Genomic DNA, 144,179 nt, shown 5'->3' with positions numbered 1-144,179 from the left:
CTAGAAGCCACAGCAGCATGGAGGCGACAAGGCAGCAGATTCAACACTGGATATGAAGATGAAATCTGATGCACAGTTTCAGTGTTACAACTGATAAAATAATTGCTGTCTGTGGTTCTACAGTAGTGTAATTGAGCAATATATGAAAAAAAAACTATGAACTAGTTCATTTTTTGGAACTGTGAACTTAGTTTAAAATTTTGAATTATGAACTATGAACTGAACTAGTTCATTTTAACTAGTTCATGAACTAGTTCATGTGTGAGCTGAACTTTGAACTAGTTCACGTAGAAAGAGAACTTTCCCAACAGTGATTAAAACATATGTCTGATGAAGGCAGGCCAATGTGGAACATTATAACCAGTTTTCTGCTTCAACCAGAAAACAGAGCGCTAAATTCTAAAACTGTATTGCTCCAGAGAAAAAGGACAAATTCAGGTACTTTGCATGTCAGGAATTTCAGCGCTGCAAATAAATGACTAGATAGTGTTAAATTATACAATCAAGGAGGTTGATGACTTTACTCTACAAAATAAAGTTTTAAAGACTTTTTTCAGGTGCAATCAAAGATTAGTGTCATAAAGTTCACTTGCAATTTTTTCTGCACTTTTTTAGGAAAGTACATGAGAACAATGGATTTTGGTTGTCTAAATGTTCTCACCATGGTAGCGGAGACATTTTTTTTTTTACAGCAGTAAGTTGTTCTAGTCAGGTTACCATGCCCTCAGTTTGGTGAAATGTGATGAGTCATTTTATATCAGTTTTAATGCAAATAGTTTAGTTTAGTTTAGTTTAGTTTAGTTTATTTAGGATCCCCATTAGCTGTAGCAAGCTACAGCTATTCTTCCTGGGGTCCAACAACAAAACTGTTGAGAGCTGGAGAAATCCCATCTTTCTCCAGCAGAGTCCGCCGTGGATCCTCTGAGGGAGCTCCCTGCACAGCTGCAGCTCGTCAAGATCATCAGAGGATCCACTACTTAAGCTGTCTTCAGACCTTGCCTCAACGCCGCAGTGTTGTTCCAGTTGGTCAGCGCTAAAGCCTAGATCCTCTGAGTATCTCCATGACTTTGAATCCAGTCTGGATTCTAACTATTATCTCTGTCTTCCAGGAAACCTGTGCCTCCTCTGAGAAAGCTCTGGAAGAGCTAACCTGCCGAGCCGACCCTCTGAGCCAAACCCTGAAGATCCCTCTGAGAAACCTCAAGCAGCTCAGGATTGAGCTGGGACTTCCAAGCCAAGGTATGTTCTAACAAGACGTGAGACGCTGAAGCAGCTAACGGACTCTGCTGATGAACCCTTCTCCAGAACCAACAGTGACTCTCCCAAAGTTAACCTCAAGAACCCTCAAGGTACAATCAGTGAACTTCTGGAAGTAAAACCCTGCCAGCAAACCGTTAACTGTGCTGTCTCTCACGCAGACTCCGGTGAACCAATATCCAGGCCCCGAACCAGAATCAGTACATTCTGTATGTTTGTGCTTAAATAAACTGTTGAACTTTTCATCCTTGTGTCCGTCAGTGGTGTTCTGCATAACTGGGTCGCCTTCAGTGAACCCATCATGACAAAAACATGAAATAAAAAAATTACAAATGAAATAAAATTGTGTTGACATTAAAACAACATCTCCCATAATCTATACATATACATATATACATACACACATACATATACATATATACCCATATACATAAACAGAAACAATCCAAACTAATCAAAACAAACTACAAAGCACAGCAAGTGAAGAAGACAGTCCTAATCGTGTTTTACCTCTATATTTAATAAATGTTCTTTCAATGATTTTTTAAATTTCCTTAAATCAGTTATCAGTTTAATGTAAATAGTTATCTTTAAGTTGTTAATTTTTTTATGTTGAATAAATCAAACTATTGATTATTTTTATGTAATACCAGCTGATTGCAACAGGAGTCTCTCAATTTTGTGCATTCTAACACTGAATTAAAATGAAATGCTTGGTGTTAGCTTTGTGTCAACTTTTTATTTAGCTTAAAACAGAAATACAAAGAAAGATTTAAGACATGTGCATTAAAGTCAAATCATGACTTTTTCCAGTTGAATTTTCTCAGTTGAAATTAGAAGTTGATCTTTCTAATTCCACATGAAGAATTTGAGTTTTAAGACGAAAAAATATATTTTTGCAAAAGTTAAAGATCGGTTATCATTGCATTGAATCACATTAAAAAACTCAGTAGTTGTCCCTGTAAAATAAAAAAATTTATTATTTCAAAAGGGGTTTTGTGTCTATTTGTAACTGCAGGATAAATTCTGGAATAGAAAACAATGCTTTAATTATAAATCACCACTTTTTTTTTTATTCCTAACAGCATAGTGTTCGTATGGAACATCAAGAAAATTGGGCGAATGGGAGAAACCATAACTGTGTGATGCCTCAACTAATCTATATTGTTTAAGTGTCAGATATTTAAAAAAGGGAAGAACTTCAGCAAATAATATAGTTTTAGTAGAGGTGGGATACTTGCATTTCTTTTAGTTATGCTTTTCTGTTTACATGTGACTAAATTTAGGTCTATTTTTTCTTTAATGCAGGGTTTTTACAATATGTCCATGTCACAGGAATCACTTTGCAAAATCCGAAGTGTAATAATTAGTTTAATTGATTTTCTAAACCAAGAGTAGAAAAATGTATAAATAATAGGGTTTAGACAGGAGTTAAAGTCAAATAAAAATATCACCAAAGCAGTGGAGGAGGCATTAAGTAAAGCATCTTGGCCTGTAAGTGTGACACAGAAATATGGTAACAGACATATCAGAAACACAACGACTACAACCCCGAGGGAACCAGCTACTTTAATCTCAGATTTCTTGACATTTACAGAACCATGGAAGGTTATTTCTGCAGTGTGAGAATGTATAGCTCGAATCTGAGAAACTGCCACCACAAATATTCTGAGATACAAAACTACTATTATAATGATGGGGACTATAAAGGACAAAATAAGATCTACCAAACCACTGATGTAATTTATCACAATGACACATTCACCTAAGCAGGAATTATACATGCCCGGTTGTTTGAAGTTCTCCATCAGATTAAGGCTCTGAAACACCATAGACCAGGTCCAACACAAGGATACAGAGATTTGCACTTTTTTCTGTGTTATTTTAGTGTTGTAATGGAGGGGGTAACATATTGCTACATAACGATCAATAGATATCATCACCATGGTTCCTATTGAGGCAGTGGTAAAAACATAAGCCAGAAAGTGAGATATGACACAGAAACTGTCACCCAGAAGCCAGCAGCCATTTATGTATAGAATTTGAAAGAACATAAGGAGACCAATAAAGAAATCACAGACAGCCAGAGAAAGAAGGAGCAGGTTGGTGGGAGAGTGGAGCTTCCTGTCGAGAAAAACAAAAGCAGATTTACTTTCTCTTGTCTGTGTAATCCGTTATTTTTTTGTAAAAAAGCAGAGTTGCTCTACTACAAAACCCCAAACCAAAGCAGTTCTAATTACTAATTAGAACTCTAATCACCCAAACTAATATACAGCAGTTCCAATCATTGTTAAATTTGATAACTCATCTGAAACCTGAAGTGTGAGATAGAGATGATGACCAGCAGATTTAGAGATGAGGTGAGCAGAGAGATGGAAAACACCAGAATGTAAGTTATCATAGTTTCAAAGTAAGTACGTTTTGGTCTGCTGCATGAAGTGTTAAAAAATTGTGGAAAGCAGAGCTCAGTCTCCTCCATTATCATGGGGCAGCAGCTCCTGGATAGTGATGAGGCTCTATAAGTTGATTTAACTGGCTGGTCTACTTATTCTCCACCTCTCATTTCTGTCCCCATGGAAACCCATGTGATGAGATCGTGTATAGTGTAGCTTCGACATTTAAATTCTTGTTTCTCTCATACAAAACCAATGACAAACCAAGAATGAAAAAAAACAAAAATAGACCAGCAGTGTTTTTTTTTTTTTTTACAATGTTGTTGAATGTTTATTTGTGTTTTATTTATTTGTGTTTAACTTTACATTAATTGCTAAAGAACACCCATATAATTCAATTTATGTTGGTTTATTTATATTGCACCACTAGTAAACCTGCAGATTCAGAGCAAAGTGCTCTGTTAGGAACATAAGGAACAATCAGATCTCTGATATCAGATGGAGCTTGGCCATATAAAGCTTTATATGTGAGAAGGAGGATTTTAAATTCTATTCTGGATTTAACAGAAAGCCAATGAAGAGAAGCCATGATAGGAGAGATATGAGCTCTCTTTTTAATTTTCATCAGAACTCTAGCTGCAGCATTTTGGATCAGCTGGAGGTTTTTAACTACAGTTTGTGGACTTCCTGATAGGAAAGAATTGCAATAGTCCAGCCTTGAAGTAACAAATGCATGGACTAGTTTCTTAGCATCACCCCTGGACAGGATATTTCTAATTTTTTGCAATATTCCACAGATGAAAGATAGAGATATAGGTCTATAATTGACCAAGTCATCTGGGTCAAGAGACAGTTTCTTAAGCAAAGCTTTAATTACAGCAACCTTAGAAGCCGTTGGTACTGCCTTTGTCCCTGTAACAGAGACAGATTAATCACATCTAAAATGCAGGACGAGATCAAGGGGAATACTTCCTTAAATAACCTGGTTGGATCTGGATCTAACATACAAGTTAGACTTTAGACTTTTAGTCGTCCCCAAGGGGAAATTATTTTCCACATACACAGAGCTCGTTTACACAAAGACATGAAAAAGACACCCCAGTAAACACCAGCACAAGTACAAGACGCGATACGAGACATGATACACTCAATGGGGCCTGTTGTTTAAAAAGGTGATGGCTGAAGGGATCAGGCTCCTTCCAAAACGGGCCCTTCTACACCTGAGTGCCCTGTACCTCCGTCCAGAGGGCAGGGGTATGAGGTAGTCCTGTAGTGGGTGAGTGGGGTCCCGTTCTATGGAGAGTGAAAAAACGTCCAATGGCCTGTTGATTTGCGTCTGTGAGGTTGGGTGTGGGGAGTCCAATGATTTTAGCAGCTGTGCGTGTGACCTTTGTGAGTTTGGTTTTGTTCCTAACAGTGAGAAGTTTAAAGAAACAAGTAGAGCAGTATAACAGGATGGGCTGAATAATTGCTTTGTAAATAAGTAATAACAGATGTGGTGAAACATAGAGTCCTTTTAGTTTTCGGATTATGGAAAGTCGTTGTTGGCTTCTTTTATGAATGTCAGTGATGTGATGGTCAAATGTGAGTGAGCTGTCGATTGTTACACCAATATATTTGAAGCTGTCCATCATTTCCACTGATTGATTGTTTATATGAATTGGTTGCTGTGGTCCAGGGGGGTTATATATGAGTTCCTTTGTTTTACTGACATTGAGGTGCAGATGGTTTTCTGTGCACCATCGGGTGCAGTAAGTGATGTTGCTGCATAGTCCATAACTGAGTTATTGTCATTGAGTAGAGCCAATATATCAGTGTCATCTGAATATTTGAGGTATTTGATGTTCTGAGAGGAGCTTGTATTGTCATTGGTGTAGAGTGTGTGGAGGAATGGGCTCAGGACACAGCCATGTGGTGCACCAGTGTTGGTGGTGAGAGCAGAGGATGTGGTCTGGCCCAGCCGTACTACCTGCTGTCTGTTGCTCAGGAAGTTGTTGATGAGGTGAATCAATCTGGTGGGAATGTTGAGTTGTTGGAGTTTCCGGATCATCAGTTGCCTCTGGATGCTATTAAAGGCCGAGCTGAAGTCCACGAAGAGTAAACGTGCAAAGTGTCCAGGAGAGTCGAGATGTTGGAGGAGGAGGTGCAGCAGGCAGGCTACAGCGTCCTCCGTGCCTCTCCTGGCCTTGTATGCAAACTAGAGAGGGTCTAGTTGTGCACTGACAGCTGGCAAGATGGCTTTTAGCAGTAGCTTCTCCAGGCCTTTCATTATTATGGAGGTGAGGGCCACTGGGCGGTAGGGGTTAAGTTCTGTGGGCCTCGGCCTCTTTGGTACCGGGATTATTGTAGATTTTTTTCCAGATGGTTGGTATTGTGGTGGTGAAGAAGACCTCTTTGAAATGGGAGTGAATGACAGGGGCAAGTTCCTGGGCGCAGCTCTTCAGCACCTTTGCAGAGATGAGATCTGGACCTGGGGCCTTACCCAGCTTGCACCTGCTGAGCTGAAGCCTCACGTCCTCTACCGTGAATGGGACTTGCTCATCCTGCTCCCCAAATGGAAGTGCTTGTAGGAGTCTCTCACACTCGTTTGAATAATCCACCGTGTCAAAACGAGCATAAAAGTCATTCAGTTCCCCAACAAACTGTAAAAACTGTTTCCTAGAATTTTGCTTCAGAGTGCGCAGGTCTACATTAAACCAAGGATCCAGTTTTCTATTTTAAGGTAGTTTTTTTTTTAAGGGTCTAAGGCAGTACGCACAGAACTAGCTACCCCATCAACAAAATTATCAACCTGTGATGGGAAATAAACTAAGCTTTTGCACTCTGCAGCACTGCTCAGTGACATAGAGCATAGAGAATGTGAAACAGATTCTTTAAAATTTATAGCTTCACTATCTGATAATGATCTGCTAAAGTGAATCCTTATGGGGGGGGACTCTGTTAAAGTAATCCTGAAGGTTATTAAAAGTGGTCAGAGAGGACAGGGTTGTGAGGAAGTACTATTTCTTCACATTCTGAACAAAGCCAATAGCATCTAAGATATCATTAAAGGCTGCTCTTAAACTATCACCTTCAATGTCAGCATTGATGTTAAAATCCCCCACTATGATAACCCTGTCAGTATTCAACACCAAATCAGAGAAGAACAAAGAAAACTCATCTAAAAAATCAGAGTAACGACCTGTTGGACGATACTGGAGCGTGTAACAAAAGTAATTTCCCTCTGGGATTATTAAAGTATTTCTGATTCTGATCAGTTGCAAAGAGATGTAAAAAGAACAGCACAACCAACAGACATGGTACGAGACATACCATAAAGTAACACCTAGATACTAGGGCTGGGCGATAATTCAATAACGATATATTTCGATCGATAGACGTGTGGCGCAATAGAAAAATAGAGGGTCGATAAAAGTTCGATAAAGAAACGCAGTTTTCCTTCCTTCTCGTTGTAGCCTATCAAGTAGGTTTATGCTAGTCACTACTTTCTCCTAACCAATCGCAATCGCGGACCAAGGCAGGCCATCACAAAGCGCCGCCCTCTCAAACCACAACACAGAGCACATGAAGATGTCGCAGCAAGGAGAGGTGGAGGAAATTGTTCCAAAGAAGGGTTTTTGTAGTTCGCCAGTTTGGCAGTATTTCAGTCATGGCAAGTCGGACAAAAAAGAAACCACAGTCATCTGTAAAATGTGTCGGGAACCAGTGAAAATGAAGTCTGATAACACAACCATCTTTTTTTTTTTATAATCTCAGCCGCTCACACCCGCACGAGTAGGAGCTGTGTAGGCCCCGGCGCGGCTCTCCTCAGGAATCTTCGGGAATTTCACTGAAAAAAAAAACAAACAAAAAAACAAATGAATATATATATATATATATATATATATATTCAGTTCTGGGCAGTTTCCCACGTAGTTCTAACAATTGAGAGAAAAATGCTGAGGGGCCAGAAACTTCAAAGTAATAACTCAGGTTAAAGCAGGAAACTAAGCTGAACCATAACGAGGTGCCAGTAGCACCTCTAGAAGAATAGGGGTGAGAAAAAATACCCCATAGAAATGCTAGGCTAAAGGGTGAGTTGATTTGGGTTTTTGGTTTTGTTGAGTGGAGTTTAAATGGTAGCCTAGTCCTACAATCTTTTAATTACCACAAGCTGGTGGTGTACTATTCCCACCCAAATAGGGTATTCTATTTATGTACTGTATTTTCACGACCATAAGGCGCACCGTACTAAAAGGTGCAGTCTCAGTTATGTGTGCCATTTCTGTATTTAACACACACATAAGGCGCACTGGACTATAGGGCGCGTTTTTTATATACAGGTACATGTCCTCTACTACATTTAAATACCTCTACTGCGTATTTAAAAATAGAGCGGGAGCAAAACTGAGTATGATTGTGCTTTATTCATGTATTTATTACAAAGTATTAATCAAACCTGGGAGCTGGCCGTGAGACAGACACATCGCAGATGACAGAGCGCTGTGATCACTCCTAAATGAACTTAAAATCCTGAAACCTGCCGACGGAATATTTTCGCTTTTATTACCGGTATCCTGGTGCCTGCAGTTTAAATTATTTAGATGAAAAACACCTACCAGCCGCCGCGGTGAACCCGGAGGCTGCCCAGCCTAGAGGCTGCTGCTGAAGGGATTTCTACTGTCGGTGTACCGCTGGTATGTGGGGGTCTGAGCGCCTCCGACAGAAATAGTATCGGCAGGATGATAATCTGGATGAACTGACTGCAATTATTAAGTTTTCAGGTGCACTTTCTCACTTAAAAACATATTAAAACTACTTTATTCCCACTGATCACAGCAAATATAGCTTTAGATTTAGAATATTTAGATGAAAAAACACCTGCCAGCCGCCGCCGCGGTGAACCCGGAGGAGACCCGGCCCAGAGGCTGCTGTTGAATTAAGTTTTCAGGTAGAAAAATAGAGCGGGAGCAAAAGTGAGTATGATTGTGCTTTATTCAAGTATTTATTACAAAGTATTAATCAAACCCATCGAAGTAATCATCCTCTGTTTCTGAATTAAACAGCTGCGCTAAATCAGACTTTCCAATTTCCCCTTCTTCGCTGTCAGAGTCACTTTCCGTGCCGTGCGGCTCCTCGGAAATAATGCTGGCTTTTGCGAAAGCTCGAACAACAGTGCCAGCAGACGCGTTAGTCCAAGCATCAACAATCCATCCTCAAACGGTGGCGTAACTTGCCCGGCGCTGCCTTCCACTTTTCGTGAAACTGTGGTCTCCGTCGGTCATCCATCGCTCCAACGCCGCTCGCAGCCTTACTTTGAACGGCCGGTTCACACCGATGTCGAGCGGTTGAAGTTCCTTTGTCAGACCTCCCGGGATAATGGCGAGCACAGCGTTTATTTGTTTCACCATGTTTTTCACATCGGCTGTGAGATGGGCACGCATAGAGTCACAGATTAACAGCGATGGTGATGCGTGGAAAAAAACCACCTGGTCTCCTTACATACACCTGCCTCAGCCACGCTTTCATCATCTCCTCATCCATCCAGCCCTTTTCATTTGCCTTAATATCATATGTCATCAGAGCGATGTGTCTGTCTCGCTGTCAGCTCCCAGATCAGCTTCTCTGATTGGTTGATGCAGCACTTCCAGCAGCAAAACTTCAATTTTTCCATCTCGAGCAACAGCAGCGCGTTGGCGGCACGTCAGATGCTTAAACGCGCGTCAACCATTGACTTTGCATAAAAAGTCGCTGCTTCTGCTGCACCTGCTGCGTCCGGTTCACACCGATGTGAAGCGGTTGAATAACAGCAAGCACAGCATTCATTTGTTTCACCATGTTTTTCACATCAGCTGTGAGATGGGCATGCATGGAGTCACAGATTAACAGCGATGGTGATGAGTGGAAAAAAAACACCTGGTCTCTTTACATTCACCTCCCTCAGGCACTCTTTTATCATCTCCTCAATGAGGTGGTCTCAAAAGTCGCAGTTACAACACAGATAGGGCGCACCGCACCAAAGGGCGCACCGCACATTTTGAGGGGAAAAAAAGACGTTTATGTGCGCCTTATAGTCGTGAAAATACGGTAATAGTTATATTTATTTTGGTCACTTTTCTGGTCACTTTAGTTTATTCTTTGTCAGTATTTAATAACATAATTCAGGTCTCTTAAGTTATTTTTCTTTAAAACAACTCTGTTATGGTTAAAAAAGTTGGTTAAATAAATATTTAATTGGAAGTCTGTGTTTGTGTTCTTTATTAAAATTAAATCATTTAGCAATATCATAAAAAGTCCAGGTAGAGCTGCACATAAAATATGGTTTCAAATCTTTTCAATAATTATCGATATCGATCAATATGCATTTTTTTTATCGATAATCTTTTTTTCTATATCGTCCAGCCCTACTAGATACTATCGCTGAAGTAGCATTATTTAATCTGACATTTATTTATTTTATTTTTTATTTAACCTTTATTTTACCAGGAAGTCCCTTGAGATAAAATCTCTTTTTCGAGGGAGACCTGGCCAAGAGGCAGCAGTACAATAAGACATATAAAAAAACATAAAAACAACATAATAAAATAGATCATAGACTAGACTTTAGAATAACAGTTACAATTCTCTGTGCAAGCGGTTTTCAATAGTGATTTAAAATGCTGTAGCGGAATAAGAGTCTGTAATTTCAGGGAGTTTTGAATACTGTGCCACGACCATGGTGCTGCATAGGAAAATTATGTTTTGCCAAGGTTTGTGTTGATCCTGGGAATAGTGAAAAGAACACGACTTGAAGAGCGTGAGTTGTAACCACTGTTAGCTACAGACATGAGGTGACACAGGTATGGACGGAGTTTACCCAGGATGGCCTTGTAAATAAAAGTAAGCCAATGATGTTGTCTTCTGAGGCTTAGGGAGGGCCATGAAACCAGAGCATACAGTTCATAATGATGAGTCCTGAAGGTAGAGTTGGTGATGAGACGTAAAGCACTGTGATAAACTATGTCCAGGGAGTGGAGAGCTGAGGAGGCAGCATTCATATATATGATGTCTCCATAGTCCAAAACAGGAAGTAGGGTGGTCTAAACAAGTCTTTTCCTCACTGAGGGAATCAAAGAGAATTTTTGTCTGTAGTAAAAGCCAAGCAGGGCTTTCAGCTTTTTTAACATATTATTTAAATGTGTTGTGAAAGACAATTTGTCGTCTATCCAGATACCCAGGTACTTATAACAGGACACAATCTCAATTGCTTCTCCACTTAAGCTCTTAATGCCGTGATGCTGTGAGTTTTGGGAGCGAGCTTTAGAGAATGTCATAAATTTTGTCTTTTTTACATTTAGGACCAACTTCAGCTGATTTAGGGAGACCTGAAGTTGATGAAAAGCAGACTGAAGATCATTCAAGGCATTGTTAACTGAAGAGGCAATTGAATATATTATGGTGTCATCAGCATAGAGGTGAAATTTAACAGATTTCAAGTTATTTCCAATGTCATTTATAAAAAATAGTGAACAGGGCAGGTGCCAAAATTGAACCTTGAGGAACTGCCTTAGTCACTTCCAAAAAGTCAGATTTAAGTCCGTCCACGTAGATACATTGTGTTCTGTCTGAGAGATAGTTTTTAAACCACTCTATGGCAGAGTCACTTATTCCAAGCTTGCAGAGTCTGGCTAAAAGTAGTTGGTGGTTGACAGAATCAAATGCCTTAGACAAATCCATGAAAACGGCGGCACAATGATGTTTTTTGTCTAAGGCATTTATTATATCATTTAAAACAGACACAGCAGCTGTTATGGTACTGTGACCTGCTCTGAATCCTGACTGAGTTTCGCACAGGAGGTTGTTAACTGTAAGGAACTGTTTTAGTTGGGAGTTGACTTGAGATTCAAGAATTTTAGCAAGTACTGACAGGTTTGATATTGGTCTATAGTTATCCGGGTTTGTTGGCTCCCCTCCTTTTAGTAGAGGTAAAACATAAGCAGCTTTCCAAATTTTTGGAATACAGTTTATTTGTATACTTAGATTAAAAATGTGAGCAATAGGCTCTGCAATAAACTCTGCCGCCAACTTCAGGAGACAAGGGTCTAATCCATCAGGCCCAGGGGACTTTTTATGGTCTATGGTCATAAGTGCTTTCTTAGTTGCATCAATAGAAATGGGTTGTAGGACACATTTGGATTGAGGAGTTGCTGATGGGAGAGGATAATCAGTGCTGGCTAAGTTTAGAGATACTGGATCAGAAAGAGAGGTAACAGGACCAGAGCTAGTTGAGACAAACTGTTAATTAAACTGCTTAGCTATATTCTGTTTGTCGTGTATAACAACTGAGTCTACTATGATGCTTTCTGGCAGATGTAACTTAGTCTGTGAACCTGATAAAGATTTGATCTGTTTCCAGAATTTTGTTGGATTGGCAAGGTTTTCTGAAATGGACTTCAAATAAAATTCTGATTTTGTTTTCCTAGTCTGAATTGTGCATTTGTTTCTTAGAGCTCTAAATTTGATCCAGTCTGAGGAAGGAATTTGTTAGTCTTGCTTTGGCCCAAGCAGAATTTCTTTCTCGGATCATATTCAGGAGCTCATCCGTGACCCAGGGATTATCCCTACCAGAGATTCTAAATTTCTTTATGGGGGCATGTTTATTGCAAATTTCCAAAAAAGGGCTCTGGAAGTATAGCCAGGCAGTCTCAACATCTTGTATTAAACTAACCCAACCAATAATACTGTTGTATAAATCATGGAAAAAAGCTTGTGTATCGAATTTCTTAAAGTGCCTTTTGAAAATATAGCGGGATTTGGTTCTAGGTAGTTTTGCGTCTCTGACAACAGCAATGGCACAATGATCACTGACATCGTTGCAAAAGACCACTGTGGACGTGTATTTATGGGGCTTATTGGTTAGAATCACATCCAGTAATGAAGACTTGCTGTGATCTATTGAGTCTAACCTTCTCGGGCTATCTATAAGTTGTGTAAGATTAAGTTTATCATATACATTCTTGACGTTAGCTGAGGCTGGAGAGACCCAGTTCCAGTTAAGGTCACCCATAAGTATAAGTTCAGTATCACAGAGACTATGTAAGACATCTGAGAGGGATGATAGTGCTTCTGGTTTGGCGGAAGGTGGTCTATAACAGCCCACTAGGGTAAACTGAAGTGTTACAGTCAGATTCACATGTACTCTGTGTTACCTGAAGATAAGAAGGCTTGTTTATCCAAAGAAAAAATGCTCAATTGCGGTTGTGGAGAGCCGAAGAGGCGCCCCCCAGAGCACTGAGTCCTGTGCCAGGGACGAAAAGCCCCTAACGCCCGAAGGGACCCCAAGAGCAAAGGCACAAAGTAGGGGCAAGCTAAGGAAGTCCGACCCCCACCAAGGGAGAAGGACAGACAGCCCCGAGGAACTCCCCCAGTCACCGCAATGCCAGAGCCCCCGGGAGCCACGGGGACGAGTCTGTGGGCTCCGCCGGCAGCCAGCCACCCTGAAGTGGCCCTGAGCCCCAGGGATCCGAGGCCCCAGGGACGCCCAACCCCCCGGTAGCAGCCCCAGCCAGGCCCCAGCCGGCTGGGCCCCCATGGAGAGGCAGCCAGGAATGAGCCAGCAGCCACCCGGGCATGCTCCATCAGTGCACCAGCAGGCCCAGGTGCCAGCCAGTGGAGGGAGAGCAGGACAGGGGGAATGGGCTCCGCACTTAGCGGAGACTTGCTTCTGCATGGGGGTCTACTTTAACTCCTGGATGTTCAACAGCCTGAAGCCTGGAATCTAACTCTGACACCCTCGCCTCCAAATCTACAAAAAGGGTGGGAGGGAGAAAGAGAAGCCATAGCGATGGTAATCTAGTGCTAGCCTGGGCTAGCTACTCCTTACTATAAGCAATAAAACCGTGTGAAACTAACAAGTTCTCAGTAGAAAAGTGCAGCAAAAAGTGCTATGTATTACAGTGGTTTTGATCAGTTACAGTTACTTAGATACAGAGATATCACAGAAAAAAAAATCACTTAACTTCAGATAGAGATCGTCTAGACAACAACGACACTCAGTAATCCAAACAAGAAGGGAACCCGATACATCTCAAGTAGCACCCTCTAGTGTCATAGTACACAACGGTAAGAGTACACCAGGTGGAAAAAGACTACAGCTGGGCACTACTCCAAAGTGTCCTTCTGTCATTCAACAAGGAGAGCATTGAAAGCTATTTGGATAGGGCCTTTGCTATTTCTTTAAAAGTAAAGACATGGAAGGAGATCCAAATGTTTGCAGTGCTTCACATTTGCTCTGCACATGTGCTCAAGGCTGTTGCACAGGTTATCGGGAGAATGACTAATGATAAAGGGTTAAAGGAGTTTGAAACATTTGCATTTGCCAGGTTGCAAAATCCAACATCATTGGTCTCTGCAATCACAATCTTCCACTGATTGTGCACTGTATTAACTAGCAAATACAACGCCAGCACTGTGCAGAATAATCTCAAGGCCATACAGGACTTGATAAAAAAGAGCATGATTCCTGACATGGAAGAGACTGAGAAACATGAAAAAAGTCAGTTGCCAGACAGTGCCCTGTCTGGCAATGTGGCAATAAGAATAAATGTCTTTGTTGTTGATGTTCTTTTTGATAACTACCTGGGCCTTTTTCCCCCTTGGAGTGGTCTACTTTTGGGAAATTCAAAAAGGTTTGCATCAGGTAAGATAATACATCCCGACCAGACAGGATTTGTTGCTGGTAGACAACTTTCTAGTAATCTCCGTCGACTCTTCAACGTGATATACACTGGGGAAGGTAACATCGATCCCGAAATTGTAATATCCTTGGATGCCCATAAAGCTTTTGACAGAATAGAGTATCCTTATTTATTTATGATCCTGGAGAGATTTGGATTTGGTCAAAAATTTCGCACATGGATTGAATTACTATATGTAAATCCTGAAGCTATGGTAAGAACGAATAGTATAATATCTGACCCATTCCCTCTGTTTCGCGGAACAAGACAAGGGTGTCCTTTGTCGCCCCTGCTCTTTGATCTGGCAATCGAGCCCCTGGCAATAAAGCTGAGAAATGCTGCTGAGCTCGGCGGAATACACAGAGGGATACAAAACCATAAACTCTCGCTGTACGCTGACGATCTGCTTCTTTTTCTGTCAAATCCTGCCACAAGCATTCCGGTGGCTCTAGGTATTGTTGAAGGCTTTGGGGGGGTTTCAGGTTATAAAATTAATCTAGACAAAAGCATTTTGTTTCCAATTAATGAACAGGCGAGGAAATTATCATTCCAGGCCTATCCTTTTACAACAAAGAAAGACAAATTCCAATATCTAGGTGTTACAGTAACAAGCAAATATAAAGATCTATTTAAGCAAAATTTTGTAGTAACAGCAGATAAGGCTAAATCAAATATGGAAAGATGGTCCACCCTCCCAATTTCATTAGCAGGTAAGATAAATTCTGTAAAGATGATCATAATGCCAAGGTTCCTGTTTTTATTTCAGACAATACCAATTTTTATTCCAAAATCTTTTTTTAAAGAATTAAATAAATGTACATCCAGCTTTATATGGAACAAAACAGTCCCCCGGATTAGAAGACAGTTTTTGGATAGACAGAGAGAGGAGGGGGGCCTAGCTCTACCAAATTATATGCATTACTACTGGGCAGCTAATTTACATAAATTGTTGTTTTGGGTCTCACAGCTAGATGAAGAGGAAACTCCAATATGGGTGCATATGGAAAGGTATGCATCTAGCCCAATATCTCTGAATTCCCTGATGTGTGCACCTCTGCCCTTAAGTAAGCACTTTTATACAAATAATCCTGTGGTAAGAAATTCTATAAAAATCTGGGTCCAATTCAGATCCCATTTTAGAAACAGAAATGCGCTCCTATCTGCTCCTGTTTACAATAATCACCTATTCTCTCCAGCTTTAGGAGGAACAGCATTTAAAGAATGGCATAGAGCTGGGGTGAAAGCTGTCAAAAATCTGTTTAAGGATGGAATACTTATGTCTGCGGCTCAGTTAGAAAAAGAATATTGAATCCCCTTAAAAACAAACTACTTCAGATATTTTCAGATTCGAGACTTTGTAAAAAAGACATTCCTTTCATCTTTAGAATCATCGCAGAGTGAGTGGATAGATGAATTATTAGATATGAATCCGACTATTAAGGGGACAATTTCTATGCTCTACACTAATATTCAAAGGATGACTTCCCCATCCCTCGACCATATAAAAAGAAAATGGGAAGAAGAACTAGGGCTAAACATCACAAATAATGAATGGAGGTGGGCGGTAGAATACATTCATTCTTCATCAGTGTGTGTTAGACATGGATTAACACAATTTAAATTGGTACATAGGCTTCATTTCACCAGAGATAAACTGGCAAGAATGTTTCAGGGAGCCGATCCGACTTGCCCGAGATGCAAACAGGTGCCAGCCAACACATCCCATATGTTTTGGTCCTGCCCCAAACTCAAAGAATTCTGGATTGAAATCTTTAAAACTTTCTCATCTGTCTTCAGGAAAGATATTGAACCGGTCCCTCTGGTGGCCATTTTTGGTGTGGCACCGGGGGGGATAGAATTAACGACAGCTCAACAGAAGGCAATGGCATTTTCTTCGCTCTTGGCCAGGAGATTGATTTTATGTAATTGGGTAAAGGCAGCACCACCGACATATAAACGATGGATAGAGGAGGTAATGGCACACCTAAAGCTGGAACATCTTCGATTTACGTCACAGGGTACCATTAAGAGATACTTCCAGATTTGGCAACCTTTTATTTCCTATTTTGAATCCGAGGTTCAATCTGCTTCAGCATAATCCGCATTTTCCCCTTTTTTTTTTTTTTTTTTTTTTTTTGCGGAATTATTATTATTATGATTGTTATCCATACTAATGTTTTTGGTTTCCAACCCATGGATGTCTGGAACATGGGTTATATGTGCGGGTGTAGTAATTGTCTTGTTGATAGTTTTTTTTTTTTTCTTTTTTTTTTTTGTGATGTCGTTGTGATGTAATTATGGAGTCTTTTTTGTTTTGTTTTGTTTTGTAAGCCCTGGATGGGGTGTTTGTTGCTTTAATATGAAAAACTAATAAAAACAATTTGATTATTAAAAAGGTTTGCATCTGACAAAGAAGATGACACCTTTGCCCCATGCAAAAAAAAAGGGACACAAACTGCCATGTGGAGAGATGGTTTGGAATAGTGAAACATTCTATTCTAAAAAGGCAGAGGAGACTGAGGCCAGAGAGCTTTGTCAGGAAAATGTTTGCCTCTCTACAGGGTAGATATGACGAATACATCATGTGTCATCAGATATCTAAACACTTACTCCTAAAACCCATGCAACGAAAGGACATAGGTCAATCACAGGAGAGTTGGGGAAAGAGAGATTAAGCCAAACCCTGCACTCCAAATTCTACACTGCTCCAACCACTGTTCTTTTTCCAAAGAAAGCAAAGTCAGCTTTGAACACTGGCAAAAATCTTCAGAAGATACATGAGAACAACAGCTCCAAGCCCACAATAGAGGTACTTGTTTGCTAAATACATTAAATTCAACCGTTTACATTTCTTGATGCTGAAACCACAATCTTTTTGACAGCTAGAAACATTGTGAAAACACCACAAGCATCAGTCAGGTTGTTTTATTCAGAGTGTGAATAAAACTGCCTGTGAGTGTGGTTCACTCCAGAAAAAGGTTAAACTGGAGCCCATCTTACAAACATACAAAATCTAAAAAAAAAAATACTACAATGTTAATATTGTGGGAATTCAAAAGTGGGCTGTTGTAAATCATGAAGAGCAGAAACACACATTTACCTACTGGCACAGAGAATTTCAGAGTTTGAGGCCTGATGAACTACTCATTGGAGAGGCAATTTTTCTTATTAAAAATATATAGATTGTGATGGAGTGGATTTATATTTCTAGTAATTAGTGTGTTAGTTCCTTCTCCTGCCACTAGGTAGTGTCTTTAGTTTTGGGGCTGGGCAGTCATATTGCAGTTAGACCAGTTTTCGTATGGTTGTGTTGGGAGCAGCAACATCTTAATCCATCCTGTTTTAAAACCACTTATAAGAGCATTGTCTGTGAGTATTTTTGAAGGATATTGTTAGTATACATTTTTCATGTGTATATTTCTGCATATTTTTGTAATTTAAACTAAGTAAGAGCTATGGATGTTTGACATGCTGTTTCATATATCCAGTTAGTCAATGTAGTAGCTCGGTAGGCGAGTTGTGGGCCATATATTTGGGGATGTGTTTTAGATATCTTAGTTTTACTAATTTTATGCTGATTGTGTGTTTTATTTTGGTTCTTCGTTTTAGTTTTACACCTATTTACATGCTGTCAGTTTGAATAAATCTGCAAAATCTGACCAGCGTGTGATGGGAGTAATCTGTCTGTCTAGTTGAAGAAGGGGGACTCTTTAATGAGGGTAGAACAGTAAAAAGATAGACTCAACAATGACTTCTACCGCACTGAGTAAGATATCCAGCCTGCTCTACACCTACCGGTTTTAAGATGTCTGCAACAGAAGAAAATAATTAAGAATCAGAGTGTTCACGCTCGTCTAAAACTCGAAAAGTATGGAAGCGTTCTGTGAGATCTGCAGCTAGCTTGGCTGCTTTGGGAGCACGAGCAAGGGCAGAAGCTGCAAAGGCAAGAGCTCAGCATGCACAAAGAGAGATTGATGTTAAAGAAAAAAAAAAGCTCAGCTGAAAGTAGAGGAGGCACGTCTTGATGCCACATTGGAAGCCATAAAGCAAGAGAAGGAGGCTGATGCAACTTTTGCTGAAGCCAATGTATTGGAATCTGCAGTGGATCTGGCAGCTATGGGTGAGCTCACTGAAGTTCATGATGTTGACCAAGGCTCATCCTATCTTTCAGTTTAGAGAACAGAGAAATATGTTCAAGAACAGTATGCCGATGTGACATATAATCAGCACAAAGAGGATCCAGAGCAGAATAGAGACTGATTTAACTTCGTTAACCTCAACTCTAATGATGATTGTCACACACATCATGAGCAACCTAGGCAAGGTGAGAGGCAACGTTTGTCTGTGAAAGCCACAATGTCAACTACAACAGCTGCTCTCCTGTTCGTCCATCCATACGACGAGGACCATCTATTCATCCTATGGTTGGGGAAGTTAGAGTCTATGAGTACTCAGGTGGCTGGTCAGGCCAATCTGTGCACGGAAAAGTCTTGGGCAATGCAGACAGGGAATGGTGGCATCTGGTGCAGGATTGGCAGCTCTGATCTTCCTGGCTTGCCTACGCTATACAGCCACAGCGATCCGGTTTGCCTCGCAAGCTTTGGAACCTTTTTGGACAGCGGATCGCCACATTCCTCTGTCTTGCGCTGCGTTCTCCCATGTGTTGTGATCGATGTTGAAGGCCTTCAACGAGGCTTTGAGCGTGTCCTTGAAAGGCTTCTTTTGTCCACCTTGGTAGCGCTTTCCTTGCTGTAGCTCGCCAAACAGCAGTTTCTTTGGGTACGTGTCCTGCCCATCAAAGCTGGGACTGCATCAGGATGGTGTAGATACTGGGCAGGTCAGCACCTCGTTGTCTGGGATCTTATCTTGCCACTTTATACCCAGAAGTTTCCTGAGGCAGGTGGTGTGAAGTGGTTCAGGTTTTTGGCATGACGCTGATAGACTGTCCATGTTTCACAGCCACATAGTAGTGTGGTGAGAACAACAGCTCAACACCTTTATCTTTGTCTCTGTTGTGATCCCTCTCCTGTCCCAAATGTTCTTGTGTAGTCTGCCAAAGGAGGCACTCGCTTTAGCAAGTCTGGCGTTGACTTCATCGTCAATGACGACGTTTCTAGAGAGTGTAGTTTTATTACGTTTTATGAAGACTTGACAGCTGTCATTGCCGCTGTTCCCAACGCTGATAAACTCATCATTCTTGGTGATTTTAACGCAAGAGTTTGCTGAGACAGCGCCTCCTGGGAAGGCGTGACTGGGAAGCATGGAGTCGGCAACTGTAACAGCAACGGTCTTCTACTCCTCCAGGCCTTTTGATCACGAACACCATCTTCATTCAACCTCCCTACCCATAACAGGACGTCCTGGATGCATCCTCGCTCAAAGCACTGGCATCTGATTGATTACGTCATTTTGAGGAAGAGGGACAGGCAAGACGTACGAGTCACAAAGACAATGTGTGGTGCAGAGTGTTGGACAGACCACTGCCTCGTCATCTCCAAACTCAAGCTCCGTGTCCAACCCATAAGACGGCCATAGGGTGCAAACCCACCAAAACACATAAATATCAGCAAGCTGAAGGTCAGCAAGATCAGGCAGTCTTTTGCTGTCATCTTGGATGAACCTTTGGACTTCACTGTCCTGGAAGGTCAGTGTGGTGAGACTGTGTGGGCCACAAAGTTTATAACACAGCCATGGAGTGGCTTGGGCCGTTTGCCAGGAAACACAAGGACACAACAGCTGCTAATTCAAAACGCCTACCGATGCAATTCACACAAAAAAAGAGAAAGTGAATTTATTCCATCACAAACAGCATCTGAACCAATGAACCGATGTAGCCCAGGAAGGGACATTAGGAAGAGACATTATTCAGGTGCACAAGGTCCTTGAACAGCGTAATGGTCCCTCACACGCTTCCTTTGCTCAGCGACTAGCCCTTGGCTGGGTTATACTAGGGGATGTGTGTATTAACGGCGCACATGTGCCCTTGCCTGTGAACACCTACAGAACCCACGTTCTTGAGAATCAACGTCCCAGCATTCTGTCCCTGTCTCAACAAAATTGAAATTAAAGAGCAGCTCAACCCCAGTTGTCAGTCCCAGAATTCTTTAGTCCAGGAACCACCGTCCAAGTGACAAAACATGACTCATGGGGGAGTCCATCTTCTGCCACAAGAAGGACGATGAAAAGAAAGCACCTTCTATGGAGTGTCGTCTATTATTGTCTTCTTGACGACTTAAAATTGAAGCTAAGTTTTATAAAAATTCAAAGTTCTTAAAAAGCAGAAAAAGTCTCAAACAAAGATTCAAAAATTCAGGCAGTGGCAGCTGAGTCCAGGTCCAGGGTGTTTATTGCAAAACACAACACATTCACACGGAGCTGGTCACCGGTGAGCCTGAGCTGAACAAATGGTGAAAACAGCTCCCTTTTATACAGTTCTTATCAGTGGAAACCCCCCTTCAGAACATATTTTTATATATTTAAACAACAGTCTTTGGTAAAGGTCACATTAGCATTTATCTGCAAATCACAATGACATTCATAGACACATCACATTCTTGTGAGAGCAGTTTCTCAGGCCATGAAGACATCTGGTGCACTTAAATCAGAAACTTATGACAGTTCAATCACAAACATGTTGAAATTAATCCTTTCCCTACTTCAAGCCATGTCAGTCTGGCCTAGGGTTCCCCCTTGTGTCCCAGTCAAAGCATCACCCTTTCTGGGACCAGTTCTGCACCGTGTGCCTTGAAAATAACAACTCTATTTATCACAAGTTGTATGGCCAAATTTTGCTGAGCTGGGCAACCTTGATATGTCAAATATTTCATTTTTAATGAGTGTGCTTTCTTATCACTAAGGGGCCTCAACCCTGCGTTTTCCTGCAGATTCCACTCCTCTGGGCCAGGTGCCACGGTTACACACACTCACTGCTCTGTTTTTCTCATTTTGGCCTTGAATGGCTCTTATAACAGTATTTGTGAAAACAACTTTAAACTTATAAAACATTAACTTTATTTTATCTTATGATTAGTGCAGATTAATACACAACATTCCCCCCTTTGATCCTAAAAGGATCAACTAAGTGATTGTGCAGGTGATGACTAATCTAAAACACCTTAAATGTGAACTCACACAAGTGACAAAAGTTTATATATATATATATATATTGTGCACACCAAACCAAACGTGAGATTAAACACACACCATATAGTTGAAGTGAGTAATATAAAACATAGTGGAGAATGTGTAAATGTTAAACTGATAGAATGCAGAAAACAGAATATACAAAAACAAAGAGGGACCCCCCTCTTGGCTCCCTTAAGAGGACCCGTCCTCGTTGCTTACTTTTTTTGTAGCAAGATTTTCTAATTCTGTTTTCTCAGCAGAGGCAAATACCAATGCCCAAGCAGCGTCTTGTGTTACGAGGTCACTGCATTTATCCCCTACATAGGTGGTCTTTCACACCCATAAATACACAAACACAAACAAAAAGCTTCATCAGGCCCGGACTATGCCAGGCAAACACATCTTCTAGTGGTCAAAGGACCGTCATTACAACCAACATAAGAGTAACCATGTGGCACTCTCCTGCACAGTACTTGTACTGTCACATAAAGTATACAATTCTACCAATATTTTTAACATAGGTATGCATAATCATCAATAATCAGCATTGTCCTTATATTCAGTATGGCGTTGAAGTTGATATTAATAATAATAATGGCCTCCATAAATCTGTCCATACTTCTGCCCTCCGTTCGGGCCCCCCTGGGTATACAGAGCCATACGCTGCAGATCAGCGGTCAGCTGCATCACCTGCTCTTGTAGGTTGATAATGGTCTGCTGTGCATCCCGAAGTTGCACCACCTGCTCTTGTAGGTTGATAATGGTCTGCTGTGCATCCCGAAGTTGCTGCCTCAGTTCCAGATTGTCTCGGGTCAACTGCCGATTCCCAGCCTTTACCTTGTGTTTGTACATGGTGCGGTGCATCCGTTCAAAGGACCGACGTGGCTCGGGGTGCACCAGACCCTTCATGAATTGGGCATAAACTGCTGTGGTCATAGAGGTGATTTCAGGCTTGAGGTCATTGTTGGTGTCGTACGACTCCAGCGGATGAGCCAAGAACTTTGCAACATGATGAGATTGGCGGGGTGGCGGTGGTCGTCGATCCTCGGGATTCTCAGTACTGGCAGGGGTGCTGGTTGGGCCGAAATCGATACTGAGGTTCCCCGGTGATGACGAGATGGACAGTGGTTTCCCAGTAGGTGATGGTTGTTGATCATCAGGCTGCCTTCTGGGTGTCATCATAGGTTTGCTCCAACCCGAAGGTGCACTGCTTGGCCCCTCTGCAGAATCTAGTAGGTGCCTGGGAGGAAGATATGGGCATCCTACCCCTAGTGACGGGCCTAACGACGCCAGTGCAGCTCGTAAATTCATTTGGTTTTCTTCATATTCATCATAACTAGCCTCTGCCATGTTCAATAATCTACCTGTGGGGACATAGTATGGCAAATTCAGGCATCATCTGAAGGCATAATATCTCTTATATCTATGGATTATTCAGCATGTAAGTTGCTATGTCTACGTGAGTAAGTATATAAGTCCTTGTAATACAAAATATTTACATATATACACTGTTGTTATTAAAGAAATGCACGTACCTGGTGAGGGTGGAAGGTGATCATGGTTATGTTATGTTATGGTTATCTCTTGGTCCAATTGTATCTCTACAACTGGGAACTGACCAGTTACACTTACAAGTCTTGAGACCAGTCCCCGAACAAGGGGTATGATGCAACACAGAACTATCAATATAATCAGTATTACTGCCCCTAGAATCATTCCTGCTGCCTTAAGATATTTTCCCCCTCCAAGCTTGTGAAACCAATCCCAGAATCCCTTCAGCTGAGTGTTCCAATTAGACTGCAGCACATGTTCATCCCTCATTCGTTTCATTTCCTGTAGGACTCCTGTGAGGCTACCATTTACATCTGTGTGCATGGGGATTAAAGTACAACAATCTTCCCCTATATAATCACATATTCCTTGGTCTCCAGCCATGCGGGATTCTAGCACAAACCTATGTTGTAGAACCATTAGTGAAGTTGCATGCAATTGTTCCTTTACCAAATCCAGGCCCTTTATTGTAAAGTTTATAAATCTTTGTTGATTATACCATAGGAGATTCACCCATCTACTATTTCGGGCTATGTACTGCGCATTGGCAATAGTTCCCCAAATTGGTACCGCACCAGCCACTCTTCCGCTTTTTATCCAATCACTCCCTATGGCAACCTGGTCTTCAGGTACTCCATATGGGATCTGATCCCAAGATATATATACCTCATCTGATTTTTTCCACTCATGTTTAGGGGGAGTACTTCTTTTAGCGCGGTTGGGTATCTCATTAAATGTTACATTTGTACTTATTAGGTTATTTACTATTAACTTGAGTTGTCCTGTCAGCATTACCGGTGCACAGATGCCTTCCCACTGAGGGGGTAATGTGGCCAACATTTGTGTCTAATTATGGCACATCAAAAAATGTCACCTAAGGGGACAGATCCCCTCGCCAGGCTCAGTATTTGATACTGAGATACACTTGAAGGTTGGAACTCATAGATGACATGTCCCCCATCTGGTACTACTTGTTCACAGCGTATGGTGGCATTGGGACTCGTTTGACAAAACTTAATGTGGTAGGTGAGGTTCCCTTCTGCTGTTGGTGGGTACCATGTCCTATTACTGCTCTCTTCAATACAGATCGTGTTTATTTTTCTTTTAGTTTCTTTCTAGTTAATTTACTTCCTAAATTTAGATCTCTTCAATTTTGAGATAAAATCTTTAATAAAACAAATTTGTAATGTTATTTTGCACTTTCACTAATTTTATACCTTATATATTTTACTTTATGTAGACTATAGTTTGTAATAATATATACTTATAATATCTTTATCTTATAAAGCTTACAATTTTTTCCAATCTTATTTAGGAATTTTGTTAATTTATTTCATTCTCATAACTCTTGTGTTTTTTTATTTATTTATTTTTTCAGTTATCGATTTTGTTTTCCAATCCTTATTAATTTTCAGGTTATTCTTTTTAACTATATTCTGTGTTAATTATTTCTATTAATTTATTATTATATCTTTAAGCTTTATCAATATTATAATCTTTATTTATTAATATCACCCACCCCTTACTTCCCCTCAGTTACTCAACTCTTTCACTCGACACACTAACAAAGACACACAAGACAAATGATTATATATATTTACAGTGCACTTCTTCCTTTTCCTCACTGTTTCCTACAGTGGCATATACGTTTTTCCCTGCTGCCCCGGCTGCACCCAGATAACTGGAAATGCATAGACGTCCTCGGATGGTCGAGCGGTACTATTCTCCGATTATCGCTTAATCGGTAATATTCTGGCTATCCCTTAGCCTGGCTATCGCTTAGCCTCTCAATACCTTTATTCCAATACCTTAATACTACTTAAGCCGTCTCGTGGAGCACGCTGACTACCTTAGTCACCGATACCCTCACGTAACACGCGCACACTATTGGTTCCGGATTTATGGCTTCCACAGACTATGTCAAAACGCTTTGACCAATCTGTCCCTTTACCAATCATCCGCTCAGAACAACACGTGTTAAGCTTAACTTATTTACAAGATAATTCAAACACAGAACAGTTTAACACAAACATTAATAACACTTAAAACATGCATTCACATACATTCATACGTACCTGGACCCTTCCTCAGCTTAATCTGCCTTTATATATTCTTATATAAATTCTTATCAAATTTGGAAATTACTTTATTAAATTTGGAAAACTAGGTTCTTTTTGGAAGAGCTTTGTGACGCCTGACACCCACAAGCAGTCGCCGGAGGCTGGTTCCCCACTAATTTAGAAAATTATAACGAATTGACTCACCTTCAATGGTGAATTATGGGCCCTTGGGGTTCCACGCCTTCCAGCTGGTGCCTGCAGATTGTCCGACGTCCCCTTTTATATAACATATTTTTATATATTTAAACGACAGTCTTTGGTAAAGGTCACATTAGCATTTATCTGCAAATCACGATGACATTCATAGACACATCACATTCTTGTGAGAGCAGTCTCTCAGGCCATGAAGACATCTGGTGCACTTAAATCAGAAACTTATGACAGTTCAATCACAAACATGTTGAAATTAATCCTTTCCCTACTTCAAGCCATGTCAGTCTGGCCTAGGGTTCCCCCTTGTGTCCCAGTCAAAGCATCACCCTTTCTGGGACCAGTTCTGCACTGTGTGCCTTGAAAATAACAACTCTATTTATCACAAGTTGTATGGCCAAATTTTGCTGAGCTGGGCAACCTTGATATGTCAAATATTTCATTTTTAATGAGTGTGCTTTCTTATCACTAAGGGGCCTCAACCCTGCGTTTTCCTGCAGATTCCACTCCTCTGGGCCAGGTGCCACGGTTACACACACTCACTGCTCCTTTTTTTCTCATTTTGGCCTTGAATGGCTCTTATAACAGTATTTGTGAAAACAACTTTAAACTTATAAAACATTAACTTTATTTTATCTTATGATTAGTGCAGATTAATACACAACAGGAGGAGCTTGCCTTTTTGAGGATTATGGAGAAGGAACTGAAACAGGGTGATGATAACAGCTGGTAGGCTCCACTCCCTTTCCGCAGCCCACACCAGCATCTGCCAAACAACCTTGAGCATGCAAGGACCCATTTCACCAAGACACTCAGGAAACACTTTGAGAGGAGAGAGCATTTCACTGAGTTCATGAGCAAGCTTTTCAAGAATGGACATGCTGAAAGAGCCACCGGATGAGGAGTGCTGGTATGTACCGTTCTTTGGGGTATATCACCCTCAGAAGCCTGGACAGGTGAGAGTGGTATTCGACTCCAACACCAAGGGGTGTCCCTCAATGATGTCCTCCTCACAGGCCCAAACATGAACAACAGTTTGCTGGGGGTACTGCTGAGGTTCAGAAGGGAGCCAGTAGTGGTGACGACTGACATCCAGCAGATGTTCCATTGCTTTGTCGTTCGTGAGGACCATCGGAACTTTCTGCGTTTCCTCTGGCATCGCAATAATGAACTGGATGATGACGTCATTGAGTACAGGATGTGCATACATGTCTTTGGAAATAGCCCATCACCATCAGTGGCCATATACGGGCTTTGAAGAGCTGCTGCAGAGGGAGAGAGGGAGTACGGCATAGATGATAGGCTGTTTGTTGAGAGGAATTTCTATGTTGATGATGGTCTTCTATCTGTACCTTCAGAAGAGGAAGCCATCACTCTTCTTCACAATACTCAAGACATGCTGGCCCTCTCCAACCTCATGCTACGTTCACACCGGACGCAGCAGGAGCAGCAAAATCGCCTCTGATGCTTCCGGGCACCCGGGCTCCACCAGTGCACCGGTGAGCCCAGGTGCCAGCCAGCGGAGAGAGAGCAGGGCAGGGGGAATGGGCTCCGCAGCGGAGACTTGAGATGTGCTAGGGAGAAGGAGCTGTTCAGAGAGAGAGAAAAAAAATCAGGCTTTCTCACCCTAGTGCCCCAACTCACACTACAGAAGAAAAAAAAAAACCCGGATGCACATTCACACATAACACTCACATCCAATAATACCAGGACTAAAGACCCGGCGGCACTGGTGGTTGGTCCTGGGCTTATGGGATGACCCAATAAGTGAACCTAAAATCCGGATGGGGGTGAGGAGAGCGGTGACACCAACCCATCTTGTTCCTGCTTCAAGCCCCATCCCGCACCCGGACCAGACCACCCTCCACAAAAGTAGCAGAGAAAAAAAAATTCCGCAACTCGTTCTAGTCCAGTGACCATGGTCTCATTTTGGTAAAATATGATGGGTCAGTTTATATCAATTTTGATATAAATAGGTATCTTTAAGTTTTTTATTTAGATAGGGCTAAATATCAATAAGCCCTTATTGTCCTAGAAATGAAAACCAAACAAAGGTAAGTTGCTTTACTGCAGAAAAGCGGAGATAGAGAAGAGAGTATGAAACCCATGAATAGTCTGTAGTCAACTCTGCTGGGACCTCTCTGTCCCATGCCTTTATTATCAGACTTCATAGGAGTTAACCGAGAGGTCAGAAGTTGTCAGGCGGGGTCAGAGGTTTACATATGATAAAGCATGACAGTTCTTATTACAGTTGTATTGCAGGAGATGATCAGTCAGCTGAAACCACACAAGGCTGGATAGAGCATGACTTTTCCTATGCTGGGTGAACCCCTTGTTTTCCCCGTTTGAAGTTAAAACAACAGAAACACTAGAACATTCCTAACAGTCCAAATGATAACATTTACATTTTTCTAACACATTTGTTGATGTTGAATAAATCAAACTACTGATTATTTTTGTGTAATACCAGCTGATTGCAACAGGAGTCTCTCAATTGTGTGCATCCTAACACTTAACTAAAATGAAAGGCTTGGTGTTAGCTTTGTGTCAACTTTTTATTTAGCTTAACATAGAAATACAAAGAAAGATTTAAGACATGTGCATTAAAGTCAAATTATGACTTTTTCCAGTTGAATTTTTCCAGTTGAAATTATAAGTTGATCTTTCTAATTCCACATGAAGAATTTGAGTTTTAAGACAAAAAAATATATTTACTTTTGCAAAAATTAAAGATCAGTTATCATTGCATTAAATTGCATTAAAAAACTCAGTAGTTGTCCCTGTAAAATAAAAAAAATATTATTAAATATGTTTCTATTTTGTAACTGCAGGATAAATTCTGGAATAAAAAACAATGACATAAAGGCTATGCTTTAAAGCTGCAGTCTGTAACATTGAGAAGAGAGCAGACTTTGACTGAAAATTTGAAGAAAAACAGGTTTCACGTCACTCCCCCACCCTCTCCGCTTAACTCATGCCCCACCTCCAAGCTCCACCCCTCTCACAGCATCTGCGCAGCTACCGCATGCGACCAGAAGGGGGGGGGGGGGGGGGGGGGCAGGATTCAGCGTATGTGAGCTGTGATTGACACTCCATCAGACGCTCCTCTGGCTGTGATTGGTTGTTTTGACTCGTCCCGAATTATTCCTTCCAGATTGAAATACAGGCAGTAGGCGGTACCAATTGAAGCAGTTTTTTCCACAGGTTACATATCACATGTACTGCTGTCTGGGCATAGGGACAGTTTTAGCCAATATGACAAAAAAAGTGATTTTTAAAAACTTACAGACTTCAGCTTTAATTAGAAAAACACCACTTTGTTTTATTCCTAACAGCATGGTGTGTGTTTGGAACATCAAGAAAATTGGGCGCATGGGAGAAACCAAAAGTGTCTGATACCTCAACTAATCTATATTGTTTAAGTGTCAGATATTTAAAAAGGGAAGAACTTCAGCAAATAATATAGTTTTAGAAGAGGTAGGATACTTGCATTTCTTTTAGTTATGCTTTTCTGTTTACATGTGACACTTTAATGCAGGGTTTTTACATTATGTCCATGTCACAGGAATCACTTTGCAAAATCCGAAGTGTAATAATGAGTTTAATTGATTTTCTAAACCAAGAGTAGAAAAATGTATAAATAATAGGGTTTAGACAGGAGTTAAAGTCAAATAAAAATATCACAAAAGCAGTGGAGGAGGCATTAAGTAACGTATCTTGACCTGTAAGTGTGACACAGAAATATGGTAACAGACATATCAGGAACACAATGACTACAACCCCGAGGGACACGGCTACTTTCATTTCAGATTTCTTAACATTTACAGAACCATGGAGGGTTAATCCTGCAGTGTGAGAGTGTATTGCTCGAATCTGAGAAACTGCCACCACAAATATTCTGAGATACAAAACTACTATTATAGTGATGGGGACTATAAAGGACAAAATAACATCTACCAAACCACTGGTGTAATTTATCACAATGACACATTCCCCTAAGCAGGAGTTATACATGCCCGGTTGTTTGAAGTTCTCCATCAGATTAAGGCTCTGAAACACCATAGACCAGGTCCAACACAAGGAAACAGAGATTTGCACTTTTTTCTGTGTTATTTTAGTATTGTAATGGAGGGGGTAACATATTGCTACATAACGATCAATAGATATCATCACCATGGTTCCTATTGAGGCGTTGGTAAAAATATAAGCCAGAAAGTGAAATATGACACAGAAACTGTCACCCAGAAGCCAGCAGCCATTTATGAACACAATTTGAAAGAACATAAGGAGACCAATAAAGAAATCAGAGACTGCCAGAGAAAGAAGAAGCAGGTTGGTGGGAGAGTGGAGCTTCCTGTGGAGAAAAACAAAAGCAGATTTACTTTCTCTTGTCTGTGTAATCCGTTATTTTTTGTAAAAAAGCAGAGTTGCTCTACTACAAAACCCCAAACCAAAGCAGTTCTAATCAATTCAATTCAGTTTATTTATATAGCGCCATATTCACAACACATGTCATCTCAAGGCACTTTACAGTTCAACCAGATCATACAGTCAAATTACCAGATCATACAGATCATACATCATACATAATCACTAATTAGAACTCTAATCACCCAAACTAATTTACAGCAGTTCAAATCATTTTTGTTAAATTTGCTAACTCAATTGAAACCTGAAGTGTGAGATAGAGACGATGACCAGCAGATTTAGAGATGAGGTGAGCAGAGAGACGGAAAACAGCAGAATGTAGGTTATCATAGTTTCATAGTAAGTACGTTTTGATCTGCTGCATGAAGTGTTAAAGAATTGTGGAAAGCAGAGCTCAGTCTCCTCCATTATCGTGGGGCAGCAGCTCCTGGATACTGATGAGGCTCTATGAGCTGATTTAACTGGCTGGTCTACTTATTCTCCACCTCACATTTCTGTCCCCATGAAAACCCATGGGATGAGATCGTGTGTAGTGTAGCTTCCACATTTAAATTTTTGTTTTTCGCATACAAAACCAATGACAAAACAAGTATAAAACCGAAAAATATACCAGCAGTGTTTTTTTTTTTTTTTTAACAATGCTGTTTGAACATTTATTTATGTTTAACTTTACATTAATTTATAAACAACACCCAGAAAATTCAATCTATAATGGTTCAAATGCCTCATGAGGTTTGATCTCACCATCACTATGATTTAGCCAGCGTATGCCTGACAAAGAAAATCTGTCAAAAGCTCTGGCATATGTTAAGTTTTGGGTCAATTTTTTGTAAGTGATGAGCACACTGGCACACGTCGACATACGGCAAGTAGTGGGCCATAAGTTAGAGGTAAGTTATGGGATGATTTACATATGTTAGGTGTTTGTTAATCCTAAATCATGGTGTCTAGCTTATCAAAATCCCATGAGCATAACTTATGCAAACTTGCAAGCTACTGCATAATGGCGTATTGGCAGCTCTTTGGTTTAAAAGGGGGTTCACAGAAAGAAACCATCCATACTCTTCCAGACTTCAGACGTTCCACAAGAGATAGAGGATCCGCCAATGCTGAGACAGGAATACATACTAGCTGTCTTCCAACATCAGCATGATCTCATTAATTGACTTTGTTCCAGTTGTAGGGTAAGAGAGAAGGTGAGTTTGATGGATCCTTCCTGCATTCACGCCCACGGCCACGACCAACAAACTTCCTAGCACACATGATGATGAAACTGCTGTGACTGTAAACCTTTTTTTTTCTTTTTTTTATTAATTTTTTTTTTTTTTTTTTTTTTTTTTTTTTTGATGGGTGGTAAACAGCAGATAGGTTAATGCCTTGAGGAAAGAAACCTTTTTATTCAGGCTGGGTGCCTCCAGGCCCATTGCTGCCCCCCTTGGGACACTGGATTGTGACGTTTGATAGGCATTATGCTGCCGTGTGTTATGCATAAGTTAGGCTGTCTAGCCTAACTGAAGTTCTGGACTCGCTATACTCTATGTATAGGCCCCAAATTTTAAAAATACATGGAAAGTTAAGCATATGCCAGCATTTTAGAAGACTCTAGGACATCAGGAGCTTACGCTAGATAATTGGCAAGTTGTGACATGGGCTTTAACACAAGCAACTAAAGTATTCATTAACAAAACAAACTGAGACACAATGTGATCATATATACGGGCTGATCAGACCATTTTGACACAAGAGGGAACATTATATACAATTACCTAAACAAAACTACTGCAACAACAAAAAACTGGTCTATACAATACAAAATCAGCAACTTATGAGACAAAATAACTTAAGTATTTAAACACTCTATTTTTAATTAAAACAACAACAAAAAAAAAATGGAAAAACCTAAACTTTCCCACACCTCTTCTAAAATAAGTGAAAGAGTCCAATTAAGTCTCAATGCCACTGAAATTATTTGCAGCTGGGACTCTTGCTTTACTGGCCAAGCCAAGCCCACAGCAGCCTTTGAGGAACTGGCAGCTCAAAAGAAAAGTATTAGTTGAAAGTAAACCATACAATTAAAGTGTAACAAGATGAGTCTACCAAATGTGGGCAACCAAATAGTTAACCAATGCCAAATCATAAGTTAAAAGAATCAAAAACAATATGGTAAACAAATATAATGTGTTACATTTTAATAAAAAAGAATTTCTAGGTAATTTATTGTGTACCAATACAGGAGCTCTTCATAAACTTCAAAATATAAAACCTGAAAAAGAAATTTTTTTATTAGAAAATCCTGAAAGTTTATTTAGAATACAGAATGTTTACAGGAATGTGACAGTTTGCTGGGTCCCTGCTCATGTAGGTATAAATTTAAGGTGACCCTTTTTCTGAGTAGATTTCTAAGTCAAAATTAGGAACATTTCCATCTCGTAGGTAAAAAGAATTACATCTTGTCAAGATGCAATTAGAAACCTGGGATAGTAATGGGGTCATTTACTTATACCGTATTTTCACGACCATAAGGCGCACCGGACTAAAAGGCGCACTCTCAGTTATGTGTCCCATTTCTGTATTTAACACACACATAAGGCGCACCGGACTATAGGGCGCGTTTTTTATATACAGGTACATGTCCTCTACTACCTTTAAATACCTCTACTGCGTATTTAAAAATACAGCGGGGGCAAAACTGAGTATGACTGTGCTTTATTCATGTATTTATTACAAAGTATTTATCAAACCTGGCAGCTGGCCGTGAGACAGACACATCGCAGATGACACAGCGCTGTGGTCACTCCTAAATTAACTTAAAATCCTGAAACCTGCCGACGGAATATGTTCGCTTTTATTGCCGGTATCCTGGTGCCTGCAGCTAAAATTATTTAGATGAAAAACACGTGCCAGCAGCCGCGGTGAACGAAAGGATTTCTCCTGTCGGCGCACCGCTGGTATGTGGGGGTCTGAGCGCCTCCGACAGAAATAGATAATCTGGATGAACTGACTGCAATTATTAAGTTTTCAGGTGGCCTTTCTCACTTAAAAACATATTAAAACTACTTTATTCCAACTGATCACAGCAAATATAGCTGCAAGATTTAGATTATTTAGATGAAAAAACACCTGCCAGCCACCGCGCTGAAGAGGAGGAGACCCGCCCAGAGGCTGCTGTTGAATTAAGTTTTCAGGTAGAAAAATAGAGCGGAAGCAAAACTGAGTATGATTGTGCTTTATTCATGTATTTATTACAAAGTATTAATCAAACCCATCAAAGTCATCATCCTCTGTTATCCTCAGCATTCCTCTGAATAAAACAGCTGCACTAAATCAGACATGCCAGTTTCCCCTTCTTCGCTGTCAGAGTCACTTTCTGTGCAGCGCAGCTCCTCAGAAATAATGCCGGCTTTTGCGAAAGCTTGAACAACAGAGCCAGCAGACACAGTCCATCTACAATCCATCCGCAAACGGTGGCGTAACTTGCACGGCGCTGCCTTCCACTTATCGTGAAACTGTGGTCTCAGTCTGTCATCCATCGCTCCCACGCCGCTCGCAGCCTTACTTTGAACGGCCGCTGCACACCGATGTCGAGCGGTGGAAGTTCCTTTGTCAGACCCCCCGGGATAACGGCGAGCACAGCGTTCATTTGATTCATCTTTTTTTCACATCGGCTGTGAGATGGGCACGCAGCGATGGTGATGCGTGGAAAAAAGCACCTGGTCTCCTCACATACACCTGCCTTTCATCATCTCCTCATTCATCCAGCCTTTTTCATTTGCGTTAAAATCATATGTCATCAGAGCGCTGTCTGTCTCGCTGTCAGCTCCCAGATCAGCTTCTCTGATTGGTTGATGCGGCGCGTCCAGCAGCAAAACTTCAATTTTTCCATCTGAGCAGCAGCAGCGCGTTGGCGGTGCGTCAGATGCTTAAACGCTCCCGATGTGCTGCACCAAAACGCGCTGCAGGACCTTTTGCTGCACCTATATGCGCGTCAACCATTGACTTTGCATGTAAACTCGCTGCTTCTGCTGCACCTGCTGGGTACGGTTCACACCGATGTCGAGCGGTTGAACAGCGAGCACAGCGTTAATTTGTTTCCCCATGTTTTTCACATCAGCTGTGAGATGGGCACGCATGGAGTTACATATTAACAGCGATGGTGAGGGGTGGAAAAAAAACACCTGGTCTCCTTACATTCAGCCACTCTTTCATCATCTCCTCAATGAGGTGGTCTCAAAAGTCGCAGTTACAACACACATAGGGCGCACCGCACCATAGGGCGCACCGCACATTTTGAGGGGAAAAAAAGACGTTTAAGTGCGCCTTATAGTCGTGAAAATACGGTACATATTATTTAATATTTTATCAACGAAAAACAAGGAATGCCTCTCCACAGTGTTAGTATTTCCTAAGATGAATAAAATGGATAAATCAATATTTTTATTAAAGGGATAGTTCGGTATTTTTGACATGAATCTGTATGGCATCCCCATCACCAGTGGCATGCAATCACACTGACTTACCCCTGGCAGCGTCCTGTGAGCAGAGTTATCGTCCAGTTTTGGTCAAGCCGAAAGTAGTCCGTCAGGTTTTTAGGAACAGCGAAATAAAACTTTTCTCTTCCCAAAAGATTATGTGTTCAAAAGAGCGATATTTTTGCATCCCAAAAACTTTGTAGTGGAAAAAGTCACACGTCGTTATCAATTGGTCCTATTTTCTCTCTGTTCGTATCAGTGTCGTATCAGTGCCTGGGCGGAGGGAGACATGGCTGTTGTCAGGTTCTCGCTGTCTGAATGACGGCGCGCACTGATACGAACAGAGAGAAAATAGGACCAATTGATAACGACGTGTGACTTTTTCCACTACAAAGTTTTTGGGATGCAAAAATATCGCTCTTTTGAACACATAATGTTTTGGGAAGAGAAAAGTTTTATTTCGCTGTTCCTAAAAACCTGACGGACTACTTTCGGCTTGACCAAAACTGGACGATAACTCTGCTCACAGGACGCTGCCAGGGGTAAGTCAGTGTGATTGCATGCCACTGGTGATGGGGATGCCATACAGATTCATGTCAAAAATACCGAACTATCCCTTTAATGGAAAACTAGAACAGTGTCTCTGGGTTGCAGGAAAGGGGTAGGTGAAGGGTGGTTACCAGGGCTTTCCAATGTTGTGGAGCCTAAAGAGCTCTGCCGCCCCTAAGGGAATAGTAAAATGAGGAAAATAAAAACTAGAAATGCATTCTCATTCTCTCTCATTCTGTTCATATCTACAAGTCTATGAGTATCAGGTTTTCATTCATAGTATTTTTTCATGAGTAACTTTCATATACATAAACTAAGTGCTAGAGAAACAGCTAAGCCTGGAAGGCTATGCTCAGAAATTAGCAAAACAACTTATAACTCTACTTACAATAACTAATTATCTAAAAATATAAACTAAAGGTCGACAATCAGTTCTAAAACATCTTTAGACAAAGCATTGTTGTTCCCTGGAGAACCACTGTAGCAAATTAGTGCCATGCAAGCAGTTTTCTCAGTTTTCAGCGGCCGGCAGAACTGGGCTTACGTTTGCCAGCAGGTCTTTGCTTTCAAAGGCCGCCAGGACTTTGTTTTCGGTGGCTAACAGGGCTTGACTTCCGGCAACTGGCAGGACGGAGCACTTGGAGGCCGGCAGGACTTGGCCTTCAGTGACAGTCGACAACGGGGCAGGACCCCCTGCTGAGGCCCGATGTGGCGAAGCAGCATTTGGCCAGCAGGGAAGGAGGTCACCTGGTTACCATAAAAGAAATCCCACAGTTGTGTCTCCTTGATGTGCAAGCCTGGACCAGTGGGATAGTAACCCTCCAATCCTTAACCTCGGCCCGCACCCGAAAGACCAGCTGTGTTTGCAGGAGGTGGTGACCAAGGCGACGGAGAAGTGAGAATCCTCTGTTCTGACTCGCCGGAGCAACTTCGACGTTGCCAGACCAACTCACTAGGAAGACGGAGTTGACGGCAGCCCCAGCGGGCAGAAGTGCTGCAGTGATGCCCTGCTGGGCTTCAAGCTGGCCAACAACTGACCTGTTGCGCCGACGAGCCCGGCGGCTGCACCGGGAGGAGCCAGACAATGAGGGAGTGACTGAGGCTGGCGAAGAGGCAGCAGAAGTTGTGGCGGAGACAGCTGCGACAGGAGTGGCAGCAGTGGCGGGAGTAGCAGCAACAACAGCGGCTGCTGCAGAGACAGGAACAGAGACCAGATCAGAGGTGGCAGTAGTGGATGGGACAGAAAGCCGGGTGAGAGGAGGTCTAGGTGGGTGTGGTCTGTAGAAGGTATCGGCAAAAGCAGTCACCAAGATGCACTCAACCTCTTCAGCCAAACCGATAATCCCTAGGTTAGACAAGAGTTCTGTTTTGTCTTTGAGATGGTCCCAAAGGACCCCCACCACATTCAACCGAATCTACAGCAGGTTGAGGGCAGCACATAAGACCAGCTGCATCCTTGCCTTTTCAAATATGGACTCTAAGCTCTGTGTGTGCATCGGGTTCATCTTTGGCCGATTCATACTGTCAGGATTTTTCTTTGATGAAGCCAGAATGCACACCACACACACAGAGCTAGTCTTGAAGGTTCATTGAAAATAAAGTGTTGTGGATGAAGGTAACCAGAGGCTGTACGTGACTGGAACTTGAGGTGTACATGTGAGCCTTAGCTTCAGTAATGCCCAGGACAACTGAGTGGTATCTTGGTGAAGCAGAGTCTGTAATATATCCACAGGAAGACTGAGAGTATAGCTGAAGTCGCTGAACTGCTGTAAATCCCCAGGAGCAGACAAAAGAGTTCACACGGCAGAAGGCAAAGATCTAGCAGCGCAGCAACGGAACCGGACTGACGAGGTGTTGGGTTAGTAGTGACTGAATACGAACAGGCGGGGAATAGCTAAGTGGGGGAGGTTTGTAGAGAGGGTGGCAGGTGGAGTGAGTATAGACTAATTGGTGCTTAACAGGCGTGACTAATTACCGTATTTTCACGACTATAAGGCGCACTTAAACGTCTTTTTTTTCCCTCAAAATTTGCGGTGCGCCCTTTGGTGCGGTGCGCCTTATGTGTGTTCCAACTGCGACTTTTGAGACCACCTCATTGAGGAGATGATGAAAGAGTGGCTGAATGGAAGGAGACCAGGTGTTTTTTTTCCACTCATCACCATCGCTGTATGTAACTCCATGCGTGCCCATCTCACAGCTGATGTGAAAAACATGGGGAAACAAATTAACGCTGTGCTCGCTGTTCAACCGCTGGACATCGGTGTGAACCGGACCCAGCAGGTGCAGCAGAAGCAGGGAGTTTACATGCAAAGTCAATGGTTGACGCGCATATAGGTGCAGCAAAAGTCCTGCAGCTCGTTTTGAGCTGCAGCCGCAGCGCCTCGGGAGCGTTTAAGTATCTGACGCACCGCCAACGCGCTGCTGCTGCTCCAGATGGAAAAATTGAAGTTTTGCTGCTGGACGCGCCGCATCAACCAATCAGAGAAGCTGATCTGGGAGCTGACAGCGAGACAGACACAGCGCTCTGATGACATATGATATTAACGCCAATGAAAAAGGCTGGATGAATGAGGAGATGATGAAAGGCAGGTGTATGTGAGGAGACCAGGTGCTTTTTTCCACGCATCACCATCGCTGCGTGCCCATCTCACAGCCGAAGTGAAAAAAAAGGTGAATCAAATGAACGCTGTGCTCGCCGTTATCCCGGGGGTCTGACAAAGCAGCTTCAACCGCCCAACATCGGTGTGACGCGCCCGTTCAAAGTAAGGCTGCGAGCGGCGTGGGAGCGATGGATGACCGACGGAGACCACAGTTTCAGGATAAGTGGAAGGCAGCGCCGGGCAAGTTACGCCACCGTTTGAGGATGGATTGTAGATGGACTGTGTCTGCTGGCTCTGTTGTTCAAGCTTTCGCAAAAGCCGGCATTATTTCTGAGGAGCCGCGCTGCACGGAAAGTGACTGACAGCCAAGAAGGGGAAATTGGCATGTCTGATTTAGCGCAGCTGTTTTATTCAGAAACAGAGGATGATGACTTTGATGGGTTTGATTAATACTTTGTAATAAATACATTAATAAAGCACAATCATACTCAGTTTTGCTCCCGCTCTATTTTTCTACCTGAAAACTTAATTTAACAGCAGCCTCTGGGCGGGTCTCCTCCTCTTCTTCAGCGCGGTGGCTGGCAGGTGTTTTTTCATCTAAATAATCTAAATCTTGCAGCTATATTTGCTGTGATCAGTGGGAATAAAGTAGTTTTAATATGTTTTTAAGTGAGAAAGTCCACCTGAAAACTTAATTGCAGTCAGTTCATCCAGATTATCTATTTCTGTCGGAGGCGCTCAGACCCCCACATACCAGCGGTGCACCGACAGTAGAAATCTCTTCAACAGCAGCCTCACCGCGGCTGCTGGCAGGTGTTTTTCATCTAAATAATTTAAACTGCAGCACCAGGATACCGGCAATAAAAGCGAACATATTCCGTCGGCAGGTTTTAGGATTTTAAGTTAATTTAGGAGTGATCACAGCGCACTGTCATCTGCGATGTGTCTGTCTCATGGCCAGCTCGCAGGTTTGATTAATACTTTGTAATAAATACATGAATAAAGCACAGTCATACTCAGTTTTGCCCCCGCTGTATTTTTAAATACGCAGTAGAGGTATTTAAAGGTAGTAGAGGACATGTACCTGTATATAAAAAATGCGCCCTATAGTCCGGTGCGCCTTATGTGTGTGTTAAATACAGAAATGGGACACATAACTGAGAGTGCGCCTTTTAGTCCGGTGCGCCTTATGGTCATGAAAATACGGTACTGAGGAAGTGGAGCCTGAGCTGTGTGAGAAGAGGAGGTGCTGGAAAATAACAGGAGGTGATAGCCGGGCCAAAACAGAACCATGACAGTATGTCTTTATTTTATTGCAGTGCAGATTGATGAAGTACTCCAGCCATGTGCTACCAGAGGGAGGGGGATGGGGAGGGATAGAAAAGGACCATCTAACCAAGCATTAGCCCCCACTTCTGCCCCCCCTTCCACATCAGCTGAAATGGAGTTACAAACAGCAGATGAACATGATACTCAGGCCGAATACCATAGTTAGCACTCTTTAAGGAAGAGAATGGTCGCTTTTGCCTTAGAGAGAAACACTAACTCTGTTCTCAGAAGCCTCTGCAGGAGGGAATTTTATGTTTTCTATTGGTCCACTCCAAGAAAAGATTGATATAACACCACTGCAAGTGGATGCTACAGAGTTCAATCTCATGCCAAAGGGGAAATGCACATAGTGCAAAATGGTCATACCTTTGTAAATGCTAGCCCTGCATCTGCAAGGTGATTGTGAAGGGATGTCTCTGAAGACTTATTGTGATTCAGAGGTGAGATGCCTGTCTTTTCCCTTTTTTCCACTTTATGCAACTAAAAGATGGATGTTGCCATCAGGTCTCCAAACTAACTTTTGTCAAAACTTTCCTTGGAAATTCCTGAAAAATTGTTGTTATTCCAGAAGTGAATCAAAACTATCCCAAAATCCATATGATGTTTGGCGTGTAACAAAAGTAATTTCCCTCTGGGATTATTAAAGTATTTCTGATTCTGATATAATGATTTATATTTTTATTACTTCTGATTTTGAGTGAAACCATAAATGAGCATCACCATTTATGATGAGGTGATTTGCTATCAAAACGTAAACTAATTCTGTCTTCCCATTTAGCAAAGTAAGATAATATGCCCGATATGTAACAAATACCAATCCAGAACATCTTTCTGTGGAGCAAGGTAAGTTAAGTCACATAATAACATCAGATATTTTGGTTGACTGAGATTAGTTGGAATTTATTGGAACTTTCATTAATTGTAGTCCTGTAAAGAACCCAGATGCTGGACCTGAAAATCCACATGATCTGGAAGAACCAACACAAAATCCAATAGATGATATCTCATGGTACAGAAAGGGATCTTGAAACTGTGATTTATCTGCCAAAATATATTTATCACAGTTTTAAGACACAAAAATTTATCTAAACAGTGAAGAAGATGTTCTGCTTTGGGTTGACTCAAAAGTTGAGAGGGGAAGGTCATTTGAAATTTGTGTCTTGAGGGACAACATGCTGTAGAGAGGTCTAAAGCTTTGGCTGTGGCAGAAGACTGGAGGCCCAGCAAATAAATTAAAAATCACCTTAATAGGAGAAGTTGGCATTGACACTGTGGCATTAAAAAGGAGTTCCTGTCTGGACAAAATGGTATATTATACATAATGGGCTATACTATAATGGTGTGTCCAACTACTCACTGATAGCAGAAAAGACTGCATTGAAAAGATATTTCTCATGATAGGCCTACACCTTTACGTATCTTACATTGAGACACATTATATTAAGACACTTTGACACTGTGACTTTGGTTACAGTGTAACCACTGTAACTTGACTTTAAAGTCAAAAAGTCACTGTAAAGTGACTTTTTGAGCTATTTATAAATAATGCATTAAAAGGCATCTGTCTTACTACCTATGAGTATAAATATCAATGTATTGTAGTAGTTATGTGTTTTCAACAATAGGACACCTGTTAGGATTCCAGTTTTAGTGTTTTTTTGTGTTTTTCTTCTCTCCACCACCAGATGGTGCCCTGTTCTCGTTGGGCCTCCTTGCACACCTGCAGCTCGTTGGGTCTTTACCAGAGGAGTATTTGTGCAGCGGGCTGTCACTATCTCGACGCCAGAGTGTTTACCAGTATTGGGTACTCTAGCCAAACTGAGATTAGCAAAGTCTAACCTTAGCCTTGTCTCTCTGAATCTAAACTTGCTTTTTCTTTGTTCTTTGGCAGGAAGCATTCCTGTGTCACTGGATAAACCTGGACCTTCTATCCTCCCTGGAAGTATTAACTGAGTCACACTGAGCAAGGGGAAACCTCCACATGATCGGTTCAAGTCCACTTCTGGAAAACCAAGGGACAGTCTGCTCCTTTACTCCTCTGGGGCCAATGTTAGGCTGCCTGTCCGCTCTCCAACGAGTTTATTCTTCTCTGGATTTAACCCCACAAACTGGACCCAAGAGCCCCCCCAAACGTGAGTGCCTCTCAAGCAATATACAAGCCTCTGTCTTTTTTCCCACGGTCCCTGAACTGATCATTGTGACCCCCCCTTCAGAGTTTCCGGTTCACCAGTCTGCTGATGAACCAGTCTGCATCTCTCTCCATCTGTGTTTTGCTAACCCTTAATAAACCGGTTAACTTTTACCCTTGGTCTCTGAGTCGTTCTCTTCATGTGGGTCAGATCTTTAAAGCTCATTATGACAAAACCATTCAATAAGTATAAATTTTATCTTACTTTTGGAAATAAAACAGGCATGCTCAATACACGAGAATTGACTTTGACTTGCAAAAAATGACTTGTCAACATGTCTGCAGTTAGTCTGTTTTATGTATTAAAAGTCCTCTCTGGATGAGAAACACGGATCTTCACAGAGTATATGTTCCATTAGTCTGTTTAATATACTAATTCTCTCATTTTATTTTGATTGGGTATAGTTATGATTACATTAACTTTGTATTAGGGCTACTATCATTGCACAACAATGAGCCTATTCAAGAGCGGGTTGAATTTACGCACTAAATTTTTGTTTCTTTCCGCAACCGGGTTGGTAGACTAATTGTAATGTTTGGTTTCCAGGCTTTACTTTGAATAAAGCAACGAAAAATTTTTTAATACCAAAATGTGCGGTGAAGTAAAAATAAAGATTTGTATAATTTAATTTGACTTGCTTTTTTATTGTATTTTCCAGCTGTGTAATGGTGATGGCTCTTGTTAGCAACGAGGAGACTGACGAGGAGGACACCTCAGTAACGAAAGTCGGCCCACCTGCTTGGAGGCCTGAAAAACTCACAGATGTGATAATAGAAAATGCCAGGGAGGACTCGACAGAAGGTTGATGTCTGATCTGTGGCTGGCTCAAGTGACCAGTGATGTTGTCAGCCTGAGAGAGGTTCCCGAGGAGATTATCCCCATCTATCTTAAATTACTGCGGTGTGAAGCTTTTTGGGGGGTTGTACTTCAATAAAGAAATGTCCACAAATTTCTAATTTTGTTATATTTTTATTAATAGTATTTTGATATTTCCTATTGATAACTTGATAATATTCAAATGTAGATTGTGTGCCACAAAACTTTCTTTCAGTGGCAACAATTTTCAGAATTGTAGATGTATAGAGAAGTATTCATCAATTTTATCTGCAAATGTTTTTACCCAACCATTGTTTTAAACTTAACTGTCATAGAATGCTTTTTTGAAACAAAAATCATTATTGCAGCTTGGATTATGTGCTACTGGAATAAGAGCAGCAATTTCCAGCAGCAAGTTAAAAAAATCCTTTAAAGAATCTGATTTAAGGGTTCAGGATATTAACGTATTTGTAAGGATACCTATTGTGAGATTTTTCGCCGATCCAAAGAAATTCTAACACTGGATTTTCTAAGAGTGTGTTATGAATATGAATATTTTAGCATATACATACAGATGCCTCCATGATATTCAGGAAAACTCGTTAAAGCAAGAAGATCATGGGTGGCTCCTCTGAAAATACATGTGTTGGATTTGATCTGTATACTGATAATGGAGCCTATTCTGCCAGAGGTTTCTTCCCAACAGGGAGTTTTTCCTCTCCAATGTCGCTTCATGCTTGCTCATCATGAACAGGTTCTCTCAACCTGTGTTACCAACTGGACTTACATCTTCCAGGTCCCTTACTAGATACTAGAGTGAAGCTCTAGTATCAGCTCACGCAATCCATTGGATCTCCACATAAAGCTCAGCATACCATCTTGCTAACCAGCAGTCTACAAACTGACCAACTTCATCTATCTCCACTCCATCACTAGTTTCAGGCCTTGGGGGTGGGGGGAACAGCCTTATTCTTTGCTCCTGTTCATGCATATCTATCAAAATTATGCGCCAAAGACAAAGTAATTGTATCAATAAATTTCTCCTCATTTTCTTTTCTCTTTGTGTGAATTTTTCAGATTGAAATTTATACGGATGATGTCACAACAGAACCAGCAGCTCTTTATGAGAATAACTTTTCTTGCCATTAATGAAAATTTCAGCTCTATTTCTAAAGGCTTGATCCTGACTCTCCCCCCTAATTTTTTATTTATACTTGGTATTTGTCAAGTTCACATTTTTATTGTAATTATACCACCTGTTACAAATTTAAAAACCTTTATATTTCTGAGTAAAACAGACAGATTGTAGAACCTGTGGTAGAGATCTTAGCTTAGCAGTGTGACATCATTTGTAGAAATAGTGCTATGTCCTTTCCTGCTTGGCAAAAAGATAATTTCAATTGCACTTACGTGCAGAGCCAACAGGAACGTTTTTGCTTCATCAAGTATTAAGAAAAGACGATGTCTATGAGAGTGTTCCATGAGTGAAAAATGTCTCTCTTTTATGTTTGTAAAGTTTAAGCAAATAAAAAAAGGCACAGGTTCACACAAGGTGGAAGTGCTGCAATACCGGCCCAGGTATTGCAATCATTAGGATTTGATGTTATGGAATGTAACTGGTAGCTGATACGTGCATCAACATATCACAACATATGTTTATTTTTATGTTTATGCATTTAACACACAATTTTTTTGGTATCAGCTTATCACTTCATCAAAAATATCTCTGATGAAGGATGAACAATTTGAAACATGTTTAACAAGAAGGCCAGAATTAAATAGTAAAACGTTAATATTTCAGCCCTACAAATAAATGAGCAGATAGCGTTAACCTACACAATCAAGGAGGCTGAAAACTTCAATCAGAAGATAAAAGAGTTTTACTGACTTTTTGGAGATGCAATCAGAGATCAGTGTCAATACCTTATCTTGTGGTATCAGTAGAGACACCGCCAGGCATTATTCATTATTTTGTTATTCTATATTTGCAACCATTGGGGAAATACATGAAAACAATGCTTTTGTGCTGCTAAATTTTATCATGGTAGCAGAGAAAAAAAAATTCCAGCAGCAACTCATTCTAGTAAGGTGACCATGGCCTCATTTTGGTAAAATATGATGGGGCACTTTATCTCAATTTTGATGCAAATAGGTATCTTTCAGTTTTTCATTGTTTGGCGTTGAATAAATCAAACTACTGAATATTTTTTTGTAATACCAGCTGGTTACTGTCATGATGGGTCTCTGTGATTAAACCCACATGCAGAACACCACAGGAGACTGAGTAAAAATTCAACAGTTTATTTGGATAAGCACACACAGAGTAAATTGTTTGCACTGGTTCTGGTACAGGTCCGGGACTGGGTTCACACAGTTATCTGCAGAGAGGGATTGTTTGGTTAGCCAGGTAACTATGATGACTTGACAGAGTTTGATTCTGAGTTGTACCTGATGAGGTTCAGACTGATCGGTGGAGAGAGGGAACCGGTTGGGTCCAGAGACTGTGGGTTCAGCAGAGAGCTCAGCAGCGGCAGAGCTTAGCTTCAGGCTAGCGAGGATTCAGACCTTGAGTTGTTCTCCAAGTTCTCTCCTGAGAACTAGCAGGGAGATTCAGACTGAGGATCTTCAGGTTTGGCTTATCAGGGTTACTCTTCAGAGCAGACAGAGATTCTATGTGCAGGCTGAGGCTCAGGTTCTGCTAACCAAAACTGGTCAACAGTCCGGCGCTGAAGAGAAGTCAAGCCGCTGCTTAAGTAGCTGGTCTCCTGATGAGATGAATCAGCCTCAGGTGTGCAGGTGGCTTCAGCTCAGGAGACCCAGGGCGCTCTCTGCTGGAGAAAGGTGGCAGATCTCCAGATCCCAACAGTTACAACAGGAGTCTCTCAATTTTGTGCATTTTACACTGAATTAAAATAAAAAGCATGGCTTCGGATTTGTGTCAATTTTTCATTTAGCTAAAATTAGATGTACAAAGATTCAAGACAAATGCAAAGTAGTCTAATCTGCACATAAAGAATTTGAGAGCATAAAAACTGATCTTATACTTTTGCCAAAGTAAAAGATCAGTTATCATTGCACTTAATCGCACTAAAAACTCTGTATTTGTCCCTGTAAAATAAAAAAAGTATGTTATTTCAAAAGAGTGTTTGTTTCTATTTGTAACTGCAGGATAAATCCTGGAATAAAAAATTATGAGTTATAGTCTATGCTATATCATAAATCACCCCTTTTTTCTTCTCACATCATGGTGTGTGTTTGAAACATCAAGAATATTGGACCGATGGGAAAAACCAAAAGTGTCTGATGCCTCTTCAGCAAAGAATATAGTTTTTATAAGAGGTGAGATGCTCGCCTTTCTTTTAGTTATGCTTTTTTGTTTACATGTGACTAAATTAAGGTCTAATTTTTCTCAGTGAGAACACTTTAATGCAGGGTTTTTATAGTATGTCCATGTCACGGGAATGACTTTGCAAAATCCGAAGTGTTATAATGAGTTTAATTGATTTTCTAAACCAGGAGTAGAAAAGGGCATAAATAATAGGGTTTAGGCAGGAGTTAAAGTCAAATAAAAAAAATATCACAAAAGCAGAGGATGAGGCATTAAGTAAAGTGTCTTGACCTGTAAGTGTGACACAGAAATATGGTAACAGACATATCAAGAACACAATGACTACAACTCCGAGGGACCCGGCTACTTTAATCTCAGATTTCTTACTATTTACAGAACCATGGAGGGTTAATCCTGCAGTGTGAGAGTGTAAAGCTCGAATCTGAGAAACTGCCACCACAAATATTCTCAGATACAAAACCACTATTATAGTGATGGGGGCTATAAAGGATAGAATAAGATCTACCAAACCACCAATGTAATTAAACACAATGACACATTCACCTAAGCAGGAGTTATACATGCCAGGTTGTTTGAAATTCTCCGTCAGATTAAGGCCTGGAAGCACCATAGACCAGGTCCAACAAAGGGAAACACAGAGTTGCACTTTTTCTGTGTTATTTTAGTGTTGTAATGAAGGGGGTGACATATACACTATATTGCCAAAAGTATTTGCTCACCCATCCAAATTATTGGAATCAGGTGTTCCAATCACTTCCATGGCCACAGGTGTATAAATTCAAGCACCTAGGCATGCAGACTGTTTTTACAAACATTTGTGAAAGAATGGGTCGCTCTCAGGAGCTCAGTGAATTCCAGCGTGGAACTGTGATAGGATGCCACCTGTGCAACAAATCCAGTCGTGAAATTTCCTCGCTCCTAAATATTCCACAGTCAACTGTCAGCTGTATTATTAGAAAATGGAAGTGTTTGGGAACGACAGCAACTCAGCCACGAAGTGGTAGGCCACGTAAACTGACGGAGCGGGGTCAGCGGATGCTGAAGCGCATAGTGCGAAGAGGTCGCCAACTTTCTGCAGAGTCAATCACTACAGACCTCCAAACTTCATGTGGCCTTCAGATTAGCTCAAGAACAGTGCGCAGAGAGCTTCATGGAATGGGTTTCCATGGTCGAGCAGCTGCATCCAAGCCATACATCACCAAGTGCAATGCAAAGCGTCGGATGCGGTGGTGTAAAGCACGCCGCCACTGGACTCTAGAGCAGTGGAGACGCGTTCTCTGGAGTGACGAATCGCGCTTCTCCATCTGGCAATCTGATGGACGGGTCTGGGTTTGGCGGTTGCCAGGAGAACGGTACTTGTCTGACTGCATTGTGCCAAGTGTAAAGTTTGGTGGAGGGGGGATTATGGTGTGGGGTTGTTTTTCAGGAGCTGGGCTTGGCCCCTTAGTTCCAGTGAAAGGAACTCTGAATGCTTCAGCATACCAAGACATTTTGGACAATTCCATGCTCCCAACTTTGTGGGAACAGTTTGGAGCTGGCCCCTTCCTCTTCCAACATGACTGTGCACCAGTGCACAAAGCAAGGTCCATAAAGACATGGATGACAGAGTCTGGTGTGGATGAACTTGACTGGCCTGCACAGAGTCCTGACCTCAACCCGATAGAACACCTTTGGGATGAATTAGAGCGGAGACTGAGAGCCAGGCCTTCTCGTCCAACATCAGTGTGCGACCTCACAAATGCGCTTCTGGAAGAATGGTCAAAAATTCCCATAAACACACTCCTAAACCTTGTGGACAGCCTTCCCAGAAGAGTTGAAGCTGTTCTAGCTGCAAAGGGTGGACCGACGTCATATTGAACCCTATGGATTAGGAACGGGATGTCACTTAAGCTCATATGTGAGTCAAGGCAGGTGAGCAAATACTTTTGGCAATATAGTGTAGCTACATAACGGTCAACAGATATCATCACCATGCTTCCTATTGAGGCATTGGCAAAAATATAAGCCAGATAGTGATATATGACACAGAAACTGTCACCCAGAAGCCAGCAGCCATTTATCTGAACAATATGAAAGAACATGAGGAGACCAATAAAGAAATCGGAGACAGCCAAAGAAAGAAGGAGCAGGTTGGTGGGAGAGTGGAGCTTCCTGTGGAGAAAATCAAAAGCAGATTTACTTTCTCTAGTCTGTGTAACCTGTTAATTTTGTATTTGTAAATATAAGCAGAGGTGCTGTACTACAAAACCCCAAACTAATTTACAGCAGTTCCAATAATTACAGGTGCTGGTCATAAAATTAGAATATCATGAAAAAGTAGATTGATTTCAGTAATTCCATTTAAAAAGTGAAACTTGTATATTATATTCATACATTACATACAAACTCATATATTTCAGATGTTTATTTTGTTTAATTTTGATGATTACAAATGACAACAAATGAAAATCTCAAATTCATCATATCAGAAAATTAGAATATTACTGAAGACCAATAAAAACAAAGGATTTATAGAAATGTTGGCCAACTGAAAAGTATGAACATGAAAAGTATGAGCATGTACAGCACTCAGTATTTAGTTGGGCCTCCTTTGGCCTGTATTACTGCAGCAATGCGGCGTGGCATGGAGTCGATCAGTCTGTGGCACTGCTCAGGTGTTATGATAGCCCAGGTTGCTCTAATAGTGGCTTTTAGCTCTTCTGAATTGTTGGGTCTGGTGTATTGCATCTTCTTCTTCACAATACCCCATAGATTTTCTATGGGGTTAAGGTCAGGAGAGTTTGCTGGCCAATTAAGAACAGGGATACCATGGTCCTTCAACCAGGTACTGGTAGCTTTGGCACTGTGTGCAGGTGCCAAGTCCTGTTGGAAAATGAAATCTGCATCTCCAAAAAGTTGGTCAGCTGCAGGAAGCATGAAGTGCTCTAAAACTTCCTGGTATGTGGCTGCGTTGACCCTGGACCTCAGAAAACACAATGGACCAACACCAGCAGATGACATGGCACCCCAAACCATCACTGACTGTGGAAACTTTACACTGGACTTCAAGCAACGTGGATGAAGTGCCTCTCTTCTTTTCCTCCAGACTCTGGGACCTTGATTTCCAAAGGAAATGCAAAATTTACTTTCATCAGAGAACATGACTTTGGACCACTCACCAGCAGTCCAGTCCTGTTTCTCTTTAGACGCTTCTGACGCTGTCTGTGGTTCAAGAGTGGCTTGACACAAGGAATGCGACAGCAGAAACCCATGTCTTTCATACGTCTGTGTGTGGTGGTTCTTGAAGCACTCACTCCAGCTGCAGTCCACTCTTTGTGAATCTCCCCCACATTTTTGAAGGGGTTTTGTTTCACAATCCTCTCCAGGGTGCGGTTATCTCTCTTGCTTGTACACTTTTTTCGACCACATCTTTTCCTTCCCTTCGCCTCTCTATTAATGTGCTTGGACACTGAGCTCTGTGAACAGCCAGCCTCTTTAGCGATGACCTTTTGTGTCTTGCCCTCCTTGTGCAAGGTGTCGATGGTCGTCTTTTGGACAACTGTCAAGTCAGCAGTCTTCCCCATGATTGTGTAGCCTATAGAACTAGACTGAAAGACCATTTAAAGGCTTTTGCAGGTGGTTTGAGTTAATTAGCTGATTAGAGTGTGGCACCAGGGGCCATCAATTTTGAACCTTTTCACAATATTCTAATTTTCTGATATGATGAATTTGAGATTTTCATTTGTTGTCATTTGTAATCATCAAAATTAAACAAAATAAACATCTGAAATATATGAGTTTGTATGTAATGTATGAATATAATATACAAGTTTCACTTTTTAAATGGAATTACTGAAATCAATCTACTTTTTCATGATATTCTAATTTTATGACCAGCACCTGTATTCTTCAAGTTGTTAACTCATTTGAAACCTGAAGTGTGAGATAGAGATGATGACCAGCAGATTTAGAGATGAGGTGAGCAGAGAGGTGCAAAACATCAGAATGTAGGTTATCATAGTTTCAAAGTAAGTACGTTTTGGTCTGCTGCATGAAGTGTTAAAGAGTTGTGGAAAGCAGAGCTCAGTCTCCTCCATTATCACGAGGCAGCAGCTCCTGGATACTGATGAGGCTCTATGAGCTGATTTAAGTGGTGGGTCTACTTATTCTCCACCTTACATTTCTGTCCCCATGGAAACCCATGGGATGATATTGTGTGTAGTGTAGCTTCCACATTTAAATTCTTGTTTCTCTCATACAAAACCAATGAAAAACTACAATAAAACCCCAAAATAGACCAACAGTGTTTTGTTAAATATTGTTTGAATATTTAATTATGTTTAGCTTTACATTAATTGATAAAGAACACCCATATAATTTAAAAATTGTTTTTTATATAGCAACAATTCACTTGTCATCTCAAGGCACTTTACAATTCACCAGATCATACAGTCAAATTGATTCAAAGTTTTCTATCTAAGGAAAACCAGTTGATTGCATACACTCATTAACTCGAAGGCAATCCCTTACACTAAGCATGCTTGTTGCGACAGTGGAGAGGAAAAACTCCCTTTTAACAGAAATAAATCTCCTGTAGAACCAGACTCAGTATGAGCGGTCATCTGCTGAGGACGACTGGGGTTCAAGCAGACAGAAGCAACGATACAAAAGACAACTGTAAATGGCGGCCCCATCCAAGAAACACACAGCCAGGCAGACGAGCTCCAAGCCAGCTCCCATGTCAGAGGATGAAAAGACCACATCCAGCCAGTCACAGGCTGATCCCTAACATCTATAAACAAAGGTGTTGATGGCAGCAGCACAGTTAATATGTCTCTCCAGGACGGTGTCACAGCCAAACAGGAACAGACGAGCCGAAGCTACTATGAGAAAAAAAAAAAGGGGAGAGTATAACATCAGAGATTGAACTAACAGATTCTGCAGAGTGGGAGAATAGAGATAGAATGAAGTAGAATAATGAAAAAGGCCGGTGAAGTTTTCTCAAAAAAGGGAATAGATTGCAGCCAAAACCTGTTGAAAAATGACTATTCCTGAATAAAAATGAATAACTTCTTTCATGTTACTCATCATTGCCCAACTTGCAGTGTACCTTCAAAGATTGTTCTTTTCTAAGAAAGTTTACACACGCAAAACCTTAGAAAGGATTTTATTATCCAGTATTGAACTATTTCAAAAAAACTTAAACAGGAAAAAAGCACAATCATTTGCAAGCATCACAGAATATGTGGCTGATTGTTGTTATACACTCCACCAGTAGGTTGTGACATATGCACATGTCATGAACTCTGGGGATCATCGTAGCAAGTTGGCCAAAAGGTTTGAATGCCTCATGAGGCCTCATCTCACCATCCTTACAACTAAGCCAGCGTTTGCCTGATGTACAAACAATCAGGCAAAAACGCTTGCATACATTACGTTTTGGGTCAGTTTTGTGTAAGTTATGAGCACACTGAAGCATGCTGGCACACGTTAACATACAGCAAGTACATCCACAGATTTTGAGCAAACTCATTAATGGGCCAGAAGTTACAGGTGAGTTAGGTTATCATTGACATACGTTAAGTGTGAGTTACCCATAAGTCATAGTGTCTAGCTCTATCCAGAACATATGAGCATAACTTATTGGCAGCTTTTTGGAATAAAAGGGGGTTCACAAGAGGAAACCGTCCATACTCTTTCAGATGTTCCACAAAAGATGGAGGATCTGCCAATGCTGAGACAGGAATACATATTAGCTGTCTTTCAACATCAGCGTGATCTCATTAATTTGACTCTTCCAGTTGTAGGGTGGAATAGAAGGTGAGTGTGATGGATCCTCCCTACATTCATGCCCACAGCCACGACTACCAAACTTCCTAGCAGACATGAATCTGCTGCAACTACAAACAGTCTTTCTTTCTTTTTTTTATTCATTTAGTTATTTTTTTCATGGATGATAAACAGCAGATAGGTTAATATCGTGACCCAGGCAAGGTGGCTTATATTAAGTGTAGAGTCCCATTGAGCACTCTTCAGAGTCACAAGTGTTATTTGAGCCTTAGCTAAATAATGCACACCTTGAACAACTTAGTGTTGGAACAGGACTTTTACTGGACAGACAGGCCATATGTCAAAATACCAGTGTCCAACTACTCTAAACAAAGTGTGGCCCTACCCAGTTTAACTGGTTTGGGTTCTATTGAGTCCATCACTACAATTGTTGAGCAAGACAATCCCAAAAATTGGTGTAAAACTGCACCTGGGTCCATATATACAATTGACTAAAGCCCAAAGTCAAGCAAAGAGCAGGAGGAACCAAACGCAGCACATTGGCATCCTCCAGTGGACATTAGTCACCTAAGCAACAAAGTTAGGTAAAGCAAATGTTGTATGAGGAGTCAATCGCATTCCCTTGTGAAGAGGATGCCATTGGAGATATCCAAGTTTGACTATGACTATTAATCTGAACGATGATACCCCAGTTCGACACACCTACACAGCCATCCCTAAACCTTTATACAAAGAGGTGAAATAGTACATTCAGGACCTGCTGGCCAAAGCTTGGATATTAAAATCAAAGTCCCCCTTTGCTGCTCCAGTAGTCTGCGTGAGGAAGCGGGATGGCACATTAAGACTTTGAATTAACTGCAGATTGCTAAACCAGACATTCAAAAGACCGCCATCTGCTCCTATGTATTCAAGACCTCTTTGACACACTTGGCGGCCAAACCTGGTTCAGTATCGTTGACCAGGATAAGGCTTACCACCAGGGTTATATGGCTGAGGGGTCCCGCCATATGACTGCCTTCATCTCACTTTGGGGCTTGTATGAGTGGCTCAAAAATACCATTTGGCCCCAGTAATGCACCTGTTGCCATCCCGTGCAGTAGGGAAGAGATCCTGGACACCCTGCATTATGACTGCTGTAACCTGTATCTCAATGACATCCTTTGTTATCCGAAAAGTTTTGCTGAGCATGTGGGAGTATTACGTAAAGTAATGAGAGCTCTCCAACAACACAGTTTCAAACTAACAAAATGTGAGCTGTTCAAGGCAGAGGTCAGATATTTTGGCAGGCCGGCTTCAGGAAATGGGGTGCCAGTAGATCCAAGGGACGTTGAATCAGTGAAGTCACTCAGTCAAAAGAAACCAATAAATGTGGCCGAATTACGAAAATTACTCAGATTCTTGAGTTATTATCACATCTACATTTAGCATTTCTCCAGAATTGCTAAGCCCTTGTACGCCCTTCTACAAGTTAGAGGGAGCCCTGAGGAAAGGCAGGTGAAATCGAGGAAAGGAAAAGGTGCTCAGCTGCCCTCAAGGACTCCTGTTCACTGCACAGGAGAACACGACCACAGACCCAAACAGCTCATTGACATTCTGTCCAATCCACCTGTGCTGGTATTCCCTGACTTTGAACTGCCGTTTGTCCTACACACAGACGCCTGTGAGAAAGGTCTGGGAGCCATGCTTTACCAAAGACAGAGTGGGAAGCTAAAGGTCATTGCATTTGGCTCAAGAACTCTGACCCCAGCTGAAAAAAACTGCTGTCTACACTCCGGCAAGTTAGAGTTCTTGGCACTTAAATGGGCGATGTGTGAAAAGTTTAGGGATTATCTGTTTTATGCTCCAGAGTTCACGGTGTATACAGACAATACTCCCCGGACATATGTGATGAGCACCGCAAAGTTGAATGCCACAGGGCATAGGTGGGTGGGTGAGCTTGCGGACTTTAGGTTTAACATCAAATACAGGTCTGGTAAGGTTTACGTAGATGCTGACACCTTGTCAAACCTTCCTCTGGACATTGATCATTATATCGGAGAGTACACAGAGGAGCTTAGCCGAGACATTGTCATTGCTACTTGGGAGGGCTGTAAAGTAGCAAGGGTAAATAATAATAATAATTATAATAATACATTTTATTTGTAATGTACTTTACATAAAAAAAAATCTCAAAGTGCTACAGGTAAAATCATCATAGAAGGGTAAAATCAAAATTTAAAACTAAACATCGCTTTAAAACACTAATGAATAAAATCAATTGCATAATTTTTAAATGTTAAAAATCATACGTCCTGCAAAAAAGGAATGTTTTTAATCCTTTCTTAAAAGTCTGAGTAGTCTGTGGTTCCCTCAGATGATCAGGGAGGGCATTCCAGGTCCGAGGAGCGGCAGAGCAGAAAGCAGGCACTGCATGAAAAGTGAGATTTTCGTCCCCGTAAACTCCCGCAGATCTCCCTGATTTTCGTCAGTTTCCAACAATTTGCAACCCACGCTTGTCCGCGTTTGTCGTGCCACAAATTGTCAGAAACGGACTCTGACGTATGTGGAGAGCGATCAGCTGTACTAATGACCCTAATTAGCATATGAATGCAGCAAACCCGCGCGGCTGGCCAGGTCTGGCTTGAATAACCTACTCAGTATTGGCTGAAACCACTATTCTCAAACAAGTGAAATCGCTCTTGATTGGCAGCAAAACCACACGTGGCCACGCCAGGCTTTAATTTTCTTACTGAGTATTGGACGGAACCACTTCTTTTTAAACAAGTAAAGTCGCTCGTGATTGGTTGGCATATATATATATTTACATATAAATTTACATATATATATTTATGAATATATATTTATTTATTCATATATTTATTCATTCATATGCTGTGTATTTATGTCATCCTACACTACTACACAATTATTAGGCTACCATCAAGGACATGAATGAATTTATACAGGAAATGAACATTTGCCAGGAAGCTGTTTATGCAAAGAAAGAGCTTTATTAAAACACTCCAACCCTGCTTCCTCAGGGTTGGAGGTAACTGGAAGCATTCCCTCCGAGGCAGGTCCGATGTGCAGACGCCTACTTTGCGTGGCCCTGTACTTCGGCATCACTTCTAACCGGGACTGTAGCTTAACACAGAGTTCAGTGAGATCCGGCCTACGAAATGGCGGCGACCGTACAATCCATCCAGAGACACCGCCAACGACGCCATCTTCTTCGTCGGACATGAAGCCGACGGTGGTGGACTTTCAGAGTTCCACTTCCTCATCTGCTAGCACACTCTGCCTCGCTTTCAGCAGCTGAAAAAAAAACAATGAATCAGCACTATTCGATGGGATGCACTGCGTATGGACACAACACATCTATCAATGCACCTGAAAAATAGTCACCAAATAAAGTCTTACCCTCTTTCTTCTAGCCCGACTACGAGCAGATTGCTTGGCAGCCTCCGCACGCAACGTGTTGGCTGGCTGCGTATATCTGAAGCTCCTGCGTACCGTCTCAAAATACGTCTTACAGGCAGCTGTAAGACGTATTCTCCACACGCTGCTTTTTTAAACATATATACCACACTGTACAGAATAAAACTTCTCCACACACTGCTTCTCTTTTTCTCTATTTTATTTATATAACACTGTGCAGAATAGAACTTCACACACTGATTCTCTTTTTAACATATATCACACTGTACACATTAAACCTTTTGTTGGCTTGTTTCATCATATCCACAAAGTCTTCATCCTCAATGATCCTTGCAGGCAGGCCAGAAAGCCCAATCCACTTTGCCATTGAATTCTCCAGGGCTTTCTGCTCTTTGGCGTCAGGTTTGTACTGTGGGGGAGCTCCCAACATCTCTGCAACAGATTTCCCTTCCTTCCACAACCTCTGATTTGGTTGTGGTGTCAGTGTTTTAGGGATCTAGTGGGGAGGAAGAAATTTAAACGAGTGTATCAGTAGAACATCTTTCTTCTATGACAGAGACGTACAGATACAGGCACAGTAAGGCACACACATACACAGCCACATGCACGCGTGCCCACACACACAGCCACATGCCTGCGCGCCCCTGCGGGCAAACACATACATATCCACATGCATGCGCCCACTACTACAGGTCGCTTGAGATTCGCTGTGTTCTTCCATGCGATGTTGAAGCCGCAGACTCATTGGTGGCGTCCTTCCTCCGGTGTTTTCCTTCGCGCTGTAAACGAAATGGCTCCATACATCCAGGCGTTGTTTAACAAACCGCACACCAGTATCTGCCATTACTGCAAAGTTGAGCTATGCTGCTACTGACTGAGTGCTGCGAGGCACTGTGGGACAGACGCCGTGTAGGGACAAACAGCGCAACAATGCGTAATCATCTATGAAGCTCAAGAAACACTTATATTAACAATTACAAATTAATCATAAACAATTAAATTTCTTAATGTCCATTCGTCAATGGATCGTAAATTTCCTCTGTCTTAGTCTCGTTGACGAAAATAATTTTTTATTTTCGTCATATTTTTATTTTCTGGAAACTATTTTTGTGCGTTATCGTTTCGTCACTGTCACGGGAAAAAGGGACGTTGACGAAATATTTTCGTCTTTGTTATGGTTGATGAAATTAACACTGCTTGTCAGGAGCCACCTCTTATGTTATGGAGCGTGTGGTGTCACGCTAGCAGTGCCACCACGTTGTTTTTCTTTTCATGGAAGAAAGTTATTTTTTTTTTATATTTTGTTTATTAAATGTTCTCCAAGGTGACATTTAATTTTAAAACACTTCAACAAATTACTTCACTGTTCTTCGCTGTTCTTCTCGATTTACGTTTATGACGGACCACTAGGCGTGGATGCATTCGCGCACACTTGGCTCCACAGTCTTCTGTATGCTCTCCCCTCCCCTTGGCCCTGATTTCACCTACTCTAGCCAGAGTGAGGGAGCATCATCACACGCTGATCCTGATAGCTCCATATTGACCATGGCAGCTCCCATTACGGGAGGACATGTTGTCCCCCGAAGGGGTCACAGTAATCAGCAAAACAATTTATAACTCTCCTTACAATAAATAACTATCTGAAAATATAGACTAAAGGTCAACAATCACTTCTAAAACATCTTTAGATGAAGCATTGTTGTTCCCTGGAGAACCACAGTACCAAATTTGTGCCTTGCAAGCAGTTTTCTATGAAGGTAGATTTGTTTCTTTATTATTCAATTAAAAAAAGTTTGCCTTAATCAAAAAAATCTGATTTCAATTAAAAATACCTTCACTTCAATCAACAAAAAACTTTTCTATCAAAGAAAAAAGTATTTCATTGCAAAAAAATATACTTGAGAATCAAAAAAATACATTTGAACATTGCTAGTCAAAATGTTTTTGTTTAAAGCTACTTTTTTAATTTAAGTAAAATTGTTTTTTGATTGGATAATGGGTAGGAAATTTGTGTCTTGATTCATCCAAAGAAGAAGTGGCTTCAAACAAATAAACAAATAAAAAACAAAATCAATAAAAAAGTCACTTAATGAAAAGATAAACATTTTCAATCATAGAAAATAGTTTTTGAACGCAATAAAATATTTGAGACTTTTTTGGGAATGTTCTCTTTGATCAAAGTAATCTTTTTTCTTTTGGGGCATAACAAGGGTAGGACGTTTGTCTCTTAATCATTCATTCCAAAAACATTGTTTCAATCAAAAAAAATATTTTCAATCGAAGAAAAGAATTGTTCAAATACAAAAAAATCCAATATAATAACCCCATGACTAAAATGTTTTGAAGATAGTCTTTCTTTTAATGGGGGTTTAATTTCTTATTATTTTTTTTAAGTGAAAAATGTTTTGAAGTGGGAAAATAGGAACAACCACAAACTAGCTGTGGGTCTAGATATGGCTGAGGCAGTGAGGAAGTGGGGGCCAGTTTGTGCAACAACGGAGGGACATGAGTGCAAAAAAGAGCGGGGATCCCGGGGGAAAAAGGGTCCCAGCGTTCTCGCGCACCTCGCTCTTCTAGCTGGTCCAACTTCACAAGTTGTTTTCCGCAATGGCCGTCATACAAACAAAACAAGCGGTAAGATACCAAACAGGAAATACGGATAGCGTAGAGCGGATGTAGATTTGACCAATAAGACGCCAACCGTCTGCGGCACTGTCTACGATCGCCAACAATTTTGAAGAGGTGCACCAGAGTGTCTGCGGCAAGGGGCGGATTTTCATTTCCATTCACTGCAACACACACAGACGACCTGGTTTCTGAGTTCAGTGTGCACTCATTAGATAAACTGATATCAGTTTATTGGAAATGGTCAGAAGATGTATTTCTCTATTTTATTGCAGTGCAGATTGATAAAGTAGTCTGGTCCTGACTGGTTTTAAGTTTTTTTCTGGTGTTGCTGTACTCTGTATCCATGACACATCCATTTATTAATGTGATAGCCTACTTAATTTTTTACATTAAATTATATAAAGTATTGATAACCAGTGTTGATCAATGCAGGTATTGCTGCACTCTCAAATATAACTGCTCAGTAGTGTTGATCTTCCCTGGACTTTTCAAAAGAAAAGCTGCAGAAAAACCAAGAAAAAAAACTTGGAAAGGATTTGTTTTTTTTTCATTGAATGATAAAGCAGAAACAACACAGACCACACAAGATGAACTGGATCTACTACAGGCAGGACTACAAAAGAGAACTTTCTTGATCAGTAAAGACTTAAGCCATGAAGAGAAGCATTTAACTCCTCCTAGCTCCTTAATCATTGCCTTTTCGAAGATCTATTTTTACAGATATACATTCCTTAAATGTTGTAAATGGACTGAACCTTTATAGCGCTTTGTCTTTATCAGTGTAGTTTTTCACTGTGCTGGAGAATACCTACCAGAAAATGACGACTCTTGATGGAGGATCCCTTCTATAAAAAGCAGCTGGTATGTTAAACAACGCATTGCATTAAAGGTAGAATCTGTCGTTTTTCCCTGTTTCTTTTGTAAACAGTTTAGTGCTACATGGGGGTTTGGTGGATAGCACTGCAGCCTCACAGCAAGAAGTTTGCTGGTTTGAGCCTCAGCTGGGAAGGGTGTTTGAACAGTGGCCTTTTGGTGTAGAGTTTGCATGTCCAGGGTGTACCCCGCCTCTCACCCGTAGACAGCTGCAGATAGGCACCAGCACCTCCCGCGACCCCACTGTGGATAAGCGTGATCGAAAATGGATGGGAGGTTAATGCATTTTAAAAATTTCTTTGAAACATGAATTTAAATATTAGAAATACATATATATATAAGCTGAATGCCTGATAAACATCCACAAAAATATGAGTGAAAATACCCATAACTATAAGAAAACCTGGCTTAAAAAGTCTCATATCGCAAATTAGCAACTCTTGGTTTGCATGAATAGTATATGACTGACAACTGCCTTCAGGTTATCTGACACATTGTTTGGCTGCATTTTCAGCAAGAAGATGAGAAGCTTGATTCTTCTATTCCTGTAACATCAGAATAATATAATGCTTTATATTTGTATTACTTCTGATTTTGAGTGTAACCATAAATGAGCATTTACCATTCATGTTGAGGGGATTTGCTATCAAAACGTAAACTAATTCTGTCTGTACGTCTTCCTATTTAGCAAAGTAAGATAATATGTCCGTTAAGTAACAAATTCTTCCCAATCCAGAAATTGGAATTCAAAGGTCAAGGTCCAAATACTGTAATTTCACAAGGTGGTTTTTAATTTGAGCAATGTGGGATGGCATGATAAATTAGTCATATTACTGAAACAATAAAACAGAATTTTTTTTCATCCAACCTCCCACTATCTTTGATTAACAAGCCCAGCTTTAAAAACTTTATTTATCAGTAGTAAAGAAGACATACTGCCCACCAAGTGGCAGCGCAGTAACAAAACGTCTAAGTGAGCTTGCTGCAGAAAAAGTGTCCAAGGTTAAATCCAAGTTAATCTTGGACAAGTTAATCGTCTCAGTGATGGAGATAGAAACACAAGGGGAAATAAGCTAGCATGCTTAAGCAAATTATTGCAATTATTTTAATAAATATGTAATTTAAATGTATTTTGTAATTAATTGATTATTGCAACAGGCATACTGAATACCTGAGACTTAACTTGGACTTGCAATAAATGAATTGTGAACATGTCTGCCATTATTCTGTTTTATATATTAAAACTGTTCTCTTGATGAGAAACACAGATCTTCTCAGAATATGTTCCATTAGTCTGTTTTATATATAAATTCTCTCACTTTGTTTTGATTGGGTATAGTTATTATCACAATAACTTAAGCTTTGGCCTACCATCATTAAACAACAATGAACTTCCTGAAGAACAGGCTCTTATTTCTCTTTTATTTCCAGGCTTTAGTTTGAAAAAGCAAGGAAAAATGCAAATTGTGCAACGGAACTGTTCCAATGCCAAAATGTGCAGTGAAGTGAAAAGTGCAGAAGCCAGAACTAATTATAAAGATTTGTGTCTTTTAATTTGACTTGTTTTTTTATTTTATTTTCCAGCCACATAATGCATACTAGTTAGTGGCCAGAAAGTTGCTCAGTACAGAAGATCTGACATACATGGAAGGGGTGGTGACGGCTCTCGTGAGTGACAAGGAGACTGACGAGGAGGACACCTGGTGAGGAAAGTCAGCCCACCTGCTTGGAGGCCTGACAAACTCATAGAGAGGATAATAGAAAATGCCAGGGAGTACATGACAAAAGGTTGATGTCCAACCTAAGACTGGCTCACCCTAAAGTTACTCGTGGTGTAGACAGCCTGAGAGAGGTTCCCAAGGAAATTATCCCCATCTATCTTAAAGGGGAACACTGTTTTTTTTTTTTACATTGGCCCCTTGATTTTACGTTATTACATTGTGTTCTACTCTCCCATATTAGTTTTCTGTCATTTGGAGCTGTTCCGAAGAGCTTTTGCAATCTAACTGGGGTGTGAAGTTTTTTTGGGGGGTTGTACTATAATACACACAAATTTCCACAAATTTCTAACTTTGTTACATTCATTAGAAATATTTTGCTATTGCTTATTGATTACTTCAAAATATTAAAATATATAATAGGTACATGCCAGAAAATTTTTTTTTAGTGGATAAGTATCCAAAGTCTGCATATTTCCAGATACAAAAAAGTTGCGTCTCGCATACCTTTGAATATACTCCCTATCTTTTATAAATACGGAAAAAATACAGGTTGTAAAGTATCTAACAAGATTTCAACCCTTTTTGTTGAGTGGGAAGTTGGTATAACAGCTGCGATTGATGATACAGTGAAGGAACCAGCAGCTGTTAACGAGAACAACGACAAATGAAAATTTCAGGTAAATTTCAAAAGGCTTAAACTTAATCCTGACTCTTCCTCCTAATTTGTTATTTATACTTGATATTTGCCAAGTTCACCATCTGTTACAAATGTAAAAACCATCAGACGTCTAAATAAAATAACACAGACTGTAGAAACTTTGTGAGACATTTTAGCTTAGAAGTGCGACATCATTTGTAGAAGCTGTGCCTGCTTGACAAAAAGATCATTTCAATTGCACTTATGTGCCAGGCCAACATGAACTTTTGTGAGAAATCAAGTATCAGGAAAAGACGATGTCTATGAAAGTTTTCCATCCATAAAATATGTCTCACTTGTGTGTTCTGGAATTGTAAGTTGATAAAAAAAAGGCACAAATTCACACAAGGTGGGACTGCTGCAATACCTTCTCAGGTATTGCAATCATTAGGATTTGATGTTATGGAATACTATTGGTAGCTGATAAGTGCATCAACATATCAAAATATATGTTTTTTTGTTTATGTTTAGGGATTTAGGGGACCATTTTTTTGTATCAGCAGCTTATCACTTCATCAAATATAAATCTCTGATGAAGGATTACCAGTTTGGAACATGTTTAACCATATGGCCAGAAAACATAGCGCTAAATAGTAAAACTGGAATATTTCAGCCCTAAAAATATATGAGCAGATAGCATTAACTTATACCATCAAATAGGTTTACAAATTCTCTCTAGAAGATACAAGAGTTTTACTGACTTTTTGGAGATGCAATCAGAGATAAGTGTCAATACCTTACCTTGTGGTATCAGTAGAGACACCGCCAGGCATTATTCATTATTTTGTTATTCTCTGTTTGCAACTATTGGGGAAAATGCATGAGACTGATGGTTTTGTGCTGCTAAATTTTCTCATCATGGTATGAGAGAAAAAAAATTTCCAGCAGTAACTCATTCTAGTCAGGTGACCATGGCCTCATTTTGGTGGAATATGATGGGTCACTTTATATCAATTTTGATGCAAATAAGTATCTTTAAGTTTTTCATTGCTTGATGTGGAATAAAACAAACTAATGATTCTTTTTATGTAATACCAGCTGGTTACAACAGGAGTCTCTCAATTTTGTGCATTTTTACACTGAACTAAAATAAAAACATGGCTTCGGATTTGTGTCAATTTTTTATTTAGCTAAAATCAGATATACAAAGATTCAAGACAAATGCAACGTAGTCTAATCTGCACATGAAGAATTTGAGTGCATAAAAACTGATCTTATACTTTTGCCAAAGTAAAAGTTCGGTTATCATTGCACTTAATCGCACTAAAAACTCTGTATTTGATCCTGTAAAATAAAAAAGTATGTAATAAAAAGTAATAAAGTATTTCAAAAGAGGGTTTGTTTCTATTTGCAACTGCAGGATAAATCCTGGACTAAAAAATTATGAGTTATAGTCTATGCTATATCATAAATCACCCCTTTTTTCTTCTCACATCATGGTGTGTGTTTGAAACATCAAGAATATTGGACCGATGGAAAAAACCCAAAGTATCTGATGCCTCTTCAGCAAAGAATATAGTTTTTATAAGAAGTGAGATACTCGCCTTTCTTTTAGTTATGCTTTTCTGTTTACATGTGACTAAATGAAGGTCTAATTTTTCTCAGTGAGAACACTTTAATGCAGGGGTTTTATAGTATGTCCATGTCACAGGAATCACTTTGCAAAATCCGAAGTGTTATAATGAGTTTAATTGATTTTCTAAACCAGGAGTAGAACAGGGCATAAATACTAGGGTTTAGACAGGAGTCAAATAAAAAAAATATCACAAAAGCAGAGGATGAGGCATTAAGTAAAGTGTCTTGACCTGTAAGTGTGACACAGAAATATGGTAACAGACATATCAGGAACACAACGACTACAACCCCGAGGGACCCGGCTACTTTAATCTCAGATTTCTTAACATTTACAGAACCATGGAGGGTTAATCCTGCAGTGTGAGAGTGTAAAGCTCGAATCTGAGAAACTGCCACCACAAATATTCTCAGATACAAAACCACTATTATAGTGATGGGGGCTATAAAGGATAAAATAAGATCTACCATACCACCAATGTAATTAAACACAATGACACATTCACCTAAGCAGGAGTTATAAATTCCTGGTTGTTTGAAATTCTCCATTAGTAAAAGGCCTGGGAACACCATAGACCAGGTCCAACAAAGGGAAACACAGAGTTGCACTTTTTCTGTGTTATTTTTAGTATTGTAATGAAGGGGGTAACATATAGCTACATAACGGTCAATAGATATCATCACCATGGTTCCTATTGAGGCATTGGCAAAAATATAAGCCAGATAGTGAAATATGACACATAAACTGTCACCCAGAAGTCAGCAGCCATTTATCTGAACAATATGAAAGAACATGAGGAGACCAATAAAGAAATCAGAGACAGCCAGTGAAAGAAGGAGCAGGTTGGTGGGAGAGTGGAGCTTCCTGTGGGGAAAATAAAAAGCAGATTTACTTTCTCTAGTCTGTGTAATCTGTTAATTTTTTGTAAACATAAGCAAAGGTGCTGTACTACAAAACCCCAAACTAATTTACAGCAATTCCAATAATTATTGTTAAAGTTGTTAACTCATTTGAAACCTGAAGTGTGAGATAGAGATGATGACCAGCAGATTTAGAGATGAGGTGAGCAGAGAGGTGCAAAACAGCAGAATGAAGGTTATCATAGTTTCAAAGTAAGTACGTTTTGGTCTGCTGCATGAGGTGTTAAATAGTTGTGGAAAGCAAAACTCAGTCTCCTCCATTATCATGGGGCAGCAGCTCCTGGAAACTGATGAGGCTCTATAAGCTGATTTAACTGACTGGTCTACTCCACCTTACATTTCTGTGACCATGGAAACCCATGTGATGAGATCGTGTATAGCGTAGCTTCAACATTAAAATTTTTGGTTCTCTCATACAAAACCAATGACAAACCAACAATAAAACCCAAAAATAGACCAACAGTGTTTTGTTAGATATCGTTTGAATATTTAATTATGTTTAACTTTACATTAATTGATAAAGAACACTCATATAATTTAAATATTGTGTTTTTTTATATAGCAACAATTCACTTGTCGTCTCAAGGCACTTTAAAATTCACCAGATGATACAGTCAAATTGATTCAACGTTTTCTATCTAAGGAAAACCAGTTGATTGCATCGACTCATTAACTCGAAGGCAATCCCTCACACTAAGCATGCTTGTAGCAACAGTGGAGAAGAAAAACTCCCTTTTAACAGGGAGCGGTGTTCGGTGCCCGGCCCTACTTCAGGGTGGCCGGCTGCCGGTGGAGCCCGCGGACTCGTCCCCGCAGCTCCCCGGGGCGCCGGCATGGCGGTGGCTGGGGGGCTTCTTCAGGGCTGTCTCTCCTCCTCCCTTGGTGGGGGTCTGATTTCCGGGGCTGGCCTTCGCTCTCGGGGCGCCTGGGGCTTCGGGTCTCCCGGCGCTGGACTCAGCGCTCGGGGGGGTGTGCCTGTTCAGCTCTCCACAACCACTATTGAGCATTTTTTCTATGGATAAACTTTACATGCACAAGTTCACCCTCACAAACAATTACAGGTGCTTGGCTCCAGGTACTCAGAGATTCACTTCCATACAGAAACCCCACATTCATATCTTCAGGTAACACAGAGCACATGTCAGACTTAATAATATTACTTTTGCGATAGTTTCAAGGTGTTGCTTTATTGTATATCTCGTACCATGTCTTTGGGTTGTGCTGTTCTTTTTTCATCTCGTTACAGGTGATGAAGCAGACTGAAAATGTTTTGTCATTGTCTCCTCTCTATCTCTTCTTTCTTTCATCTTTTCTCCTTTTTTCCCTTTCTTCTTCTGTTTTTCTGCTCTATTTACATTGCAGTGTCCATATAAACTGTAAAACTCCCTGCATAATTATAATAAAGCAATTTATATGCATGAAACAAGTGGAGCAATATGGCAATTGCCATACTGTTACACTTGTGAAAGTAAAATCTGTTGGGCTCTTTTTGGCATCAAGACAATTATTCTTATTACCACATTGCCAGACAGGACACTTTTATAAAAAAAAAAATAAATAAATAACAGAAAGAGATCTCCAGCAGCACCAGACTCAGTGTGAGTGGCCATCTGCCGAGGACGACTGGGGTTCAAGCAGACAGAAGCAACGATACAAAAGACAACTGTAAATGGCGGCCCCGTCCAAGAAACACACAGCCAGGCAGACGAGCTCCAAGCCAGCTCCCATATCATAGGATGAAAAGACCACATCCAGCCAGTCACAGTCAGAGAAAAAGGGACTACACTGAAAAACAGGCTGATCTCTAACATCTATAAACAACGGTGTTGATGGCAGCAGCACAGTAAATATGTCTCTCCAGGATGGTAGCACAGCCAAACAGGAACAGACGAGCCGAAGCTACCATGAGAGAAAAAAAGGGAGAGTATAACATCAGAGATTGAACTAACAGATTCTGCAGAGTGGGAGAATAGAGATAGAATGAAATAGAATAATGAAAAAGGCCAATGAAGTTTTCTGAAAAAAGGGAATAGATTGCAGCCAAAACCTGTTGAAAAATGACTATTCCTGAATAAAAATGAATAACTTCTTTCATGATACTCATCATTGCCAAAGTTGCAGTGTACCTTTAAAGATTGTTCTTTTCTAAGAAAGTTTACACACACAAAACATTAGAAAGGATTTTATTATCCACTATTGAACTATTTCAAAAAAACGTACCATATTTTCACAACCATAAGGCGCACCGTACTAAAAGGTGCATGTATGTGTGCCATTACTGTATTTAACACACACATAAGGTGCACCGGACTATAGGGCGTGGATTTTATATACAGGTACATATCCTCTACTACGTTTAAATACCTCTACTGCGTATTTAAAAATAGAGCGGGAGCAAAACTGAGTATGTTTGTGCTTTATTCATGTATTTATTACAAAGTATTAGTGAGACAGACACATCGCTGATGACACAGAGCGCAGTGATCACTCCTCTGAAACAGTTTATTGATGCATAAATTAACTTAAAATGCAGAAATCTGCCGGCAGAATATGTTCGCTTCTATTATCCTGGTGCCTGCAGTTTAGATTGTAGTAGTTACTTCTGACGCGCGGCTGAAGCAGCTTTGCTGCTCTGGCTGCGCGGTGCAAAAGTGTGTCTGACGCGCGTTGAGGGGAGCTATCCTATCCTTTCTTCGCCTTGCAGCTGTATTTGCTGTGATCAGTGGGAATAAAGTAGTTTTATATGTTTTTAAGTGGGAAAATCCACCTGAAAATTTAATTCAACAGCAGCCTCTGGCCTACCAGCCTCCTTGCGGTTCACCGCGGCGGCTGGTAGGTGTTTTCATCAAAATAATCCAAACTGCAGGCACTAGGATAATAAAAGCGAACATATTTTGTCTGCAGGTTTCAGCATTTTAAGTTAATTGAGGCGTTAACAAACTGTTTTAGAGGAGCGATCACAGCGCTCTGTGTCATCAGCGATGTGTCTCTCTCTCTGCCAGCTCCCAGATCAGCTTCTCGGATTGGTTGATGCAGCGCGTCAAGCAGCAAAACTACATTTTTTCCATCTCGAGCAGCAGCGCGTTTGCAGCGCGTCAGATGCTTAAATGCTCCCGATGTGCTGCTTCAGCTGCTCAGACGTGCTGCGCCTGCTGCTCAAAACGCGCTGCGGGACCTTTTGCTGCGCCTTGACGCCCGTCAACCATTGACCTTGCATTTAAACTTGCTGCTTCTGCCGCGCCTGCTGTGTCCGGTGTGAAAGCAGCATTACTTTGAACGGCGGGTTCACACCGATGTTGAGCGGTTGAAGTTCCTTTGTCAGACCTACCGGAACAGCAAGCACAGCGTTCATTTGTTTCATCATGTTTTTCACATCAGCTGTGAGATGGGCACGCATGGAGTCACAGATTAACAGCAAAGGAAAATAATAATAATACATTTTATTTGTAATGTACTTTACATTAAAAGTACATTAGGGAGGGCATTCCAGGTTCGAGGAGCGGCAGAGCAGAAGGCACGATCGCCCATGGTGCGTAGCTTAGTCTTGGGGAGGAGGAGGGGGTTTGAGTGTTGTGAGCGCTGGGATAGTGTTGTAGTGAGAGGGGTGAGCAGTTCCTTCAGGTATAGTGGGGCATTTCCATAGATGAACTGGTGGGTGTGAATTGAGACCTTGTATTCAATCCTTGCAGAAACAGGAAGCCAGTGAAGGGAGTGGAGCATGGGTGGGATGTGGTTGTACTTTTGGACTCTTATCAGGATCCTTGGAGCTCTGTTCTGAATCCACTGTAGTTTCTGCAGACTCTTGTTGGGGATCCCGATGAGAAGTGCATTACAGTAGTCCAGCCTGGAGGAGACAAAGGCATGGACCATTTTTCTGCATCAGCCAAGGTGAGGTAAGAAATATTTATTAGATGATAAAAGGAGATTTTGCAGAGGTGTTTGATATGGGGTTCAAAGGTTCCTCCTCCAGAGGCCTTCCTTCGTCAGAAACGGTATCGCCGCCGGCCTCCAGAAACTCTCTGCCTCGCCTCCGGCCACACGGCCGCCCTCCAGAGACCCTTCCTGGTCTCCAGCCCTCCAGGGACTTTGTTTGCCCTTGTCCACCTTGGGTGGGTTGTTTTGGTTTTTATTTGGACTCTGCGTTTGGTTTTGTGTTTCCTGTCTGTGGCACTGTCTACGGTCACCAACAATTTTGAAGAGGTGCACCAGAGTGTCTGCGGCAAGGGGCGGATTTTCATTTGCAGCAAAACTGCCTTAAAACGGCTCATATGGCAAATTAGAAACTCTTGGTTTGTATGAATAATAAATGACTTCAGGTTATCTGACACATTGTTTGGCAATATTTTCAGCAAGTAGATGAGAAGCTTGATTCTTCTATTCCTGTAACATCAGAATAATATAATGCTTTATATTTGTATTACTTCTGATTTTGAGTGAAACCATAAATGAGCATTTACCATTCATGTTGAGGGGGTTTGCTATCAAAACGTAAACTAATTCTGTCTGTACGTCTTCCTATTTAGCAAAGTAAGATAATATGCCCGTTAAGTAACAAATGCTTCCCAATCCAGAACTTGGAATTCAAAGGTCAAGGTCCAAATAATTTCACAAGGTGGTTTTAATCTGAGCAATGTGATCTGTGGGATGGCATGATAAATTAGTCACAATTAGCTTAAAGATCTCCTTTCATATTCAAAAATATATTCCCTCGGTCTTCATTTCATGGGTAAAAAGAGTCTGTTGGCCTAAAAGGCAAACTGACTTTGGTTGCTTGAGGAATTTTGTACTTGCATGGCAAATTCAACAAAAACCTCTCTATTGGAAAAATATTGATGGGAATGGCCTGAATAAGAAGGTAGGTCCATTCATAATTTTGGCATTAGATCACATTTTTATTTCCCCCTCTTATATAAAGAGTTGCTGGGGAAATAGTTGCACTGAGCCAAGTTCAAGGTGGGCCACCTCCACACGTTGTTCAAAAGTGGTGTTACCAGTTTTTGGTGACCGGCACACACAGGACGGGAACAGCACAAAAGAAAACGTGTATAATGCAGAGTTGTCCGCATTAACCGAAAATATGTGTTTAAATCTTAAGCACACATCCTTTCTATCATGAAAGTGTTTTTTGAAAAACACTTGTTAAATATTTTTTTAGATTGAGAATGCAACTGCTGTGAGACAGTACACAGAGGAAATCCTCAACTGTGGATATACAGGCCCCCATCACATTGGAGCATCAAGAGAGTATTGTATGATATGCATTGTTTTTTCTATAGCTAACTAAATGTTTCATGGATTTTTACCAAGTAAAGGTGTAATGAACCAGCCTGGGTCTACAGATGAAGAGTTAAGGTGCTACATGGTGCTTCCTCTACAAACATTGCTACACACAAATTTGTGCTTAATCATTGCATACAAACGTTTGATGCCAAACATTGGGAGCCAGCAATGTTTTCAAAAAAGTCTGCTGTAAAATAGGCACTAAAGTCAATGTCCAATACATGCTACATGCTTCCACGAAGCGTACACCAATGCTTCAAAAACTGCAAGAAGGCCTTGAACTCTACCAATTGCTGGCAGTCATGCAAAGGAAACCCAAGGAATGTCAGAATATTTTCATGATTGGGGATGATGACAAGGTAAAATACAAATTTCAAGCACAAAGTAATTAGAATTGCTTTACACAGTAAAATAAAAATCTGCATATAGTATCCATTTTTTATTAAATAGAAACATGAAAGTCCACATAATGTTCAATACATAGACTTTGGATGTCGATGATATATGGGAACAAAATTCTATATTTAATTTTGCTGCTTGTAAATTAGGTAATAACTGATGCAGCTTAAATCTGTCCATCCATCCATGTTGTCCTGGATTAAATTGTTTCCATACTTTGAATGCATGATACATTGCTGTTGTCATAGGTATCGGCTGTTATTCATCATTTTTTTATACATTTATGTTTTTGAGCCCTTTATAAATAATGCATTAAATGGCATCTGTCTTACTAACTATAAGTATAAATATCAATGTATTGACTTATATGTTCTCAACAATAGGAAAGCATTCAATAAATATATGTTTTAGCTCATTTTTGGAAATTACAAACCCTATTTAAAGCATTTGGGTCGAGTACTCTAGGTCCATCAGCCACCCCCTGAGTGCCCCTATCAACTTTCATAACTAAATTACTCCCTTGCTTTAATGTAATGTTTTGTCCATTCTCTACGCTTAGAGAAGAAAAAGAAGCTTTGAAATGCAGTGTTTTTAAAGCTATTCTTAATTATTGGATCCACGCTAGTATTGGTACACTTTAAAAACTATGATATTGGAGAACGCTAGGTACTAATCTGTATAAACATCCACGTTTAGCCACAGGTTCTCCGAATTTGGTAAAGCAAAAATAAACCCAAAAACTGCCAAGTGGAGAGGGACAGAGCAGCATCGACTCATTTCAAGTCTACAGCCAGGGATATTCCAGACAATAGGCTATTACTTAAGCAATAATACAGGATTTTATTTTATCCAACCTGCCACTATCTTTGATTAACAAGCCCAGCTTTAAAATCTTTTTCTATCAGTAGTAAAGGATAGATACTGCCCGCCAACTGGCAGCACAGTAACAAAACGTCTAAGTGAGCTTGCTGCAGAAAAAGTGTCCCAAGATTAAATCTTGGAAAAGTTAATCATCTGAGTGATGGAGATAGAAACACAAGGGGAAATAGGCTAGCATGCTTAAGCAAATTATTGCAATAAATTTTAATAAATATGTAATTTAAATATATTTTGTAATTAATTGATTATTGCAACAGGCATTCTCAATACCCGAGACTTAACTTGGAAATGACTTAAAAATGACTTGTGAACATGTCTGCCATTATTCTGTTTTATATATTAAAACTGTTCTCTGGATGAGAAACACAGATCTTCTCAGAATATATGTTCCATTAGTCTGTTTTATATATAAATTCTCTCACTTTGTGTTGATTGGGTATACAGTGGGTGCTGGTTGGAAATGGACACTTCACTCCCGCTCACCGTGTTTCATGAATTGCGTGAAAAACATGTGACTACTATAGCCACTAGGTGGCAGTCTGAGTCCATTTCGGCGTCCCATGAGTCAGGATTAGATAGGTCAATGAGCAGACTGGGAGGGGCGTCACGTGTTGTGAGCTGAGCAGACTATTGTTCCCCAGCTTTAGCGTCATAGGGTAGGGTGAATGATCTGCAGATCAAAAGGTTGAGGGTTCGGTCCCAACTGTGGCCGAGTTTATTATTGTTGCCTTAAATGTTTTTCTCTTTTTTTTAAATCACTTGATGGCCTATGATATCAAAAATTGTACAATAACTTATTTAACTTATTTATATATTTTACGGATACTAGCCTATTATGCTGTTTGACTTTATGGCGTCTGTCTTTTATTTAGATCAGCTGATGTGCGCTCCACCTTTCCAAGGAATTACATTAGACCATAGGGATTATCATTCTACAGCCTCAATATCTTACTCTGATAATAATAGACGTATTGTTATACTATTTTTGTTATTTTTATTATTATCATTCTTATTATTATTATTATCTAGCTGGTAAAATTTTCAGTTTGATCTGGAAAAGGACGCTATGATGCCTGATACAACAATCATGAAAGGCCCAACCCCCAGGCTTTTTGGGCACATTATGCAAGAATGTTGCTTGCTGCCCCGATGAATATTGCCGTTTCTAAGCTGTTGTCAGAGATGGCTGTGATCGACCCAAAAGTCAGTGAGCTAATCCGGAGTATTCCCATTTTAAATACAGTGAACCCTCGTTTATCGCGGGGGTTTCATTTCCAAAAAGAACCCACGATAGGTGAAATCCATGAAATAGAAACCTTTATTTTTTTACAGTTATCATAAAATGAAATACTACATACAACATTGAAATCAGGGAATAAAAACTTTATACAGGCCCAAGCATTTGTTTAACAAATAAAAGTACGGTATAAACGTTGTTAACTACTGTACTGTAATGTAAAATAATATAGTTATAAATAAATAAGTAATACTTTTAATCATCAATACGAAATGAAGGGTTAATATTGCGGGGATCAGCACCGCCCCGCCGTGACGGATTGGTACGGGAGAAAATGAAAAATGATTATGAAAAAAAATACAAAGTACAGTAGGACAAATAGTGACTGACGTGTACAGTACAGTACAGTGTTTCACTGCTGTTCTGACGGAACAGCTGCATCCTGACTCTGCTCTGTGGCGTTTTTTTCTTCCAAAGCCTGCGGTGCAGCTGTGTGTTTTGGAGAGAAGAACATAGTTATGTGATCAGTCAGTGAGCTAATCCGGTGTATTCCTATTTTAAATAATGTACTATTTAACCACGTATGACCAGAACGTAATCTGGATATAATGGGTTCCTCTTTTGTATGTCATCCTGTTCTAAACATCACCAATTAATTAAGCAAACCACTTAATGCAGGAATGTCGCTACTACTGTAAATAGTGGTGCTTGAATTCTATTGTCAGAGAACAAGAGAGTAAATGTCTACACATCGGTTTTTCCAAGACAACGATCCCAAATACACGGCTGCCAGTGCAAGAGCCTGCATCCAGAGTGAGGGGATTAACTGGGTGCCAACACCAGCTGAGTCGCCGGATCTCAACCCCATCGAGTTAGTCTGGGCTGCGATGAATTTATACATTCGCTGCGAGGCCAAACCCTAGAGCAGGGACGAACTGATCTCTGCTATAGAGTCCTTTTGGAGGGACAAACTCACCAGAAAGGACTGTAATAAATACATAGATCACCTGGACAATGTAATTGATGAGGTCATAGCCTTGAATGGAGCAGCGGCTGTCATGTAATATTCCCAGGGCCAAGAGATACATGTCATTTGCTATCAGTAATACATTGATTTGAGTTGAAATGCAAATAAAAAACATTTTCTATGACACATTTTCCTGATTTTATGTTTCACTATTATATTATGGGCTACTATATAAATCTTTTTTTTAAGCAAACCTGTAAAAGCCCCATTTCCATTTCTTCTGTTTTTAAAATTAAATAAAAAATTAAAATGGCAAAAATCCAAACGTGTCTGCTAGTTTAAAGTCCATCTTATTTATTTCAATATTTAACGAAAACATTGCAGATGCCTCACACGCACACAAAATGACAGAAAGAAAGATCCGAGCGTTTTAGTTTCTATATATATATATATATATATATATATATATATATATATATATATATATATATATATATACCTTTCAAAAACTATGAGTGTTTTTAAAATCTAGTGATTTTTTGAAAGAAAATAAAAGAATAAAAACAGTTAAGCATTTTACAAGCAATTTTACAAAAAAGGAACATAACAGCATTTTTTAAATAAATGATTTATTATGAGAACATATCATTTAACCATTTATTGGGGGGTAATTAATTGAATGCTTATTTATTTATTGAACATGTATTTATTTATTTAGATTAGATTAGATGATTAGATGAGCTATATTGATCTCACAGTGGAGAAATTCACTCGTCACATATTGGCATAGAAGTTACTGAAGGTGCAAACAAGGAGGAAAAAGGTGCATTAAGAATAAGCAATATATATACCATATATCCAGGTATATACAGTATATCAATATAAATAGGATTAAGGTGCATGTGTACATGTATCGCAACCCCATCAAGGCTAAATGTTTAAGTGATAAAATCTGTTAATTTTGTGAGTCTGAACGTGAAATGTTTTTTACTATGGCTATTTATTTGTTTATTACAGACCAAGCAGACAAACATTCGATGGATTGTAATGAAAACAGTTAAAGATTAGCTTAACTTTTGATCCTCAAAGCTGTCAACGGCACTTATATTTCACAACACTAAAGAAAATATATTTTCTTACATACCTTTTTGAACAACTTTGGCTTATCTTAATGAGGAATCAACTTTGGATATGATTTTAACTTCAAAATCACCAGCCGCAGTACTGTCTCTGTCGCCTTTCTCTGGTTGCGCCTCAGTCCGTATCCCCGGCTCCAACTTAATTAATTTTATTTTTCATTAAATAATAGAGATGCAGATAATGCAGTCACTATGTTAAATTAATTCATTAACTTTATTTTGATCAAAAACATCATAAAATAGCACAATATCACACCAAGATCCCCAATAAACCTGCTTTTCAGTTGACTGCGGGCCCACAAACGTCACCCTTAGCACGGCAGAGCTCCCAAGCGCCACCTGGTGGTTGTCCGGGTACATTGCAGTTCTTTTTGAAATAAAAAAAACTGGCCTCAGGAAATACTTCGTGATTCACGCAGGAATCACACAGGAATCATGCAGGAAACCGTCCATTTCCAACCGGTACCCACTGTACAGGTGCTGGTCATAAAATTAGAATATCATGAAAAAATAGATTGATTTCAGTAATTCCATTTAAAAAGTGAAACTTGTATATTATATTCATACATTACATACAAACTCATATATTTCAGATGTTTATTTTGTTTAATTTTGATGATTACAAATGACAACAAATGAAAATCTCAAATTCATCATATCAGAAAATTAGAATATTACTGAAGACCAATAAAAACAAAGGATTTATAGAAATGTTGGCCAACTGAAAAGTATGAACATGAAAAGTATGAGCATGTACAGCACTCAGTATTTAGTTGGGCCTCCTTTGGCCTGTATTACTGCAGCAATGCGGCGTGGCATGGAGTCGATCAGTCTGTGGCACTGCTCAGGTGTTATGATAGCCCAGGTTGCTCTAATAGTGGCTTTTAGCTCTTCTGAATTGTTGGGTCTGGTGTATTGCATCTTCTTCTTCACAATACCCCATAGATTTTCTATGGGGTTAAGGTCAGGAGAGTTTGCTGGCCAATTAAGAACAGGGATACCATGGTCCTTCAACCAGGTACTGGTAGCTTTGGCACTGTGTGCAGGTGCCAAGTCCTGTTGGAAAATGAAATCTGCATCTCCAAAAAGTTGGTCAGCTGCAGGAAGCATGAAGTGCTCTAAAACTTCCTGGTATGTGGCTGCGTTGACCCTGGACCTCAGAAAACACAATGGACCAACACCAGCAGATGACATGGCACCCCAAACCATCACTGACTGTGGAAACTTTACACTGGACTTCAAGCAACGTGCATGAAGTGCCTCTCTTCTTTTCCTCCAGACTCTGGGACCTTGATTTCCAAAAGAAATGCAAAATTTACTTTCATCAGAGAACATGACTTTGGTCCTGTTTCTCTTTAGCCCAGGCAAGACGCTTCTGACGCTGTCTGTGGTTCAAGAGTGGCTTGACACAAGGAATGCGACAGCAGAAACCCATGTCTTTCATACGTCTGTGTGTGGTGGTTCTTGAAGCACTCACTCCAGCTGCAGTCCACTCTTTGTGAATCTCCCCCACATTTTTGAAGGGGTTTTGTTTCACAATCCTCTCCAGGGTGCGGTTATCTCTCTTGCTTGTACACTTTTTTCGACCACATCTTTTCCTTCCCTTCGCCTCTCTATTAATGTGCTTGGACACTGAGCTCTGTGAACAGCCAGCCTCTTTAGCGATGACCTTTTGTGTCTTGCCCTCCTTGTGCAAGGTGTCGATGGTCGTCTTTTGGACAACTGTCAAGTCAGCAGTCTTCCCCATGATTGTGTAGCCTATAGAACTAGACTGAAAGACCATTTATAGGCTTTTGCAGGTGGTTTGAGTTAATTAGCTGATTAGAGTGTGGCACCAGGGGCCATCAATTTTGAACCTTTTCACAATATTCTAATTTTCTGATATGATGAATTTGAGATTTTCATTTGTTGTCATTTGTAATCATCAAAATTAAACAAAATAAACATCTGAAATATATGAGTTTGTATGTAATGTATGAATATAATATACAAGTTTCACTTTTTAAATGGAATTACTGAAATCAATCTACTTTTTCATGATATTCTAATTTTATGACCAGCACCTGTAGTTATTATCACAATAACTTAAGATTTGGGCTACTATCATTAAACAACAATGAGCTTCCTGAAGAACAGGCTCAATTTATGCACAAAATTTTTGTTTCCTTCCTCCACTCTCCAGCTCTGCACTTGCAGTTGCAATAATTCTCCTTCTTAGCAGCCCCTGACCAGTCTGAACATTTTCCACCCTGACGTGGGATTCATTTTCTTGTTTCATTTCCAGGGTTTAGTTTAAAAAGGCAAGGAAAAATGCAAATTGTGCAACGGAACTGTTTTAAATCCAAAATGTGCAGTGAAATGAAAAGTTCAGTAGCAAAAAACAATTATAAAGATAAGTATCCCAAGTCTGCATATTTCCAGATACAAAAAAGTTGCGTCTTGCATATCTTTGGATATACTCCGTATCTTTTATAAATACGGAAAAAATACAGGTTGTACAGTATCTAACAAGATTTCAACCCTTTTTGTTGAGTGGGAAGTTAGTATAACAGTTGGGCTCGAGGATACAGTGATATTATATGACAGCACTGTTAAAAAAAAAATACAGATAATGTCAGAAAGGAACCAGCAGCTGTTAATGAGAACAACTTTTCTTACCACAAATGAAAATTTCAGCTAAATTTCAAAAGGCTTAAACTTAATCCTGACTCTTCCTCCTAATTTGTTATTTATACTTGATATTTGCCAAGTTCACCACCTGTTACAAATGTAAAAACCATCACATGTCTAAATAAAATAACACAGACTGTAAAAACTTTGGGAGACATTTTAGCTTAGAAGTGCGACATCATTTGTAAAAGCTGTGCCTGCTTGACAAAAAGATCATTTCAATTGCACTTATGTGCCAGGCCAACATAAACTTTTGTGAGAAATCAAGTATCAGGAAAAGGTGATGTCTATGAAAGTTTTCCATTCGTAAAATATGTCTCTCTTGTGTGTTAATGAAGAGTAAGTTGATAAAAAAAGGCACAAATTCACACAAGGTGGGACTGCTGCAATACCTTCTCAGGTATTGCAATCATTAGGATATATGTTTGTTTATTTATGTTTTTGCATTTAGGGGACCATTTTTTTGGTATCAGCAGCTTATCACTTCATCAAACATATCTCTGATGAAGTTTGGAACATGTTTAACCAGATGGCCAGAAAACATAGCGTTAAATAGTAAAACTGGAATATTTCAGCCCTACAAATATATGAGCAGATAGCATTAACTTATACCATCAAGGAGATTTACAAATTCTCTCTAGAAGAGAAAAGAGTTTTACTGACTTTTTGGAGATGCAATTAGAGATCAGTGTCAATACCTTATCTTGTGGTATCAGTAGAGACATTGTCAGGCATTATTCATTATTTTGTTATTCTCTCTTTGCAACAATTTTGGAAAATACATGAGACCGATGGTTTTGTGCGACTAAATTTTCTCATCATGGCAGGAGAGAAAAAAAATTTCCAGCAGCAACTCATTCTAGTCAGGGGACCATGGCCTCATTTTGGTGGAATATGATGGGTCACTTTATATCAGTTTTAATGCAAATAGGTAACGTCAAGTTTTTCATTTGTTTGATGTTGAATAAATAAAACTAATGATTATTTTTAGGAAATACCAGCTGGTTACAACAGGAGTCTCTCAATTCTGTGTATTTTTACACTGAAATAAAATGAAAGGCTTGGGCTTTGTGTCAACTTTTTTATTTAGCTAAAAAGAGAAATACAAAGAAAGATTTAAGAAATGTGCAATGTAGTAAAATCTTGGCCAGAAGTGATCGTGACTTGTTAAGTTGAATGCTTAGAAATTATAAGTTTAAGTTTCTAAATTCCACATGAACAACTTGAGTTTTAAGACAAAGAAGAAATAATGACTTTTGCAAATGTAAAACCTCAGTTATCATTGTATTTAATTGCACTAAAACTCTTTAGTGGTCCCTGCAAAAGGAAAAACTGTTATTTTGAAAAGCGGTTCAGTTTCTTGTTTTTTTTTTTTACTAAAAAAATAAATCCTGGAATACAAAATTATGATATATAGTGTATGCTATAGTTATAAATCACCCCTGTTGTTTCTTCCTAACAGGAAATTGGATGCATGGATAAAAAAACAGAACTGTCTGAATATGTATTGCCATGAACCAATCTATACTTTTTAACAGTCAGATTTTTAGAAAAGAAAGAACTTTACCAAACTATATAGTCCTCAGAACAGGTGGGATACTTGTATTTCTTTTATTTATGCTTTTCTGTTTATATATGCCTAAATGAAGGTCAAATTTTTCTCAGTGAGAACACTTTAATGCAGGGTTTTTACAGTATGTCTATGTCACAGGAATCGCTTTGGAAAATCCGAAGTGTTATAATGAGCTTAATTGATTTTCTAAACCAAGAGTAGAAAAAGGTATAAATAATAGGGTTTAGACAGGAGTTAAAGTCAAATAAAAATATCACAAAAGCAGTGGATGAGGCATTAAGTAAGCATCTTGGCCTGTAAGTATGACACAGAATGCTGGTAACAGACATATCAGGAACACAACTACTACAACCCCGAGGGACCCGGCTACTTAACCTCAGATTTCTTAACATTTACAGAACCATGAAGAGTCAATCCTGCAGTGTGAGAGTGTATAGCTCGAATCTGAGAAACTGCCACCACAAATATTCTGAGATACAAAACTACTATTATAGTGATGGGTACTATAAAGGTAAAAATAAGATCTACCATACCAGCAATGTAATTAATGACAATGACACATTCACCTAAGCAGGAGTTAAATATGCCAGGTTGTTTGAAGTTCTCCATCAGATTAACACTGCATGAAAAGTGGGATTTTCGTCAATATGCGGCACTGTAGATTGTCGTGGAACTTCAGGTTAGCGGCAGTTTACGACAATTTGCAGGCTTCGCCGAAAACTCCCGTAAATTGTCAGAAATTGACGTGGACTCTCTTAGGCAGTGTTCCCCCCATGGAATTCTAGGGGAGGCTTTAACATGTAAATGAACATGCTGTGAGCTATACAAATGCAAACCAGGGTTGCAGGGGGGGTTTTACCCCAAGTGACATCTTTCTGGGTAAGAAAATCTCTGATACAAAGAGATCAGGCTCAGTATAGCCTCTTACATTTTAGCTTGAATTGATTTATTTAATTAAAGTATAGAGACCAAAACAGATCTTTAGCTGAAAGAGCAATACATTTAGAGCAGTAATTATAAAAAAAAAAATTGCATTTAAGATAAAAAATAAAATGTCTGTCAATATGCTCAATTCACAATTACTTAAGTGGAAAAGTTTCAAGAAATGAGTCTGAGATGATTTACTTTATAACATGGCGCATTATCCTGTTGGAAGTAGCCATGAGAAGATTGGTACACTGTGGTCATAAGGTCCGGCCAGGTCAAGATCCGCAATTGCAATCGCACCAAACAGGAAAAAGAACATCGACAAATTCCGGTTCGTCAAATTAAAATATAGCAGCAACAGATCGGTGACTAGAAATTATAGCACAATTCTTATATATATATATATAAAAAAAAAAACTAACACCGTTTATTTAAATGATTGGATCCAAACTATTGGTTATTCACAAACGAGGAAGCAGATTTCTCATCTCCATCAAAATATTTATTTTATACCGAGGGACTTAAACTTTAATCAAATCCATTCAAAAGAAACTTCTTATTACAGGAATGAAAAGAGATGCTGAGTTTGGAAGTAGTGAACAAGTTCATTAAAAAAAAAGCAGTTTTGAATTATCCTTATCCCCGTTACAAAAATCTACAAAAATATATATATATATATATTTGGGCAGAAACTGAACATATGCTGGATGATGGTGGGATTTTTTTAATATGTCATATTAAATTAAGCGCTCACAGGGTTCATACAGGAATGAGTGACTCTAATTTAATGCTATTTTAATGCTATTTGAAATGATTTTAATGCCATCAACAAGAACCATGTACACAAGTTATTAGTGTACATGAAATATGAAGGAGCTGCAAGCAGAGTTCCATGACTCCTGTATGTATGTAAACACACACATACACATACTGTATATACGTATATATATATCCTCTAGCTTTTTCTCCGCCTGGAGCGATATAATATATCTGACGAAATTGTTTTTATAAGCATTTTTTATTAAAGAATTATAAATACTTCGATAAACATATTTAAATAATTTTAGTGCCAATTAAGGCCTTGATTAAAAAAAAAAAAAAAAGAATGATTTTTTAATTATTTTTATTGATCCGCGGACACCCTGGTTCATCTCGCGCATGCTCTGTACGATCTCCAAGAAACTCAGAGCGGCGGGGCTGGATCCACAGTGGAGGATGGATGCTTTGCTTTGTGCAGGCGGTCTGGAGCGGAGAATGGGGGATTTCGGGGTAAAACTCCTCTTGGACGCGATGGCGACTCTGCATCGAACAAGACGAACTCAAAGAAGAGATGCTAGCCGTAAATATATGTTCGATTACTGCCTGCTAAGCTAAAAGCGGCCTAGCCTGAGCTACGGCTAATAGCGGCTAATAGTAGCCTTGCAAGAACAAGCTTTATTAAAGTGTATTTTTTGTGATTTACAGGAAGCAGTACGCCGTCTCAACAACTCGGAGACTAATTGCAGGTGCTATGAACCGGAGCAAGGGTAAGATTTAAAGAATATGCTTTCATTCTGCGGTAAAAGGAAATGGATACCGATCATAGCTTTACATTTTGTTTTCACAGGCCTCCTATTTGCTCGGAGCCATCTCGGCAAGTCCAGATTTGCACGATGTTGATAAAGACGACATTGTGTGTAAGTGACTTGTTTTAATGTATTCTCCTTCCTTGTTACTGTGACTTGCATTTGATTTTTTATTTATACCACTCTCATTTAATTGTTTTCCAGCTGCCTGTAAGACGTATTTTCAGACGGTACGCAGGAGCTTCAGATATACGCAGCCAGCCAACACGCTGCGTGCGGAGGCTATCTGCTCGGAGTCGGGCCAGAAGAAAGAGGGTAAGACTTTATTTGGTGACTATTTTTCAGGTGCATTGATAGATGTGTTGTGTCCATTCGCAGTGCGCTGATTCATTGTTTTTTTTTCAGCTGCTGAAAGCGAGGCAGAGTGTGCTAGCAGATGAGGAAGTGGAACTCTGGAAGTCCGCCTTCCTCAGCGGTGTCTCTGGATGGATTGTACGGTCGCCGACATTTCGTAGGCCGGATCCCTCTGAACTCTGTGTTAAGCTGCAGTCCCGGTTAGAAGCGATGCCGAAGTACAGGGCCACGCACAGTAGGCGTCTGCACATCGGACCTGCCTCGGAGGGAATGCTGCCAGTTACCTCCAACCCCGAGGAAGCAAACGGACCGTTCACGGACTTTTAATTTTTAGAAACGCATGTGTTTGGATACGCGTTGTATATAGTTGTGTGTGTTTTAATAAAGCTCTTTCTTTGCATAAAAAGCTTCCTGGCAAATCTTCATTTCCTGTATAAATTCATTCATGTCCTTGATGGTAGCATAATAATTGTGTAGTAGTGTAGGATAACATAAACACACACCATATGAATGAATAAATATATGAATGAATAAATATATGAATGAATAAATAAATATATATATATATGAATAAATATATATATGTAAATTTATATGTAAATATATATATATGCCAACCAATCACGAGCGACTTTACTTGTTTAAAAAGAAGTGGTTCCGTCCAATACTCAGTAAGAAAATTAAAGCCTGGCGTGGCCACGTGTGGTTTTGCTGCCAATCACGAGCGATTTTACTTGTTTGAGAATAGTGGTTTCAGCCAATACTGAGAAGGTTATTCAAGCCAGACCTGGCCAGCCGCCCGGGTTTGCTGTATTCATATGCTAATTAGGGCCATTAGTACAGCTGATCGCTCTCCACATACGTCATGGTACGTTTCCGACAATTTGTGGCACGACAAACGCGGACAAGCACGGGTTGCAAATTGTCGGAAACTGACGAAAATCAGGCAGATCTGCAGGAGTTTACGGGGTTTAGGGGGACGAAAATCTCACTTTTCATGCAGTGTAAAGCTCTGAAACACCACAGACCAGGTCCAACACAGGGAAACACATATTTGCACTTTCTTCTGTGTTATTTTAATATTGTAATGTAGGGGGTAACATATAGCTACGTAACGATCAATAGATATCATCACCAAGGTTCCTATTGAGGCAGTGGTAAAAACATAAGCCGGATAGTGTAATATGACACAGAAACTGTCACCCAGAAGCCAGCAGCCATTTAACAGAACAATTTGAGAGGACATGAGGAGACCAATAAAGAAATCAGAGACAGCCAGAGAAAGAAGGAGCAGGTTGGTGGGAGAGTGGAGCTGCCTGTGGAGAAAAACAAAAGCAGATTTACCTTTTCTAGTCGGTGTAATCCTTCATTTTTTGTAGAAAAGCATATTTGCTGTAGTACAAAACCCAAACTAATTTACAGCAGTTCCAATCATTATTGTTAAATTTGCTAACTCATTTGAAACCTGAAGTGTGAGATAGTGTCATGATGGGTTCACTGATGAGACCCAGTAATGCAGAACACCACGGAGACGGAAACAAGAGTAAAAGTTTTAACAATGTTTATTGTACACAAGCACATGGAATAATGTCAGGAACTGGTTCAGACCTGGGGACTGGTTCACTGGAGTCTGTGTAGATAACAGAGCAGTTAGCTTTGAAAGCAATTGGGTTTGGGTTTTGTGATGTTCAGGTTTATACCTTGAGGGTTCCGGTTTGAGCTCAGAGAGAGGAACTGTTGGGTCCAGAGAAGGTTTGTTTCAGCAGAGTCCGATAACTGCTTCAGCGTCATACTTCTGAAGAGGGAGCAGACCTTGGCTTTGGGTTTCCAGCTCTTAATCCAGAACTGCATGGGAAATCCAGAGAGGAGTCTTCGGGTTTGGCTCAGAGGGCAGGCTCGGCAGTCTAAGCTCATCCAGAGCTCACAGAGAAAAACTGGTTTCCTGGAAACAGAGACACAAAAGGATTAGAATCCTAGCAGGACTCAGAGAGCAATAAAAGATTCTCAGAAGGTTCTTTGGCTCAGGTGCTAACCAACTAGATTCAACACTGCGGCGTCGAGGCAAGGTCTGAAGACAGCTTTTATACTGTGGATCCTCTGATGATGGAACGAGCCTCAGGTGCGTCGAAGGGTCGGCTCAGGAGGATCCACGGCAGACTCTGCTGGAGGAAGGTGGTACTTCTCCAGCTCCCAACAGTACCCCCCCTCAACGACCGCCTCTTGGCGGTCCAGAAGATGTCGATGGCAGAGAGCGCTCATACTCCTCGATCAATGAAGGATCGAGGATGTAGGAGCCAGAAACCCACCGGCGATCCTCCGGACCGTAGCCCTCCCAATCGACGAGGTACTGCCAACCGCAACCTCGCTGACGGGAGTCCACGATCCGGCGGACGGTGAAGGCAGGATGTCCATCGACTTCCAGGGCGGGTGGAGGGGAGTCGGAAGGTGGGCACAAGGGACTCGAGATGACTGGTTTAACCTGGGAGACGTGGAACGTGGGATGGATGCGGAGAGTCGGAGGAAGTTGTAGACGTATGGCTGAGGGGTTGATGACCTGGGTAATCCTGTATGGACCAATGTATCTGGGTGAAAGCTTGCGGGGGATGTCCCGCGTGGATAGCCATACCTCCTGTCCAACTGAGTACACTGGGGCAGGACGTCTCCTAGAGTCGTCAAAGCGTTTGGTTGTCTCGGAGGAGCAATTGAGAGTGGCGATGGTTTCTCTCCAGATGCCCTGGCAGCGACGGATGTGTTGGTTGACGGACTGGACTGAGATCTCTCTTTCGTCTGCGGGGAAAAGAGGTGGTTGGTAGCCAAGACTGATCTGAAATGGAGATTGTCCGGTGGACGCTGATTTGAGGGAATTGTGGGCGTATTCTATCCAAGTGATGTACTGGCTCCAATCGGTGGGGTTACTAGACGTCAAGCAGCGAAGGGTAGACTCGAGCTGTTGATTCATTCGTTCTGTTTGTCCGTTTGACTGTGGATGATAGCCGGAGGTTAGCGAGGACTTACAATTGAGAGCAGAGCAGAAGGCCTTCTAGACTTGGGAGATGAATTGAGGTCCGCGATCTGAAAGGATCTCCTGGGGGATTCCATGTAATCGGAAGACGTGTTTAATCAGGAGCTGGGCGGTTTGGAAAGCCGTGGGAAGTTTTCTAAGAGGGATCAGATGACAGGACTTTGAAAATCGGTCGACAATGGTGAAGATTGTGGACATACCTCGGGAGATGGGTAGACCAGTGACGAAGTCGATAGCGATATGGGACCAAGGACGCGAGGGGACTGGGAGAGGATGCAGCAGACCTGAAGGTGGTTGGTGAGAGGCTTTGTTTCTGGCGCAGGTAGCACAAGCCAAGACATACTCCTTGACATCTTTATGCAGGGTAGGCCACCAGAAACGTCTAGAGATTAAAGCCACTGTTCTGCTCACCCCCGGATGAGCAGAGAATTTGGCAGCATTCATCCACTGTATCAGGCGAGATCTAACAGAAGAGGGGACATATGTTCGGTTAGCAGGTCCGTTACCTGGGTCAGGTTCAGAAGCCAGGGCTGAGTTTTATAAGATCGGTGATCTCCCATGTAACTACTCCAACAGTGCAGGATGCGGGTAGGACAGGTTCAGGCGTCTCGGAATGATCAACGGAGTAAAGACGAGAGAGAGAGTCGGGTTTGACGTTCTTGGATCTGGGTCTGTAAGAAATGATGAGGTTGAAGCGAGAGAAAAATAGGGATCACCTTGATTGGCGAGGGTTGGCTTGTTTGGCTGATTGGATGTAAGCTAGATTCTTGTGATCAGTCCAAACAAGAATCGGGTGCTCAGCTCCTTCCAACCAGTGTCTCCATTCCTCCAATGCCAGTTTTATGGCCAAGAGTTCTCGGTCTCCAACATCGTAGTTTTGCTCTGCGGAGGAAAGTCTACGAGAAAAATAGGCACATGGATGAACCTTTTGATCTGAGTCAAGTCTTTGTGATAAAACAGCTCCCACTCCAGAGTCGGAAGCGTCAACTTCGAGGATGAATTGTTTAGCTGGATCGGGTTGGATTAGCACTGGAGCTCTGGAAAACAAAGTTTTAAGTTTAACAAATGCAGCTTGCGCCTCGGGGGTCCATTGGAAGGTTCTTTTGACTGATGTGAGGGAAGTTAGTGGAAGAGCTGTTTGACTGTAATTTCTGATGAATCTTCGGTAAAAATTGGCGAAACCCAGGAATCTCTGTAACTGCTTTCGATTTTCGGGTACTGGCCAATCCAAGACTGCTTTTATCTTATCTTCTGAAGGTTTAATCTGCCCACCCTTGAGCACAAACCCCAAAAAGGTGACTGAAGACTGATGAAACTCGCATTTTTCGGCTTTGACGAAAAGTTTATTTTCCAGTAGTCTTTGTAACACTAGGCGGACATGTTTCTTGTGATCAGAATGGTTCTTGGAATAAATGAGTATGTCATCAATGTAAACGAACACGAATACATTCAGGAAGTCTCTGAAAACGTCATTAACTAGGGCTTGGAAAAATGCAGGGGCGTTAGTTAGACCAAAAGGCATGACCAAATATTCAAACTGGCCCAAGGGAGTTTTAAAGGCTGTTTTCCACTCATCTCCGTCTTGAATCCTGAGAAGGTGATAAGCATTCCTCAAGTCAAGTTTGGTAAAGGCAGTAGCCCCTTGAACGGGTTCAAAAGCTGAAGCGAGTAGTGGGAGAGGGTACTTATTTTTAATGGTTATTTGGTTAAGGCCTCTGTAATCTACACAGGGTCTTAGAGAACCGTCCTTCTTGCCAACGAAAAAGAACCCTGCACCCAACGGAGAAGAAGAAGGGCGAATTATTCAGGCAGCTAAAGACTCATTAATGTATTTTTCCATGGTTTCTCGTTCAGGTTTGGAAATGTTATAAAGTCTGCTGCTGGGAAGGGGTGCTCCAGGTAATAGCTCAATAGCACAGTCATATGGTCTGTGTGGTGGAAGGGACGTAGCACTGACCTTACTGAAGACAGGAGCCAAATCATGGTACTCGGAAGGGACAGAAGTAAGGTCAGGAGAGTCCATCTCCCCCCCACCTCTAGGGGACCCCACAGCGGGAGCTGCCGAATGGAGGCATGTTTCATGACAAAGAGTTGACCAGGATTCCACATGACGATCAGTCCAGTTAATATGGGGATTATGTTTCTCCAACCATTCAAAACCAAGCACCAGAGGGGAACATGCGGAGGGAAAAACAAAAAATGTTATGGTTTTGCGATGATTACCTGAGATAAGTAGCTCGAGAGGTTGGGTTTGATGGCTGACCTGGTGGAGTTTCTTCCCATCGATAGCAGAGACACGAAGAGGCTGGGTTAGAGGAACGGTTTCAATTTGAAGCTGCTGGACAAGATTAGAGTCAATTAAATTTCGTTCACAGCCTGAATCGATGAAGGCAGAAAAAGAGAGGTTCTGATCTGAGAAGAATAAAGTGGCAGGGAGCATCAGACGAGGAGATTTTTCAGAGTTAACATGGCCCGTCCGACTCCTCGGAACCTCTGACGGGCCCTGTCTTTTGATTTAGCAGGGCACGAAGCGATGAAATGACCACTTTCACCACAGTAGATGCACAGTTTGCTCAAAAAACGTCTTTGTCTTTCCTCAGGAGTCAGCCTAGTATGTCCGACCTGCATGGGTTCGGTTTCTGTGGGAGCAGAAAAAACAGTCACATTATTTGAAGCAGGGGCAGAGGCAAAAGAACCCTGAATCCTAGACTTGGAGTTATTTCTAGCTCGGATCCTGTTATCCAGCTTAATTTTCAGGCGGATTAATTCCTCCAGCGTTGCAGGTTCGTCGAGGGTTGCGAGTTTATCCTTTATGTTTTCGTTCAAAGCCATGAAATAAGCCCCCTTTAAAGCACTTTGGTTCGTACCGGAAGCTGCAGCTTTTACCCGGAAGTTAATGGAAAACTCCGGCACTGAAGAACTTCCCTGTTTAAGGTTAAAAAGAGCACGAGAGTCAATCGTTTGATCAGTTTCTTGGTTGAATACTTGAGAAAATTCAGAGATAAAATCGGTGTATTGACAATTGAGGCTTTCGTCAGAGGCAAACCTTGCCTGAGCCCATTCCAGGGCTCTCCCAGTCAATAGAGACAAAATAAAGGTTATTTTCACATGATCTGTGGAAAAACTGCCAGGAGAGTTTAGAAAAATTAAACTGCATTGAAACAAGAATCCCTTGCAGTCCTTTATATTACCAGAAAATTTCTCCGGTAAACTTGGGCGGAAACCAGGTGATGACGTCACTGCCGGTGACCTCGGAGGCGTAACTGGACCCGGAAATGGTTGCGCTGCCGACGTGGCGTTAGCTCTGTTTAAGTGGTTAGCATTGTTTTGAACTACTTGGTTTTGTAAGTCAATGTGGGTGTTTAACCCACTGAGAGCTTGAACATGTCCATGGATTTGAGCCTCCCGCTCCTCCAATAGACGACGAAGGTGGTCTGCTGGGCCTTGTGTTTGGCCGCAGTGTTCTGTCATGATGGGTTCACTGATGAGACGCAGTAATGCAGAACACCACGGAGACGGAAACAAGAGTAAAAGTTTTAACAATGATTATTGTACACAAGCACATGGAATAATGTCAGGAACTGGTTCAGACTTGGGGACTGGTTCACTGGAGTCTGTGTAGATAACAGAGCAGTTAGCTTTGAGAGCAATTGGGTTTGGGTTTTGTGATGTTCAGGTTTATACCTTGAGGGTTCCGGTTTGAGCTCAGAGAGAGGAACTGTTGGGTCCAGAGAAGGTTTGTTTCAGCAGAGTCCGATAACTGCTTCAGCATCTTACTTCTGAAGAGGGAGCAGACCTTGGCTTTGGGTTTCTAGCTCTTAATCCAGAACTGCATGGGAAATCCAGAGAGGAGTCTTCGGGTTTGGCTCAGAGGGCAGGCTCGGCAGTCTAAGCTCATCCAGAGCTCACAGAGAAAAACTGGTTTCCTGGAAACAGAGACACAAAAGGATTAGAATCCTAGCAGGACTCAGAGAGCAATAAAAGATTCTCAGAAGGTTCTTTGGCTCAGGTGCTAACCAACTAGATTCAACACTGCGGCGTCAAGGCAAGGTCTGAAGACAGCTTTTATACTGTGGATCCTCTGATGATGGAACGAGCCTCAGGTGCGTCGAAGGGTCGGCTCAGGAGGATCCACGGCGGACTCTCCTGGAGGAAGGTGATACTTCTCCAGCTCCCAACAGATAGAGATGATGACCAGCAGATTTAGAGATGAGGTGAGTAGAGAGATGGAAAACACCATAATGCAGATTACTATAGTTTCAAAGTAAGTACGTTTTGATCTGCTGCATGAAGTGTTAAAGAGTTGTGAAAGCAGAGCTCAGTATCCTCCATTATCAAGGGGCAGCAGCTCCTGGATACTGATGAGGCTCTATCAGCTGATATAACTGACTGGTCTGCTTATTCTCAACCTCCCATTTCTGTCCCCATGGAAAGCCATGTGCTAACATGTTTTTACATCTTAAATAATAATAATTTAGCTTTATTAACCTCACACTGTAAAACTTTACCTCTTTGTCCGTCAATCGGGGTTTGCTCAAAAAGCCAGAGTGCAGGCTGTGGGGAACGAACCCAGTACTTGCAACCTGTTGTGTGGTGTAAACTAATGTTATTACATGATGTAAATGGTGCTGCCACCAGGGGGCAGACCATGGTCTTATGTTGATTGAAAGCTGCATTAAGACAGCAGAGTTAGAGTTAAGCTATGTGTGCATTTGAGCTGGAAGCATGATAATAAAAGGGCTCCGTTTCGACCCAAACCAGGCATCCTTGTGTGTATGAATCCAACACAAGATGGTGTCAGAAGTGGTCCTGGTTTGTGGACACCGGTGAAAAGTCAGTTTTGCATTCGGCTAACGACAATGGACGGGGGAGACACACGGGAAGAAGCCCGACCCGTAGCAGCAGCAGCAGCTCCTGTAATGGCGGCTCCACCCGCGGCAACTTTCACCATCAGACCACCGGAACCTTTCGATTTCGCAAACCCCAGGAGAGGGAAAAGTGGATCAGACGGTTTGAGGGCTTCAGAATTGCAAGTAATCTGAATAATTCGACCGATGCTAATCAAGTGAACACGTTAGTTTACTGCATGGGGAATGAGGCTGACGATATGCTAAGAGGACTAGACCTGTCTGATGTGCAGCGCCAGCAGTATGATGCAGTCAAAAATGCATTTGATAGACATTTTGTCCCCAGAAAGAATGTGATCTATGAACGTGCAAAATTTAACAAGCGAGTACAGCAGCTAGCAGAGCCAGTTGACTCATTCATCATGGATTTGTACGCACTCGCGGAGAACTGTGAATACGGTGCACTTCACTATGAACTTTTGAGAGATAGACTCATTGTGGGTCTCAGAGATTCGTCAATGTCAGAGAGGATGCAGCTCGACAAAGATCTCACACTAACCAAAGCTATCACAATTGTGAGGCAGTCCGAAGAAATAAAGCGGCAACAGACTGACCTGCGATGTGAAAGTAATGTGAGCAAGACGGCAATGGACGCGGTACACACCAGACAGTTCAAGCCAAATAAGTTCAAAAATAAAGAACAAAAACAGCTGAAATTCCAAAAACCTCACTATGCTAAACAAGACAATAAAACATGCTATAAATGTGGAAAAGCACCAGCACATCCTGCAGCCCAGTGCCCAGCTAAAAATGCGGAATGTCACAACTGCGGCAGACGCGGTCACTACAGTAAAGCGTGTAAGTCCAAAAGTGCTGTAAAATGAAGTGGCTTAGAGTGCAGATGGACTTTTCTTAGGTGAGCTTGATCAAGGAGACGATCCGTGGCTCGCAGACATTGATGTGAGAGACACTAATGTGAGGTTCAAGTTGGATTCAGGGGCAGATGTCACTGCTATTTCAGAGCAGACATACAAGAACTTAAAACAGACAAATGAACATTTGGATAAAGCTGAGAAACCACTGTTTGGTCCAGGTGGTAATGCGCTCAATGTGTTAGGCTCGACAACAGAGACTATTTCATACGCTGACAGAGACAATCTACGTGGTCAGAAATCTGCGCATGGCATTGTTGAGCAGAACAGCATCTGTGAGACTTAAGCTGATAGCAAGAGTGGACAGTATTTACCAAGAGACAGTGGAAAGGACTTCCCCGAAACTGTGTGAAGGGCTTGGACTTGTTCAAAAACCCTACACCATCAAGTTGAAGCCTGGGTGGGGATTGTAACAGCCTGATGCTAAGCCTTTCTCACTCAAAGTGCCGAGGCGTGTCCCACTACCTCTCATGGGTAAAGTTAAAGAAGAGCTGGAGAGGATGGAAAAGCTAGGAGTGATCATTTGTGTGGAAGAGCCCACAGACTGGTGTTGTGGCATGGTAGTAGCATGTAAAAAGGACAAGCAAAAGGTGCATATCTGTGTCAACATGACACCACTGAACGAGTCAGTGTGTCGTGAGAGATACATTCTGTCCTCAGTAGACCAGACACTAGGCATACTCACAGGAGCACAGTATTTTTCAAAACTAGATGCAAATATGGGATTTTGGCAAATACCTCTATCTAAAGAATCTGCTCTCCTCACCACGTTTATAACACCATTTGGTAGATATAATTTCAACCGCCTGCCATTTGGTATTTCCAGTGTGCCTGAACATTTTCAGAATATGATGCTGACGGAGGTGACAGCAGGCCTTGAGGAAGTCGTGTGTCACTTGGACGATATCCTGGTTTGGCCAGGCTGCATGCGGTTCTACAGAAAGCGGAGCAGGAAGGTGTCACTCTTAATATGTCAAAGTGTGAGTTCAGCAAGAGACAAGTCAAGTTTCTGGGTTTTGTCGTCTCATCGGATGAAATGAGCCCCGACCCAGACAAAACCAAGGCTGTTCAGGACATGAAAGAGCCTAGTAATGTGAGTGAGCTCAGGAGCTTCCTTGGTATGGTTAACCAACTACGGAAGTTCATCCCAACTCTTTCTGAAAAAGACAAACCACTGAGAGATTTGCTCGCAACTAAAAACATGTGGTACTGGGGGCACGAACAACAAAAAGCATTTTGTAGCCTGAAGCAAGAATTGTCGTCTACTCCAGTGCTACAACTCTATGATCCGAATAAACTTCAGAAGATCTCTGCTGTATATGATGTATATGGTGCTGCCACCAGGGGGCAGACCATGGTCTTATGTTGATTGAAAGCTGCATTAAGACAGAGGAGTTAGAGTTAAGCTATGTGTGCATTTGAGCTGGAAGCATGATAATAAAAGGGCTCCGTTTGGACTCAAACCAGTCATTCTTGTGTGTATGAACCCAACACAACAGTTGTTGTCTAAGCTGTGTATTGAAATCGAGCTGACGTTTTGGGAGAGTATAAGTCCACATCTTAAAAACAAAGCTTTACACAGGATTTACTTTGACACCCTGAGCCACATATTCTTGTGCAGTTGAATGTGGTGACTCTGGGCCTAGGGGTACCTGGCTCCGTACCATCAAGAGGGTCCTGCATGCATGGCTAACATATTTGCATCACTATCGCTCGCACAGCAGACAAACACAACTTTATAGTCTTTGGCCATATAATTTGTGGATGAACAACGTTTGTAACATATGGATTACTCTTTGAGTAGACTCCTCTCGTCCAGTGATTTTATTCTGAAGCCTTCCCATTTGGTGAGAAAGTATGACTTTTGGTGAATGGGACACAGCTTGTTTGGACTGGCAGAGGTAGTTTTTGTCATGATTTTTGTTAGCTTCAAAAAATTGTGAGTTCATATGGGACAAAAAATGAATCTGACACACCAAGGGATTTTCAAACACACATTTCAGCACCTTTCTGCTCCCCACCAGAACAGCAGAGTCTTTTATTAACAGATCACAAGCAAATGGGTGGGTCTTAGGACAGAAGACCCTGTAATGATTGTCTAGCTGGATGCAGGTCATAAAACAGCATGACCCTGCTTTATGACCAACTGGCTGGAGGCAGGTCATAAAGTGAAATGATCCTGAAATGACCCTGTAATGTCTGACTGGCTGGAAGCAGGACTTCAATGTTTCATATGCACGCACATTAACTTTATAATCATCATTAAATAAACCTAACAATTTTCTTAAGAGATCTGACCCACATGCAGTAAACCACTTAGAGAACTAGGCTAAAAGATTGAACAGGTGTATTGATAAAACCAGCGGGGTAGGATTCAGGAAACACAGTGAACTGGTGAACCGGAACTGGAAGAGGGAAGGGAAGTATCAGTGGTTAGTTCAGGATCCATGGGGACTTTGAACGATGATTTGGAGAGACAGAGAAAACGGCACTCACGTTAGTGGAGAGAACTTTCCTCCCAGAATCCAGTCGGTGTGGGTTTTTCCAGAGGTTGAGACTCGTTGGAGAGTGGACAGGTATAGACTTGGTTAGACCCAGAGGAGCTATTGAGAAGACTGTCACTTGGAAATCCAGGAGGACTTGAACAGAACTTGTGGAGGTTTATCCCCTGCTCAGTGTGAGACTAAAACAATCCTTCCAAGGGGAGAAGGCCAAAAATCCAGCTTGCAGAAAGGCTTCCCAAAACTGGCAAACACTCTGGCGTCTAGGTAGTGACAGTCCATGGCTCAAATAGTCCTCAGTGATGAGTCAACCAGCCGCGGTGTGTGAGAGGACCAACGAGGACAGGGCACCCCCTGGAGGTGGAGGGAGAGAAAGACACAAAAACACAACCCACACAAACTGGATTCCTAACAGTTTTGATGTTGTCACTGGTTTTGCCAATCTCTGTTTTATTTACTGCAATATGGACTTGCTTTGTTTTATTTGCACCCTGTCAAACTTAGTAGGTGCCTTATGGCCGTGTGATACCAATCTAAGGTCTGTTTTAATTTTCACATTTCCAAGTACGAGAAGGGAGGATAGACAACATCATTATAAGTCTTGAAAGGTTCAGTTTAGGCAACTGGACGTGAACTGGGTGCTACTTCGCGTCCAGTTGCCTAAACTGAACCTTTCAAGCTAGACTGTGACCAGGATGACAGAGAACCTTCACATATAAAAATCATTATCCTTTTTGTATTATGACCTTTGTTTGACCCATGACTCTTGCAGGTTGCATGGGAGCTTCTCAACTATTGGGTTTATTCCCTTAGAGTTGTCAATAAAACTAAAACCTGATAAGTAGTTTTCATCTTCTGCATAACTGCCTCATAAAAAGATCAGCTAGCTCTTGTAATAAATTAGTCTAGATGAGTCTTTATTAGAGAGTGTCAGGATTGTTTATTAGCATGTAAAGAGGGATGCTTTTATTACCTTAGCCGAACCCCGTTTTTTGTCTATGTCTATATTCTTTGGGTTTCTTTGGGTTCCTTTTTTTTTTACAGGGTCCTGTCTGGCAATGTGGTAATAAGAATAATTGTCTTGATGCCAAAAAGAGCCTAACAGATTTTACTTTCACAAGTGTAGCAGTATGGCAATTGCCATATTGCTCCACTTGTTTCATGCATATAAATTGCTTTATTATAATTATACAGGGAGTTTTAAAGTTTATATGGGCACTGCAATGTAAAAAGAGCAGAAAAACAGAAGAAGAAAAAGAAAAAAAAAGAGAAAAGATGAGAGAAAGAGGAGATAGAAAGGAGACAATGACAAAACATTTTCAGTCTGCTTCATCACCTGTAACGAGATGAAAAAAGAACAGCACAACCGAAAGACATGGTACGAGACATACAATAAAGCAACACCTTGAAACTATCGCTAAAGCAGTATTATGAATGTGGGCTTTCTGTATGGAAGTGAATCTCTGAGTACCTGGAGCCAAGCACCTGTAATTGTTTGTGAGGGTGCACTTGTGCATATAAAGTTTATCCATAGATAAAATGCTCAATACTGGTTGTGGAGAGCCGAAGAGGCGCACCACCCAGAGCACTGAGTCCAGCGCCGGGTGACCCAAAGCCCCAGGCGCCCAAAGGGACCCCAAGAGCGAAGGCACCAAGGAGGGGCCAGCCCCGGAAATCAGACCCCCACCAAGGGAGGAGGAGAGACAGCTTCGAGGAAGCCCCCCAGCCACCGGGGAGCCGCGGGGACGAGTCCGCAGACTCCACTGGCAGCCAGCCACTTCAGGAAGTGAGTCCTGGGCCCCAGGGATCCGAGGACCCAGGGGCACCCAACCCCCAGACAGGAGCCCCAGCAAGGCCCCGGCCGGCCGGGGCCCACAGAGAGGCCGCCAGGAATGAGCTAGTAGCCACCCGGGCATCCACCCCCAAGACCCCGAGCTCCACCAGTGCACCGGCGAGCCCCGACGCCAGCCAGCGGAGGAAGAGCAGGATGGGGGGAATGTGCTCCGCACTTAGCAGAGACTTGAGATGTATTAGGGAGAGAATTATAATAATTAAATTAGATCATGTTAAAACGTAGGTCTTTTGACCGAGAATAAATTGAAGGTCTTTGGACAGAGGTAGGTCTTCGGACCGAGGATAACTTGAAGGTCTTGTATAAAATTAATAGACCGAGGACAATTTTAGGTACCGAGAATAATGTAGGCCTCTTATAGGCCGAGGTAGGTCTTTCTAGACCAAGAATTAAATGTAGGCCTTTTATACTGATTAAATAGGCCAACATAGGTCTTTCTAGACCAAGGAGTGTTGCAACAAAATAGTAAGAGAACACAAAAAACTGAAATAATTATGAGCACTCAAAATAAAGAAAAAAATAAGAAAAAAAATATTTCATGATATAATATAACATATAACATAATGAAAAGAATAACTGAAGAAAATCCACTGCTGCTCTATTTACGAATAAACATCTTTCTTTTCTCTTATACTTTTCTGCTTCAGCTGTTGTGGGGCGCGGGCTCTTCTCCAACGGCACCATCAAGCACCTCCAGCCTGTATCCCAATTTACCTGCTGCCCTCTGCTTCACCTCCACCTTATCAAACCAAGGCTACATATCCTTTCCTAAATGAGGTTGACTTTTATTACCCTGGGTCTCAGATAGTTGAACCAGAGGAGGAAGATGATGGGGGCGAATTATTTGACCCCCAACCAGACTCACAACCAGACTCCATCCCCTGACATGAGAGTTGACTTGGAGCTCGTCTACCTGGCTGTGTGTTTCCTGGACCGGGCCACCGTTCACAGCCGCTTTTTGTATCTCTGCTTCTGTCTCCTTGAACCCCAGTCGGCCTTGGCAGATGACCACTCTCACTGAGCCTGGTTCTGCTGGAGGTTTCTTACTGTTAAAAGGGAGTTTTTCCTCTCCACTGTCGCTACAAGCATGCTTAGTGTGAGGGATTGCTGAAAAGTCAATGAGTCGATGCAATCAACTGGTTTTCCTTAGATAGAAAACTTTGAATCAATTTGACTGTATGATCTGGTGAACTGTAAAGTGCATTTAGATGTTATGAATTGGTGTTACATAAATGAGCTGAACTGAACTTACCAAACTGCCACTGAACAGTTCAAAAGGTTCTCCACACAGCTCCCACACAGATCAGTACAGCACTACAAATAATGGTTGCTGCTACATCTGTGGCAAACCTGATCACCGGGTCAGAAATTGTCCACACAAGAACAGTGGGGGCAGAGGAGGACGTGGCAGAGGATCAGCTCACGGGGGACTACCACCCTACCATGGAAACCAGGGAGGACAATAAGGAGGCTACAACCACAGGGGCAGAGGCCATTCTCGGTAAAGGGGATGTCAGACACCGAAGGGAGGCTACTCCACCTGACTAGTGAGGGAGCCATTGGAGCAGACCCTGGTTCAACAGACCAGAAGTAACACGCACACACACAAAGTAAATTTCAAAGACATTAGATTCCTGATATTTTTTTTATTTATCACTTTGGTGTGTTGATGATCTCATGTTTGAACTGATATTCCTTTCTCACTTAATAATGGATATTCAATAACTACAAAACTCAATAACAGTTTGGTTAGTTTTTAATTAGTTTTCTCTAATATACTGTATAATACCATAGCCAAATTTTCTGCCTTCCTCTTATCTCCAGAGGACATAAAATTATGGGCTAGGAAGCCAAAAAATCAGTTGATGCTCCATTCCAACATCTTATGATATATTTTATGATATATGATCTTGTTGAAAAAGCATGGTCATGACCTGTTCTCAGCTCAGGAACTAGGACCCGTATGATATCTGGTTGTTCAATAGGTTTGCCTAAATAAAAGATTTAGATATGACTTATCAATATATTCCTGCAAAAAGGTTTGATGTTGCAGGGGCAGGTAATGAAAAGTGCTGGGAAAAATTGTTCTTGTTCTGATGCAAGTTTGTTTCAGCCTTTATCCAGTCTCATGTAGAGGGGCTGGTCATATCACAGGCTATTGGTATTAAAATAGGGACAGTTATCAAGGTAGAGTGAATACACAAACTTGAAGAGGGGGGCTTGCAGGAAAACTGAAATTTTCTGCCCCCTCACTCTAGACAAGGGTGAAATATACACTATATTGCCAAAAGTATTTGCTCACCTGCCTTGACTCACATATGAGCTTAAGTGACATCCCGTTCCTAATCCATAGGGTTCAATATGACGTCGGTCCACCCTTTGCAGCTAGAACAGCTTCAACTCTTCTGGGAAGGCTGTCCACAAGGTTTAGGAGTGTGTTTATGGGAATTTTTGACCATTCTTCCAGAAGCGCATTTGTGAGGTCGCACACTGATGTTGGACGAGAAGGCCTGGCTCTCAGTCTCCGCTCTAATTCATCCCAAAGGTGTTCTATCGGGTTGAGGTCAGGACTCTGTGCAGGCCAGTCAAGTTCATCCACACCAGACTCTGTCATCCATGTCTTTATGGACCTTGCTTTGTGCACTGGTGCACAGTCATGTTGGAAGAGGAAGGGGCCAGCTCCAAACTGTTCCCACAAAGTTGGGAGCATGGAATTGTCCAAAATGTCTTGGTATGCTGAAGCATTCAGAGTTCCTTTCACTGGAACTAAGGGGCCAAGCCCAGCTCCTGAAAAACAACCCCACACCATAATCCCCCCTCCACCAAACTTTACACTTGGCACAATGCAGTCAGACAAGTACCGTTCTCCTGGCAACCGCCAAACCCAGACCCGTCCATCAGATTGCCAGATGGAGAAGCGCGATTCGTCACTCCAGAGAACGCGTCTCCACTGCTCTAGAGTCCAGTGGCGGCGTGCTTTACACCACCGCATCCGACGCTTTGCATTGCACTTGGTGATGTATGGCTTGGATGCAGCTGCTCGACCATGGAAACCCATTCCATGAAGCTCTCTGCGCACTGTTCTTGAGCTAATCTGAAGGCCACATGAAGTTTGGAGGTCTGTAGTGATTGACTCTGCAGAAAGTTGGCGACCTCTTCGCACTATGCGCGTCAGCATCCGCTGACCCCGCTCCGTCAGTTTACGTGGCCTACCACTTCGTGGCTGAGTTGCTGTCGTTCCCAAACACTTCCATTTTCTTATAATACAGCTGACAGTTGACTGTGGAATATTTGGGAGCGAGGAAATTTCACGACTGGATTTGTTGCACAGGTGGCATCCTATCACAGTTCCACGCTGGAATTCACTGAGCTCCTGAGAGCGACCCATTCTTTCACAAATGTTTGTAAAAACAGTCTGCATGCCTAGGTGCTTGAATTTATACACCTGTGGCCATGGAAGTGATTGGAACACCTGATTCCAATAATTTGGATGGGTGAGCAAATACTTTTGGCAATATAGTGTATATAACATGCCCTTTAAGGTGCTTAAGACTCCCTCATGTTATGAACGGAAGGCAGCTATTGTGAAATGTTTATCTGGCTTGAGAAAAATTCATGCCCTTGATTAACTGAATTAGTTTTTCTCCAAATATTCGCATGTAATAAAGTTATTTACACTGGGTGTGTGTGTGTGTGTTGGGAGTTGTTGTACAAATGTATGTACCTAGCTTGCCCCAGTCAGAGGTTTTTCTCTCTGTCTGCAGACATAAAAATAAACTTAAGCCTCAGAAACTGAGACTTCGGGCAATTCTTTAAAGGAATTTAAAGAATTGCCCGAAGTCTCAGTTTCTCCACAACTTCACAAACTTCAAACTTGTGAATATAACAACCAGATTCTTCACCAGATTGACAGTTATTGCCTAGATACTACAATAGTTTGACATACAATGCTGCCATGCATTTGATCATTGCTTTTGGACAGAAAACTTTGAAGTTTTCAAGGAGGGGCCAGCCACCGCAATGCCGGAGCCCCCGGGAGCCGCGGGGATGAGTCCGCGGGCTCCGCCCGCAGCCAGCCACCCTGAAGTGAATCCGGCCTTTGGCCCCAGCGATCCGAGGCCAGAGGGGCGCCCTATCCCTGGGAAGGAGCCCCAGCCAGGCCCCGGCCGGCCGGACCCCACAGAGAAGCCGCCAGGAATGAGTCAGTAGACACCCGGGCATCCACCCCCAAACCCCAAGCTCCACCAGTGCACCGTGAGCCCAGGCGCCAGCCAGCCAAGGGAGAGCAGGACGGGGGAATGGGCTCGGCACTTGGCGGAGACTTGAGATGTGCTTGGGAGAGGGGGCAGTTCAGACCCCAACCTGGAAGAAAAAAAAAAAAAACTCACATTCTCAATCACGCCTTCCCACCCTAGTGCCCTACGCACATTCACACATTCTCATTTGGGGAGAGCAGAAGTGACAGCCCCGCCACCGGCAGGCCACCCAGGCCCCCCTGCCAAGCCCACGGACCAGGTGGCTTGCTCTTCCTCCAGGCCCCAGACTCCGGGCGGCAGCCGGGGAACAGGGGTGTGAGCAGACCCCGATCCTCCCTGCGCCTGCTCGAATGTGGTGTTTTTGCGTGTTGCTCTCAGGTGTAATTAAAACTGGGAGTACCAAAAGGGGGTGTCCAGCACAGTCCACCCCCCTCTGGAAAATAGGCGGTGCCAGCGCACCCCCCCAATCGACAACCCAGAAACCTAAATGCGAAAGGGGATGGGGGGAGCCCCCCCGGGTACCCTTAACCCCCCCCAGAAAAGGCCCTACATAGATGTGTGTTGTGAAACCAACACCCTCCATTCCTGTGCATCCCCCCAAAAAAGGGGACATAACTCTGCCCGCACACACCATGCAGAACCCTCAACCCGGAAGAAGATTCCACCAGGGGACGGCACAGGCCAGGACCGAGACAGGGAGCCAGACTGAAAGCCCTTATATTCATGCGTTATGCAAAACCCTGAAGGGGTAAGCATCTGACATAAGGTGTTAATGTCCATTCCCTCCCAGCACAACATGCCCAGAAAACCTCCAGCACACCAGAGGCCCCGGCAGGGCTGGACAGCAGGGCGTACACCGGCCCAGACCCCAAGCAGCACTCCCCACAGAACCCGAACCCCTGCCGCCCTGCCGGGGCACCCGCCCGAGGACAACACGCCCCAGGGACCCCAGACCCTCGGACCCACCCTGCAGCAGCACAGCTACCAAGCTAGTAGCCCACGTCCACCACCACAGAACTCTCCGAAAGCACCGCAAGCACCGACGTAGGATGCCCCGCGGTGTCCCAAGCCCCGCCCCGATGGAGGTAACAGACATCGGGGCCAGACCTGCCAGGCACCCCACTCCGAGCACCCCCTCGAGCCCCCCTCGACCCAAGGACCCCCGAACCAGCCCCCGCGCCCCGCAGGACGCACCCCACAGCCCCCCACTACGCTAAGTGATGGAGCCAATCAAGGGAGCCCAGAGAGATCGGTCTGATGGGGATGCAGATGCTGTCTCAAGATTAATATGATCCAACAAAAGATCTTTGTACTGATTGATGCTGAGTTTATCCTTACTTTTCCAATTCATGAGGATAGTTTTCTTTGCCATACATAATGCAGTAAAGGCCATGCAAACTGATTTTTTTCCCCCAGAGAGCTTCCCTCAAAGTCACCCAGCAAGCAAACTGTCTCACGTATCATCCAGCTTAGTCACTGTCTTATATAATTTAGACAGTAGTTTGGGGGGGGGTTAGCTTAGGGACTCTGATATATTAGTTGGAATTTGTAAACCTCCATTCATATGCTTAAATTTGTTTCTAATTACAGCTTTAATTTGCTCATATTCTTTAATTATCCAGAACGGAAAGTTTATCATGTTATTGTTTTGTAGAATGTCAGGGTTATTCCAGATGGGTTTACGTCTGCACAGGATAAGTGATGACTTCGTTATTTTAAGAAATTCCCACCATGATATCAGGGAAGAGGTGATGTTAATATTTTTTTAAACATGAGTGCCGCTTGATATTAGAGCTAATAAACGGAAAATCTGAAATTATGATATTACAGCATAGTTCCTGTTCTGTGTCTATCCAGGGCTCATCTAAGGGATTATGTGTTATCCATTTAGAGATGTATTGTAATCTATTTGCTAAGTAGTAGTTGTGGAAGTTAGGTAAATCTAGTCCCCCTCTGTCTTTAGTTTTCTGTAGTGTCTTTAAGCTGATACGAGGGGGTTTGTCCTTCTAAAGAAATTTAGAAAATTTAAACAAGTCGGGTGATGGTTTATTTGGGATCATTGAAAATAGGTAGTTCATTCTAGGTAAGACCATCATTTTAATTGAGGCTACCCTACCTGTAAGGGAGATCGGAAGTGATTTCGATCTTTCTAGGTCCTATTCTATCTTTTTTTAAAGCGGAATGTGGTTAAGTTTTGGTAACTCCGCTAATTTAGATAACTCAGTAATTACCAAATATTTGATATTTCCTGATTGCATTTGCAGACCTCAGGGATTCTGTAGAGACCAATTAATTGGAAGTACTATAGGTTTAGACCAATTTAGTATTCTGAACGATTCTAGTAATTTAATTACTTGAGAGAGGCAAGTGTTTGAGTGCTGGAGATAAAGTAATACATCATCTGTGTAAAGACTAATTTTATGTTATTTTCATGCCTTTTACACCTTTAACCCCATTGGTTTGTGTGACTGTAGCAGCTAGAGGCTCAATGAAAATGGCAAAAAGTGAGGGGGAGAGCGGGCATCCCTGCCTGGTGCCTCTCTGGAGACAAAAGCAGGAAAATGTTTGATTATTTGTCCTGCCACAGGCTGTTGGGAAGCTGTATAATATTTTTAACCAGTTTGTAAAGGAATTGCCAAAGCCACATTTATGTAGAGTAGCAAATAAAAAATTCTAGTTTACTCTATCAAATGCTTTTTCTGCATCTAAAGACAATATGTAGGATTTTATATTTTTACTGTAGGAATAATCTATTAAATTAAGCAGTCTGTGTGTGTTAATGAAACCAGTTTGATCTGGGTGGATTATGAGAGGAGTGACTTTATCTTTTAATTTTGCTAAAGCTTTACAGATTATTTTAATATCCACATTAATTAAGGATATGGGACAATAGTTGGTCAGAAACATAGGATCTTTGCCTGGCTTAAGCAGGAGACTAATGGTGGCAGAATTCATATTAACTGGACATTTGCCATTATCTTGAGTTTCCTGCAGCAATTTGTGGAACGATGGGGCCAAAATGTTCTTCAAACCAAGTACTCTGTAGTTTTCTTTTACACCTGAATAGTTTATTTTTGTTTCTTTTTTTATTTTAAAAAATGGATTCCAGTATAATAAAATACACTCCAATTTTAGGGGTATCATCAAACCGGACAGATGGACCCAGAATTAAGGCGAGTCAGACAGTGTGTCATAAAACGGGACAGATGGACCCAGTATTCAAGGTGAGACAGCCAGTAGGAAAATTCAAAACATTTATTAAAACAAAACAGAAACGAAGCGCATAGTTGTGGATCCACGGCTCACGGCAGCTGCAGGAGGTGGACGGGGCACCACTCAATCACTGACAATCTCTGGTGCAAAGTGTAAGTGACCACGATCATCTGACATAAGATGTAATCTCAGCAAGTCACTCACCTAGTTTGACAGTTCAGCCCATCTCCCTAGAGAGGGGTGCGGTTCAGCGGATGGGTTGACAACCAAATGCGACGTGTGTCGCCCAGAGTGTCCCAGATGCTGCAGCCCCGGGGAAGTTGCAGGAGGCCGATCCAGGTCGGGAAAGACAGAGCAGGCAGAAACAGTTCAGGAATCCAGAAAACCTCTGCTCTGTCAGAGGTTTCCACCCAAACAGAAACAGCAGGATCAGACTTCCAGGAATCCACAGAGCCTTCAGGCAGGTACAGAGTCCAGAGTCAGACAGGTGCAAAAGCGTGCCCACACAGACACGCACACGAGCAGACAGGCAGGCTCAGATGCAGACGGGCAGGTTAAGTGGTAGAGGGAAGCAGAGATGAGACGTTTCAACACAAATATGTATCTTAAGTTTTTCAGCTGATCTTAGGCACTCCAAGTTCATATGATCAGTCCACACAAGAAACAGAACCACCCTCCAACCATTGTCTCCACTGCCCCAAAGCTAACTTTAATGCCAGGACTTAACGGACACCCGCATCATAATTCCTCTCTGCCAGACTTATGGGAATAAAACTGACAGGATCAGAAGACAAGATAAACACGAAACCTCTCAACCCAGTGGCCGCCAGGTACCAGGACATTAACTGGGGAATACACTAAAAACCAAACAGACGAACTGAAAGAAAATAATGATCTGATGCCGATCACTCGAGCTGAACCCAAAATAAAGCAATAGATGCAGGTGATTGAGATGAGTGATAATTAGAAAACCAGGCAGAGTTAGGCAGGTGAGTGAAATGAACAATTAAGGTGAGCTATCAGGCCAGATCATGACACAGTGGGAATTGTTAAAAGGTTTAATGACAGAAACTAAAACTGAACAAAATAGAAACGCGGGATGCTGTGGATAAAGTGAGCCGCAGCAGCTGCAGGAGGGGGGCGGGGCACCGCCCAATCACTGTCACTTACACAGGTAAGTGACCATGATAACCTGACAGGAGATGATTAATAGTTCAGTCCATCATTTCCGAGGAAGGCAGGATCCAGCCGATGGACTGCCAAAGGAGCTGCTGCGCAAGGAGCCGCTCAGAGTGTCCCAGACGCAGCAACCCCAGAGAGCAGGCAGGAATCCAATCTTAGGAGCCAGGCTAACAGGACTAAAATTGATCCCCGCGTTATGAGCCAAAACCTTGAGGGCTCTGCAGAAAAGGGCTAGAACTCGAACTCCTCCTGCATGGGGACCAAGTGAATAAGATTAATGATAATTAGAGAGTGGAGAGGGAATGGTAGGTGAATAAAGTGAGTAATCTGATTAGCTAAAATGGGCTAACAACGCCTATGCTCAAAGGTCCAAAAACAGAAATGGTTCAGGATCAGGAAATCAATAATTCTCCAAAAAAGATTTGAAAAATAATCCTCAACTGATGACTGAGAGCAAGTGGTTTAAATGGAAGCTGCCACAGTCTGATGTGATGAGTGGAAAACTGGGTGGAGCTAGGAAGCAGAATGAAATAGCTATTTGAGCATCATCAGTGCCAATATCATGACAATCGCTCAGCTTTGACAAATAACTGGTTCTGAAGTAACCAAAGTAAAAGGGACCTGACATTTTTGTTGTGTGTATCAACATCTTTGGAATAAATAATAATGTCGTGAAGTAGAGACAGACAAACTGCCCCAGCATATCCCTGAGAACCTTGTTGACCAAGTTTTTAAAGACAGCAGGTGCACCTTTGCACATCACTAGGTACTCATAGTGGCCAGCAGGGTTGTTGAACACTGTCTTCCACTCTTCCTCCTCCCTGATACGCACTAAATTGTAGGGATTCCAAAAATCTAACTTTGTGAAAACCTTAGCTCCCTGAATTTGATCAAATGCAGTGTTGATTAAGTTCTTAACAGTTCTTAACATAGATATCATTAAGCCCTCACTAAACAATGCAATGACCTACAAAGAAGAAACCTGCTCCAGCTGGAGACGAAGAGGGATGAATAACTCCTGCCTTGAGAGAGTCATCTATGTACTTCTGCATAGCCTGTGCTTCTCGAAAAGGACTAACCCCTTGGTGGAGTGGATCCAGTCAACAAATCGTACAGATGATGAGGAAGCAGAGCTGTAGCTTTACATTTGTTAAAAACCTTGAGACCATGGTACTTGAACCGAACCTTAGGAATATCTGGGTAAAACTCCTCAACCTCGTTAACAGAGATCTGCTGAGTTTGATCAGAAAACAAAAATGTAGCAGAACAAGTAGGAGCCCAGCCTAACACCTCAACATTTTGCAAGGGGCTTTTGTCTTTTTAACCATGTGACATCTGAAACAATGGGAACCTGTGGGGAATCTACACTCACCGGCCACTTTATTAGGTACCCCATGCTAGTAACGGGTTGGACCCCATTTCGCCTTCAGAACTGCCTCGATTCTTCGTGGCATAGATTCAACAAGGTGCTGGTAGCATTCCTCAGGGAGTTTGGTCCATATTAACATGATGGCATCACACAGTTGCCGCAGATTTGTCGGCTGCACATCCATGATGCGAATCTCCCATTCCACCACATCCCAAAGATGCTCTATTGGATTGAGATCTGGTGACTGTGGAGGCCATTTGAGTACAGTGAACTCATTGTCATGTTCAAGAAACCAGTCTGAGATGATTCCAGCTTTATGACATGGCGCATTATCCTGCTGAAAGTAGCCATCAGAAGTTGGGTACATCGTGGTCATAAAGGGATGGACATGGTCAGCAACAATACTCAGGTAGGCTGTGGCGTTGCAACGGTGCTCAAGTGGTACCAAGGGGCCCAAAGAGTGCCAAGAAAATATTCCCCACACCATGACACCACCACCACCACCATCCTGAACCGTTGATACAAGGCAGGATGGATCCATGCTTTCATGTTGTAGACGCCAAATTCTGACCCTACCATCCGAATGTCGCAGCAGAAATCGAGACTCGTCAGACCAGGCAATGTTTTTCCAATCTTCTATTGTCCAATTTCGATGAGGTTGTGCAAATTGTAGCCTCAGTTTCCTGTTCTTAGCTGAAAGGAGTGGCACCCGGTGTGGTCTTCTGCTGCTGTAGCCCATCTGCCTCAAAGTTCGACGCACTGTGCGTTCAGAGATGCTCTTCTGCCCACCTTGGTTGTAACGGGTGGTTATTTGAGTCACTGTTGCCCTTCTATCAGCTCGAACCAGTCTGGCCATTCTCCTCTGACCTCTGGCATCAACAAGGCATTTCCGCCCACAGAAGTGCTGCTCACTGGATGTTTTTTTCTTTTTCGGACCATTCTCTGTAAACCCTAGAGATGGTTGTGCGTGAAAATCCCAGTAGATCAGCAGTTTCTGAAATACTCAGACCAGCCCTTCTGGCACCAACAATCATGCCACGTTCAAAGTCACTCAAATCACCTTTCTTCCCCATACTGATGCTCGGTTTGAACTGCAGGAGATTGTCTTGACCTTGCGTACATGCCTAAATGCACTGAGTTGCCGCCATGTGATTGGCTGCTTAGAAATTAAGTGTTAACAAGCAGTTGGACAGGTGTAACTAATAAAGTGGCCGGTGAGTGTATAATCATAAGAAGCAACCTCTCACTGTGATTACCGACAACTAATTGTTCGATAGGTTCCGTAATGAGGAGAGAGTGGTTGATCTGATAACCATCTATTGCAAGGACTTTACCGGAGGCTTAATCCCTAATATTAAGACACCATTCTGCAGAGGAGATGCAGTATGGAGGACATGAAGTTAGAAAGCAGTATCCACTTTGATAGTGATACACTTTACTCTGAACCAAAGTTTAAAAACTGTTTTTTGAGATCTAAAACTTTAATTATCTTTAAAAATGGTTTGACTCTAAACACAACATGGAGGTGACTTCTTCAAATTCAATGTCAAACTCAGTGCCTATGCAAATTTTTAAGAGTTGCAAGTTTATCCCTTTGGTCCTTGTAGAGTCCAATGTTGAGAGATGGTATTGTTCCAAATTAACGTGTATTACTTCCAACTTCAGGAATTGCCTGTAAGCAATACAGCTAACATATGCCATCATACATTGTGCTCCTCACATGTTAGAACCAAAGTCCCGCGGGGCTACAGCGACACCTCCAAACAATGTAACTGTGATAATACTGTCTACATCTCCCTTTTGTTAGCTTAACTCTGAGACTCCTCTCTTAATACATCTTTTGTTTCTGAGCTCTATGTTTCTTTGTTAGCTGGGCTTTGACACAAGACATTGACTTTGCTGGTTTGAGCAGTTGTTTGCAGATAGGCAGGATTGTGCGAGTTTGTCTGGGCAGTAGGTGAGCAGGTGAGCCCAGAATTCTGTCCGGGGGTGTGTTCCGAACATTTTGCAAGTTCAGGTAGAAGTCAGTTCTATCCCTCTTTGTTGTCTCCAAAAGTGTCTTTGCACTCCTCACAGCCATTTTACTGAGGCTGTTAGACTGCGGGTATTCAGGGCTGCTTGTCACATGTGAAAAGTCCCACAATTTGGTGAAGTCACGGAAACTGAGGCAGGTAAACTGAGTGCCATTGTCTGAATACAGCTTTTGTGGTATGCCATAAACAGAAAAATGGCATTTCAACTGGCTTATTACACATGAGGAGGATGTGCTGCTAAGCTGGTGAACTTCAAACCAACCGGAGTAAGAGTCCACAAGAACAAGGTAGTGATGGTGCAATAATGTCATCGATATGACTTATTATGCCAGAGTCATAGGCATTTGTTTGGCACAAGATCGTACAGGCGATTAAGCTAGGGATAGAGGCGGAGACAGTGGCTGAAAAACCATTTTTTCTAATGGTTACCTCTCCCAAGATATTTGATTTACATACATGAAACTTGGTATGAAACATCTTCAGATCCTTCTAGCACTCACATTGAATGAATTTTGTCAATGTCATTTATGATTTAGCTATTTAGATGACTTGTTTGGGCACATTGATTCTAAGAAAAAGCCTTAGACTGAAATCTTTCAAAACAAACCCAATTTTGACCTAGCCACTGTGGCCACGATTTTTTTTTTTGGTAGAAACAAGAAAGTTGGCATACTTGTTTAGAAAATCCTGTTAATTCTTATGGTCTAAAAGTTATTTCTGTATCTATTAAGATTTGTGTGTATTAAAAATTGGCCAAAACAAACTTTTAGAAAGTTTTGTTAATTTCCCTCTTTTTCACAGAGTGCTCTGTAAAGCTTTGTTCCTGAAAATACATAAGAAAAATGCTCTTGTGCTGTTAAATTTTCTCTTTATAGTAGAAGAAGAAAAATTTCCAGCAGGTGACCATGGCCTCATTTTGGTGAAATGTGAAGGGTAATTTAAAATCAATTTTTATGTCAATACATATCTTTAAGTTTTTCATTTGTTTACGTTGAATAAATCAAACTACTGATAATTTTTACGTAATACCAGCTAGTCACAACAGGATTCTCTCAATTTTTCACTGAACTAAATTAAAAGGCTTGGCTTAGAATTTGTGTCAACTTTTTATTAAGCTAAAAACAGAAATACATATGCAATATAATCAAATCTTGGCCAGAAATTACCTTGACTTTTTCAGTAGAATTTTAAGAAATTATAAGTTAAAATTTCTAAATTCCAGATGAAGAATGAGTTTTAAGACAAAAAAATTACTTTTGCAAAATTAAAAGATCAGTTATCATTGCATTTCATCACATTAAAAGTCTGTAGTTGTCCCTGTACAATAAACAAGTATCTTATTTCAAAAGGGGTTTGTTTCTATTTGTAACTGCAGGATAAATCCTAGAATAAAAACGATGACATAAAGCCTATGCAATGATTATAAATCACCCTTTTTTCTTCCTAACAGTATAGTCTGTGTTTGAATCATCAAGAAAATTGGGCACATGGGAAAAACCAAAATTGTCTGATGCCTGAACCAATCTATATTGTTTAACAGTCAAATATTTAAAAAGGGAACAACTTCAGCAAATAATATATATTTTTATAAGGGGTGGGATACTTGCATTTCTTTTAGTTATGCTTTTCTGTTTACATATGACTAAATCAAGGTCTCTCAGTAAGAACACTTAAAAGCAGGGATTTTATACTATGTCCATGTCACAGGAATCCCTTTGCAAAACCCGAAGTGTTATTATGAGTTTAATTGATTTTCTAAACCAGGAGTACAAAAATGTATAAATAATAGGATTTAGACAGGAGTTAAAGTCAAATAAAATTATCACAAAAGCAGAGGATGAGGCATTAAGTAAAGTATCTTGGCCTGTAAGTGTGAGACAGAATGCTGGTAACAGACATATAAGGAACACAACTACTACAACCCCCAGGGACCCGGCTACTTTAATCTCAGATTTCTTAACCTTTACAGAACCACGGATAGTTATTCCTGCAGTGTGAGAGTGTATAGCTTGAATCTGAGAAACTGCCACCGCAAATATTCTGAGATACAAAACTACTATTATAGTGATGGGGACTATAAAGGAAAAAATAAGATCTACCATACCACCAATGTAATTAATCACAATGACACATTCACCTAAGCAGGTGTTATATATGCCAGGTTGTTTGAAATTCTCCATCAGATTAAGAGTCTGAAACACTATAGACCAGGTCCAACACAAGGAAACACAGATTTGCACTTTTTCCGGTGTTATTTTAGTATTGTAATGAAGGGGGTAACATATTGCTACATAACGATCAATAGATATCATCACCATGGTTCCTATTGAGGCGTTGTCAAAATATAAGGCAGATAGTGATATATGACACAGAAACTGTCACCCAGAAGCCAGCAGCCATTTATCTGAACAAAATGAAAAAACATGAGGAGACCAATAAAGAAATCTGAGACAGCCAGAGAAAGAAGGAGCAGGTTGGTGGGAGAGTGGAGCTTCCTGTGGAAAAACAAAACAAAAGCAGATTTACTTTCTCTAATGTGTGTAATCTGTTATTTTTTGTATAAAAGCAGATTAGCTGTTCTACAAAACCACAAACTAATTTACAACTATTCCAATAAGTATTGTTAAATTTTCTAACTCATTTGAAACCTGAAATGTGAGATAGAGATGATGACCAGTAGATTTAGAGATGAGGTGAGTAGAGAGATGGAAAACAGCAGAATGTAGGTTATCATAGTTTCAAAGTAAGTACGTTTTGGTCTGCTGCATGAAGTGTTAAAGAGTTGTGGAAAGCAGGGCTCAGTCTCCTCCATTATCATGAGGCAGCAGCTCCTGGATACTGATGAGGCTCTATGAGCTGATTTAACTGGCTGGTCTACTTATTCTCCACCTCACATTTCTGTCCCTATGGAAACCCATGTTTTTATTTATTTTATTTATTTATTCTTTTAAATTCTTTATTTCGAACATGAAAGAGAAAAACAAAAAAACAATAAAACAATGTTTAAAAACATTGGACAGAAAAACAACAAACAAGGTACCCTTCTTCCCTAAATTAATATACCGTAAATCCTCTAATATAGGCCCAGGCCTTTATTTCACTCAAGTGCATCGCGGTCCAGGCCTTTATTGGAAAGAGGCCAGAATTAGAGACAGGCCTCTATTGCTATTTGACCAAAACAGACTACCAGTGGAATGAATAAAAATTAGATTTTGTGTCTATTTGAACCTATAAAACACTAGGTTCATTTATTGAAAAAGTACAGTTACCATGTCTCGCTTGGTTTGAAGTAAAAAAGAAAAAAAAAATCCTCCAATTCTGTTTAATCCTCCTCCTCAGTTTCCTCCTCCTCTTCATTTCTCCTTTTAATCTCCTCATCACTCGCGCTCCTCCTCATGGTCTGCTGCGTGTCTGTTCTCTTCCTCGCGCAGACGGGCAGCAGTCAGGGCCTGTCGTCCAGCTGCGCAGGGCTGTGGTACTTGTATGTTACTAACACAAGTATAATGTTGAGGTATGCCAAGAAAAAACGTTTATAGCCCCGGCCTGTATTAGAGACCGGCCATTATTTACCTCCTCTGACAGTGAGACCGGCCAATGTTAGAGTCCCGGCCGCTAATGGAATACAGGCCAATATTAGAGAATTTACGGTACCTCTGTTACATGTGCGAAAAGGAGTAGGAAGAAGTAAAACTTATGTACTCCTACCCCTTTAATTCTTGTATTTCTTTAATTTACAATATTTATAATTATGTTGCTATATATATCCATATAAATACATACCTACCTACACATATACATACATAAATATGTATACGCATATACCGTCATACATATAAACAAATTAACAAAACAAAAAACACAAACAAAACTTTCTACAATGCTTCTCTATACCTTTTGAAAATAATTTCTTTGTAAATTTTTTTGAAAAGTAATATGTTTGGGAATTGCTTTGTTGGGATCTGGAGATGTACCACCTTTCTCCAGCAGAGTGCGCTGTGGGTCTCCTGGGCTGGAGTCCTCCAGCACACCTGACGCTCATCAACCCATCAGGAGACCTACCTACATAAGCAGCAACCAGACCTTCCTTCGACGCCGCAGTGTTGACCAAGTTTGGTTAGCGAACCTGAGCCTCTGTTACCTGAAAGAATCTTAGTTGTCTCTTGAGAGAAACCTGATTCTAATCTGCCTCTGTCTTTTGCTCACAGGAAACCCGTCTCAAGTCTGAAGCTCTGGATGAGCTTTAACCCGCCTGCCAGCCCTAGTGAGCCAAACCTGAAGATTTCAATCTGGATTCCTCCTGCTGCTCTCAGGGAAGAGCTGGAATCTCTAATCAAGGTCTGCCATTCATTAGTCAGAAGTTAGACGCTGCTGCTGCTGCTGCTAAGCACTCTGCTGCACCAACAGTCTCTGGACCCAACCGGTTCCCTCTCTCACGAGGAAGCTTGGACCTCTTCAAGGTAGACTCTGAAATATCTAAGACTCAATAAATTACCTGACTGCCTGGCTAATCAAACTGTCCTTCTCTGCAGACATCAGTGAACCCAGCCCGGACCAGTACCTGAACCAGTTCATGTCTTTGTGTGAAAACCTGTTCAATAAACTCTGTTAAACTTTTACTCAGCCTCCGTTTGTGTTCTGCATGTGGGTTTAGCCTCTTAAACCAATCATGACAGCTTTAGGTTCTCATTTAGTTTGTTCCACAATTTAACTCCGCAAATTGATTAACATAATCTTTTTCTTGTTGTTCTACATCTATTAGTCTTAAAATTTCCCTTTCCCCTTAAATCGTACCCTCCCTCCCTTTCAGAGAACATCTTTTGGATATTCCCAGGCAATGTCTTACTTTGAACATGAATACTGCAATTTGGTAATCTATTAAGTCCTGGTATTTTAGCAATTTAGATTTTAGAAATAATGCGTTTGTATGATCCTGAAGTCTGGCGTTGTGAATGATTCTTATTGCTCTTTTTTGCATTATGACTAGGGGCTGTAGTGAGTGTTGATAAGTGTTTCCCCAAACCTCTACACAGTAATTCAAATAAGGTAACAGTAGTGAGCAGTATAGGATATGAAGTGCTTTGGAATTCAGAATGTACTTAGCTCTTGCTAGGACTGAAATACTTCTGGACAGTTTGGTTTTGACGTGTTTTATATGAGGCTTCCAGCAAATCTTGTCATCTATGATCACTCCAAGGAATTTATTTTCATCTACCCCCTCTATCTGTATTTGTGCTTGATGCTTAGACTTACAATTTCCAAATCCCATGAATGTAGTTTTACTTAAATTTATTGATAACCTGTTTATGTCAAACCATTTTTTTTATTTTCTTTAATTCTAAAGTGATTGATTCCAAGAGTTGCTGTAAGCTGTCCCCTGATCCAAATATGTTTGTATCATCTAATAATAATACAAAATTCAATACTTGAGATACTTTACAAATATCATTGATATATAATAAAAATAACTTTGGTCCCAACACTGACCCCTGGGGGACTCCACAAGCAATGCCCAAACATTCAGACCTATAATCTCCAATCTTCACAAATTGTTGTCTGTCTCTCAGGTAACTACTTATCCAGTTTAGAGCCCCCCCCCTGATCCCGATTTGTTCCAGTTTACTGATTAATATTTTGTGATTTATTGTATCAAATGCTTTTTTTAGATCAATGAAAACCCCAACTGCATATTTCTTTTTATCTGTGGAGTTTGTAATTTCTTCAATGAGTTCTGTTAGTGCTAGTGATGTTGATCTATTTTTTCTAAATCCATATTGGCTGTCAGTGAGTAGTTTATTTTTTATCAATAAATTTCTCTAATCTGTTGTTAAATAATTTTTCAAAAATTTCTGAAAATTGTGACAGTAGACAGACAGGCCTGTAATTTGTGAAGTTGTTTATTTCCAGTTTTATATAGCGGAATGACTTTTGCTATTTTCATTTTTGTCAGAAATTTACCAGTTGAAAATGATAAATTGCAGATGTTGGTTAATGGTTTGGCGATCCCCTCTATTACTTTTTGTATAATTTTTATATCTATTCCATTGTGATCAGTGGATGGTTTGTTTTGCATTTTTTAACAATATCAATTATTTATTTTTCATATGAAGCTCTAGCGGAAGTTCAATTGAAGAAACTCTGACTTACCTCCATCAATCAGAAGCTGATCCGTCTCTGAAGCGAGCCAATCAGCTTCGAACTACTCCACCACGAAGCCCAATCAGCGTCCTGCTTCCACTTTATAAACTCTCTCAAATCTCACCCCAGCCGCTATCCTGCAATCGCAATGTCGGATTTCGATTCAGACGACAATTCACCCACCTCCATCCCCTTCTCCGCCATCGCAGCTGAATCGTCCTTCATGACACGACTTCACCTCAACCTCATCAGAGAGTATTAATCCCAGTTGTCACCATCCCTCGTCTCATCGCATTGGTCCGGCAGAAGACCACCATGTTGAGCCCGGTTCTGCCAGAGGTTTCTTCCCAAAGGGGAGTTTTTCCTCTCCACTGTCGCTTCATGCTTGCTCATCATGGACAGTTCACGGTACCTGCATCACCAAGCAGGACCTCTATATCCTGAGTCTGAGTGAAGCCCCGGCGTCAGCTCCCTCAGTCTTCTAGTCCCACAATTCTGCCCAGCAGATCACCTTGTCAACCAGGTCGGATTTAACCACCACCAGTTTCAGGCCGGGGGGAACATCCCTATTAACATTCATCTACTCATGCATGTTAAAGCATAATTCAGCATGAATGTTCCTGCCGAGGTCTGAGCGCCAAAGACTATACTTTCTTATCAATAAATTCTTCTAATTATCTTTTCTCTCTGTGTGAGTTTTTCAGATTGAACTACTGCTGTCAGGAATATTGAACTGGGATTTATTTCTATTAGCTTCTTATATGTACTTTCTGATGATTGTCGAACTGGGATTTGTTCAGCTAAGTTTGGTCCCACGTTTGCAAAAAATGTATTGAAGTTATTAAGCACATCCACCATGTTATTAAGATTGTTATCATTCTCGATAAGTATTGGGATAAGTATAAGTAGCCTGTCTATTATTATTTCTAATAATATTATTTAAAATATTCCACATACCTTTAATATTGTTTTTATTATTTTCTAATAATTTTGCATAGTATTCTTACTTCTTATTCTTCTTCTCATAATGTTAGTTAACTTATTCTTATATTTCTTATATTTATTTTCAGTGTCTATAGTTCTGTGTTTTATAAATTCTCTATAAAGTGTATTTTTCTTTTTACAGGCTTTTTACAGATCTCACACTGGGGAAATTTACCGCTGCATTTAACCCATCCCCTTGTGGAGCAGTGGTCTGCCATTGTGCGGCGCCTGGGGTGCAAGGGCTTCTAGCTCAGAGAGCCAGACTGCAGGCTGTGGGGATTGAACTGGGTACTTGCATCCTTCTCATAGCACAAGCGCACTGTTTTAACCGCTAAACCCGTGGTCCGCAACCAACGGACCTCGGTCCGGATATGGACCCATATGCCATCCCATCCGGACCCGGAATAAATTGTTAAAATATTTGTTAATTTTGACGGGAGAATTCATTTTAAACCGGAGCATTTATTTTTTTCCCTATCTGACACAAGTGCTTTTACCAGCACTGCACTGAGCAAGGATTGGAAGCTACAAACCAATCGCGTGCGAGTCATACTAACCATGTGGTTCAACTAGCGAATCAAATCGCCAGCTTGAACTCAGAGCGAGTTGTATGAGCAAACTGAAGCAGAGGTTTGTAGTCAGGCACAGACATCCACGCAGTGTGATATAAGGAAGAGGAGGTGAAAGGCGAGTGAAAAGCGATTGAAGCGAGAAACGCAGGGAGGTGATACAGGAAGACAGGGCGAATCTACCACATTCTGGCTCCAGATGGTTTCTGAGACAGCTTTCCCAGATCTGAAAAAAGTGGCCCTGTTTATTTTGACCATGTTTGGCTCCACATACAGCTGTGAGGCAGCGTTCTCTACAACGAACATAATAAAAACAAAATATCGTTCCATGCTCACCAATGAGCATCTGCACATGTGCATGAGAATGGCCCTGACCTCCTTCAAGCCCAGATTTAAAATGTTGGCAGGGCAAGCCAAAGCTCAATTCTCACACTGAGCAAGGGACATTGGGGGAAGACAGATGTAAGAGAAATCTGTAAGAGAAATAGTACAGGTGTGTTGAGAGTTGTTTTGTTGAGCAGAAATATTGAGATTGTTCAATCAAAAGGAAACTGAAGCGGCTATTTTTTTCTTAAGCACTTTCTTTATTTTTTAATACATAATTTAGTTATTTTTAATTTAAACTGCAGCCACAGAATGTTATCCTGTGTTTCAGTGGTAATAAACTTCTTTGAAATTATTTTAACCTGTATTATTATTTTTTTAACACCATGTATTTCGATATTGTCATACTGCAAATAGACGATATTGTGGACCTCTACTTGAGGAAATTTCTTTAAACTGGACCTCCTCACAGTTTTCTTGAATACCCCTGCACTAAACCAACAGAACCCCTAAACGTATTTACAATGTCTCAATATCTTAAGTTATTTGATACTTTACATTAATTGATAAAGAACACCACATATATACATTTATCATGGTGCTTACACATAGATATTTTCAAATTGTATTTATACTAGTAAGGACTCATAGTCCCTCAGTGACTATGAGTCCGGGTTGTCCGACTGAATCCTACCTCGTATTGGCACTGACTAAACTTGTAAACCAGGTGACTCACATGGATGATAATCCTCCCTCAGATTATCATGGTCACTAACCTGTTTTTTTCCTGCAGAGGTTCGAGCATTAGGTGCCCTAACCGCTGCTCCTCTGATCTGATCTTTTTTAATTAAAGGCTTCTGAGTAATTTGAATCAACCTACCTCCATTTCCCAGTCCCCCTGCAGCTTACACCCTGCCACCCATGCCTGGAATCTGTGTTTCTATTCCAGTCCCCAAACCATTTCCAGGTGATCTGAGTAAGTCCAGAGGGTTACTTCTACAATGTTCTTTGGTTTTTCGTCATGCCCCACAATCTTTTCCGGATAACGCTCATAAGATCACTCATATTGTTGGTCTTCTTAGAGATCGGGCTCTTAGATTGGCCAAATCTTTTATTGATGAAATTAATTACAGCTACGCCGAATTCTTAGTTGTTTTAAAAATATTTTTTTCCTCCTCCCTGAGCGAGGAGGAGGCAGGCATAAGATTGTGGGAGCTGATGCAGGGTATTCGGTGGGTTGCTGACTTCAGTGTTGACTTTATGGGACAGCCGTGCATTAAAGACGTTTTTTCTCAACTCTGTCTCAGATAGGCTGGGAGCCAAGCTGGCTACCCGCGACAAATCCGATAGCCTAGAGGGGCTAATAGATCTAGCCATTCGAGTAGATGAACGTCTCCAAAAGAGGGCTTGTGAGAGGCGGGGCCGGGACCTGCTCAACAGTCTCCAGTCTTCCGGTTCCTGTTGTGTCACACCAATCCCAACTGTCTTTCTCTGACAGTCAGCCTATTGATGAGCCCATGCAAATTGTTAGAGCCCGGTTATCTACCAAGGAGAAAGAACAACGGATTAGGAATAAAAAAGTGCCTTTATTGTGGCGCTGCTAGGCATTTTCAGTTATCTTGTCCCCTTCGCCCAAAAAAAATGGCCCACCAGTAGTTCAGGGGATACTGGTGGGCACATGTTCCAAGAATCCCAGTCCTAGGTTCCTGTTACAGGCTGTAATTTGCCTGCAGGACTAGCAGCACCCTGTTTCTGCCTTGGTTGATTCCAGTTCTGAACAAAACCTCATAGCCTTAGTTCAACGTTATGATATCTCGGTCCGTACATTACCTTCCCCTGTTTCCGTCGCAGCTTTTGATGGAAGTCCACTAGCAACCATTACTCAGCAGACTCTCCCCTTTCAGTTTATCTCTTCTGGTAACCATCATGAGTCCATTTCATTTTTTGTTTTTCCCACAGGCACTCAGCTATAGTATTAGGTTATCCTTGGTTAGCTGCTCACAACCCTCACATTAACTGTAAAGACTCACACATTGAGACCTGGAGCTTCAGTTGTCTGGCTACTTGTCTCCAATCCGCTCTTCCTCATTCCTCGGCTAGTCCTTTTCTTATTGACGTTCCTTCTGATCTGTCTAATATTCCGCCCGAATACCATGATCTCCACCAAGTGTTTAGCAAAGACCTGGCTCTGAGCCTTCCACCACATCGCCCTTATGATAGTGTTATAGATCTTCTTCCTGGGGCTTGTCTGCGATCTGCTCACCTCTATAAATTGCCCCAGTCGGAGCAAGGTAAGATGGAGAAATATATAAGTGATTTGTTAAAAGCCGGCATCATCCGGACTTCTTCCTCACCCCTTGGGCAGGTTTCGTCTTTGTTGCTAAAAAAAATAAAACATTGCGCCCTTGTATTGATTACCGTGGTCTTAATCAGATTTCTGTTAAGAATAAATATTCTCTACCCCTCCTGGCATCAGCCTTTGATACGGTTCAGGGCACCAACATCTTTACTAAACTGGACCTTCGAAATGCTTATCTCTTGGTCCGGATTCGAGAAGGAGAAGAATGAAAGACGGAATTCAAAACCCCTATTGGCCACTACAAGTACTTGGTCATGCCCTTCGGCCTCACTAATACCCCAGCTGTTTTTCAGGCACTCATAAATGATGTCCTCAGAGACTTTATTAACCAGTTTGTGTACCTCAATGACATCCTTGTTTATTCTCAGAACCCTCGACAACATCAGCAACACATCCACCAGGTCCTTCAAGGTCTTCTGGAGAACCACCTCTTTGTTAAGGAAGAAAAGTGTTGGTTCCACCGAGAGACCATCAGCTTCCTTGGCTTCATTTTGGAGGGTGGACAGGTGAAGACAGACCCCGGAAAAGTTTAGGCAGTCATCAACTGGCCTGTTCCTAACACCCGTAAGCAACTCAAGCACTTCTTGGGTTTTGCCAACTTTTACTGAGCCTTCATCAAAAATTATAGTTCTGCCTCACCTTTCACCATTCTAACATCCACCAACATTGTCTTCCAGTGGTCTCCAGAAGCTGATCAGGCATTCCGCCTCTTAAAGGAGAGGTTTTCTCAGGCTCCCATCCTTTCCTACCCTGATCCGTCAGCTCAGTTCACATTGGAGGTGGATGTTAGATTCAAAATATTGTGAGTTCATATTTCATAGGACAAAAATGAATCTGAAGCACAAAATGATTTTTCAAACAGAGCTTTTCCTGCAGGAATGAGAAAGGCTGCTGCTCACATCCCAGCACCAATCTGACCCCCAACAGAACAGCAGAGTCTTTTATTCACAGAGCAGAAACAGATGGGTGGGTTTTATGACCCTAGAATGACCAACTGGCTGTGAGGCAGGTCATAAAAGTTTATGACCCTGTAAATGCCTTCTGTCTGAAGGCAATTCTAGAATAAACCTCCTGACTGAATCACAGGACAGAATGTAGCATCTTATTTCTTCAATGTTTCATATGCACACACATTAAGTTTATAATCGTCATTTGGTTAAACCTAACAGTGGATGCCTCTGACTCTGGAGCTGGAGCTGTTTTGTCACAGATATTCCCTTCAGATGGCAAACATACTCCCTGTGCGCTCTTCTCCAGAAGCTTCTCTCCCACTGAGAGAAACTTCGACGTGGGAGATCGAGAGCTACTGGCCATCAAGATGGCTTTGGAAGAGGGGCGTCATTGGCTGGAGTGTACTGAATTGCCCATAGATATCTGGACTGATCACAAGAACCTTTCATATATCCAGTCAGCCAGACGTTTAAACTCCCGTCAAAGCCGCTGGTCCCTGTTCTTTTCTCGGTTCAATTTCATCATTACTTACTGCTCTGGATCCAAGAACACCAAGCCCGATGCTCTGTCTCGAATGTTTTCCACTCTTGAAGAGGCAGAAGAATCAGACACCATCGTCCTTGAATCTTGAGTGGTGGGAGCCATCACCTAGGATCTTGAGAACAGAATAAAACAAGCCCAAATGGGTGAACCAGATCCAGGTGGTGGTCTTCCCCAGAGACTCTATGTACCTTCTGTGGTTCACTCTCAGGTTATCTGCTGGGGGCACTCCTCTAGGTTCTCTGGTCATCCTGGCTCCAGCCGCAACATCGCCTTTATTTGGTGGCCATCTCTTAATAGAGATTATGTAGCCGAGTTCTTGTCACCATCTGACACAGAGAGCAGGAGAGAGGAGAGGAAGAAGGAAGAGTTGGAAAACAGTCAAGGGAGGGAGAAAGAGAAGCCATAGCGATGCTAAGCTAGCGCTAGCCTAGATTAGCTACTACTTACTACCAGAAATAAAACCGTGTGAAACTGACAAGTGCTCAGTAGAAAAGTGCAGCAGAATGAGCTATGTTTTAAAGTGGTTCTGGACAGTTAGAGTTGTTATCCTTCTCACTTCAGCTACCTCCAGGTTTAGTGTCTCCTCCCCCTGGTGTGGATCAGCTTTCACGGCTGGAAGGGTGTGTTGTAGTCTGTGATCATCCAAATGCCTTTCAACATCCTCCTGGTGTTGCTGTCATTGTGGAAAAGATCCTGGATCTTCTGGCTGTGGTTCTCCTTCGCTGTTCTGATGGCACGGTTTAAGTTGGCATGCGCTGTTCTTAGTGCCTCCTTATAACCAGACTTGAAAGCTGAGTTCCGTGCTTTTTGCGATTTCCGAACTTCTCCATTTATCCAGGGTGGTCGGTTGACCCGGGTGGTGATGTTCTTTTTGATGCTCACTTCCTCAATGCATCTGTTCATGTAGGCTGACACAGTCATGGCATACTCATCAATATTTAACAAGTTATGATATGTTGCTGCAGCCTTAAAGATGTTCCAGTCAGAGCATTTAAAACAGTCTGGAGTGTTTCCGTGGCGCCCTCAGACCAGACTCGGAACTCTTTAACTGTCGGTTTAGCCCTGATCAGCTGGGGCTTATATGCAGCGATAGCATGACAGATAGCTGATCTGATGAACCGAGGTTGGGGCGCGGGGCTGCACTGAATGCTTCTGTGATGTTAGAGTAAACCAGGTCAAAAGTGTTTTCACCCCGAGTTGCAAAGTCCACATGTTGGTAAAAATGAGGGAGAACAGTCTTCAAGTTAGCCTGGTTAATAATGAAAACACCCTCTGTGTATGCAGTTTAGAGCTCAGAGATAGCCTGGTATAGATTCTTCATGGCCTCTTTAATGTTAGCACTGGGGGGCACATAAACAGCAGTAATGCTAACCACACGGAACTCTCTGGGCAGATAGAACGGCCTGCAGTTAACAGTCAGATAGTCGATGTCAGGAGAGCAGTCGCTGGCGACTGGTCTAGTGTTTTTACACCAGCTGTTGTAAACACAGCTTGCTTCTCCTATTTTTCAACAAAGAAATTGAGCATTTATCTTTTCTTCTCTTATCATCATATCAGCAGTTTCTGCTGTTTTCAGCTTACAGTTTAGCGTACAGTATTCTCACATCTGTTTAGCAGGAACAGCAATTTTTCGAGTCTTAATTGCACTTACATGGTAAGCCAACATGAAAGTTTTTGAGTAATCAAGTATGAAGAAAAGGCGATGTATATGAAAGTGTTCCATCAGTAAAATATGTCCTTAAAGGGATAGTTCGGGATTTTTGACAAGAATCTGTATGGCATCCCCATCACCAGTGTCATGCAATCACACTGACTTACCCCTGGCAGCATCCTGTGAGCAGAGTTCTCGTCCATATGTAAGTATGTGTGTATGTGAAGTGTAAGTTGATAAAAAGGCACAAATTCGCACGAGGTGGGTGTGCTGCAAAACCTGCTCAGGTATTGAAATCATTAGATTTTGATGTTATGGAATGCTATTGGTAGCTGATAAGTGTTTATTTTTATGCATTTAGCTGATGATTTTTTTTATATCAGCAACTTATCACTTCATCAAACATATCTCTGATGAAGAATGACCAATTTGAAAAATATTTAACCAGGTGGCCAGAAAACGGAACGCTGAACAGTAAAACTGGAATATTTTAGCCCTAGAGATAAATGAGATAGTTCTAACTTATACCATCAAGGAGGTGGACAACTTTACTTGAGACGATAAAAAGTAAAGATAAAAAGAGTTTTACTGACTTTTGACTTGGCAGCTCAGAGCGGGACAGAAAGAGACTGAATAAGCTGGTGAAGAAGGCCACTTCTGTCCTGGGCTGCCCTCTGGACACAGTGGAGGTAGTGGCTGAGAGGAGGGTGTTGTCCAAAATCACATCCATCATGGACAACACCTCTCACCCCCTGCACCAGACTATAGAGGAGCTGAGCTGCTCCTTTAGTGAAAGACTTAGACACCCTGTCTGTAAGAAGGAGCGCTACCACAGGTCATTCATTCCTGCTGCCACCAGACTCTATAATACTGCACTATAACCACAATAACTCCTGTAACAACCACTGTGCAACTATATTATAGTTTTTTATTTATTGACTGTGCAATATTCTGTGCAATATGCTGACTGTGCAATATATGTGAACAGAATAGTTATACCACTACCTCACCGTTGTTCCTTACCTACTACACTTTAATGTAAAAGTCAATCCACCTGTATATAAGCCATCCTGATTGTACATATGTCACCACAAAAATCTCTGTGTTACTCCCTTGTATTTTTAATTTTTTTATTTCTTATTTTTATTTTTTTTATGTATTTTTATTTTATTTTTATTTATTTTTATTCCTAATGCACTTTTTCCTCCTTGTTTGCACCTTCAAGTACTACAGTATGCCAATATGTGACCAGTAAATTTCTCCGCTGTGAGATCAATAAAGCTCATCTCATCTAATCTAAGATCAGTGTCAATACCTCATCTTGTGGTACCAGCAGAGACACTGCCAGGCATTGTTCATTATTTTGTTATTTTCTGTTTGCAACTATTGGGGGTGGGGGGGGGGGGGGGGGGGGGGGGACACTAGAACAATGGTTTTGTGCTGCAAAATTTTCTCATTATGGTAGGAGAAAATGTTTCTATTTGTTCTAGTCAAGTGACCATGGCCTCATTTTGGTGAAATATGATGGGTCATTTTATATACATTTTGATGCAAATAGGTATCTTTAAGTTTTTCATATGTTTGATGTTGAATAAATCCAGCTACTGATTATTTTTATGTAATACAAGCTGGTTACAACAGAAGTCTGTCACTTTTGTGCATTTTTACACTGGACTAAAATAAAAGGCTTGCCTTTAGCTTTGTGTCAACTTTTTATTTAGCTAAAAACAGAAACGCAAAGAAAGAATTAAGACATGTGCATCAAAGTAAAATATTGGCCATAAGTGATCATAACTTGTTCAGTTGAATTTTTAGAAATTATAAGTTGAAGTTTCTAAATTCCATATGACGAATTTCAGTATCAAGACAAAGAAAAAAATATATCAGTTATCATTGCATTTAATTGCACTAAAACGTAGTTGTAGCTGTCCCTGTAAAATAAAAAAAGTATTTTATTTCAAAACGGTCTATTTGTAACTGTAGGATAAATCCTGGGAAAAAAATGATGAGATGTAGTCTCTGCTACAATTATAAATACCCAGTTTTTTTCTTCCTAACAGCATGGTGTGGGTTTGAAACATAAAGAAAATTGGGCACATGGGAAAAACCAGAAGTGTCTGGTGCCTGAACCAATCTACATTGTTTAACAGTCAGATTTTTAAGAGGAAGAACTTCAACAAATAATATAGTTTTAGAAGAGGTGGGATTCTTGCATTTCTTTTACACTGCAAAACCTATTATTTACCCTTAATTTGAGTAAGTAAATAAGACGATTTGCCAATGGAATTAGTATTTTTACCCTTAAAGCTACAGTGTGTAACTTTTAGCGACATCTAGCGGTCAGGCTGCAGACTGCAGCAACATGAACATCTCCCCCCACCGCTTCTCCCCCCCAACAGTACGGCGAGCGTTACGGGACAAAATGTCTTCCACGAAGTCCTCATCACCTACCTTCTCAAGTGATGAGGTTTGTTTACATAGATAATTTTACAGATAGTATTTCATTAGTCTGTGTAGGGTATAGATTTCATGTAGACTTAAGATGATAAATATACCCTTTATTTTTTCTACATCGTTGTGACATTTTGGCGATCTCGCAATCGCTAGTTTGTTGGCTCTGCGCTGCCGTAGTGCAAAGATGTCTGCCTCCATGGCTGCGAGACCCGCTCCTATGTAATTATAAATAACGAATTCTAAGGCAACGCAAATATTAAGGTTAAGAGGCTGAGCTCGTAGATGATGATAAAATAACATAGTTATGTATAATATATTACATTTCTGACTGTATATCCCTGTAATTATTACACACTGTAGCTTTAAAATAACATAATTAGTTAATATGCACTTGAATTAAGACAATACAATAATTTTTTCTTATTTTAAATATAAATTGTCTTGTTCCATTGGCAAAGTGTCTCACTTGCATCCTCAATTCAAGACTAAATGCGCTTATTTTAAGAAAAAATGCTTTTCTGTTGACATATGCCTAAATTAAGGCCTTATTTTTTTTCAGTGAGAACACTTTAATGCAGGGTTTTTATAGTATGTCCATGTCACAGGAATCACTTTGCAAAATCTTAAGTGTTAAACTGAGTTTAATTGCTTTTCTAAACCAGGAATAGAAAAAGGCATAAATAATAGGGTTTAGACAGGAGTTAAAGTCAAATAAAATTATCACAAAAGCAGCGGCTGAGGCATTAAGTAAAGTATCTTGGCCTGTAAGTGTGACACAGAATGCTGGTAACAGACATATAAGGAACACTATAACTACAACCCCAAGGGACCCGGCTACTTTAATCTCAGATTTCCAAACATTTACAGAACCATGGAGGGTTATTCCTGCAGTGTGAGAGTGTATAGCTCGAATCTGAGAAACTGCCACCACAAATATTCTGAGGTACAAAACTAGCATTACAGTGATGGGGACTACAAAGGACAAAATAAGATCTACCATACCACCAATGTAATTGAACACAATGACACATTCACCTAAGCAGGAGTTATACATGCCAGGTTGTTTGAAGTTATCCATCAAATTAAGACTCTGAAACACCACAGACCAGGTCCAATACAGGCAAACACAGATTTGCACTTTTTTCTGTTATTTTAGTATTGTAATGAAGGGGGTAACATATAGCTACATAACGGTCAATAGATATCATCACCATGGTTCCTGTTGAGGCATTGGCAAAAATATAAGCCAGATAGTGAAATATGACACAGAAACTGTCACCCAGAAGCCAGCAGCCATTTATCTGAACAATATGAAAGAACATGAGGAGACCAATAAAGAAATCAGAGACAGCAAGAGTCAGAGGGAGCAGGTTGGTGGAGCTTCCTGTGGAGAAAAACAAAAGCAGATTTATTTTCACTAGTCTGTGTTATCTGTTATTAATTGTATAAAAGCAGATTTGTTGTACTACAAAACCCCAAAGTAATTTACAGCAATTTCAATAATTATTGTTAAATTAGCTAATCATTTTAAACCTGAAGTGTGAGACAGAGATGATGACCAGCAGATTTAAAGATGAGGTGAGCAGAGAGATGGAAAACATCAGAATGTAGGTTATCATAGTTTCAAAATAAGTACGTTTTGGTCTGCTGCATGAAGTGTTAAAGAGTTGTGGAAAGCAGAGCTCTGTCTCCTCCATTATCATGGGGCAGCAGCTCCTGGATACTGATGAGGCTCTATCAGCTGATTTATCTGACTGGTCTACTTATTCTCCACCTCCCATTTCTGTCCCCATGGAAACCCATGTGATAAGATGTTTTTACATCTTAAATAACAATAATAATTAAACGTTATTGATCTCACACTGGGGAAATTTACCCTTGCATTTAACCCATCCACTTGTGAAGCAGTGGGCTGCCACTGTGCGGTGCCCGGGGAGCAATTTGGGGTTAAGGGTCTTGCACAGAGAGCCAGCGTGCTGGATGTTGGGATCGAACAGGGTACTTGCAACCTTCTCAGAGCACATGCGCACTGCTTCAACCTTTAGGCCAACACTCCCCCTTACATGTATTTATAATGTCTGAATATCATTAGTTATGTGATGCTTTACATTAATTGATAAAGACACCCTATATATTAATTTATCATGGTGCTATGACATAGATATTTTCAGATTTGATTTATACTAGTAAAGACTCATAGTCCCTTAGTGACTCCAATTATCAGGAGGTTGTCACAAGATTTTCTCAGTGTTCAATCTATTCAGTATGTGGATGGACAACCAACTCAGTCATTTTTGGTTTCAAGTTTTCAACATCTTAACTTTATAACACTGAGGCCATCTAATGAGTACATTCTTTTTCCCTGTAAAACAAGTGCAGGAAAATTATACATCCTGAAGTCAGACTGAAAAAGAAGAGATATTTGTAATCCTGAGGAATAGAGCCAAGAGGCACTAAGGTCAGGGCATGGATGGCTTGTCAGTTTCTGACAGGAACAGCCTGTTTGGATGACATTGTTCGGATAACTTGAGCCCACAGGTGTGCCGACTCCAAGCAAGTTCTCTGTCCTGTAACGATCTGATCTGGAATAAACTCTGTCAATTTTTACTGTAGTTTTTAGTCATTTTTATTTAGTTTTACCAAGTTTTGAGTTAAGAGTAATTAAACCAAGTTGCTTACTTCCAGGAAAAGAACCGGAAGAGAAGTTCGAGGTGTAATCGCCTTGAGTGGGACATGGCACTCTAGGCCTAGGGGTACCTGGCTCCCCACCATCATTACTTGGTGATGTATTGGGGTCTTTAGGGTCCTGCATGCATGGCTAAAACATATGCATCCCTATTGCTCTCAGAGCAGTCAAACAAAACTTTACAGTCTTTGGCCTTATCATTTGTGGATGGACAATGTTTGTAACATATGGAGTGCTCTTTGAATAGACTCCTCTTGTCCAGTGTTTTAATTCTGAAGCCTCTGCATTTGGTGAGAAAGTATGGCTTTTGGTGAGTGGGACACTACTTGTTTGGTGATGGTTGATGCCCTCTGTTCTCTGCACTATTCCATAGGCTGAAGGTCGATCCTCTAGCTGATTTCTCGGGTGGCCAACTCATCCTTTATCTTCTCATGCAGTCCTATGACGAAACATCCATCAAGGCATCCTTATTCCAGTGACTGTCCAATGATAACAGATGAAAGTCTATGTATTCTGCCACTGACCGTTACTACTCTTTGATAGACAACAGTCCTTAGTTTGCCTCACAACAAGGTAAAACAGGGCTGACCACACGCATTACTTCCTGATAGAAATCCTGGTAAGAGTGACAAATACTAGAGTTGCTCTGCTACTAAGAAGTGCCCCGAAGCTTTTCTTTGCTTGCTAATAGGGACATCATGTAGGTGATCTTAGAGAGTTCAGAGGCATAACATGAAGGCTGTAACTCAAAGTGAAAATCCCACTAAGTGAGATAAACCCTGTAATGATTGTAGTAACAGGAAGGGCCGTTGTGACAGAGGCAGACATTTGTGGATGTGGCTGAGTGGGTGAAGCCTGGCTATGCAAATGGGATAAAAGTTCACGAACGGCAGTTTAGAAATGGATTGTTCTACACCTGCTCACCACTGTCTGTTGATGGTTCCATGTTAGGCCAAGTTATTCTGCAGGTCCTGTCAGCGATTCGCTGAGAGCATCAGTCCCAGAGAATAACTCCAGCCGAATTACGATTATCCTTGGTCAGGCCCAGGGTCAAACCTGTGAAGACAATAACAGGCAGGAGGAACAGGCGGACAAACCAGAATCCATAGTCGGAAGTGTAGTCCAGGGTCAGAGCCAGGTGATCAGAAGTCCAATGAAGCACCAGGACGAGGTTGAGAAATACTTCCAGGTAGGCAACGGGCAGGTGGTTCAGACAGGGATCGAGGAGATTCAGAAACAGTCACAGATCGGGTTAGGCCAGGGGTCTGCAACCCAAACTGCTCAAAGAGCCATATTGGACCAAAAGAACAAAAAATAAATCTGTTTGGAGCTGCAAAAATTTAAATGTTATATATTAGTCTCGTATGTGGGCTCTAAGTGTATTATCCCACTATAGAAAAGGATTAGGTGGGCTTAAATATATAATAAGCATTCATGATTAAATGTTTATCCTGGAGCAAATGTCACATAGTAGCATAAGGTGAGGGAGGAGCAGTGAACACTCCCATCGCGTGACGCTTCACAGCACGGTTTAAGTTTTGTTGCATTGATGAAATTCTAGAATCATAATAAAGAAATTTTTCTATGGTGGACGTGTTTCTGTTGGGAGGAGTTGATTGAATCATGAGGAACCAGCAGGAACTGACCTCCACATCAGAGCAGCGCTCTCTAACCATGAGATCCCACGTCCTCCGTCAACAGCGTTCCTTGGTGTGAATTATATTTTTAGGATTTGGGGAAAAAATGGAAGAAAGTTCACCTACCTCCATCAGAATATGAGGGGCCGTTTAGGACAGAAACTATTTTTCCTCTCACGTACACCAATAAAACCATGCACACACCTCAGTAGACCCACACACTCTCTCAAAAAAAATTTTTTTCCTCTCAAACACACTACTATGACATGCACACATCACAGTAGAAACACTCACACACAATCACAAAACTAAACTTGAATATATGTCTCATGTGCGTGTGTGCACTAATACTAGACTGAATGAGAGACTATACATATGTGTGTGTGTGTGTGTGTGTGTGTGTGTGTGTGTGTGTGTGTGTGTGTGTGTGTGTGTGTGTGTGTGTGTGTGCGTGTGTAAACTAATACTAGACTGAATGAGAGGCTATACATATGTGTGTGTGTGTGTGTGTGTGAACTAATACTAGACTGAATGAGAGGCTATACATATGTGTGTGCGTGTGTCCGTGTGTGTGTGTGTGTGCACGCATGTGCGCGTGTGTGTGTGACTGATATAGTAGCAGACTGAATGAGAGGCTTGTACTTGTGTGTGAGAGAGTTCAACCTGTCACGGAAGAGGCGGGGCAAATTGGCTAGCGCATGCGTGGAACCCAAACTGAGCAAGATTATGTAAATACGGCGTGGGCAATAGGGGGCAGCACACAAGCCAATTAACTGCTAAGCCAACAATAATGAGCTTCCGAGCAGAAGACGTAGCATGGCTAACGGCAGTGTTAGTAAGGAAAAAATAAGTCAAGCAGCCGCAATTTTAAATGGCATGTTATCAACACCGGATGCAACAAGCAGTGTGGCCAGGGCTTTAAGTGAAAGAGCTCCTCAGGTGGCCCATACTGATTCTGTTGAAACAGAACTGGCCGAAGTTCGGTGGTGTCAACAGGAAATCAAGGTATAGTAATATTGTGCTTTTTTCCTTTTATAATATATTAAATCAGTGGTTCTCAAACTTTTTCTGTCATTCCCCACTTTAGACAAGGGGGAATTTTCAAGCCCCGCCTGTCCCCATCGCCCCAACACAATGCTAATGAAATATGCAACAATCTTAAAATGTTCCAATTTTATTGAAGTAACAAGTAGTATCTAAATACAAACTATCTACATCAAAAGCAGCAAGCTCAAAAATAAAGAGAATAAAAATGCAGCTGTGTCAAAATTTGTATCAAGCTCAAAGATAGAAAAAATTAAAGTGCCACTCTGCAATCTGTTAATAAAAGAAAAGAAGTGAAATCCATCTGGCAATACAGGTCTATTTATCCCTGCATTAGTGGCTGCAATGAGCCTGTTTTGCATTGCACAGTTTCTCAAAACGGGGTTGCAGGCTTGATACTGCCACTCTCAAGTCATGCTCAATGTTCAGCTGAGATCTGTATTTTGTTTTCAGTGAAGCAACAGTTGAAAAGCCCATCTCACAGAGATATGATGTGGCAAAGGGAAGAAGAATGCACACAGCTCTCTGCCCGATGAGTGGATACTCCCTCTCCACTCCAAGCCAGAATTCACTATGAGTCTGAGCATTAAACCTGAGCTTCAGGGTGGAGTCAGACGTCATTTCAATAAACTGGTCCTATTTATTTAAGATAAAATATTTCAAATTCAGTTAATTATGATCAACCTGCGCCGCCAATCCCGGCGCATGTGCGCTTTATTTGCAGTCTGGACGCTGAGGGTAAACATGCTGTGTCTCTGACTGCAGCGCTGAGAGGGACTCCTGCGATAGCGGGGGAGAACGGGGTTGGGATGGGGGAGGCGCCCCACGGCAGCACCTGCCGCTGGAGGACAAGAAAAGGAATGATACGTGCTTTCACGTAAGAGTCTCCAAAAGTCGCTAATTTGTCGCTAGTCGCTTTTTTGATAAAGAGTCGCTGGAGGGGTCTGAAATATAGCGACAAAGTCGCTGAGTTGGCAACACTGGGGCGCGAAAGTTTATTCCGTTACAAATAATATGCCGACGTCACGTCAATCATTATTTTGGCACTTCAGTTCCAGGTGAAATTTTTCTCATATCTAATGTTCTTTTAATTAGACTGCATGTAGGCTAGTAATGATTACTTTGTGGGTTTGATTGGTCTAAAAAGCGGCAACATACAGCTATAAGGACAGTTTGCTCTCACACGTTCTACATTTATAGTCACACACACACACACACCGGAACTTGGCGCGCCCCACCTGTCACGTCTCAATTCCCCACCAGTGGGTCGCGCCACACACTTTGAGAAACGCGGTATTAAATGGAGTGGATTCCTCCTTATTCTTAACAGTACATAGTACAAATAGACGGATACTAGCTTTAACCATCGGAAACTTGCTTTTATTTGCAAGTAAAATCTGAACCCAGTAGCTCCATCACAACACTCCCAGGTCATATTACAACACCATATTCCCCCTGCCTGCTACTTCGGCACTATCTATCACAGTAAATGTTTTTTTTAAGCATTTTTATTAATCCGACCCCATGTGCTAACATGGGGTCGTGGCTCCTGCGGCTCCATGTTTCCAAGCCTAGCAGAGTTTTGGACTTTGGTCTACTAACAGGAGAAGAAGGTAATATGTTTGTTGGTCTTCGTTTAAGCTACCAACACAGATTATCCATAATATTAGATGTTTCTGATGATAAAACTGGCCGGTGGAGTTGGCATAATATTACCCATTGTATCTATAGGTGGAATAGGGTCTTTATTACAGTGCAGTATTCATTCAGATTTAAATTCTCCTGGCCTGCTCTAGATAGGGTTAGGGTTAGATTTTGTTTTCTAGATCCTTGGATTTTGCTGTCAGTTAAATACATGTTATTTAAACCTCTCTAATGCGACCCCCCTCTGTACCACAGGGTTTTTTCTCCTGACTCAAGAATGCTTCTTTGGCAGAAGTTGACTGATGGCTGAAAACAGAACATCTCTGCTTTACACTTCGGGAACCAGCAGACCAACAATCCCAATGAAACTTCCTGTTGCTCTTTTTCTGCTGCTGCAGCTGTGTCTCCTTCCTTCATTAACATGGGGAGACTATGAAGCTTATGTTCAACGTTTTATTAGGGAAATGCTACATTGTATCGAACTATTACAAAGGGAAAGAACAGCTGACATAAATAGCCAGGATAGACTGTACAGAGAACTTGCTGATCATACTCAGACTTTATCTTCTATCCTGTCAGTGTCACAGTTTAATGAACCAAGATACCATGCATATAAAACAATGTTTGAAGACTTGTATAGATGTTTTCAATCAATTTTAGAAGAATATGATGCTATGTCAAGATCTCATGACTTAACCGCTAGATGTCTGCCTCCACCAACAATGTGGACTGGTTTTCCAGGCCGTCCCAGATATGATATCACATCACTGCAAATTTCTCACTGCATTTCGATAGAAATGAACTGGCAGAAGATTGCCTCTGTCTTTGGTATTAACCGTTGAACTCTGTACAGACATAGACAACACTTGGGAATCCCACCCTTACAATACACTGCGCTGACAGACCAAGAATTATCTAGAATTGTGACTGAAATTCTGCAAAGGACTGCTGGTGAAACTTATGTGCTTGGGAGCCTTGCATCAAGAGAAATACGTGTTCAGCGTTGGCGTGTCAGAAATTGTCTACAGGCATGTGGAGTGAAAGAAAAAATATTTTTACCAGTATCAGCCTGTCCTTATGTTCACTAATAATATTTTAATTTTAAACAGGAGCTTGATCCAATTGGCCAATCATTTCGCAGGAGGCATACCATACAACGACGGGTGTATAATGTTCAGACTTCAACTCAGTTATGGTAAGGCAACAATAAAAAAATAATAATATTCATAAATAGTTTGCTAAAGGTCTTGCTGTAGACTACATGTTGCTTGTTTAGACATGGTCAAAACTACTTGAAGTTAAAATCAAGCTTAAAAATAAAAAAATGGGTTTTGGTGCCTTCTATTGGGGTAATCTGACATGAAACAATGAATTGCCAAACAACTAATCTGTCAGATGTTAACTACAGAACCTCAATATTTTGATTATAAATGTGAAAAAAAAAATGACAAAGCAACTGATCAAAATGGTTCAGGGGGCCCGTTCTTCGTACGTCGCTAACTCGGTTAGCTGGATTTGATTGTTGACGATTTGGCATGATCTTGGATTGTTCAGTTCTTCAACACTCATCATGGACTTGCTGTCATAGCAACATGTGCGCAAGCTTAAACCTGCTGGCGAGCAGACTTATTTAATGTAAACAAGATTAGATCACAGCTTTATAAGCGGAGGAGATAGGGAAGTCTGTCATAGCCATGTCTTTCCATTTTTACAACAGCAACATGTTGCGGAAGGTGCAAGAATAATTTGCAGGGATTTTCGAAATGTGTATTGCGCAAAAGACAGGATTCTTTAGCGCAGCACGGCAGTGTAATTGCAGAGAGATTTTTCTTGGTGGCTGTTATAAACAGACAAATGCATCATTTAACAGCAGCTTTTAAAAAGAGGACAAAGTGGCTTTTTAAAATAAAGTATTAATTAAAGGCTACCAATTTGTAGAATATTCTTGTATTTTACTTCTATTTCTACCCATGTTCTATTGGGTCCCATGGAGGCTCTGACATAAAAGAACAAAGTAAATATGAAAGTATTAAAGTTCAAAAATACATACTGTAGAAATGCATAGAAACATACCATAGACAGCACTTACGCATTTGATTTGTCTGCTGCTTTTTGCCAGCCCTCTCTTCTGGTTTTAGAAATACGCACACATACATTGAACAATTGGACCCCCCTCCAACAAAAATTACAGAGCAACTCGTTTGACAGGAGCAGTTGAATAATAATCACAAAAAAGTAAAAAAGGCATTAAATTACTGTTGGTTTCAAGTTCCGATGAATCTTTTATCATTCCTGACCAGTAGGGTGCGATCTTAGTACATCCCCAGAAGACATGAAAATGTCCTGCAGACAACACTGAACAGCCAATGCCAGCTTTGCTGATTATTGTTCCTACTATCGACACATTTCCCCTTTTAAACCGTTGCATGAACGTGCAGTTATCTCAGATAACTCAATCCAGCCATACTAATCATAAACAACAGGTGTGTTCGAAGAACCCAATTAGTTGGATCATGATTAGCAGGATGAAATTATCTTTGATGTCTCATTTCATCTTGGATGTTTTAAGCAACGCACGAAGAACGGGGCCCTGGTTAAAATGCTATGTTGATGCCTGATGTAAAAAAACAAAAACAAAAAAAAAACAAAGATGGCTGCACTAATTGTAAATGGTGCCAAATGGTTCCCCACATAACTGGTAAGGCCAGATGGATGGTGAAAAATAGGAAAATTCAACTGCAACACCCATTATTTACGACGGTGACGCAGAGGTTTGGAAGTTTGTCCAGCAATTGGCGGGTTGCCTGTTCAATCCCCCACTCTGGCTGTCTCTGTCGTTGTGTCCTTGGGCAAGACCCTTCACCCACATTGCCTGTCAGAGGGCCCGGTGGCGCCGGGGCATGGCAGCCTTGCCTCTGTTAGTCAGCCCCAGGGCAGCTGTAGCTATTAGCATAGCTCACCACCATTAGAGTGTGAATGGGTGAATGACAAAACTGTAGTGTAAAGCGCTTTGGAGGTCGTCACAGACTAGTTAAAAGCGCTATACAAGTACAAGCCATTTAACATTTAATCATAAGAGGGCATCATTATGATGGTTTTAACATAAATTGCAAAAAGTAGCACTTTTAGGCCCAGTTCATACAGTTTAACAGCAAAAAAACTTTTGGGGTGACATTTTAAATAAAATACATTTCCAGCCAATGAACAGATTCTTAATAGATATTTATTTTATACAACAATTTAAGAACGGTTATGTGGAATACCTCCACAATATCAAGATTTCTTTAATACTTAACCCCCACTAATAGGCTCATCATAATCGGCTTACTACTTGGTTTAATCTAGGCTCAAATGTCTTGAAAGATACCCATGTCTAAAAGCAGTAAGAATCTGAATGGGGTTTGGCTATCCTTTGGCTATCTTTTTTTTTGTGATTAAGGGCAGTTAAATCAGAAATACTGTGAGTAATAACTCAGAATACTTATGCTTTCTTTAAAGCCTTTTAACTTTATGCAATTAGTACCCTACGTTTTTCATCTTTTTACCAAATTAATACTCATTTGTTTTATATTGCACTTGTTTACTTTTGATTTTCTTTCGACAGGCATTTTGATGGTAACCATAGACTGGTGAGGTGGCGGATGGTTTTTCATGGCTGTGTGGACAGTTTTAGTAGAACTATAATATACTTAAGATGCACTAACAACAATAGAGCATCCACTGTATTGTCCCTGTTTTTAATGGGAGTGAATAATTTTGGTTTGCCTTCAAGAGTAAGGTGTGATCATGGAATGGAAAACACACTTGTGGCTCGTTTATGTTGGAAAGGAGGGGGCTGAACAGACATAGTGTCATTGCTGGCTTATTAGTACATAATCAGCGCATTGAAAGGTTGTGGGCAGAGCTTAACAGAGTTGTCTCGAATCATTTCATAAATGTATTTAATTTCATGGAACAACATGGCATCCTTGACTCTTTAAATGAAATGCATCTATTTTGCCTTCATTTTGTATATATGCCAAGAATTGAGAGAGCCACAACAGAGTTCCAAAACCAGTGGAATAATGGCAGACTCCACTTCAGTTATGGCACACAGGTGTCATAAACAACATGGCACAACAGAATGTGGCTATAGAATCTATCTTTGAGGAAGATGGACATTTTGGAGTTGATTATGAGGGGCCTTTACCTGATATTCAGACCAACAATAATATTGTCATACCAGATATTGCTGTTGGCATAAATGCCACAACAGTCAATTTGATGTACCACACTTTTGATCCTCTGCAAAATGATGGAAACTATTGCATTGATTTATTCTGCTCTGTATTGACTTTTGTTGAACAACATCAGTTTTAATATTCAGAATTTTGTTTTCATTGTGTGTTGAAAGTGAAAATAAAGACTGAACGTTTTAAAAACGATTTTGTTCTTCTAATTAACCCAGATGCTATATTGTTTACTAAACCTGTACTAAACTACAAGTGGATGATATAAGTTATGAAAAACATCAAAGTTTAATTTAACACGGCTCTGCAGTCCCTGAATGTTCAGCAGGCATGTTTACTGAAAAGCCCACTGTTTGGCTACTTAGTTTTACAAGCGCAACGAGACCTGTGATTTTGATGGTGCCAGCTAATGATTTTCATGCAACACATGCATTAACATTCAAAAGTACAACTTGTTTTGCAAAGGTTTGTGTTAATGTAAAATGTATTTTCTGAAATGGCATCAAATAAGACATATCTCATTTGCTCTGTTACTTTGTGTTAGTTCACAATCACATCATGCTATGTATTTTATTTAAAGATTAGATTTGTATGTAGATCTGAAATAAACTGTACTGACAATACATGACTTCGTAGTATCAGTATTTAGATTCTGCAAGGAATACATTTTCAAAATGAGAAGTACAAAGACGGGATACAAACACTGGTGTAAAGACCACCAAATTTAATAGTAAGCCATTGGAAAAGAGATGGTAAAACATCTAACAAGAAAGTGTATGAAACAGGCTGGTTTGAGGTAATTTTAAACCTTTCAAAACTAGAAGAGTACAAAAATAAAAGCTGAACCATTAAACAAAAACAAATGGCTGCTTTTAAGATTCAATTTAAGTAACCAGTTTCCATGTAATAGCGAGTGGGTGGCAGGAAAATGGATTTAACAAACAAATTTTGAAAAAGGGGAAAAAAAAAACAATTTTCCACAAAATAGATGGAAATGACAATATGATTTCAATCAACTTAAAACTGCTTGTTTTTATTTTAAGCCAATCTCTGCTCTCTGCCAGTGCCCATTGTACAATTACTTTTTAAGAAAATCAACTTGCTAAACTGGACCGGCCTTAGCAAGTGTAGTAAACCAGTGTCAACTTTAATGTGAGAACTGTAATAACTCCAACAAAAAAAACTTATGTTTTCCCAAATCCTTGGGTGTTCGCAATGGCAAAGTCCATGTTTTCCTTAAACACTTCATAAGAAGTCACAAGTGGGAGTTTTAAGCAGTTTATACATGTGTTGGCCAAAGGGAACATTTGTCTGGAAGACCCTTCTTCACTAGCCTGACGTAGTCCTACTCAATTCTAGTCAGAATATGAGTCTGATACTGCTCCATAGAGCTGTGATTATGGGGCGTGTTTTGAACGAACCAGGAAAAAAAATGCCTCTGCACTCAATTGGATAGACCTACAACCAATAAGAGCAACGGAGTGTGTGACGTATGTTAAGCCAGGCATAGTTGTTGTCAACAAAAATCAAAGCGTGCAGTTGCACGCCTAGAATAAGAAGATGTTTTATCGTTGGTTATCAGCTGAAAGTGTGAAGGACTTTGAATCCCTTTGTGATTTGATGGTGTTGGAACAGTTCAAGACCATTATTCCAGCTCGGGTTGCCACATATGTTAACAAGCAAAAGGTAAAAACTGCTGCTAAAGCTGCTGTCTTGGCAGATGAGTATGTTCTGACCCATAAAACTGTGAGGGATTACAATTGGGAAGGCAGCTATAGCTTTCAGGAATCTCATCATGATTGGTTCTCTGATAAGACTGGAGTGGAATCTAAAGCAGACTCTGTTTGTAACTATTGTCGCCAGAAAGGACACTGGAAAAATGAGTGTTCTCTGAATACCAAAATGAAATCGGCTAGGAGTAAACGAGATGATCAAAAACCTGTTGCTTTAGCCAGCGTTTCACAGTTGCATTCAGTGGAGTCTACACATCCAGCTAAAGTTGAAAGTGTAAGACCAACTGTTTTAGCTGTACCTGTTGACTATAAGTTTTTTTCAGAACTGACTGTTACAGATCCCCAGATTTGTGAGAAGGATGTCGGACAGGACTATGCACCTTTCATCACAAATGGGTTTGTTTCTTTGAGTGGCAGTTCAAATAAAGTGGCTGTGAAGATTCTACGTGACACCGGAGCATCTGAATCTTTCATATTGGAATCTGTTTTGCCATTTTCTCCTTTATCTGATACTGGTTGTAGTGTCTTAATTAGAGGTATTGGGTTGGAAACTTTCTCTGTGCCTCTTCATAAGATCTACTTGCAGTCAGAACTTGTACAAGGAGAGGTAACTATAGCTCTTCGTCCTTCCTTGCCTGTGGAAGGTGTATCTCTCATTCTAGGAAACAATCTGGCAGGTGGACGTGTGTGGCGAGATGTTGCACCCCCTCCAGTGGTCCGAGCTTGTCCATCCGTTTCTTTGTCAGACGTATGTGCTCGAGACTTTCCTGAGGCTTTTCCAGCTTGTGCAGTAACTGTGGCTGATAAGGAGGTTGAGTTTGGTAAGCCTGGTTCTGTTCTTGAGAAGACTGCCTGTTTGCCAACTCTTCCTGTTCCTTTGTCACTCAGTGAGTTGATTGCAGCCCAGCAGGAGGACACAACCTTAGCGGCTCTGTTTGACCAAGTCCAGGCAGCTGAACAGGACACAAAAGTGTCAAGTGGATATATTCTACAAAAAGATCTGTTGGTACGTAAATGGTTGCCTTATAGTGTACGGGAAATTGTTGGTCCAGTTTATCAAGTTGTTGTTCCAGTCAAGTTCAGAAACCTTGTTTTGAAAACTGCTCATGGAGGATTGTCTGGACATTTAGGGGTCAATAAAACTTATAATCGAGTTTTACAACGTTTTCTTTGGCCACGTCTGGAAAAAGATGTCGCTTATTTTGTGAAAACTTGTCACACTTGCCAGTTAACTGGGAAACCTAATCAGACCTTGAAACCAGCTTCACTTTTTCTCATACCGGCTGCTGGTAAACCTTTTGAACACTTTATCGTGGATTGTGTTGGCCCACTGATTCCTTCAAAGTTAGGATCTGTGTATTTGCTAACAGTTATGTGTAGAAGCACTTGTTATCCTGCAGCCTATGCTCTGAACTTGGCTGGCAAACTAGCCTCTGAGAATCTTAAAAAGACTCAGAGAAAAATTAAACCATGGTTTGACCAAAAAGCTGAGATGGTTACAGAGGTCCCTGTTGGGGTCCTCTGTTTTAAGGGGGGAGGTGTTACGGCTGCAGGGGGTCTCTGCTTTTTCCTTCAGGGTCCTGGAGGCAGGCCTTCTGCAGGTGTTATGATTTTTCCCCTGATTGGTGCTCTGCTGCTTAAAAGCTGTCATGCTGCAGCAGTCAGGAGGCTTTTTTCCTCCTCTCCCTCTTCAGAACCCAGTTGGTTTGGTTTGTACCTTATGATTGAGTTTTGTTAGGTTTGTGTTGCGTTTGTTTATTTCTAATTGGTTATGGTTCTGTATTATCTGTTTTGGTTTCTTATTTCAGGTAATCCTTTTTTCAGGTTTTACTTAATATAATTTAATAAATTTCCTTTTTCATTAACTCTAAAAATCCTTGTGTGGTCTCCATTAATGTTACCCCACCTAACAAGCCAGGTGGACGTAACAATGTTTTTTTGTCAGATAAATTATGTGACTGATTTCCTAGTTTTATCTAATTTTTAAGGAAAAAAATCTATTAAAATGTATCACAGATTTTATTTTTAAGCCATATCACTAAGCGCTAAGTGAACTAAATAAATGTGTAGTACTATTGAATTCAACTATACATTTTGACTTCAAACAATTAAATTAGATTTTTTTAACAGCAAATGAATAACGGTAACAGATAATAATAATGCAAAAACCTTTCTTAGAATTGTTGTCATTCTTGTGAGTGTCTTGGAACTTGCTGCTATTCCCTCTGAGATCATGGTTAGTTGTTTCAGTTGCAAACCTTGTGAAAACCTGAAGAAAAAGACATTAAGTAACATAAGCGAAATGGAATTGTACTATCTTAATGATAAAGACATGGCCTGCTATTGACTTAAGACTTACAAAAATGAATATACATTTTATTTTTAATATGTAAACTGTACCTTAACATGAACTCAAGCCATTTTGCCAAAGGGGTGTGAGACTTTGTGAATATGGACCCATTACGCACTGACAATGGGTTGCTTTTGTGATGCTTACATACCCTGATGGGAGAAAAAAAGGAAAAACCTGGATCAAGGTTACATAACAGCTAACGTTTTGCTGTACGAGAAAGCCAAGTTAACTTTGCTAGAGCACTGCCCATACAGTTTGTTTTGCACTATTCCTTTTAAGCTGTATTACAAAATTTGTACCAACTAGCTAATTGCTAAGTTTACAGTTACGTATATAACGTTAGATCAAAGCTTCTGCTTACCAACGCAGCCCATCGTTGCGATCGCATTTTAAAAGTTTCATTCTTCGATGGCATTTTGCACAATTCATCATCCTCTTCAGAAATACCACATCTCTGCATCCATTTCACTATTCGTCTTTTGTTTTTCTTTGTATCAGGACGCGTAATATTTTTAAGAAGTCCGCGTAACAATCTTGTCATTTCTACAGCCTGCGATCATTCAGCCCGGTATTTTTTTTTTCAGCCCGGTATTTTGGGTTAGGACCCCAAGAAACTTCTGGGCGCTCTTTTACGTTGCCAGACAGAAAAGCGACCCCACCTGTTTATGTTAGCAATACAGACAAACGACACATTGGAAAGAATTAGACAATATTCAACATTTAGCGTTACAATTATGTAAAGGAATATTTAAAACAACACCAACAAAACCTTTTAAAGTATTGATAGGAAAAATGCATTTACAATTAAGAACAACTCAAATGGTAAATTATTGTATATACTTAGCAGTCATCCAGATGAAACAACATTAGAGACTCTAAAACCATGCTGGGAAAAAGACATAAAGTGCGGTTGGATAATCAATAAGAAGTTAAAAGAACACAAATAAGTAACGAAAACATAAATTCAATAGTAACATTAACACAGATTTCACTATGGATTTTAACAGATACAAAAGTAGATTTAGCATTTATGAACCAAAAATAAATGAATAAAGATAAAAAGGAAAAATAAGTCATATTCAATTCATATATACTGCAGGAATACATACAGTAAATAGTTTTTCTTAATATGTAAAGATATTGACAGATACATAAAAAAAACTCTGATAGCAACATAAGAAAAGCAAGTGTTGTACCAAAAGTGCACAGAAATCAAATCAATAAGGGACTATCGGTATACACGGGAGAATTTTTATCCATTCTATTAGCATTACAGTGGATAGAGTCCTAAAACCATTAAAAGCATTGGTAAGTTTGGATTCAAGTTCTGCACTTATACATTTAAAGCAAAGTCACTCTGAAAGCAGACAAGACATTTTAGTTGAAATATAGCATGCGTTGTTCAGAATTCAGATGATGGAATTATTAATTTTTTTAATGGGTACCAGCAGCCATTGAAGGCCAAAATGGCAACAACAAAGGAAAATTAATTTGTGTATTTACAATAAAATCAGAGGCGAGAAGTGTAGTTAAACAAATAAATAAATAAAAAGTGACAAAATTAATGAAAAGAAGCAAAAAAGAGTAGATTGTATTATATGATTCAATATGATACAATCAAGAGAAATGAGAATAGGACAGAGAAACAGGAGGGAGGATAAATTAATAAATAATTAACGTTTGGTCACACAGGACTTAATTGTATATTGCATATATTCATTTTAAGAAATAAACAATATGGGAAGATGTGAACATTGTGTAGATATTGTAATATTAGCATGTGGGAGATATGAAAAAGAAAGAAGATAGATGATAGAAGACCTTGGAAAGATTAAAGAAAAAAATAATGTAATAATTATATTGCTGAAAGATTAACCCTCCTGTTATGTTACGGGTCAAATTGACCCATTTTAAAGTTTGAAGATCTAAGAAATATAGTTAAAAGTATTTTTTTCAGAATGAAACTTCTTCTGCTTGCCTTAAATAGTGTAATCAACATATAATGTGAAAATGGTTCATCTCACATATTTGCAACCACCCCCTGCATGTTTATATCACATAGATACTGTTCGGGTAAATTTGACCCAGCAGTCAAACTGGAGGTAAAAGGGTGTCAGAAATGTCAGACTATTTATTTCTTTGCAACTGTGAGAAATGTTTCACCCCAATCTCACACACACCCACCCCCCACACCACACACACACGCACACACAAAAATTTGATAATCAAGAGACAAGGGCTGGTAGACGGGAGAGAGACAAGCTGGCAGCTGTTAGGACAGTGTTGGACAACTAGGTAGAGCAACTTCCACTACTCTATAACCCAGGCCCTAATGTCACAGTGGATGAAAGGCTGGTGGCATTCAGAGGTCGCTGCCCATTTAGGCAATACATGCCTTCCAAACCAGCTAAATATGGGATAAAAATCTGTGCAGCGTGTGATGCAAACACCAGCTATGTATTGAACATGCAGGTTTACACTGGAAAGCCGGTGGAGGAGCCACAGAGAAGAATCAGAGCAGAAGGGTCGTGCTTGACATGGCACAGGGTTTCAGGGAACAGAACATAACCTGCGACAATTTTTTTCACAAAGTACAACTTGGGTCAGGAGCTTCTAAAGAGAAAGCTCACAATGGTCGGAACTGTCCAAAAGAACAGGGCTGAACTCCCTGCTGAGCTGCTGGTAATCAAGGACAGGGCCGCTCAATCTTCCATGTTTGCCTAGACAGACACCACAGCCCTAGTGTCTTACTGCCCCAAAAAGGCAAAAAATGTTGTGCTCATGAGCACTCTGCACAAAACTGCTGAAATTAGCACAAGAGAGGACCAGAAACCAAGCATGATCCTTGATTACAATGCCACCAAAGGGGGGGTAGACAACTTTGACAAAGGGACAAGGTCCTACAGCACCAAACGGAGCCTGCAATGCATTTATCATCTGGACGGAGATGTTTCCTGACTGGAATGTGTCAAAGCTGTACAAGAGGCGCATCTTTCTCGAGGAGCTGGGGAAGGCGCTTGTGACAACGAACATCCAACGGAGGCAGCACCTGCCAAGGACCCTCGCCTCTGCAGCCATGGTGAGGGAGATCCACGAGAGGACTGCATCAAGTACACCAATGCGTGAGGTAAGTAAGTAAGTAAGTGGGTGTGTGTGGCTGTGGGTGTGTTTGTATAAGTGTATGAGAGTGTGTGTCTTGGGATCAGCAAAAAGACACCATAGTAAAGTAATCATGGTCCTCTTGTTTATAGGTTGCTGCTGAGGGGAAAAGAAAGAGGAAGAGGTGCCAGTTCTGCAGGCCATCTGACGATGTCAAGACAAGCATGACCTGCGCTAAATGTGCAAAAATCATTTGCACAAAGCACAGTGCGATGACATGTCACTCGTGTGCTGTGTAAATGTACAGACAGACAGACACACATGCACATACACCTTGTTCATATTGCAATTGCTTGTTTGTTGTATTGTTGTATTGCGACTTTGTTCATTTCTGGTTCACAAACAGTGCATGTATGTAAAGCAAAATTTAAATGTTAAGTTTCAATGTTGTGTAAAACTATTGTGTTTTATATGTTGGTTTTTCAAAAGTAATAAAGTGGTGAAACATTAAAAAAAGTTTGAACATACAGGTTTTTTTTTTTTTAACTAGTGAATTATCATAATTGGATCATTACCTGTTAGAGGTAAGGAACACTATTGCACTAAATATACATAGAATAGTTAGTAATGGAGTTAGCAATGAAATATTAACAATGCTTATTGGGATTTTTTTGGTTTCAGACATCTTTTGGATGATTAAACATGCACCGGGTCAAACTGACCCGGGAACAGCATTGTTGTTCCTAAGAAATGAACATAACAGGAGGGTTAAGACAGTAAAATTATCATAATATGATTACATTTTTTTAAAGGCAACAAAGGTGGGTAATGAAATTTGAGGATAGCAAGAAATTTAATAGAATTAATTGATAATCATTCTGTACCCCACTCCATGTCGGTAGATGGCGGTAGTGCTCATATGGTGTTTTTTTGCAAACCGCCAAAAAAAAAAAACTCCACGAAGACGAACACCACCTTCGTCTTGTGTGCCTGCCTAATGTAAGCTAGAAGAAACGACTGGACCAGACCATATTTTACTTGCGGTGTAAAAGGGAATAGAGGTAACTCCCCATATATATATAAAAGGTCAGCTTATGCTTAATATTGAATTACATTTTTTAAGAAAAAACAGTTTTTGTTCCATGTAAAGTTGATTTCAGCTAGCTTTCAGTTAACGTTAGCTAAATTCAACTAACTCTTTATCTGGAACATTAGTCATTAATGTTGTACACATTCTAGAAATTCTGGCATTTATATTTTTTTCTCAAATTTAAATCTAGCAAACAAACTACCAGGTCAAAGTTACGTTTTGTGTGTTTTACTAAAGCAACTTGACTGATGTCACATGCTGCTTGTGTTCTTTTTTTGTGCCAATTTTAGCAAGATGGAGACTCGTTTTGGTAAAAAGACACGCGATGGGGGGGTACAGGACGCTGTCGAAGACGTGCAAGAGGTTGTGGAGGAGGCTTTAGTGGACAAGCCACAAGATTTAGAACTCGTCTCCGTTGGTGAAAAGCCTAAGAAGCAAATGAAATATTCCCCAAGGAAACTGTGTAAGTCATTTTTGGTGTACTATTTTCTCCAGAAGGGCTTGAAATTTACTCATCCCACCAGCCCAGTTAATACAAAAGTTACATTTTAGGCTGCTAAAGGTTTTTAATTCGTCTGTAAACTATATCATCTGATGTTCAATCTCTTTATTTAGTAACGCTTCAATGTCTTACGGCCTTTTGAGGGCATATTTTCGCCTGAAGGTTTTTTTTATTTCATAGTGGTGTTATAACACCATCTAAAATGTTACAGTTAAGCATTATACATCCATTTTTCATTGATAAGCTTATTTGTCAGTATGTAGAAATGCACATACAAAGTAATTTCTGGTTCAGCGAATACTTTTGTGAAGTTAAATAAATCTTATTGTTTAAATGTATCACTACACTGTAAAACCCAATGGTGCTTCTCACTAAAAGAATTAAGTTATTTTTACTCAGTTCAGCTAAAAAGTCAAAATTACTTTTATAAACTATGTTATGTCGGTTCAAAACTAACAATGTGATATACTAACTCACTTATAATAAGTACTCATACGCTTATGTTTGATTTTGAGTAGATTTGCTTTAAACTGTTCAAGTAATCATGACTGATTAAGACAAAAAAAAAAAGCCCGTCTACATCATCACTGAGTTTTGCACACGGCGCCAAAGAGTTTTGCCCGGACTTCTCGCATTTTCTGCAAACTTCGAACCAGACGAAATCAGCACAGAGGGGAGCTTCAGTGACTACGTGAAAATATCAAGGTAAATGTTTTTTCTTGTTTAAATACATACACAGAGATTGCAACCGAATTTATCAAACGACTTTGTCAATATCAAGCAGAAAAACGGAGCTTGCGAGCACATCTCCCGCCTAAGGTTGCCTGAAGTTTACATATATAAATTAAAAATATTGCGGTAGGTTGTTCGGTTAAATAGTTTACTTTTACAAAGCAACTGCGCATTTTTTTAGTTCGAATTTTTTAACACAGCGTTTCTGAAAATAAATTGGTGCTGGTAGACAATCCCTCCTGTACATATTTAAATATAACGGGGGCGGCTTGATTAAAACTGTGTGCTGAAACATACTTTTTCAAACTGCGTGGCCGAAGACATGACAGTAAATTAATGTTTTTTTTTTTTTTTTTTTGTTAGACTTTGCAAACCTTTTAAGTTTTTTATTTCTTTTACACCAGATGTTTAAAATTTGTAAATGTAGTTAGTTTCTGCTATCCACATGGAACATTTTAGGTGTAGTTAATGTGCTGCTAGCTCTGGGTTAACATGTTACAATATTTTTTTTTTATGTTGCATTGCAGTGTTTGATTTAAAAGGAAGCACACTTGGAAGGACCATAACCACCACTTCTGTTCAGCCTCTGAACAGAAGTGGTGAACAGAAGAAGACAGCCAGAGAAGGTAATATAAAGTGTTCGATATCTAATTGTGACCCTTTTTTATTTTCAGAAATGTGGAATTGCAAGTTGTGTAGTTTTTCTACTGCAGTAAAGGTCATGTTGCTAAAGCATTACCGGCTTAACCATGGTCAGTATTCAACAATTTCACCTTTACCCTGTCTCTACAACGACTGCATGTGTACATTTAGTACATTTAATTCTTTAAAGATACATATGTCAAGAATGCACACTGCTACACAAAGAGAAGAACTTTCTTATCCATCTCTTATGGATTATGGATTTTGTTGCCCTGTGTGTACCTTTAGGCAGCCATTCATTGAAAGGCAAATGTTTATCCATCTCAGGGGGCATAAAAAAAAAAAACGAAACTGTGCCATGTCCTTTTAAGGACTGCAGTTTTAAAACAAATGTCTATTCGACATTTAATGCCCACAAATGCAGAGACCACCAAAATTCAACAAACTATGATGAAAGCATTGTGCATAGTGTCATGAACATAAACCAAGATGACTTGCAGCTTGACTCAACCGAGTCAATACATGAAAATGAAGAAGCATCCACTAATGAAATCAGTAGTACAGAGGGTTTGGAAGAGCAGTTGCAGTACAATCTGGCTGGTTTTTTCTTGAAAATGCAGAGCATTCTCCATGTTACCCAGAGAGCAACACAGGAGATAATTGAGCATATTGATAATATTTTTTTATTATCTGAACCACTGATCAGAAAAACAGTTGCTGAAATACTGAAAAAACATACCTGTCCATATACTGACAAAGTGGTTGATGAGATTTGTCAGGCGGTTTCTGATAGTAACATTTTACATAAATGCATCACATCTGAAGGACCGCTTTCAACAGCAAAGAGGAGAAAATCATACTATGAAGCAAACTTTCCATTTGTCAAGCCTGTGGAGTACTTAATTGAATCCTCAAAGCACACCTTTATGTATGTGCCAATTCTTACATCTTTGCAACTGCTGTTGAAAAAAGCAGATGTGCTTGAAGAAGTTAAACGGGCACCCACACAGATACCTGGACATTTCAAATCATTTTGTGATGGATCCTACTACCAGGAAAATGTTCTACTGTCACAAGAGGGTCCTAAACTGTCAATAATACTGTATGTTGATGATTTTGAAATTGCAAACCCACTTGGCACTTCAAAGAAAATACATAAGGTTTTTGCAGTTTATTGGACACAGGCAAACTTTCCAGTCAAATCCCGTTCTGCTCTCCATTGCACTCAGCTCGCTCTCTTGTGCAATTCTAATGATGTACGCCTATTTGGGTATAAGAAATTGTTTTCACCTCTCCTAAATGATCTCAGAACTCTGGAAGAAGTAGGTGTCTATATTGATACCCTTGGTGAATGTCTTATAGGCACTACTCTGTTGTGGCAGATAACCTTGCTGCCCATGGGCTTGCTGGTTTTAATGAGAGTTTCAGGTCTACACATTTCTGCAGGTTTTGTCATGCCAAACAAACAGAAATGCAAACAGAAAATGCTGTTACAGGGGATTATGTGATGAGAACAAAAGTTGCTCATGATAATCTTGTACAAGAGCTTCAGAATGGCAGTGAGGAAAATTATGGTGTGAAAAACAGTTGTGTTCTTTCTGATCATCTTTCCTTCTTTCATCCTATCACAGGCTTTCCACCTGACCTACTACACGACCTATTTGAGGGTGTCGTTCCTGTGGAGTTGGCGCATTGCATAAAAGGTTTGATTTCTAAGAAATATTTTACCTTAGAAGACTTAAACAGAGCAATATTGCGCTTTCCATACCAACATTCTGACAAAGTTGATCGCCCTCATCCAATACCAACAAATTTTGCTTGCCGTGGTACCATTGGTGGGAACGGACATGAGAATCATGCCCTGCTTAGATTGTTACCACTTCTCATTGGCTCAAAAGTCCCCGAAAGAGACAAATTTTGGGAAGTGCTAATGGACTTAAAGGATATTGTTCAGCTTGCCATGAGTCATACTTTTAATCAAGAGACCATTCAGTATCTGGCTTG

General features: G+C 40.9%; 4 protein-coding genes, 2 long non-coding RNA genes and 2 pseudogenes across 8 annotated transcripts in view; 1 reads left to right on the top strand and 7 right to left on the bottom strand.

Moving 5' to 3' along the window:
* Positions 1-2,570: 2,570 nt before the first annotated feature.
* On the bottom strand, positions 2,571-49,125 carry LOC119794049 (trace amine-associated receptor 13c-like). Of its 3 annotated transcripts, none has more exons than XM_038301379.1 (2): positions 49,035-49,100; positions 2,571-3,381 (listed from the first exon to the last, which is right to left on the bottom strand). In XM_038301379.1, exons 1-2 carry the CDS (start codon positions 49,049-49,051, stop codon positions 2,571-2,573), a joined length of 828 nt encoding a protein of 275 aa, XP_038157307.1. In that variant the 5' UTR covers positions 49,052-49,100. The 3 variants fall into 3 exon arrangements, 2 of the variants coding, with proteins under 2 accessions (XP_038157307.1, XP_038157306.1); XM_038301378.1 differs by lacking the exon at positions 49,035-49,100 and adding an exon at positions 3,573-3,744; XR_005282177.1 differs by lacking the exon at positions 2,571-3,381 and adding an exon at positions 47,054-47,170 and having other exon boundaries at positions 49,035-49,125.
* Positions 28,831-30,126, bottom strand: LOC119794050 (trace amine-associated receptor 13c-like). Its single transcript, XM_038301380.1, has 2 exons — positions 29,963-30,126; positions 28,831-29,644 (listed from the first exon to the last, which is right to left on the bottom strand). Exons 1-2 carry the CDS (start codon positions 30,124-30,126, stop codon positions 28,834-28,836), a joined length of 975 nt encoding a protein of 324 aa, XP_038157308.1. The 3' UTR covers positions 28,831-28,833.
* Positions 49,126-61,476: 12,351 nt separating the features above from the next.
* Positions 61,477-107,631, bottom strand: LOC119794052 (annotated as a pseudogene).
* On the bottom strand, positions 81,199-81,797 carry LOC119794053. Its single transcript, XR_005282178.1, has 3 exons — positions 81,641-81,797; positions 81,308-81,549; positions 81,199-81,237 (listed from the first exon to the last, which is right to left on the bottom strand). It is a non-coding gene; the product is annotated as an uncharacterized LOC119794053 (long non-coding RNA).
* A 13,736-nt stretch (positions 107,632-121,367) lies between the features above and the next one.
* Positions 121,368-122,487, bottom strand: LOC119794051 (annotated as a pseudogene).
* Positions 122,488-133,208: 10,721 nt separating this feature from the next.
* Positions 133,209-144,179, bottom strand: part of LOC119794066 — a 24,631-nt gene continuing 13,660 nt past the window's right edge. The window contains exon 10 of the mRNA XM_038301414.1: positions 133,209-133,335. Coding sequence (XP_038157342.1) covers positions 133,209-133,335 — 127 coding nt within the window. The remainder of the gene's footprint in view (positions 133,336-144,179) is intronic.
* On the bottom strand, positions 135,917-136,553 carry LOC119794044. Its single transcript, XR_005282176.1, has 3 exons — positions 136,472-136,553; positions 136,158-136,259; positions 135,917-136,026 (listed from the first exon to the last, which is right to left on the bottom strand). It is a non-coding gene; the product is annotated as an uncharacterized LOC119794044 (long non-coding RNA).
* LOC119794043 overlaps positions 142,143-144,179 on the top strand; it is a 5,074-nt gene continuing 3,037 nt past the window's right edge. The window contains exons 1-2 of the mRNA XM_038301374.1: positions 142,143-142,159; positions 143,807-143,878. The gene's annotated coding sequence lies outside the window, so the exon portion shown is untranslated. The remainder of the gene's footprint in view (positions 142,160-143,806; positions 143,879-144,179) is intronic.

This window comes from Cyprinodon tularosa, unplaced genomic scaffold (genome assembly GCF_016077235.1).
Source record: "Cyprinodon tularosa strain WSP-4 unplaced genomic scaffold, ASM1607723v1 ctg467, whole genome shotgun sequence".
In the NCBI taxonomy this organism is placed as follows: Eukaryota; Metazoa; Chordata; class Actinopteri; order Cyprinodontiformes; family Cyprinodontidae; genus Cyprinodon; species Cyprinodon tularosa.
The sequence above is the reverse complement of the archived record's forward strand: the minus strand, read 5'-3'. Positions and strand labels throughout refer to the sequence as shown.

Coding starts and splice junctions, on each gene's coding strand:
- LOC119794049 (XM_038301378.1), bottom strand. CDS start 3,742: ATGATAATGGAGGAGACTGAGCTCTGCTTTCCACAATTTTTTAACACT. Junction 3,382..3,572: donor ATCTCTATCTCACACTTCAG/GTTTCAGATGAG, acceptor TTTTCTCGACAG/GAAGCTCCACTCTCCCACCA.
- LOC119794050 (XM_038301380.1), bottom strand. CDS start 30,126: ATGGAGGAGACTGAGCTCTGCTTTCCACAATTCTTTAACACTTCATGC. Junction 29,645..29,962: donor GTCTCTATCTCACACTTCAG/GTTTCAATTGAG, acceptor TTTTCTCCACAG/GAAGCTCCACTCTCCCACCA.